This window comes from Onychostoma macrolepis, chromosome 04, assembly GCF_012432095.1.
Source record: "Onychostoma macrolepis isolate SWU-2019 chromosome 04, ASM1243209v1, whole genome shotgun sequence".
NCBI lineage: Eukaryota > Metazoa > Chordata > Actinopteri > Cypriniformes > Cyprinidae > Onychostoma > Onychostoma macrolepis.
Window position 1 is genome coordinate 14,729,603 of NC_081158.1, and position 105,953 is coordinate 14,835,555.

At 39.2% G+C, this 105,953-nt stretch overlaps 2 protein-coding genes and 2 non-coding genes across 10 annotated transcripts; 3 read left to right on the top strand and 1 right to left on the bottom strand.

Annotated features, from left to right (window-relative positions):
- Positions 1-217: 217 nt before the first annotated feature.
- Positions 218-40,132, top strand: rab3ip (RAB3A interacting protein (rabin3)). Of its 5 annotated transcripts, none has more exons than XM_058772658.1 (12): positions 218-482; positions 8,860-8,964; positions 10,317-10,587; positions 17,960-18,131; positions 21,027-21,122; positions 24,890-24,967; positions 27,259-27,444; positions 32,102-32,230; positions 35,465-35,577; positions 36,503-36,602; positions 37,746-37,815; positions 39,461-40,132. In XM_058772658.1, the coding sequence occupies exons 3-12, from the start codon at positions 10,325-10,327 to the stop codon at positions 39,541-39,543; spliced, it is 1,290 nt and encodes a 429-aa protein (XP_058628641.1). In that variant the 5' UTR covers positions 218-482; positions 8,860-8,964; positions 10,317-10,324; the 3' UTR covers positions 39,544-40,132. The 5 variants fall into 5 exon arrangements, with proteins under 5 accessions (XP_058628641.1, XP_058628642.1, XP_058628639.1 ...); XM_058772656.1 differs by having other exon boundaries at positions 219-482; positions 27,259-27,462; XM_058772657.1 differs by having other exon boundaries at positions 219-482; positions 27,259-27,462; positions 39,464-40,132.
- A 4,730-nt stretch (positions 40,133-44,862) lies between these two features.
- LOC131538659 (myelin regulatory factor-like protein) lies at positions 44,863-73,015 on the top strand. Of its 3 annotated transcripts, XM_058772642.1 has the most exons (25): positions 45,460-45,700; positions 47,014-47,101; positions 47,225-47,286; positions 47,372-47,741; positions 47,823-47,926; positions 59,630-59,777; positions 60,160-60,355; positions 60,442-60,518; positions 60,604-60,714; positions 63,115-63,205; positions 63,380-63,580; positions 63,779-63,887; positions 63,977-64,086; positions 64,182-64,342; positions 65,300-65,366; positions 65,443-65,531; positions 66,990-67,052; positions 67,212-67,267; positions 67,372-67,557; positions 67,655-67,702; positions 67,996-68,080; positions 68,363-68,437; positions 70,039-70,147; positions 71,064-71,138; positions 72,454-73,015. In XM_058772642.1, the coding sequence occupies exons 1-25, from the start codon at positions 45,655-45,657 to the stop codon at positions 72,538-72,540; spliced, it is 2,814 nt and encodes a 937-aa protein (XP_058628625.1). In that variant the 5' UTR covers positions 45,460-45,654; the 3' UTR covers positions 72,541-73,015. The 3 variants fall into 3 exon arrangements, with proteins under 3 accessions (XP_058628627.1, XP_058628625.1, XP_058628628.1); XM_058772644.1 differs by lacking the exons at positions 47,014-47,101; positions 47,225-47,286 and adding an exon at positions 44,863-44,915 and having other exon boundaries at positions 45,636-45,700; XM_058772645.1 differs by lacking the exons at positions 47,014-47,101; positions 47,225-47,286.
- Positions 73,016-104,845: 31,830 nt separating this feature from the next.
- Positions 104,846-104,928, bottom strand: trnal-cag (transfer RNA leucine (anticodon CAG)). The gene has a single exon. It is a non-coding gene; the product is annotated as a tRNA-Leu (tRNA).
- A 94-nt stretch (positions 104,929-105,022) lies between these two features.
- Positions 105,023-105,096, top strand: trnam-cau (transfer RNA methionine (anticodon CAU)). The gene has a single exon. It is a non-coding gene; the product is annotated as a tRNA-Met (tRNA).
- The last annotated feature ends 857 nt before the right edge of the window (positions 105,097-105,953 follow it).

The window sequence follows — 105,953 nt, forward strand, 5'->3', positions numbered from 1 at the left end:
GGCTCCTGAAATATTAATTAGGTAATGTCATAGTCGATCATTAGGCTTTTCTGATTGGCTGAAAAGCAGGCGTTGGTAGGCGGGCCCTGTACAGCTGACGAATAAACGAAGATAAGTACTATCTCATAAATATTAATTAGACTACGTGCCTGACCCCCCAATGAACGTACCTGAGGAACGTCAGCGCGATCTAATTAATATTCATGAGCGAAACCGTCGCAATAGTAGGAATCGTATTTTCGACAGGCAGCACAATCATGAAGCGGGATGGTGGCAGCCGGTGGCTCTGTTGTGTCTTTGTCTGGCCCTGGTTTCTGTCGTTAGCCGAAGACTAGTTTATTACGAGAAAAACATGCGTTGTGAGAGGAGACGCGCGAGTCGTGTGATCGTGCAAGCGTTAATGTGTTAATATTAATTATATCCGTGTATTTTCTTGAAGGAGGAGCGGGATACATGACAGACAAACAATCCTTTCAGGACATGTGAGTGTACTTACATTAGACAGCCATCTTGCGCTTTTAACAACGATTGTTGCTTTTATTTACTGCATGAACCCCAAATCAAACGTATTATGTCATTATGTTAATGAGGCTTTGATGCATTATTCATATGACATAGTAGTGTGGCTCACACTTGCAGTGCTCTAATTACAATGTCTTGCTCCTCAGGGTTGTTGAAATCATAAATATAATAATATGACAGTTTGTTTTCAGGCCTTCATCCACTTCTACAAGCAAACACGCACATGTAAAGATAGCAGGTGTATTTTTATAATAATATGTTGTTGGTTATGCATCCAGCACTTCTGGTCCACCTTTCTCTGAAAGCTTAATATAACATTATGACAGTCTGTATGCAGCATACTTGCACTATACCATAGTGTACTAGCTGTATCAGCTATATGGAGCTTGCTGAGGGAAATTGTCCAGCTTCTCACTGTGTCCTGTCTTAAAACAGTGAGCCCTATGTAGTAAACAGCATGTGGGGGACGAATGCCTTTAGGTCAGGCTGATACCTGATCCATGTTCTGGTGACAGTGGAGTCATTGTGCACTGTAGTGTTGTTAGTGTGTCGTCTACCGCATCTCCCATAGAAGACAAAACCAGTATAGCTCAAAGGTTTTAACTGTCCAGGTAGTTTAAGGATACACATGAGAACACAGCAGATCCTTAGTGCTGTTATTGCTTCAGACGAATCTGCAGAACCTCAGGTCTGTTCCTGGGAGATGTTTCCTTACCAAAGCTCAGCTGGTTATGAGGAAGTTCATGTGCCAGCAGAGAATCAAACATATGTCTTGCATTTCATCACAGCTCCTCCAGCCATATTTATTAAAATTTTGTATCAAGCTGTCTGCCATGATGCTTGGGTGTTGTGGGTGGTTCTTGTAGCCCAGCTGGTTAAGCATGGTGCTCGAAATGCTATGGTCATGGGAGAACATGTTTTTCTATGTAAATATGTGCTAGAGAGACAGCTTGACCATTGTGCTTGTTTTGCATCCTTTTTCAGGTTGTCAACACTCAAATTAAAATTTTTTTTTTTTTTTTTGTACTTTTAAAAATATATCTGAAGATCCCACCCTCCCACACACACACTTCCCTTTATCTCATGTTTTAAGTGCAAAAATTCTGTCGGCACCTGTGCGAATGGCCCCTAAAACTGTCTCAGGAAACATTGTATCCACAAATGCAACTCGATTTAATGCAATGCTGCTAGAGACACATTCAGATAAGCTTTTTGGTAATTGTGTTATGTTTCTGGCCATTTTTTAAAAGTTAAAGTAATCTGGCTTTTATTAATGTATCTCAGGATTCGATTTTGTTTATGTTTGTTTCCATTAGTGATTGATTGATTGATTTATGGACTGCATGAAAGTATCTTTTGTAAACATCAAGAATGCACCATAATTTGGGCCACTGAAGAAAAAAAAAAAGAAGAAAATAAGAATAAAACTGCAAATTTAACCAGTTGAATAATAGAAAATTAAACTGAATGTAAAAGATGAGTGAGATGTTTTCAGTTGATTAGATGCTCACCTGAACTGATATGTGATGAGATGCACAATGAGAAATCTGGAAGATCACAAGTCTTATGGAACTCTAGCAATATTAACACAGTGTTGTACAGATATCATATATTAGCTATACAGACATGCTTTTATGAAATCAGCAAGATTTCCATTTAAAAGTTTGTGTAAAGTCAATATTACAAAATATTGTTGGACTGTTTAATTTATTGAGAGGTCACATTATTTGAAGAAAACGATTGCAATTTTTATATTAAGATTATTACAATTGCTTTTTGTTTTTTTAAAAGACTAATTTAAAATAGGATTTTCTTTTCTTTCTTTTTTTCCATTTTTGAATTGATGGTCCAGAGTTTTTTTAGTTTTGCCCAAGGAGTTTTATTTCAGTGCATCACTATTAAACACCTCCTGAACCATGAGTCAGATCCAGGATCAAGCCTAATTATACAGTGCTTTCATGAACCCACTGACTAGTCTGTTTTTAATATACAGGTGCTGGTCATATAATTAGAATATCATCAAAAAGTTGATTTATTTCACTAATTCCATTCAAAAAGTGAAACTTGTATATTATATTCATTCGTTACACACAGACTGATATATTTCAAATGTTTATTTCTTTTAATTTTGATGATTAGAGCTTACAGCTCATGAAAGTTAAAAATCAGTATCTCAAAATATTAGAATATTTACATCTGAGTTTGAATAAATGACCATCCCTACAGTACAAATTCTGGGTATTGCTTGTTCTTTGAAACCACAATAATGGGGAAGACTGCTGACTTGGCAATGATCCAGAAGACGAACATTGACACCCTCCACAAAGAGGGTAAGTCACAGAAGGTCATTACTGAAAGGTGTGGCTGTTTACAGAGTGCTGTATCAAAGCATATTAAATGCAAAGTTGACTGGAAGGAAGAATTTGGGTAGGAAAAGGTGCGCAAGCAACAGGGATGACCGCAAGCTTGAGAATACAGTCAAGCAGAGCTGATTCAAACACTTGTGAGATCTTCACAAGGAGTGGACTGAAGCTGGAGTCAGTGCATCAAGAGTCACCACGCTCAGACGTCTTCAGTAAAAGGGCTACCAAGCCACTTCTGAACCAGAGACAACGTCAGAAGCATCTTAACTGGGCTGTGGAGAAAAAGAACTGGACTGTTGCTCAGTGGTCCAAAGTCCTCTTTTCAGATGAAAGTAAATTTTACATTTCATTTGGAAATCAAGGTCCCAGAGTCTGAAGGAAGAGTGGAGAGGCACAGAATCCATGTTGCTTGAAGTCCAGTGTGAAGTTTCCACAGTCAGTGATGATTTGGGCTGCCATGTCATCTGCTGGTGTTGGTCCACTGTGTTTTCTGAAGTCCACAGTCAACGCAGCCATCTACCAGGAAATTTTAGAGCACTTCATGCTTCCTTCTGTTGACAAGCTTTATGGAAATGCTGATTTCATTTTCCAGCAGGACTTGGCACCTGCCCACACTGCCAAAGGTACCAAAAGCTGGTTCAATGACCATAGTGTTACTGTGCTTGATTGGCCAGCAAACTCGCCTGACCTGAACCCCATAGAGAATCTATGGGGTATTGTCAAGAGGAAGATGAGAGACACCAGACCCAACAATGCAGAAGAGCTGAAGGCCACTATCAGAGCAACCTGGGCTCCCATAACACCTGAGCAGTGCCACAGACTGATCGACTCCATGCCACGCCGCATTGCTGCAGTAATTCAGGCAAAAGGAGCCCCAACTACGTATTGAGTGCTGTACATGCTCATACTTTTCATTTTCATACTTTTCAGTTGGCCAAGATTTCTAAAAATCCTTTCTTTGTATTGGTCTTAAGTAATATTCTAATATTTAGAGATACTGATTTTTGACTTTCATGAGCTGTAAGCTCTAATCATCAAAATTAAAAGAAATAAACATTTGAAATATATCAGTCTGTGTGTAATGAATGAATATAATATACAAGTTTCACTTTTTGAATGGAATTCGTGAAATAAATCAACTTTTTGATGATATTCTAATTATATGACCAGCACCTGTACTGGCACATCCCTGGTTGACCGGACGTTGCTGCATGTTACCATGAGGTTGCTAGAGTGTTGTTGGAGGTTGCCAGAATGCTCTTGTGTGTTTGCTTGAGCATGTGGGTCTGGGCAGTTTCTATGTATTTTTTTCTTCTCTGCTGTGAAAAGAATCCTGCACCCTCAAATCTCTGTGATCTGAGATATTTTCTTCAACAGACACAGCAACCAACATCAAGCTCCACAACATGTGTTGAGCTGCACACACTCAGACACACAGAAGTGTCTACAGACTACAGCATTCAGTCTAAGTATTACAAATACTGTCTGTGTCTGGAGAGAGAAACTCATATTGTGCAGTCAGACGTAGGTGATTGTGTTCATCCGACATTGGTTACTCAAGAAGATGACCTAATGCCACCCCGTGACAATACATAAACAGACACTGTTATTGTGATTTGTGCATGCTTCACGGTTGCTACATGTGACAGCACCAGGAGATATAAGGACAATCAAGAGGAGGGAGGGAGGCTACTAACTAACATTTATCTGATAACTTTGACTGTTAGTTCATCAGGGGCCAGATTCATGATATTCTTAAGAAGTTAAGAGATTTCTTATGCTAAATTCTTAGAAGTTTGTAAGAAGTTCCTAGGTTCAATTTAAGAAAGAAATACCAAGAAGTTTGCAAATATTTTCTTAAGAACATCTTATTTTTTTCTTAAGAAGAAAATTATAGGCTTTGGTGTTATCTGATTGCATGGCGCTCCTGCCGAAAACTTGCTGATCAATGAAAAACTCAGATAACTCCCCTATTTCCAGATGTACCTTTTGGAAAAAGGCTTTTTGAAAACCAAATCTGTTTTTTTTTTTTTTTCTCTCTCAGTAAAACACATTTTGTCGTAAATTATTTTCATATTGCATATTTTTCCTATTTTAACTTTTGTTTTGAAAGTATGGTAAATACTGGTAAAATGTACCAACAATCACATTTAAAAATATACACTTTTTGATATACCATAAAATTAAAAAAACAAAACAGGTAGCCCATCTGAATTAGGACATTTAGGCTATCCAACTCGTAGTGTCCTACCAAAATTTTATTAACAGTAAAGTGAAATCTTATTGTAGTCTTCAAATCTGGGTACTGTCTTGTGTTAAAAATCACTTACAGAGGAAGTTTGGTCCCATCAGGCTAACATGACAGTCACTACTCGTGCCGCTGTAAGCTTTTCTTTTTCTTTTGTTTTCACTCGCGATCTTTACAGCACACATTACATTACATTACATTACGTATTTCATGGCACACTAGTTTTACGTGTATTTAGCGCCACCTATTGTTGTGGGTTTATTATTGACATGTCAAAGTCTAGACCCTGAATATAAGACAACCGCGTTTTTTCAGATGTATTTCCAAGAAAAAAACATTGTCTTATTTGGGTCAATACGGTATTTTCATTGCTTCGCTACTGACTTGATCGGAGTTGACTCATCGTGTTTTTTAATGACGATGAACTTGTTTTTAAAAACTTTGCCTACTTTTAAAGAGCCTGTCTTACGATGGAGCAGACTTTTGGATACATTTGCTGTCTTTCTTTTTACACTCTTTCTAGAGTGAGTATGTCCTCCTGTATCGGTGTGCATGTAATGCACGCTGCAAAACGCGTTCTGTGTATGGAGCTCTCATATGTGCTTATGCTGCCCACAGTTATGTTGCAGTTGTAAAATTAAAAACAGGGTCCAGTGTTTCCCACAGACTTGGACTCTATTTGTGGCGGCATATATGCAAATTAATTCTCTGCTAGCAGGAGGTGCTTTTAGAGTGCGGTGAAATAGCGGTTTCCCCGGTAACGCTGTACACAAAGTAGGAAGGAAGGAATGAAGGAGTGAAGCATTTATATAGTGCTTTTTTTATTGTGTATTGCTATACACCCAAAGCGCTTTACAATCATGTGGGGGGGTCTCTCCTTAACCGCCACCAGTGTGTAGCATCCACTTGGATGATGCGACGGCAGCCACAGGGCGACGGCAGCCACAGGACAACGGCGCCAGTGCGCTCACCACACACCAGCTACAGGTGGAGAGGAGAGAGAGATAGAGCCAATCAAGTGGATGGGGATTATTAGGAGGCCATGATTGACCAGGGCCAGTGGTGGGAATTTGGCCAGGACACCGGGGTTACACCCCTAAAGTAGCGCTCCGCGCACAAACGCTGCTTTATCAGACATTACATGCAAGATGAAATGGAAATGACATCCAAAATTTTCTGAAGACAGTCGGTTTCCTTCAGAAATACAGTGATATAAAAACACTTGCACCATGTTTCAATTTTGAAACGTACAGTGCTCGTTTATTCAACAAAGTCAAAGCTTTTTGAAAAAATCTATTTGTGGCGGTCAGTTTTGATGTTGTGGCGGACCATTGTATGGGAAACACTGGGGTCCCTATTTAGGGTTGCAAAGGGGTGGAAAATTTCCGGAAATTTTCCAAAAATCCCAGAAAGTTTCCGAAATTTACTGGAAATTTTCCAACATTTTGCAACCCTATCCCTATTTGACCTTTTTTTGATACAGAATTATGAATTCAGAAAATCTTTGTTTACAATATTGATCATCTTGTTAAAGACAATTTTTACAATTGTAAATTCTTCTCAAGTTTTGTATTAAGAACAATCTTTGAAAAAAAAAACAAGAAAAAATTAGGAAATTATGATTGATAGTTTTTCTATATTATTGTTATTTATGAGGGTGTGATTTATAGGGGTGATTAGAATGGATGAACATTTAGTTTTAAAATAAAAGTAAAAATGTCAAGTTTATGGTCACTGAATGGCTTTTCTGAGGTAACGCAACGTTATGTGACATTGTTTACAAGCTGTTTGATTGACGTCTTTCAGAGATTGAAAGACTGACCGATTGAGACATGATACGGATCTTATGGAAGTTGTACTGTATCTTTCAACGTACCTTCTGATGTTCACTCATATTTTTGGTGCTGTGTAACTGGTAGTATTGTGATTGATTTAGCTTATTGCGATTTATTGGATGGAATGCACGCTACAATGTTCTGTTCATTCATTAACTAAAAAGTGATGCGCAGACTCTGTTTATCTGTTCTCTTGATAAATAAATGCATAATTTAGCCTATATACTTGTCCTGTAAGTTCATGATTAAACATGAAAAGGAACTAGTAATGTCTTTTTATCATTACCCTATGGAAATTAAATGATGGGTAATAATAGATTGATGGAATTTTTATGACCCAAAATGCAACCTTTGATGCAAGTGTACAAATATATGAGAAAAGCCACAGCAAACTAAACCATTTGGTCTGCAAACTTTATGCTTTATGCTCTGCTTTATGCAGAGCATGTAAGGCTGTTTAGTTTCAAGGACTTTAACCATCCCCTGTTAACCAATCAGAACACAAGGTACCACCAAAAATCGCCACTGTAACCAATCACAACGTTTGAAATGAGGCCTTATGTTGGCACTTTTGCGATTTTTGATTGATGTGAAGTGTTTTAAATTTGTAAAAAGAATCCAGTCACGTAATGATTGTGTTTGTCTATATGATCAAGTACTCAAGTACACATGTCCACCTCTATGTCTTACAAAAGCCTGTGATGAAGGCTGTCATTGTCCACGGAGCAACACATGATCCATTTGAGAGGTCATAAACACTCGTGCTACAGATAACTAGTGATTTTCCACTGGTGAAAGTAAGAGCTTGTGTAGATAAGCTGGACTGCTTCCAGCAGCAGCAGGACTCAATATTTGATGAGTGAACAGATCCAGCCTATCAGATATCTGTTCAGTTTATTAGTGTTCACGACTACAACACACGCCCAGAGTTTGAACGCTAATGCCTAGATGTATGCTTATGCACATAATGTTATCTAAATACTGAGTTTATTCATTCATGGCATTAATGTTTCTCATGATCTTACACCTTTATAACTTTACCGTCCTTACATGGAGAAGCATCAAGAAATATCTAACCCCATGTTACTCAATAGTATTTAAATGCATCATCGGATGCAGGTGACTGATGAATGAGTGAGAAGGCTGGACTCTAGACAAAGAAACTCAAATATAAGAGTGTTTTCATTGGTGTCACTACATTCTCATACTTCCTTTTGTGTCATGGTTGTGTAATGACTGTAATCATTTACACACCCTCATGTCATTCCAAACCAGAAAGACTTTCATCTTTCATCTTTGAAACACAAATGAAGGTATTTTAAATGGAACATGACATGAGATTTCTGTCCCTCCATTGAATGTCCATTCCTCCAAAACTTTGACACTTCGAAAAGTTTATAAAGGCATTGTACAAGTAATCCATTTGAATTGAGATGTTTAATCCAAGTCTTCTGAGACCTAGTCAATTTGTATGATGAATAGTGAATTTAGTTACTCACATACTGTATAAACATTAATCAAATATAGTAAGTGGAATTTCTATTTATAAATTAGTGTGAAACTTTCCTCCAACCCAGGTTAAAAGCGGGGTTAAGAATGACCATAACCTGACATTAAGTGTAGTTTGCAAAGCCCTTTCAAGGACTTTATGAAATTTTGGTGAAATTGACTTTCAATATAGGGACAGAAATTTTGTTTCATTAAAAATATTTATTTGGGTTTTGAAGATGAGCAAAAGATAAGGAATTGATGATATCCCTTTAAATGTCAGTGGTCGTTGTAATTTACCCTCAGATTTCTTTCATTTCGCTCTTAATTCTGCTATTATTTTCTGGGCTTTATTCACTTTTTATTCATCTGTGGGTTTTATTCTTGTTTTGTGTGTCTGTAGGTGAAGACAAATCAGGAACCAGACGTGGTTTATGAGGAGAAAAGTTTGTTCTGCTGTTCCTGCTGACTTGTGTTCTAAAGCTTTACACATCATTTCATCACAATGGTATGTTCACATTTCTCTGCTGTTATAATAATGTTTTTCTACAGATTGTTATCTCTTATTATATAATATTATGTTGGTGTCATTCTCTGTAGTGCTTTGTACAGAGCAGATATTAAACACAATTACATTGGTAACACTTTATCGTAAGGTCACATTTGTTAAACACTAACATGGAGCAATATATTTTACAGCATTTCTAACCTTTGTAAATGTTAGTTAATGAAAATTTTATTAATTTTTTTTTAATGTTAGTTCACGGTGCTTTAACTGATGTTGTCTAAAACAACTTTTGACCTTAACATGTTTTAGCAAAATTTAGATTAGCTTTAACTAAGATTAGTAAATGCTGTAGAAGTGTTATTAATTGTTAGTTCATGTTAACTAATGTTAGTTAAATAAATGTTAACTGATAACTGGTAGAAATTTGTGAACCGGTAGAGATTTTGGACTATCGTTTCTATCGCAGTTACATGCTCATTTGACATGGCTGTGCTGCATGGTCACAAAAACTTCTCGTTTGCATGTGTTTTTAAGCATTGCGGTTTAAAAACAAGTGATTTTAAGCCGTTCAAATGCAATCAGCAGCAAAAGAGAACTAATTTCGCTTTATGTGCGCACTGTCTGGGAGACTGTTTCTGAGCGCTGTCAGAGAGTTATTTTTGCCATTTTTATAGGCCTTGAATGGTTAAATACACACACTTGTATGTGTCAAAATGGCCATCTTTGCAAGTATCCTCATAAACAAAGTAATTTAGGTCTTAAGTGAAAGCAAATAGCGGAAAAGAAAACATGTAACACCATATTGGATCCAGGCAGCTCTTAAAGTGACAGCAGTCTAATATTCCTGCTGTCTGTTAAACAAACAACAGAAGAGAGAAAATCTCTTTTGTAACCGTAAGAAGAAATATAGCTAATTTGCACAGTGATTAATATGATTTATTTATTTTTTGATTGCTTTATACAATGTATAATTTCTTATTCATTTGTTCTACTGTAGTTTTTTTAATCCAATTGCTTGTAATTGGTTTCTTCTTATTTAATCGTTGCCTGATTACTTGTTTTCAGCTAAATTTTTATGGTATCAAAAATTTTTATATCATAAGGACCTTATTTAAAGAAAAATATAACTGTCATTATATATATCGTTACTGTGAAATAAACTAAAAATGATCTTGGTCGCCCACCCCTAATATTAACAAATGAAACCAAACCTTGTTGGTAGTTTTTGACAAGTCTTTTTTTAAAATATGGAATTGTGCACATCCTAATGAGATAGTTTTGGTCATAGTCATTGGATTTTGCTTTTATTTACTCTCGTAATTGAACTACCTATCCTCCCGATGTTTGCACAGATCACTGTATGAAGATATTTGCGGCTATGGCCAGTGAACCACTCGAAGGGTTCCATGAGGTGAACCTGGCGTCACCCACCACCCCAGATCTTCATGGTGTTATAGACCCGAGCCCACCAAAGCACAACGCTCCCCCCAGCACACTGTATCGCACACACTCCTTGACTTCTAGCCAGAACGCACCCAATGCTCTCAGAGCCGACCAGCTGCCCACCCAGCCCGTGTACTCGACCCCCTGTCACCTCGGCACAGAGGACACCCTCAATGGCAGGTAAGACTCCAGGAACAGCAGGTGAACCAAACACAGTGTCTACACTGGGGGTTGCCAGGTCTGAGGAACAAAACCAGCTCAATCACTATTAAAAACAAGCACAGAAACATTTTTTTCCATGGTTTCCCCCTTAGTTAGGGGTCCCCTTCATCAAAATTGTGTTCTGGGGAGATTGCTTTTAACCTGTGGACTAAAAAACAACCTGTGGCAACAGTGTAAAAGTAGCCCAATTCTGCGGTAAAACCGTGGACTTGGCAACACTGTCTATACTGGATGTATTTTGACAAGCTACTCCAGTCAGTTAATTTTAGTAATCGACTATATATATATATATGTTTGTGTGTGTGTGTGTGTGTGTTTATAATACACCTCATGTCGCTCCAAATCTCTATGACTTACTTTCTTCTGTGGAACATAAAAGAAGATATTTTTAGAATTTTTTCTTTTTATTTTTTTCTTTCATAAAATGACAAGTCATTGGTCACAAAAACTGTTTGGTTTCCATTATTGTTCAAAATATCTGCTTTTATGCTGCAGAGTAGAAAGTTATGTCGTACAGGGGTGGAACGACATGAGGAACAATCGAGTAAATGTCATATTGAACAAAAGTGATGCGACACTGTGTTCCAGTCCAAATTTCCGGTTCCTGTCCCACTTTGGCAAAAGCCAAAAAGGAAGTATTTTGTATTATTTTGAGGAGATGCCATCAAAAGCTTATGAGATGTGTTTGATATGATATGTAAGATGATATAAAAGATGTATTTGATATTTGGCAGATGTATTTGGATATGATCTACAGTACTTGTCAATATTTTAAAAACATTAAAATTTTTTAATGTTTTTAATTAAGTCTCTTCTATTCACCAAGGCTGGATTTATGTGCTCAAAATACAGTAAAAACACTAATACTGTGAAATAGTATTACAATAAAAAAAAAAGAAGCTTTTTTGCCAGTGACTATATATTTTTTTATTTTTAGTTTCACTCACCGATAGCTAGGTGAAGTCTGTGCCCAAAGCACAGCAGACTCGTCCAACTGTTGAGCTCCAAGGCCCTCACCATGTTAGTCCCACTGTCGGTAGTCATGCAGGTAATGTTTGCCTCTTTCAGTCCCCAACATTCAAGCACTTCCCTGAGGCCTTGTGCTATGAGCTCAACCCGTGTGATCTTATGGGAAATACGTTGTTTCTAGACATGCACTGCACAGCTTCTAGTCATGAATAAAGTGAATGGTTAGGCTTAAATAAGGTTCTGACGTGCGGCTTGACCACAAATCAGCAGTTGTAGCAAAAAAATTGACGCTTTGAATTTTGTGTTCCATCTTGCTGCGGCATTCGGAATACAGCCGTGGCGGAAAAATATTTGCGGCTGGGTATCTCGTAACGCAGATCCACGACTTTGAGCAGTCTTTTGAAGCCCTCATTTCCACAGTTTTCCACATTTTCCTGCACTCGCGTGGGGTCCCCTCACAATCTGACTGTCAGCATATTCTTTCGGGTGCTTTCTTTTGAGGTGGTTAAAAAGATTTGTTGTGCTGCCATCCGACGTGCGAATCTTATCATTGCAACATTTGCAAATAACCGTTGTTTGCGCCGTATCTGTTGGAGAAAATCCAAACCATTTCCATATTACCGTTGTCTAATTTTTTTTGGGACCAACTCCTCTGTGTTTTCATCCATCATCACTGTGTTGCTAAATCTCACTGAACACACGAGCCGTCATCTGGCGCGCACCTCAATTTGTCGCGTAATGTTACTTGCACAGCATGTTGGGATGTAGGCGAAAGCTGTAGCACTGCAACTGATAGAACGTGCACTATTGGACGATACAATGATATTTCTGAAAAAGTGAATCATGGAGACATTTTAATCGTTCACGATTAAATATCGTCATATTGCACACCCCTAGTATTGCCTATCTGTGAGATATGAGGAGAACCAGGATAATGCAGAACCTGAGATGCCAAACTCTGCCAGGCGAGAGAGTAATATCTTATGACAAACAGTATTGAAAGCTGAGCTGAGGTCAAGTAATAAAAGAATTGATAAACTGCCTGAATCACCAGAAAGTAAGAGATCATTGACGACCTTTACTAGAGAAGTTTCCGTACTGTGCTGTGAGCGAAAACCAGACTGAAAAATATCAAAGAGATTGTTGTGGGCTAGAAATCACTGCAGCTGAGAGGCAACAGTACCGTATTGTCCCGAATATAAGACGACCCTGATTATAAGACGACCCCCCTTTTTCCAGATGTACCTGTTGGAAAAAGGCTTTTTGAAAACCAAATCTTGTTTTTCTTTTTTTCTCTCTCTGTAAAACACATTTATTCTTAAATTATTTTCATATTGCATATTTTTCCAATTCTAATTTTTGTTTTGAAAGTATGGTAAATACTGGTAAAATGTACCAACAATGACATTGGAAAATTTTGATATACCATTGAAATAACAGGTAGCCCATCTGAATTATATAACAATTAGGCTATCCATCTCATAGTAGCCTACCAAAATGTTATTATCAGTAGACATGAAATCTTATTGTAGTCTTCAAATCTGGGTACTGTCTTATGTTTTAAAATCACTTACAGAGGAAGTTTGGTCCCATCAGGCTAACATGACAGTCACGATCATGCTGCTGTAAGCTTTTCTTTTTCATTTGTTTTCATTCGTGATCTTTTCAACACACATTACATTACATATTTCATGGCACACTTGTTTTATGCGTTTTTGGTGCCACCTATTGTTGTGGGTGTATTATTGACATGTCAAAGTCTAGTCCCTGAATATAAGACGAATGCGTTTTTTCAGATGTATTTCCAAGGAAAAAAACATTGTCTTATATTCGGGTCAATACGGTATTTTCCACAATTTTTGATACAAATGGCAGGTTAGATATCGTTTCAGGAGAAAAGTAGTGGCAGGGTCTAGCGGGCTTGAAGAGGAATTCGATTTCTGTATTAAATCAGCAATTAGAGATGGATTTGTCAAGGTAAAAGGTAGTTAGTGTTTGGGTAGACTGAATTTGCTCACAATTAGAAATAGTCGGTTCCTCTCCAAAGGTTCCACATAAAACATCCAACTTTCCCTGAAAGTGTTGTAAGAAAGTACAACACAAATCATCAGATTCATGTTACTATGATACTATGATTTGGTGCCTGGATTAGTTTGTTTACCATGCTAAATAGTGCTTTAGGCCTATTTTCTTAGCTTTGTTAATGATGCTGGAGATATAAGAAGAGCGTGCTGCATTCGAGGCAGTTTTATGGTTCTTAATATAGTCAGCATAAACAAGAAAATGGACAGTTAAACCCGTTTTCCTGAAAAGACGTTCATGTTGTCTGCATTTTGCTTCCATAGCACGAACCTCCGCATTAAACCAAGGAGAGGCGTGAGACATGGGAACAGACCTGGTCCTAATTGGAGCATACTCATCCAAGATGTTAACAATAAGAGAATGGTACATATCATAAATCATAGATGGACAGGTAAAATTTTAAACTTCAGGAACAGCAGAGGAAGCAACAGAGGCAGAGAATGTACTGATATCAACAGCATTTACACGACGATATGAAATAGTTATGTTATCAGTGCATTTGGCTGGACAGATTAATGTAAAGTAAAAAATATTAAGCTTGTGGTCAGAGATAGGAATAGCCAGACCACTGACGGAGATATTATTCAAACCAGATGTACAGACCAGATCAAGTGCATGACCATGAGTGTGAGTTGGAAAGTTTATGTTCTGAAATGGATCGAAGCAGCCCAGTATAGTCATTAGTTGAGTAGTATTAGAGCAGACAGTATCCACATGGATGTTAAAGTCACCAAACTGGATTTGCATAATACTATGACATTTGAGTTTATGGTTATGAAGGTTGCCTTAAAACGTCCCCTAATAATTGTTTTGATTTACAGACCACCCAAGCAGCAAACTGAATTCTTTTCAGAACTCAGTGAATTACTAACGTTAGCCTGTGCTGTGTCATCCCAGGTTATCTTACTTGCTAAGTTCTATGGAGTCACGATAAATAACTGCAAGATCCCACCCCTTTGCCAGTTGAACGTGGTTTAGACTAGGGGTGTCAACGTTAACGCGTTAACGCATGCGATTTAATCAAAAAAATTTAACGCGTTAATATTTTTTTAACGCAGATTAATCGCTTGATAAGGTTTGACCCCAACTTCTTCCCATCATCGCAGCGCGGAAGGTCATCTATCATTGTGTGATGAGGCTACAGCACAGTGTTGCCAGGGTAACGGCACAAGTGGTTTATTTTGAAAATACAGTCGCGGGAAAAAAATTACAGAGCCGTGGTTTGTGTTTTTTTGGGCTACTTTTTTAATGTACCGCGGCCGCTCAAAGTGTATATAGATAAATAAAAATTAAAATAGATCCTTTTACTAATGTGTATTATACTTGAAATGTATCCCTGGCAACTTAAGAACGGAGAGACAGTAACATCACAAACAACGTGAGTTTCAGCAGAGCATACATGTTAAGGCTTTTACACAGCAGAAATAAACATGACAACAGCCACTATAGATTATATAAGAAGATAAACACACGATTACGATAGATATTTTCTTGAGATTGAATGTGTACATCTGAAATGCTAATTTGTGCAGCAATATAAAAGGCTATAAATAGCATATTTTAACAACAGTAAATGACCAAATTCCACATGTGATCGTAAAAGGAAGTTATTACAAACACTCGATGGTGGTTTGAAGTGAGTTCTGAGTAAAAGTGCACTATTAATCTTATAAATTGTCTTATGAAGCATGATGCTATTAGCTCTAATGCAGCTGCAGAACAGGTCCAATTCTTCTTCATAATGCATTTTGTCATAATACTTCATGTAAGGTCGCAAGAAAATGTTTTGTTGTATTTATTTAGAAATACTTTTGATAATATTTGGGTAAATGTATACTGGGATTGAAGCGATGTGGCTTGGTAAATGTTTTATTGCCAGTATAAAGGCTGATAATGGCTGAATAAAAACAAAAGAATAATGATAAAAGAATAATAAGGATTATGTCTCATACCTGGCGGAAGTGTGAAAGGTTCTGTTTCCTTAAACTAGTTTCATGCATTTCTTTTTCAACACAATTACAGGTAAATCCTAGTAATTTAAATGTGCGATTAATCATGATTAATCACAGCCCATGACTGTGGTTAACGCGATTTAAATTTTTAATCGATTGACAGCACTAGTTTAGACGGATATTGATATCTGGTTGGTGTAAGCAGATTTAGATGCAAATAGTCATTTGGTGACTGCCAAGTCTCGGTAAGAAATAACATATCCAGGTTATTATCAATGTTGACAACAGTTGTGCTACTCGATATTTATGTGTGTGTGTTGTGTTCTAATAGAAATGAATGCTTTTATTCAGCAAATAAGCTTTTAAATTTTATATTCAGCAATGAATCCTGAAAAAAACTAATTCTCAAAATATTAAGCAGCTGAAACTGTTTTTAACATTGGTCGTAATAAAAAACATTATTATTAACTGAGCACCAATATAAGTGAGCAGCAAATCGGTATATATTAGAATGATCATGATCATGTGACACTAAAGATTGTAGTAATGCTGAAAAAATGCTTTGCATTACAAAAAATAAATTACATTTTAAAATATATTCAAATAAAAAAAAAAGTGCAATCAGTCTTACTTTACTTTTGGTCAAATAATGCAGCCTTGGTGAGCATTAGGAACTTCATTAAAAACTCTTAAATCATAATGTTTCCAAACTTTTGACAAGTACTCTATGCACCTGGATGTTTTATCTGTGATGGTCTGATGAAGTTTAAGTCATCATGAAATCAAAACGGACAGTTCTTACTTTTATGGAAAGCTATCCATAAAATATCCCCAGTGTTTCCCTTGCTATTATATTAGGAGGTCTGTCTGTCATCTCACTGGCCGGGTTTCCATCCAAAGTTGCGAATTTAACTTATGTGCAAATTTGGAATATTGCATAAAACATTTGCGAACGAGCACCGTTTCCATCCAATGAGTCAAAGAGAACAAAATCGTCACTTCCTGGTAAACTGGCACTAAATAGCCTATAAAAAACTAGGATAAGCTACTGAATAGAATCATTTCCATATACGAAAAATTTATTGCGCCTCAGAGCGAGCAGACGAAACACAATAATGTCATTGCTTTCGGAGGTGAATGCTGCTGTTTGGGAACACAGTCGTGTAAGACAATTATACAGAAATACTTTGATGACAGACTGCTCAGGCATTTCAGAACGATCATAACAACATTTCAGATGCTGTGGAACGAGATCAGTCCGCTGCTAGTCAAGTTATCCCGTCTCATAACGCAAAGTCACATGACTTTTTTGATGCGCTTGGAGGAATTTATTCGCAAAATGCATTTCCATCTCCCATTATTCGCATTAACCCTTTTTTGCACAAGTTAAAAACCACCTCAAGCGAGCGTAAAAACTTTTTTGCGAATTAAGGGATTTTTATTCGAAATTTGGCGTTTCCATCACTCGTTTCTCATGCAATACTTCAAAATGTGCATTAAAACAGGTTGATGGAAACCCAGCTACTAATGAGAAGATAAATGCGAACAACTATCTCCAGAACTGCTCTGAGAGTCACTTCTTGAGCATTTGACCGTTTCATTTGAGTAAAACTAGCCTCATATTATATACACACAGAAATGTAAAGGTATTCGGCAACCCATCAAAATAAAAGTTCGGTTTAACTTGATATTTGTTGCAGAAATATATTACTGTTGTTCAGTAGAATGTACGTAATAGGCTACTACTACTACTACTACTACTACTACTACTACTAAAATTATTAAAACCTTATTTTTAAGGAATAATCATACAATATTATATCCCCTTTATTTTCCAAAAAAATAAATGTTTAATTTTCATTAATTAAAAGATAAATTAAATGAATGTTTTATACCTTATAAAAATGTAAATACACAACACAGAATTTCTGAGGAAAACAAATTCATAAGGCTATTGTAAGAATAAATGAAATTTGTTTTTACGCTTTCAAATAATTAGACATGCTAAAACACAGAATTTGTTAACAATAAAACATAAGGTTGGAAAAAATAAAACATTTCATAGGGCCCTAAACATGTCATTTTTGTTAAACTTTTAATAAACTGATGTTAAATTGTTTAAGTTTCATAATTCAATTTCAATTAATTAGACATGCTTTTTAATTAATACAATTTAACCATTAAAGAGGAGTCACGAAAAAATGGAATCCCCCCCGCCCCAAACCATAAGACTAGGGGAAACGCTGATCCCTCACCTTAGTTTCAATAAAAGCTCTTTTTAGACTGAAGAGAGAGTTTCTAAATCAAATTGATGTTCGTCTCCACAGTGGAAATGATCCTGCAGTGGATACAGTGGAGGGCAACGTTCCGTCCGCTGATGGAGAGGATGTTCTGGGCCTGAGCACAGACAGTCTGTCCCGTCTCAGAAGTCCATCAGTTATGGAAGTCCGAGAGAAAGGCTACGAGAAGCTAAAGGAGGAGCTCGCCAAAGCACAACGGGTGAGACACTAAACCAATGACATTCACTGATCTAAACTTACATTTATTCATTTAGCAGATGCATTTAACCCAGACGAATGAGAAATTATGAACATCACAAAAAAAATTTCAGACTCTGAAGAGATACCTTTTATCACGTGCCTCTAGTTAGGACACAATGTAATTCACAACAGAAAAGGAATATCTAGGGCTGGGTTGAAAATGGTGATTTCTCGTTTTTGATTAATTCTCATTTTGATTAACAAATCGATCGTTTAGTCTATGCTGTTTTCAGTAGATATGTGTAGTGCATCTGCTATCCAGTAAATCACAATAAGCTTTTCACAATAAACAAAGTCTCAACTTACAAATTCTATCAAATTTATTTTAAAATCCAAACAATAAATACTGTTTTGGCACTCTTTAATGCAGCAGCGTGTATTGCACATTAAAGGAATGGTTCAACCAAAATTGAAAATTCTGTCATGAATTACTCACCCGCATGTTGTTCCAAACCCGTAAGACCTTCGTTCATCTTCGGAACACAAATTAAGATATTTTTGATCAAATCTGAGAGCTCTCCAACCCTGCATAGACAGCAAGGAGACTACCACGATCAAGGCACAGAAACGTAGCAAGGACATCGGTAAAATAGTCCATGTGACATCATGGGTTCAACCGTAATTTTACGAAGCTACGAGAATACTTTTTATGTGCAAAGAAAACAATAATAACATAATTTATTCAGCAATTCTTCTCCCGAGTTACCGTCTTCCGCCATTTTGGAGAGTACCCCAGAACATAAGCAACGTAATGAGCATTGTTTACGTTCAGCATGCGCGCGCTGTCTACTGAACGTAAACAACGTAATAACAAAGTCAATATATCAATATATCCCATATCAGTTTATATTGTGGTGTCATCAATAAGACAGTCCTGCCCCTAAATGCCATGTCAAACAAAGGTTTGTCTGGTTATGTCATATTATTTTCTTATCTAAGTGGATGTTTCTGGGCCAGAATAAGCTGCAGACTAGACCAGGCTTCATGCTGATAGTCAAAAGTGGACATGATATGAAGTGAGGAACCGCCACTGATGTTTTATATTAATCCAGTTTGACATCTGTCATCATCAGTATTTTTGAAATATTGTGACATGATCTGAATATAGCAGCTCAGCACAGCCACAAAAGTGCCGTTTTGTGAAGAGAGAAATGTGTTCAACGTAGTTGCTAAATATAAACACTAACATGTTTTCTCCCAAAAATAGTGAAGTGGTGCATTTGAAAAAGGATTGTTGTTTAGTTTTTCTGTTCCACTCAGTTACAGCTCTAGATTTTCTACTAGGGGTGGATATTCTGATTTAGTGGGGACACAAAAAATGTGAAGTTTGTTACACATGTGTCTGTTTTTTTTTGTTTGTTTGTTTTTTTCACTTGCACAGTTATAAGCACGCTTCAGCAGGTTTTACATAATCAAAGCTCAAATACATGTCACACGTCACCTGTCTTTTTTTTTTTTCAAAGTGTGTGCATTGTCCAATGGATAAAGTTTATTACTTTATTAGCGCAATGGGTGAAGTTTATTAGTTTGAGTTCGTAAAACTGGACTGGAAAGATTTCTGTCAGACTAATTGTTTACATTTTACATTTTAAAGTTGCAACGTAACATAGCAACAGATCTTTTCTTACATGATGCGATGTACATTTAATTGAAACTGATAATCGAACTTGAATCGATTGGTTGTTGATTGGATACTTTAAACTGTTGTCTTGAGTGAAACTGAATTTTATTCCACAAGGTTTTATTCAAAAAAGCTTGTATTAAAAGTCTTATCCTTGGTATTACATGGCTGGCTGTTGAGAAAATGTGCTCAGGAACACACAGATATTAGTCATCTGTACACACTCCATCACATCTCAACAGCTCAGTGTAACCTAATGCTGTTTTTGTAAAAGATTTTCTACATATGTTTTCTGTTTTTCAGTTCAAATTCTATTTTTAAAATGTCATTTATTCCTGTAATGGCAATTTCAGCATAATTGCTCTAGTCTTCAGTGTCACATGATCCTTCAGAAATCATTCCAATATGTTGATTTGATGCTCAATTATTATTGCTTCTTAATTATTAATAATGGTTCGTATTATTATTGTTATCTTATTATTATGAGTGTGTTGAACAAGTTGTTTTTCAGTTTTAAAAAGTAAAAAAAAAAAAACAGCAGTTTATTTGGAAAAATTAATCTTTTATGTTTTGTAACATTTTAAATGTCTTTACTGTTACTTTTGATAAATTTAATGCATTCTTGCAGAATAAATTATTTCTAGCTGAATAAAATCTTTAGATAGGTAGGTAAATAAATAAATATACAAACAAACAAACATGCATACTGACCCCAAACCATATTTTAAACCCAAGCATATATTAATGCGAGACATGGCCTAGCAATAGCAGTGTTTTATAATTATTTCTATACTATTATAGTATATTTTGAATTAGCTGTTATTTTTATATTTTCATTTAAAATTTAGTCACTTTTTTTGTAAGTTTATGTGCTTTTGTCATTAATTAATTGTATTATTATAGCTAACTATTAACTATTTCACTTTAATTTCAGTGTTAAATCAGTGTAGTACTTCCACTTGAAAACTAGAAATGTTGCCTTGGAAGCTAACTAAAAAACATAAGTTTACTGATATTTATATTTTATTTTATTTTATTTTATTTCAGCTGTATTTCAATTAACAAAAACAACTTTTAAACTTTTTCAATTAACAATACTGTAGTGTGTGTTGTATCATCCACCCTTTTACATTGACATCATGGGCTAAATGAGAGAATGAGCCATACATTCCCTGTTTTTCTATTCTGTTTATCATTTGTGTATTCTGTTCATGTCATTGCATGTGTCTGAAGGAGCTTAAGTTAAAAGACGAGGAGTGTGAGAGGCTTTCTAAAGTGAGAGACCAGCTGGGGCAGGAGCTGGAGGAACTCACTGCTAGCCTTTTTGAGGTTTGTTTGGTTTCTTTTGCCAAATGACAGAGCAGATCTGTGTGTGTCTGGAAGCACTTGATCATCTGGAGTTATTCTGAACACTCAGCACTGTGATGGGTCAACTCAAATAGACAAATAATTCAGTACAGAACTAAATCTGTTTTTGATGGCACTCTGTCCACACTTCAACCCTTACCTTAAAAGTGTAACAGAGTGAGAAATTATATTATTTGTATGGTGGGTATATTTTATATATGCAATAAGTAAAACTCGTCACTGTGAACAACACAGAATAATCATATTTAATTATTCTTTTGATTTATAGGCACCATGTTAACAATACATAGTCATAAATAGTATTTTTTTTAACTTCTATATACGACCATTTAAAGGTTTGGGTCTTTGGGAAGATTTTTGAAAGTCTCTTATGCTCGAGGCTGCATTTATTTGATCAAGATTACAGTAGAACAGTAATATTGTGAAATACTATTGCAATTTAAAATAAAATACTTTAATATATTATAGAATGAAATTTATTTATGTGATGCCAGAGCTGAATTTTCAGCAGTCATTACTCCAGTCTTCAGTGTCACATGAGCTTTTAGAAATAATTCTAATGTGCTAATTTTCTGCTCAAGAAGCATTTCATATTATTATCAATGTTGAAAACAGTTGTATTAAAAACAGTATTTATTTGAAATGGAAATCTTTTATAGTATATACTTTTATAAAAGTATTAATTTCTTTCAAACTTGCCACAAATTTTGATTGGTAGTGTGTATATATATTAAAACTCTGTGTGTATTTATTTATTTTTGAAAAACAAACTGGAATTCGCAAAGAACAAACAGGATTCACAAAGAATTGAACATACCAAATTTGTTGTATAAAAAGAGCAAATAGACAAAGGCACATTCATAAACATCATCTACTATATATAGTATAGCAAGTGCCCCATAAATGATAGTCCATAAAATCACACCCATTGAATGTGCCTCTATGACGTGCTTGTGCTATCAGGGTTGTAAATCAATTCACATCAAAACCTCCCATCTGTTTTGACCTTTTAACAAACTTTTGTAACAATCCCAGAAAATGATATTAAGATCGTTATCTAGCTGAAACTATTTCGCAATGATTTACTGCTTAATTTGGTTTTAGGGTGCCATGAAAATTAGAGTACAGAAGATGTTAGTCCACTTCACATTGCTTTAGCTCTTTTGAAAATAAAACTGAAGTTCAACTGAACAAACTGTTGACAAACTCTGTAGTCCCATTTAGCCATGTGTTAACATTTAGCACGTGTTCTGCCTTTTTCAAGACCGATAAAAACTTTTTTTTTTTTTTTTTAAACACAAGGGGCTATTCCTGAGGTATTTTATGTTGTAGAATAAAATATGACCCTGGACCACAAAACCAGTCATAAGGGTCAATTTTTTTGAAATTGAGATTTATACACCATCTGAAAGATGAATAAATAAGCTTTCCATTGATGTATGTTTTTTTTTAGAACAGGACAATATTTGGCCGAGATACAACTATTTGAAAATCTGGAATCTGAGTGTGCAAAAAAAATCTAAATATTGAGAAAATCGCCTTTAAAATTGTCCAAATGAAGTTCTTAGCAATGCATATTACTAATCAAAAATTAAGTTTTGATATATTTACGGTAGGGAATTTACAAAATATCTAGTTAATATCCTATAGAGTTTTGGCATAAAAGAAAAATGGATAATTTTGACCCATACAGTGTATTTTTGGCTATTGCTACAAATATACCCGTGCTACTTATGACTGGTTTTGTGGTCCAGGGTCACAAATGTGAAAATGGATTGGGCTTGTGTTAACCACGGACCTTATTTCAGGCATTTGACAAAAACCTTGACTTCAGGGTGATGGAACTCGGAAGTGTTTTTGGGTTTTTCACCTCCAAAAATATGTCATCCCCGCAGCACTCAATTATACAATCCCATTTCCAGAAAAGTTGGGACATGTTATTAAATGCAATAAAATCTGCAATCTGCTTCAAAGAAATAAAAGAAAAGAAAATACCTCCAATGTTTTCTCTCGCCAACTTAATTGTATTTTGTAAATATAAACACATTTAGATTTTTAATGGCTGCAACAAACTCCAAAAAAAGTTGGGAAAGTGGAATGTTTACAACTGTGTAAACTTTTTAAATCATCCTTTCATTTTAATTAAATTTTTTTATTAGTTTTTGAATTGAGAATACTAATTGCTCCAATTTTGCAAGTGGAATTTTCTCGCTTGATACAAGACTTAACCTCAACAGTCTGTGGTCCTTGTTGCCTTACTCTCTTCATCATGACACAGACCAGTCAAGCACATCCACTCTGTGCCTACGAAACCACACTGTTGTACATGTGAATGAGGCCTGACATTGTCTCGCATTATTGACCAGAGACTTCCTGGGAAAAAATGTTGTTTTGATGGCAGCATATGTCTCTGTACAATCCCAATATATGCCTCAGCCTCAATAGTACCTTCAAACATATGCAAGTCACCCTTGCCTTAGGCACTGATCTACCCTCATACAATGACAGATGCTCGGTTTTGCACCTGTCGCTGATAAAAGTCTGGATGGTCCCTGTGGCTTTGGCGTGGAGAGCTCGATGTCTGTTTTTCCCAATAACAAGCAGAAATGTGGACTTAACTGTCTACAGCACACATTTCCACTGTCTTTCGCATAGGGCTGCTCGATTAATCGAATGTGACTGTCATAAGCATCATGTCAGTAAAGCTGGTTCTGTGATTAGTAGTAAATCTCCATCACCTGCTAATATTTTTGCCTAATCCCGATTTCATTTCTGTTAATCGAGCAGCCCTACTTTTGCACCAGAGAACCTGACAACGTCTCTGTATAGAAATGATGGGTGGCTAAATTATTTGCAATCTTGCATTAAGAAATGTTATTTTTGAAGTTTGGCACAAAGTGGTAATCCACGACCCAACTTTGCTTGCAAAGACTGACATTGGTAGTTTTACCCAATAATGACACCACCAACTATTACCAACTTGGATATTCTATAATCTTTTCATTTTTATTTTGCCTCTGTCCCAACTTGTTGGTAATGTGTTTATATTTACAGAATACAGTAAAGTTGGATCAAATAAAGGTCAAATAAAGTTTAAAGAGAATTAACAAGTCACAGATTCTTCACAGATTTCTATAGCAGTTTACACACCTTTTGTTGGAAATGGGGTTTTATGTTTATTTTGCTTGATGTGCTTAACAAAATTGGCATGTAGGCATTACCTGGAATATTTCCAAATGAATCGAGATCAGAATCAAGTCTGAGAACTTGTGAATCAGAAACAAATTAAATTGTGAAACCTGTGTCAATACCTTATTTCTAAAGTTATTAAAGAATCTTACTGAATTAAACAAGTGACCACCTCCAGATACTTCAACTGAAGCTTCTCTAATCATGTGGATCTTCACATAATCTGAATCCAGATGTGCTGAGTGTTTAGGTAACCTGCTCTGAAGTTTCACTTCCCCTTTTCTGTTATGCATTTCATACTATCCTCATATATATATATATTTTTGTTTTTCCTTTTTCATGTTTTTCTTACTTTCTGTTTTCCCTCATCTTTTCTGTTAGTCAAAGTCCTTGAGTGTCCTCATCCTACCGTAGCGCTGCTCTGCCAGGTGCCTCTGGTCTGGTCTGGTCTGGTGTGGTGTGGTAGAGGTGTCTCGGTGTGGGTTATTCTCAGATGTGTCTGTGTTTAATGTGGATCTGATCTGTGACGTTGTCAACAGGAGGCTCATAAGATGGTGCACGAAGCAAACCTGAAGCAAGCCACTGCTGAAAAACAACTGAAGGAGGCACTGGGAAAGGTGAGTTACTCAGACACGAGACAGGACTTTCTACATGATTACAAATAAACTAGCTAAATGAGAGAATACAGTGAAGCTTGGAGAAGAAAAAGCTAATTAACAGCAAACAAATTAATATTTGTCAGTGTCACCAAGACAAAAGATTGAATTCAAACTGAGGTTATTTATTTATAACATCTTATATGCCAGATTTACGAACAGCGTGCACTAGAACAAACCATCTTTTGACACAAAAAAAAAAAAAAAAAAAAACTAATGTCAGGATTTACTAAAGACACACGGTGGAATAAAATTTGAAAATTCAGCTGTGGACAGTTATTTTTGTCTTACCTTATTACATATGCAATTGTAGGAGATCCCTTTCAGACGGCAAATTATGGGAGGAGAGTATTTAAATGATTAATTTAAATACTGTTTGCAGTAGTATTTACTTGTATTTGCACAGTTATTTAACACCCAAAAAAGCTTGTCTTAACCCAGTGGTTCTCAGACTTTTTTGGTCGCGCCCCCCTTTAAACCTATAAAAAAATCTGTCGTTTTGTTTACAATCACAACCTTAGAAATGGGTTTGCGAAAAGGTCTGAAATTGTTCATGATTGATTCATTCGTTGATTCATTTGGTTCACTCACGCACTGAATCATTTGCAGCTGTTTCTCACACTGAAAGACTCACAGAATATTTTTTAAGACCGAGAACAAAAAGAACGCTGGAAGAGGTCGACCTAAAATCTAATGTCGAAAACAAAACTTGCAAATGCCATCTATCAATTGGCAAAGCTGAACATTTGTGTGTGCAGCTTGTGAAACAACCCTGTGCTGCAGGTGATCATGATTTATATCCATTCCAGTCAAAACGGTATTTAAAATACGTATCCAAATATGGGCACACTTTCTCGCTGGCAGGCCTGTGCCCCTGTACTAATGAAAGGCTAGAAACAACCCTAGCTTGATATGGCTGCGATATTTGCTAATTTGGTAGATTGCACTGCTCTTGATAGATTGCGTTATTCGTTATGGTAATGATCTGACTGCATTTGTGTTCTTTAATTTGTGCATTGCCAGTAGATCGGCCAAAAACTTTCCACTCTCAACAGTGGAGGGGATTGCAGTCTCAAGCTAATTTGACCTGTTTAGTAAATCTGGCCCTATATCTTTAGGATTAAAGGTAGGCCATATGACCAAAATCTAATATGTGACCTTGGACCACAAAACCAGTCTTAAGTCGCTGGGGTATATTTGTAGCAATATATTACATTGTATGGGTCAAAATCATTGATTTTTCTTTAATGCCAAAAATCATTAGTACTTTAAGTAAAGATCATGTTCCATGAAGATATTTTGTACATTTCCTACTGTAAATATATAAAAACTTAATTTTTTATTAGTAATATGCATTGCTAAGAACTTAATTTGGACAACTTTAAAGGAGATTTTCTCAGTATTTAGATTTATTTGTATCTCGACCAAATATTGTCCGATCCTAACAAACCATACATCAATGGAAAGCTTATTTATTCAGCTTTCAGATAATGTATAAATCTCATTTTCTAAAAATGTACCCTTATGTTTTGTGGTTCAGGGTCACATATTACTCTGATTTTAACAGTGGAATATTTAATAGTAGAATACTCTTCACAGTACATTTCCCAATATAGTAGTTGTAAATTTAAATCCTGAATCTTGCATAAACTACATTAGTCATATAGTAATGTCTATATCCAATCAGTGCAAAATCAGCTTAACATTAGGAAGCACGTGAGTTTGAAATAAACAATATTATAAAAATAACTGGATGAACCATGTGTGAAACCCGTACACATCTGCCCACTGAGACTCTTTGTACAGGGTTTAAAATGAACTTTCATCATTTGCCAAATGAGAGTAAAATGATGCTTTGGTGAGCAAACAAAGCTGAGGTAAATTCAGTTTTTTTTTTTTTTTAAGGTATGACATGGTTTATGCATAAAATGCTTTTTTTTTTAAATCAAACAAAATCAAATAAGATACACTAGAAAAAGCTCAATAACTCTCATGTGTCCTGTGAAGAAGGTATGAGATAAGAAGATAGGAACTAAAGAAAATAAACTAATTAAAAACACACACACACACACACACACATTGGAGGTTCACGTCTTTTTTCCATCATTTTGCATCTAAGGTTTTTAATGCAGAAAACACATTCTATAGGAATGGCCTTCTGATATCTTTATTAAACAAATATTTTGTGAATGTTTTGTTTTGTAAATACCTGATAAGTTTGAAATCTCACCAGTCTTTCCCCTTGGTTTCAGATTGATGTTCTGCAGGCCGAAGTGGCTGCTTTGAAGACTCTGGTCCTGTCAACCTCTCCTACATCCCCCTGTAAAGAAATGCCCCCCGGACCCAAAGCCCCCTTTAAGAAAGGCCACGGTCGAAACAAGAGTACGAGTAGCGCCATGTTGGGCAGCCAACAAGAGGTTGCAGTGACGCAGCCCTTTGTACGTGAGTGTAAAGAGGTTTGTATCTAGTGGTGAACGTCCATTTGTCTAGCATCACTCCCACACCTACAGAAGTTTGCCATATACCCCTGGGTTTGTTTCATGTCAGCCATTGATGTCTTGTTAATCACAAGCAAATGTATTTTATCTAAAGAGTTCATATGTAGCTGATTCTCCCTTGCACATGTCCAGTGCTCTTTCTGACTACATTCTTAACTGAATATACTGTCCAAATAGCACATTTACAAATCAAAAGTGACCAAATTACTATGAATGGTATCAACATATGAGCAACAGTTATAAAACAAATAATATCTAAATTTTAAAGTCCCTATATATTATTACAATAACAGTATATCAGCAAAATAAGAAAACAAAGAATAAAACATAAAAATACACCTAAGAACTTTCAAAAGCAAATGCAAGTAGATGGTCCTCGTATGTGATTTTAAAAAGACAGTTTCTGATATGAAAAGGCGCATCATCATGATTTCACTTCTGCACTTCTATGTATGTTCATTGATGAATAAACAAAATTATTCATTAGAAACACTTGAGGGTTATAAAATGATGACTATCGTGTTAAAAACAATACTTTAAACTGAATTCTGTATCTAATTGGGAACAAATAAAGGGAGACCGACAATAGAGAAACACTGACCTCCCAGTCACATGCCTAGTAGAGCCGAAGATGATTCAGTGGTGCATGAAAAGCCCCAAATACAAAGAATTGCAACAATCCACCCTTAAAGAAATAAAAGCATGCATATGTTAATATCATTAAAAGACGTAAACGTTTTCATTTTCGCATTTACCCACAGTTAAAAAAAAAAATACAGCTTTTAGTCAGTTCAATAACACCACAATCACACCAAGATTTGCTTAATTATGTAATTTAGAAATAAGGGCTTAAAGTTATATTTTTGGTTGAACTGATAGGACACACAACTACTTTCATTTTAGCTTCATTAAGTTGAAGAAATTTTACTGCTGGAACCCCACAAACACCCAATAAGCAGAAGAAGAGTCGTCATTTCACAGTTCCAGGGCATTTTGAGAAGTGTTTGCACCATGGTGTACTTAAAACCAGAGCTTGAAAACGGAAAAAAAAAGTGAATCGGTTCACTCCGAGCAGAATCGATATTTTAACGTTTCTGCTCCCTCTGTATTATTACCGGTAAAAAAACATAGACTCACATCGCATTTTATTAGGCTATTACATTCAGAAATGATGTAGGCTAAAATGCCGGTAAATCAAAATGTTTACAAACATTATAAACACCGTTATTAGTTTCTCTCCACAACAAATACTCTAAACTTAAGGCTATATAGGCTATAAAAACGTCAATCCAAAAACAAATGAATTTAAGGTGAAACTGATGCCTACCTCTCTCATTCAGCACAAATCCAAATGTTTCCATATTTGCGACGTATATGGATGCTAAAATATTATTTATTATAGGCTTTGTACTTTCATCGACGTAAAACATCATCCTTCACATTGGCTATATCAGCACATGAGGTGGGACCGGTTGGACAACGGAGCACTGTAACTTTTTATGTGTTTCTTTAACTGTATTTTATTTTGATAATGAACAGGCTGCAATGTGGCAAAAATATGTTGTGTATGTGTGCGCGTGAGGTACAGGCGCGATATGGTCATACCAATGCTGGGTGGTTATACAGATGCAAGAAGACATCATTCAAAACTGTCAAGCTTTTGCAAAACAAATAAAACTGTAAATTAAATAAAACTGTAAAGCTTTTGCAAAGAAAACTACTTTCTGCCGTCTCGTTTTCCTTTCCGAGAACTTTGGAACGTCTCACAATGCAAGCCTAACTCTGCACATTTTTTTTTTCTTTTGTTTTGTTAATCTGTCAATGATTTAAGTGAAATATATTTAGTGAATAGTCATATATATATATATATATATGTATATGTATGTATGGGATAATCAACGGCTAGCGAAAGTGCATTCAAATTGTTTAATGCACAGCTAGCCGTTCATTATCCCGTTTATGCCATGGTCATTTGCCAGAATTCACATATTAAAGATGTTAATAATATTTGCGCTGCAATATTTGACCGGAACGATAAAAATGACGGTTATTTTCATCTGTATTACTATTTAACTGTAACTGTATGTTACTATGGTTACCAATGTTTATAGGAAGCGCATTAATATAGAACGTGATTAAACTGACCTGGAACTACCTATGCAGTTCAACGAATTTAATCAACACCTGCCAGCCAATCAGAATCGAGTATTCAGACAGACCATGGCATGCATATATATACACACACATACATACATGTGTATATATATGTATATATATATATATATATATATGTATATATATATATATGTATATATATATATATATATATATATATATATATATATATATATATATATATATATATATATATATATATTCCTTTTATGTAAGCCTATAGTTTTATTCTGTTTTCTCCATTCACAGAAGTGCTGCAGGTGCGTGTGATCTGTTGAATCCTTCTTACACTATCCTCGGATTAACTCTTAACGCATTGCCATTGCGACTTGCCTATGAAGAGTTCACTGCTGAGCATTTCACTCGTTGGATGCATCAGCGTCATTTGCATAGTCCGTACTACTTTAATTCCTGATTGGTTGACAGCAAATTTCAAATATTAAATGGAACGATAAAATAACGTTATTAACCGGTTAATGGCCATTTAAAATTTTCGATTCTGTTCGGAACTATAAAATTTGATTTTGTTTTTGTTTCTAGTTCTGTTCCAGTCAAAATTTTGTTCGTTTCCGGTTTTCATTCCTTGAACCAGTTCAGAGCCTTGCTTAAAACATAATAGAACTATACCATTCACTAAACTGCTCTTTAAAGCTGACAAAAGACTGGGACCAACAACATCCAAAACCTAAAAAAGAAGAAAACAATATATCCTAAAATGTCCACAAGATGAGAAAGAGAGACAGGTTCAGAATCTGTTAAGTATGCAAAGCCAGAACACCGACGTAGACAGTAATGGTCAGTAGGAGAAATTCTTGTTCTAATCGTCTCAGTCATACCTGTAAAAGAATGGAAAAAGTTTTCTAGCTTATTAGGATTGAATCAGGAAAAGTAGTCAAGTCAGTTAAAGGGGACATAACACACACAGTTTCACCCAATCTCATGTTATTCTTGAGTACCTATAGAGTAGTATTGCATCCTTCATATCTCCAAAAAGTCTTTAGTTTTATCATATTTATAAAAGTAAGATACAGCTTTACGATTATCTCCGTAAAAAAGGCGAGCTCCTGGAGGTGCGCTGTGGGTGGAGTTGAAGAGTGACAAGCACTCGAGCACTGATCGCCAACAAAACGGAGACATTTGATGCAGTTTCACTTATTGTCTGCAGTTCTGAATCATGACCAGGATCTTTTATAGCTGGGACTGCTCCATCTTTCAGTATCAATCAACGTGCAAATCCAGCTTCGAACTTGGCCTCGTTTGTAAAACCTTCGTCAACAAACGCACTTGAGAAACGCCATCAAAACAAACTGCATCCACGGTTTATGTAACGCTGGGTTCTTCAGGAAGCTGAATAAGGTTACCTTTCCCTCACAACCAAAAACACACTTCTTTAGAGGCATTCTTCCCGAACGAGTCCCGTGCAGTGCAGCTGAATGAAGCGCGTTGATGGGCACGCTCTTGCTCTCGCTCTGGTCGATGCGTGCACGGGTGTGCTCTTCCGGGAAAATGCCCATATAAGGAGTTCCACCCTCGTTTACGTCATGAAGAGCCACGATTGAAAAAAACTGTACAGAAATACTCTGTTATACGTCCAGATTTTTTTTTTAAACTTTGTTAAAGAGTTGGATTCTCATGCCAAGCATGGACAGTGTAAACAACTCTGAATGCATGAAACAGCATTGTACCCCCCTTTGAGGTCAAGTCAAATTTGTATAGCTCTTTTCATAATACACATCGTTTCAAAGCAGCTTTACAAAAAATCACAATGGTAATGTTTATATCCTAACATCCTAATAGCCTTACAGTCGTGTTTAGCAGATTGGAGCTGATTAGATTAGAGACATACTTATACAGTATATCTACCTTTACATAAACAGCTGGGTGATAATATAGGTACATTTTGCTATGATATAAACAATCAAGCAGATTTTCTATATAGCATATATGCCTTGACCTGTATGTATGCAGATAAAGTTGAATATATGCATGCATGCAAACTTGCTTATTTTGCTCAAGAGCATGATCTATTTAAGTCCAGGTCATACTAACAAGAAAATTCTAACCACAGCTGTAGTTCAACCACATAACTTGCTATTGTTGGTTTCAGGAAACACCAAATCGTTCATCTCTGTTGCTAATGACAGAACTTGCTATCATTGTTGGCTAACAATGCTTGGGGGAAACGCACCCCTGTTTCACTTTCTTCTGTGTAACACAAAAGAAGATTTTAAAAGATTATACTGGGCATTGTTTTCCATATAATGAAAGTGAACTGTCACTGAAGCCAAACAGTTTATGACCTTTTATGAAAGTTTCCTGACCATCTTCCTTTCATCCAGCATTGTGGACTTTTAAAAGTTGCGTTGTAATTGTGGTTATTAAATAGTATGTGTACGTTTTTGACAATATGTTTGTTTGTTAGGTGGATTCACTGCTCTTCAACGAGTTCAAAGTCTGGAAAGAGGAGCCGACCCTGGAGAGAAGCTGCTCCTTCCTCGAGCGCATTTACAGAGAAGACATCTACCCATGTCTGACCTTTTCTAAGAGTGAGGTATGCTTTAGAGGTCTGCGTGGGACTGTTTTTTTTAGTCCCGCTCCCGCGAGGTTATATTCCGCACCCACCAGATCCCGCTATATATTCACTCTTTGTTCACCCGCCATCTGCTTAGAATAATTTTCTTCCCGACCCGACTGTTCCCACTAAATTTAGATCTCTTTTCCAGAATCTCACATTTAAATTTCCGCTACTAAAAGAAAGAGAGATAGGCTAACAAATAAAAGTGTAGTCTGCACAAAAGTGTATTTGTTATTTTATTCGTCTTGTAAAGAGTCTTGAATTTATTGACAGCAAAATGTTAAACGAATTTTGTTTAACAAATTTTGTTTAAGACACAAAATTCGTTTAACATTTTGCTGTCAACACTGTGGGAAAAAAGTGTCGCAGAGGAAAAAAAGTAAGTTTCACAAAAATAGCCTATTAGCTATTTTATTCGTCTTGTCAAAATACTAAATTCGTTTAACATTTTGCTGTTAACACAGTAGGAAAAGTGTCGCAGAGAAAAATAAATAAATAAACCTGTCATTTAAACATCGACATCTGTCATTTAAAATTTTAGGCTAAGGAAAATATTAACAAAACCGAGTTGAACGTTATTCAAGGACAGTGCATCCACACTTTTCTCCATCCTTATTCTGCTCTGTCAACCTGCCTGCCTGTTCTGTCTGAGGGCCATATATTCACCACCGGTACAGCCTGCTCTGAGGACCGTTATGCACATGCTGCGCGCACAGACCCCGCAAATGAAACGCGTGAAGCAGAAAGCACTGGTTCATGCGTGCAGCGCATGCATAACAGTCCTGAGTACAGGCCGTGCTGGTGGTCAATAAGAATAAAGCGCAGATATGCTGTTCTGAAAGGATGTCGGGAACAGGATATTGTTAGACCGCCCGCTCCCGTTCAAATTACACCAGAGTTACCGACCGCTACCGCGTTTTATTCGGGAATTTAATCCCGCGTCGCAAGAAATCTGGTCGGTTCCCGCGGGAGAACCGCGGGAATGCAGACCTCTAGTATGCTTCTGTTGTCATCCCTCGATAGAATTTAGGAGCACCTCCTTCTACTTTATTTTATAGACATTAGTTTCTGTAAATGATTAGCTCCAATGAGCACGATACGAGTGTGACAGCTCAGCTAATCTTTGAGAATCTTGGCTAATAACTGAGCTCCAGCTGCACTCTGCTGGTTGAATCTACTCATGAATTGCTAAAAACACGAATGTCAACTGTATGAAACTAGGGTACAAAGCTACACGCTGCTCATAATGTGAAATAGTTAACTAAAGTCAAGATTCCTAATTAAAAATTAGTGCCATTTTAAGGCATATAGACTTTACAGTGAAATTTTGGAAAAATGTATTTTACCAAGCGCTTTTAATTATTATTATTATTATTATTATTATTTTTAGAAATACTCTGTTTTCATAGTGTTTGAAAAACAATTACTATATTCAGGGTTCTTAACAAGTCTTAAATTTAGTTTATAATTTTAAGAGTTCTTAAATTTGGGGACAGAGAAGACAGGAATTGCAATATGACTTAATGTGATTATTAAACTTCAAGAGTCTATAATAAATAGACATCAGTGCTGCACATTGAAGGTAAAATATGGCACTGTTGTGGTGTCCTGGCTCATTGATAAAGAGCATTTTGCTGTCAATGAATACCTTGCATTTATGCTAAGCGATTGCTTATGATCTGCTGTTAATGAATTATAACATTTACTTTATGGTTTCGTTATATTGTAATATGCTGTAGATGATCATAAGAGTGCATATTTTATCTCATCTTTTTGAATGAGCAGCTAGATGTAGTAAAGCATAAACATTTCAAAATAAGAGTCTTCTGGTGTATTTTGGGCTTGGTTATAATTGAAAGTAATTTTATGCTTATGGTCTTGAATAATGTAGATTTTACTAGATTTTACAGCACAATTTTTAAAGACATTATTATAGTATGCGAAAAAAAACAAAATATCAAAATTAAGTCTTACATTAGTCTTTTAAAAAAAAACTTAACAGGTAAGCCTGTGCCATATTTTGTTGAATAAAACAACAGAATACAAAAAGCATGTTTATTTCAGTTATAGAATAGTTTATTACAGTCAAAGAAATTATGAAAAAACTGTACACATGTAACAGAACACATTAAAGGGGATAGTTCACCCAAAAATGAAAATTTTTCACCCTCATGTTGTTCTAAACCCGTACGACCTCCGTTCGTCTTCGGAACACAAATTAAGATATTTTTGATGCATTCTGAGAGCTGTCTGACCCTCCCATAGACAGTTATGTAATTAATATGATCAATGTCCAGAAACGTAGCAAGGAGATCGGTAAAATAATCCATGTGACATCAGGGGTTCAACCGTAATTTTACAAAGCTACGAGAATACTTTTTGTATGCAAAGAAAACAAAAAGAACAACTTTATTCAACAATTCGTCTTCTCCGCGTCACCCTAGCGCCATTCACTGAACGTAAACAGCGTATGCTGTTCTGTGTCAGCTGCACCACGCGGATACGTTGTTTTTGTTCAGATCAAAGCGTAAATGACGTAAACAATGTATCCGCGTTGCGCAGCTGAAAATAATCATCATTAAACCAGTTCATTTAAATGACTCATTCAAACAAACTGACTCAGTAAATTGAATCAGGTTTACAGTTGCTATTTGAAAGAGAGAGGGCAGTTTAGGACACTTTAAATGTGTAGTTTGATTTGAGCATGGCTTACGTAGAGGTCGACCGATATGGGTTTTTCTCTAGCCGATGCCGATATTTAGAAATTAGGGCAGCCGATGGCCGATATATGATGGCAGTTTTTTTTACCAATATGTTTGGCCGATTTTTCTTTTTTTTTTTTTCCTTCATCTCATTAAAGAGAGTTTGAGTAAATGTTTATTGCAAGGGACAAGATAGTAGTAGTAGTAGTAGACACCACTGTTTCCCACAGACTTGCAAATGCAAATTCATTCTCTGCCAGCAGGAGGCGCTGTTGGAGCGGGAGATATAGCAGTTTCCCCGGTAACGGCTGAAATCAAATAAGCGCTGCGTTCACAAACACTACTTTATCAGGCGTTACAGGAAAGGCAAAATGAAAATAACATCTGCCATTAAATCGGCCTAATTTGCAGTACAATCGGTCAATGCGATGATTTAAAAAAAATTCCAAAAATCGGCCCGATTAATCGTCCGACCTCTAGGCTTATGTACAGTTTGTGTGATCCACAGCTCGGATCGGCGATCCTGGAGGCGGTGGAACAGAACACACTGAGCGTGGAGCCGGTGGGATTCCAGCCGCTGCCGGTGGTCAAAGCGTCTGCTGTTGAGTGTGGAGGACCCAAGTGAGTATGGCTGAATTTAGAGTCACTTGAAACAAAGCCTGTGTCAAAGCCATAATTTGTTAAGAAAGTAGATTCATGAATCTGAAACTCTCCTAATATGAATTAAATATGAGTTAAGTATCATGCAAATAGACTGACAGTGTAAGCAAATGTAATTAATAATTAGATTAATAGTTGCCTTTTTTGTAAACTAACATATCATTGTGCTTGTAAGACATTTAGCCTTTCTTAAAAAAAAGATAAGAAAAGAAATTAAATGCATAAAGCCATACACACACTGAGGAAGAACACAGACATGCAAAGCATGCTGGGAAACCACAAACCATACATGACCTGTCATGAACAGTTGGCAGCATCGCCAAAGACTTACACAAGGACAAAAACAGACATATTCTACACTTTCTCTTATACATTAATTTATATTTAACCAAAGTGTTTTTTCATTTTTTTTTTTTATTAGATGTGTATCTAAAGTTTGTCAGATTTATAAATACTCTATTTCTCTAATGTCGCTGTTTATTTTTATTTCATCGTTCTTAAAAGTGTTGTGTGGATCATGTGTACTGAACAGCCTGTCAGCATGACTTTCTTTCGTCATTGTTTCTTTCTGTATTTGTGTCCTTTTGTTGATTTTGTTCTTGTTCCGATGGGCTTCCTGTGGCAGCAGGATGGCACAGACTCTCGTGTAAGTGAATCGTGACTAGTCCCTCAAGTCCTCCTGATCTGACCCGTGCTGCCCTGCCTCCCAATCCTTGTCTTGATTTCCCCAGTGTCTGTTTCAGGGAGTTCATTTCTCAGTGCCTCGTATCTATTTTCATTATTCACCCAAGTGTTAGTTTACAGTCCTAAATTGCTCCTCAGATGTCCATCAGGTTTGTAGTATAATGTATTTCTAAAAGCTTTCAATCTCTTTCCCGCTGTGCAGGAAATGTGCCCTATGTGGTCAAACCAAAACCTGCAAGCACAGAATCAAGTTTGGCGACTCCAGCAACTATTATTATGTATCTCCGTTTTGCCGTTATCGGGTGAGTATTGCATTATTGCCTTGTAATATATTTCGCAGCATCTCCTCTGAAATTATTTGAAGATCACACATTTGGTGTTTATTGAAAAATGGATGCTTGGGTAGATCGTCTTCAGAAAATATTCATATGTTTCTCATTCTGGTGTGTTGCATATTAAAAAGAAAGCATATTTATGTGTTTCAGTGGTTGTAGAATTAATGTTTTAAATATCAAAATCGAACGTATTAAAAGTTTAACATTAATATCAGAAAATATTTGACAATGTGCTGATGCTTCTAGCATCAGACCATCCTACCAAATCGAGCAAGTGGATAAAAACAGCAATTGCAAAAAAGGGACCTGGAAATCTGCTGTAACATTTCATCTAGGTTCACTTCAGCAAATTTGGTATCTTTGATAAGGTGAAAAAATGAAAAACTTGACTGAAAAATTGACTGAAGACTGATATAAGGCCAGCGAACAAAACTCAGAAATAAAATACTGTGCTTAATGAGACCGTAAATGTGACTTGGGCCTGAATGTGAGGGAGGTGTATTTCACTCTGGAGAAATTAATCTTCATCGAGGAAAAAAAAAAAAAAAAAAAAAATTGATTTCACCACAAGCCTATATTGGACAAGCGGTTCATAAATGTAATGAAATTTGTGACAAACAATTTTAGTTTGGAAGTTTAACCAATAAATGCATTTTGATGTACAAATAGATATCAAAATCTACATTAATGTGTCTGCCCATAACTTTGTAACTGAGAGAGAAAACTGCCTGCAAGAAATGTCCGAGAAACTAATTTCACCTTGTTTGGAGAGGCTCCTCCCAAACTTACATTTAGATGTTAAATTGACCAATATTAATCAAATCTTTCCAGTGTTGATCATGTTTGTACTGTCAGAGTAAATCTCAAGATGTTTCACCTCAGTATCAAAAGAATTCAATATGTAATTCTATCTTGGAAAAAAGCTGAAAAGCCAGTTATACCATAATAATGGTTTAATTATATTGCTTAATTTTTTCTTTAGATTTTTTAAATATGTCTTTAGATTCACCCCGTCAGCATTTTAGTATTTGGTTATTATGCTTTGAATATTATCATCATTCTCATTTGTAGTACTGAGGTTTGTATAAATGTCTTCTCTACCTACATCAGATCACGTCTGTCTGCAACTTCTTCACCTACATTCGTTACATCCTCCAAGGATTAGTCAAACAACAAGATGGTAAGCTAATAATTCATCTCTTATATAGTCACATCATTCAAAACTATGTATCAGCGTCCAAGCTTGATGCTATTCTCCACATGGATTTAATCTGGTTCGTATAAGTTTGTTTTAGTTTTACTTATAAAAATAATTTGTTGTTAGAGTATGAAATCATTGTGTATTCTACTGAATGTATTATGTAACGCATTTACCGATAAATGCGTTATTCAAAATTCAAATACTTTTTTTTTTCTGCTTCTGCTAAAAAGCTATTTTTTGGCTGCTTTGGCTGCACAGTTGCTGATTCTCCCATTGTCTCCAATGGTAAAGCACAATAATACATGTGTTCCATTGTCACTGCACTATGCAATCTACAGTTTCTGGTATCTACAAAGGCTCCTCGACATTTACGGAAATATGAGAGTCACGTCATTTCAGCCTGGCGGAATACACTGAACACTATAAAGATAGATAATAGAAAACTACAATGAACCAATTTTAATTCAGGTGACTGTTCGCAAAAGCACAGTTTATTTTTGAAATTGGCACCAAACTGCCGAGTATTTAGTACTTCGGGAACATAAAATCAAATCAAAGTACTGTACAGAAGTACAGATACCCTAACAAAATATTACTAGAGTAAAAATGTAAGTAAAAACTTTACTTCAGTAAATTTACAAAAAGTGTTTTGTTTTTAATGTATTTAAGTATTTAAAGTAAATAGTACTAATCGATGAGCTGCATTTATTTATTTTGTATATTTATCCTACAACAAGGAAGATTAGTGGAAAAAGATACATTTATTGATCTAATATAAGAAAAGATTTTATTACCAAAACATACGGTATCAAATCATTAACCTTCAACCTACTATAATATCAGTTTAAAGGGATAGTTCACCCAAAAATGAAAATTCTGTCATTAATTACTCTCCCTCATGTCGTTCTAAACCCGTAAGACCTTCATTCGGAACACAAATTAAGATATTTTTGATGGAATCAGAGAGCTCTCTGACCCTCCCATAGACAGCAACACAACTGAAATGTTCCCAGACCCAGAAACGTAGCAAGGACATCGTAATTTTATGAAGCTACGAGAATACTTTTTGTGCGCAAAGAAAACAATAATAACATAATTTATTCAGCAGTTCTTCTCCCAGAGTTACCGTCTTCCGCCATTTTGGAGAGTTCCCCAGAACGTAATCACCGTAATGAGCATTGTTTGCTGTTGACTGGAGAACAGCTGCAGTCGAATCAGAACAATAAGCGAATGAATCATTCATTGCAATTTGTGAACTGATTCAACAGGTTCATTGAAAAGAATCAGCTCATTTATGAATCAGACTTAGCTATTACCCTGGAAAATAACGAAGAACAATATGTTTTTATGTAATGTAGTTGACTTAAATATACAATATAATATTGGTTACAATTGGAATGTAGTGAAAGTAAAAGTTTCCTAAAATTAAAAATACAATTAAAAAAATGACCTTAAGTAAATTAACAAAGTAATAATATTTTAATACATTACTCTTCACCATTGCATAAAGCACAGGATTTGTTAATGAGACGATTGTTTGCAACAATGGTAAATGTAAAAATGCAGAAGTTTGTTCTTATGAAAGTTTCCCTTCTAATACGTCATGGCGCTGTGTTTTACCAAGCAGAGCAGATGTTCTGGGAGGTCATACAGCTACGCAAGGAGATGTCCAACGCCAAGCTGGGGTACTACAAAGATGAACTGTGAACAGAGCCATTACCGTCATGGGAACGCCATCGTCTTAAACCGGCCGCTCCTTGACATGATGGAGTTTACCAGTCCTGTCAGAGTGGCTTCCCAGGGACCACCACACCTCATTATATTTATTGAAACAGAAGGAGAAGATGACACTAAAGCATGAACTGTAGCTGGAGGTTGTGTTCTCTCTGAAGAATCTGTTCAGTGAAGGATGAATCACACTCAAATAAACGCGTCTCAACCTCTCTTAGATTGATATGTTCAGTGCTGTAGCTAGCTGTGTGCTGTTGTGCTGTTGTGTTTCTATATCTGGAATGTTGTGTGTATCCTCTCGGACCACTATATGTATTTCCTCATGAGACTCATCTAGCCTCCCTCATTTTGATTTTAGTGCCTTTCTGGAAGCCTGAATAAAGTTGTGCACCTCCGGAGGAGAATTAATGCTGGTGTTTGTCCTCATGAAGCGGTGACCTCTCAGAGCCACAGCATGTGAAAATACATGGAAGACTTTCTCTGCTGTAAAGGGCCGTTCACACCAAGGATGATTAATATAATGATAACTGTAACTATAAAAATGTGATAATCATTCCAATTCTGATTGCCTGTTGGTGTTTTTATTGTTCATGAGCTGGAAAAAGGGACAGTTTTTAAAGGGATTAGCTCACCCAAAAATGAAAATAATTTCTCTCCCTCATGACGTTCCAAACCCATATGACTTTGGTAAAACTTCGAAACACAAATGAAGATATTATTAATGAAACCTGAGAGGTTTCTGCTCCAACTTTGAAAGTCTAAGTAACCAAAACGTATATCCAAAAAGGATATAAAAGCTTTGTAAAACAAATCCATATGGATCGGGCAGTTGAATCCAAAATTTATGAATAGAAAAGATGATGAACATGAACTTTTTTTTTTTTTTAAATCTAAAAAATGATTTAGACACACAAGATTTGGTAAACAGAAGCTTGTGCATGCATTGCAAAGTCTATACAGTCATGGCCATAAATATCGGCACCCTTGGTAAATATGATCAAAGGCGGCTGTGAAACTTAATCTGCATTGTTAATCCTTTTGATCTTCTATTTAAAAGAATTCACAAAAATCTAACCTTTCATTGGATAATAAGAATTTAAAATGGGGGGAAATATCATTATGAAATAAATGTTTTTTTCTCAAATACACGTTGTACACAATTATTGGCACCCCTAGAAATTCTTATGAGTAAAATATCTCTGAAGTATATTCCCATTCATATTCGCAATTTTGAGCACTCCAGGGTGATGAAATTATCCAGCCATGGCTTCCTGTTTCACAGAAATATAAATAGGAGGGAAAACAAAGCCCAAATTCCCTTAATCATCCATCACAATGAGAAAAACAAAAGAATATATTTCTGATGTGCAGCAACAGATAATTGAGCTTCACAAATTAGTGAAGTGGCTTTAAGAAAAGAGCTAGAGCAGTGAAAATTCACATTTCCACCATCAGGGCAATAATTAAGAATTTCCAATCAACATAAATGTTACAAAACTGCCTGGAAGAGGACGTGTGTCTTTATCGTCCTAATGCACGGTGAGAAGGAGAGTTTGAGTGGCTAAAGACTCTCCAAGGACCACAGCTGGAAAATTGCAGAAAATAGTTGAGTCTCGGGGTCGGAAAACCTTAAAAAAAAAAAAGTCAAACGGCACCTACATCACCACATGTTGTTTGGGAGGGTTCCAAGAAAAATTCTCAGAGCTCATCCAAAAACAATCTCCAGCATATTCAGTTATCAGACACGACTGGAACTTCAAATGGGACTGGCTTCTATTGTCAGATGAAACTAAAAAATTAGTTTTTTAGCAGCAAACACTCAAGATGGGTTTGGTGAACACAGGGATAAAAAGTACCCCATGTGTACAATGAAATATACTGCTGTATTTTTGATGTTGAGGGCCTACATTTCTGCTGGAGGTCCTGGACATCTTGTTTAGACACATGGCATCATGGATTCTATCAAATACCAACAGATAAAAAATCAATAAGTGACTGACTCTGTTAGAAATCTTATAATGGGCCATGTTTGGATCTTCCAACCGTACAATAATCCAAACACAAACCTCAAAAACAACACAAAAATGGGTCACTGAGTACAAAACCAAGCTTCTGCTATGTCCATTCCAGTCCTCTGACCTGAACCCTATAGAAAATGAGTGGTGAACTGAAGAGTAGAAGCACCAACATGGAGCTGGGAATCTAAAGGGTCTGGAGTGATTCTGGATGAAGGAATGGTCTCTGATCTCATCAGGCATTATAGGAGAACATTTAGAGCTGTTAAACTGGCAAATGGAGGTTTCAAAAAGTATAGAATAAAAGAGTGACGTTAATTGTGGCCAATGTGTATTAGAGAAAAACATTTATTTCATAATGATATTTCCCCCCATTTTAAATGCTTATTATCCAATTATCCAAGATGTATTGTAAGGCAGAGATGGGCACAATTACATCAAAAAGTATTTAGTTACAAATTACAAATACGAGCTCATCAAATGTATTTAATTAAAATACAAGTAATTTGGAAATACAAAAATACAATCAATATTTACAAGCAATCAAGTGCAAGAGACAATGCCCTTACATTTAGATACACATATAAGAAAAAGATAAATGATTTCCCCTCCTTGAACAACTTATAAATAACATACTCTTTAACCCTAACACTACACAATATATACAATATATTGATCCATATTTCTTCTCATTTCTGTTTACTTGAATTCCATCAAGCAATTCTACATTTTATTTTTTCATGTTTCTTTATCGGTTCTTTGTGAGCAATTAAGCAGTAGGCCTACTGTGAAACTGTATTGTCATACCACCTAACTCAAGAGGATGGCTCAAGCTATTTCACTGTCAACAGTAAAGATTAACTCCTGAAAATGTTGAGATTTAGCTGTTAAAGGCTCTGTGTAGAATACAGAAACCCTTGTTATTAGTGACTCTGGTGGCCGTTAAGTGAACTGTGGTCAGTAACTCATTGCTCATGCTCTTGCACACACTCCATAGTAATGTGAGCGAGCAACGACATCGTGTCGACAGATGAGGTTCTTTAGAATTGCACTGCAATGACAGTTTACCTTGGATTTTACAAGCAAAACTGCCCTGAGTCATTCACATAATAATTAGTCTACAGGCTTTCATTTTTTAATTTCCGTTACATGCTGTTCAGACATTAACAATAATATTTATTTTAATTTAATACTTGAAAAAATTTTGATTGTCTATAGAAACAAGTAGCTAACTTTTGCCAAGTAAGCTAACGCCACTTGTCAGCTAGCAAGTAAAGTTCTAGAGCAGCTTTTTCTTCTGTCCTGTAATAACATTCAGTGAGCAATATCATGCTTAGCCAGTTTGCACTGAGCACCAACAGCTTCTTTCATTTTATTCCAGTTGGAACCATGATCAAATTAAAGGTTTATTTCACCCAAAAATGGAAATTCTGTCATTAATTACTCACCCTTATGCCATTTCACACCTGTAAAGACCTTCCTTCTTTCATCTTTCTGATGAAATCCAAGAGCTTTCCCTCCATAGGCAGCAACGCAACTTACACATTCCCAGCCCAGAAAGGTAGGAAAGACATCGTTAAAGTACTCCATGTGACTTCAGTGTTTTAACCTCAATTTTATTAAGCAACGCGAGCATTAAAACGCATTTGTGTTGTGTTCATGCTATAGAAGACTCACGTCAACACAACGCACATGAGTGAGTGTTCAGTAGAGTACCACAATGCATGCGTTTGGATAATATTTCCGGAAATAAAGTGGTAAATTATGTTTTTTTAATGCAAAAAAAGCACTCGTGTCACTTAAAATGGATTACTTAGCCTAATGATATACTTAATGACATGGATTCCTTAATGATGTCTTTCCTACCGTTCTGGACCTTGAATGTGTAAGTGACTGACTGTTGAGGGACAGAAAGCTCTTGGATATCATCAAAAATATCTTCATTTATGTTCCAAAGATAAACAAAGGTCTTACAGGAGTGGAATGACATGAGGGTGAGTATGAACAACAGATATTTTTAGGTAGGATTAGGGATGTCTAATAAGGTCATGTAGAATAAGGCATTAATATGTGCTTAATTACTACTAATAAATGGCTAATATTCTAGTAATATGCTAATAAGCAACTAATTAAGAGACCCTAAAATAAAGTGTTACCAAATAGAATAAGTAAATAGGAAATAATAATATATAATTTTTTGAAAGACCACAATATACAAAATAAAAATTATATGGTATTTGTGTGATACGTTTAATTGAAATACTGCCCATCTCTGTTGTAAGATATATTGAAAGGTGTAAGAAAAAGCTCTTGTGTGATATTTCTTAATAATTAATTACATATTTATGAAAAACAAGGTAACGCTTTATTTGAAGTTGTACTTGTTACATGTACTTACTATTATAATAAAAATGAATTATGCATAATTACATACCAGTAACCCTCAGCCAAACCCTAACCATAAAGAAAGTAAGTGTAGTTAATAAATATTATTCAGTACTTAAATGTATAATTACACTGTAACCAAAAACAAAAATCAAATTTAGTTTACTCAGCAGCCATACTTTTAATGTCCCTAAATGGCTATTACATGTAAGTACAGCTCTGAAATGTATATAAATGTCAAAAATACTTTTAAACAACATAAAAAAAAACATAATTAAAAGTATTAAATTAAATAATCATGGGATGATATTTTTTAATTTTCTTTCTTTCTTTTCTTCATTCATTTACAGATAAGTGAATCCTACTGCTGTTTTATCATTTACCAAAATCTAAATGCATAATAAATTGCAATGAAATGCCTCCTGGTTACAAAACATCATAACAACCACTATGACAAATATAGGGCTAAACTATATGAATATGTGGGTTCTGTCTTAATTTGGGTATGTGCAACCACTACATATAATTTGTGATCTAATTTTATCATTAATGCTGTTGAAGTGAATTTTTGCTCCTTTATTTGTTTCGGTCAAATGCACAGGTGTCCAGGATATCAATGATCTATTTGTACAGAAACACACCCATCAATCCCTTCAGCTCTTGTAGCATGTCTGTGTGTGATTACCTCATAAACAAAGCTTCCTTTATGGCCTCCTACAGGTGTTTGGCAGTGGGTGGATTTTGCCTCTAGGGTCAGTGAACAAAGTACATGTGAGACTGCACGACGACTGCCATTTTCACTGAATAAGAACCTCTTTTTTTCTGTTTCTATATACATTACTAATTATTTTAATGTAAGAATACATCTGTCTACGGTGTATGTGGAGTTACTGATGGATTACACTTGAGCTGTTTACTTTAACCGAAGTCTACATTTTGGGGGGAAAGGTAGAACCTTTTTTTGTTTGTTTGTTTTTGTATAAACAAAATCTAAATGTATTGCTATCGCGATCAATTCAATGGGATGGGCAGTTTAACTATATTGGCATTGTACAACTTCAGTTGTCGTGATGTTTGTTATATTAGCAGGTTGTAGTGGTGATTTTAGATGACTAAATTTTATGTAACCTACATTACATTAAGATGATAATATAATATGGTCATTTCTGTTGATCTGATGTGTATGTGAAGTTTGCGAACAGTCAGATGGCTGCCGCCATTCTAGGCCATGATCAGTTTGAGCTTGTGTTAGAAGGGCATACATTTTCAGTTTTGTTCTACGTTGACTTTAAATGTTCAAGTTTAGAAGTATTACAATTTTGTTAAAAGAAGTGCAACCAAATGATTATAACAATATTATTGAATATATTAATAATATGATATTATTAGGTGGATCAGTATGAATATACTTTGTGTGAGATCATGAAATTTTGTTTGTCAAATTACATTAGGAGCCCAACAAAAAGGAATCCAATGCGGTTGTGTTCTTGACACAAACAAACTGCCAATCTTTCAAAATTTTTTCCTGAAGTTGGGAAAGTTAAAGTGATTAGTATTTGGGTCAATTCATGCTATCTCTCCATGTCAAAGAAACTGCCTGTCCCATTTTGTTCACACAGTGCTTTTATAGTAGAGGGTTTGACAAAACTTGCACTTAACGAAATTCAGAAAATCCGGAGCTGATCCAATGGATGTTCTTGGAGAAAATGAGGCACTGCAGCAGTTTTTTAATGGTAAGACACCTAAAAAACATTCACTTGACTTACCTTACAATGTTAGTTAAATAACTGCTTTTGCTGGTCAGGAGTATTGTCATCATGGGATCAGATGTATTTTTAACCTCCTTTTCATGTTTCATGCATGTCACTATTAGCTATTATTTCTGTGAAAGTTATATTACATTGAAATCCGTTTGCCAACCAGGAATTTATTATGCTATGCAAACATCATAGATTAAGAACTGTAAATGTTAAGACTGTATGGAGGTTGTGTTTTACATGGTTTTCAAAGCATATCTAATATAGGTGGCTGTAATCTATACAGTATGAAGGTACAGTTTACCATCAATAGTTCAAGGCCACGGATCTATAAAACCAGTCAGAAGAGCTAACAGATCAAGGCCATATATTCATACATATGTTAATTGTCTCCTTGATTTGTCTATATAGTATATACATTTTTTTTCATTCTATAATTTTAGTTTTGTATTTTATTATTGCATAGTGTGCTGATTTTACTATGTCCTTTGTGAAACTTTTCAGGTTCTGGTGCCATTTCTTGATATTATGGTGATTGTACATTTAGCCTTTTTTGGCACCTCAAGTTCATTATCCTCATTCTCTAGAGTGGCTTTCGTCTGAGATTTGTTTTGAGGTCCATCTGGGCTGTTTGTTTGGTAGTGTTAGTGGATATTTCAGTTATCTGATGGCCTCTGGAAGCTGGTTTCTGGACCAGATTGTCTGTGTATTGTGAGAGGTTATTCAGGTCCCTTTCCTTTTTTGGCAATATTGTGGTGTCCAGGTATCTGGTGATTGGTGAGACATGCAGTAAGATATGTGTCATTGCTTTGCAATTTCTCAGAAGTGCCTCAGAAGGATTTTGTATTGTGTATAGAGGCATAGATGCTTGCATGTTCCATTTTAACTGTACAAAAACAGTCTTTTAAGGTGCAGTTACAGTCTATTTTTAATAGACTAGTATATGCATAATACACAGCTCACATAGAAGTCTCTTTCAAAACAAACAGCTTTCTGTTTCACAGCAAAGTCACGTGACCAACTTGAAAATGAGCAAAATCTGCATAAGGAACATTTTCACTCAAGCGAAATCTTGCCAAGCACAGTAAATGTGACCACATATTTATGCCACTTGATGTTGCAAATTTGGTTGAATATTGAAAAAAAAAGAAGAAGCTCAAACTACTTGAAGCAAGAGAACCAATAAAGTGACTAAAAGCCTCATTTCATCAAACCTCCTTCCCAAAATTCATCACATGAGAAATTTGAACAAGAGACAGTATTTTAACTTTTTTTTTTTATTCCATCAGGACAGGATGTGAGTGGTGTGTTAGAGAGTGCTGTGGTAGATACCAGTATTCTGGAGCAGTATTTGAGCAATGAGACAGATCCCACTTTGTGAGTTCTTTCAAATATTCCAAGTAAAATAATTTCAAGTAAAGTCCACTTAACCTCCTCTAAATGACAGGTTGCCACAGAAAAAAATGGTTGGTTTTTTAGCATGTTTTTCTAATTTCTTAGCATGTTACCCGAGTCACCACCAGATTCAGGATCAGAGCGTAGTTCTCCACCACAAATACCAGGTGAAGTCTTCTCTGAGCCGAAATCCCAACCTCAAAGTTCTTATATTGCTGCTTGTAGTCATTAAACAATCTGTCTTTTCACCAGATTCAAGATGGTCACCGGAACAAAGCAGCCCGGATGTGTATAGCCTGTCAGAAGACTCGTTCCCTCTATCTTGTCCCTTTAAAGACAGGAAACATGATGTTGGCAGACCCCTTGGGAACCACATTAAAGCCATTTCACCTGCTTCGCTTCCTCAGTACAGTCTCAACACAATTGAGAGTTACACACAGGCAACCACGTCCCATAATGCACCCATCCATGGTGTCCCGCCATATACTCAGTGCCCACCGATGGGACTTCCAGCAAGACATATGCCAGCTAATGCAGCTGCGGCCTCCTCATGTGTGCCCCATGCAATGTGCTCAGAGACAATGTACCCTTATGTGCCCCCAAAACATGATCAACTTGTAGGGTAAGGATGTGTGTTGCATGTGCTGTTCTGCTCCCTTTTGCAGTTCATTCAATATATTTACAGTCTGTATTTCTTTAACAGAAATATCTTACACGAAAATAAGAAAAGAAGAAGGTCAAACTCTTTTGAGGGGCACACAGAGCAGCGCAGGTGTGCTGACCCAGTTTGGACCAAACCATCACACTGTAAGTATTATATCATGTGCAGAATGTTTTCCTCCTATCTGAGGTGACCATTTCCTATTTGCCCATCTAGAAATGTTGCTTTGTGGTGTAATATCTTGCAACATCTTGGTCAGATCAAAATGCTCTAAAATGTACCTGAGGGTACTTTCACATAGTACTTTTGGTGCACACCAGGGTTCGTCACAGTTTTTAAGCTTAGGTGCGTATCCACGGACCATACCCAAATCTGCTTAAAAAAGTTTTCCTGGTTCATGTGAACCAGGTGTGGTTTGCTGCTGATTTGAACATGATTGTACTAAATCGTAGAAGTGGATCGCTATCAATGAAGTGTGATTCGGTTTGTGTGTGTTCTCACTCACAGAATGTATATCTCATTGGACTCCCATGTACTTTACAACGTTTGCAGTACCTTCATAGTAGGTAGACACAAATGCTGTTTTGTGTTGAAACAAAGCCAAAGATTGAAAAACTAAAGTATAAAAGTGAAACAAGCAACGCTATGCATTTTTCGCCTTCGTCTGCATTGTCATTACCTACCAACAGACATAAACATTTGCCACACTGAGGCTGCAAATTTACCATGGTTTGGACCCTAAAATACAGTGTGAATCAAGCAAATGTATCAGTTGTGAAAGCACCATAAAACATTCAATTATTTGGTAGAATTTAGCCATTTTAATCATTACTAATTTTATAGACACAATAAAGGAACATTTGGTTCATTCTGATAAAGACCTGCTCAGTATTAATATATAATTTCTAATAATCATTAAGTGAAAATTAGGAAACAATTGTTAAATTCACTATCTTTACCTAATATTTTTATTTTTATCCATTCATGTTGTAATTAGCGATATGAGCAACACAAACAAACAAAATATAAGTAAAATGTAAGTTATGCGCTGAGCAAAACATGTCTCCAAATGTACTGAACATTACACACATCTGCTAGAACTTCTGACAGGCACATAAAACTATATGCTTACGAGTTTGTTTGAAGCACATAATATAAAGCATTGTCATGTTTTGGATTATGTTTATTATGTTATTTTTATATTATGTAACATTATGTTATTCACTGCTGTAAAGTGACATGACTTGCAGATGTTTTTCACACAGAACACAGAGACATGAATAATCAATACATTCTTTGTCAGTTATTTTCATTAATTATTAGCGTTTTTTTTTTTTTTTTAATTCGTTGTTGGAGCCCTACTCTCTACCCCTACTAGAAACATTCAAAATAAAATACATAAACATAATGTCATGGGTTTCTTGGCAAGAGACAAAATGCAAGATGATGAAGGGAAACAGGCTTTAATATCCCACAGGGTAATTCCAAAAGCAAATCAAACGCAACGTAAACACAGACGAGAACCAACAAACAATGAAGGAGAACTGAGAACTTAAGTATGATGCCAAACAAAGGAACTAATGGGATAATTAATAGAGCACAGGTGGAAACAAATGAAGGGAGGGAGGCTGGGAGGGAACACGGGAACCACAGGAAGCTTAGGAGACAAAGAAGAGCTGGACAGAACCAGCAGAGACTCAGGAGAATTGGATTTTACCTCCCCAAACCAGTCAATTAAATCCTCCTCCTTTAAACAGTCACATTTTTCAGACACCATGACAGCTCACCCTCAGCGGTGAAAGTATGGGCCCAAGTCTCACAGCAATACATGGTGTTGCTGGCTCACGCATCTGGTCAGATGTGTCTTGAGGCTCTGGCTCCTGGACAATGATCCGCTCTGTCACTCTAGTTTGTGCTGGCTCATCGATCTTGGTGGGCTTTGGCTCTCCGTCTGTGGTGGGCTCTGACGAACACTCTGTTCTCCGTGGAAACAAATGAACTAATCAACAATGAAGAAACTAGGTCACAGAGGGCAGAACTAATAACACAATGAAAACACAGGAACGATCAGACATGTGATGCATAAAAGGATGATGATGATGATTATATAATAATATATATTCAGTAACTAGCATACCAAAAGGGACTTAGCTCACCGAAATCTGTTTCAGGGAAAGTCTGTTAATTTGGTGGTTGCAATGTATCCGGGCAACTATTTAATATGTTGTTTCTTATGCTCAAATAACGTTAAAAAGTTAATATGTCAGGTTGGATCAGCCAATGCACATGTGCAGTCCCAAGTTTGTGTATGAGGATAGTGACTGTTTCTTTGGCAACTGGAGCTTTTAACGCTGACTGCACAATGATGCAATGACTTTAATAATTGGCCACTGGCTCTTTTATCTAGAAGGTGGGACATATTCTGGCATATTGCTTGTTGCACTTTCTCCTATTCATAGTAATATGAGTGCACCGTCTTGGTATATATCAATTTTTTGAGCTCAAACAGTAGAACATGGCGTTAGCAACACCAAAGTCATTAGTTAAATTCCTACACTGTAAAAAATGGCCGTGATTTTAACAGTAAAAGACTGTAAAAAAGCTACAGTAAAAACCAATTAATTGGTTAATGCCTTCAGTAGGTTGGCATATTATTATTATATCAGTTAATGAAATTACAGTATTTAAATGTAAATTTAAATTAAATCCGTAAAACCTAAAATGTCTCTATTGTATTTTTACGGTAAAATTTTGGCAACCACAGTGGCCAGTTTTTTACCATAAATTCTACGGATTTTTTTTTATCAGTGTCCATACATTCAATTCTCATTATCAGATCAAAAAATGTACACTATACTGATCAGTGTTATATAAAGCAGGACAATCAGTGTTTGTAATAACAGAAAAAAGATTGTAGTATATTCTGTGCGCAGTTAGGTGGTTGGAACTCAGCTGGCCTAATTCTTCGATTAGAAAGAACTGCAGCTACTCCAGAGTTAACATATCCACACAAACCAATAAACCTTGAGATTGGACATGCACAAAAATGTGGTTTCTGTCAGAGAACAAATAAATCTGATAAATATACATGTGATATTATGAAATGACAAATAAACAAAGATGAACTATATAGTCTGAGTCAATAGTAAACATGACTAAACAAGAGCTTATATTCACATGAGCACTAAATACAGCTTTATTAAACAGATCTGTGCTGCTGCTGCTAGCAAGTGGTGTCATATTACACTGGTGAGTGCGCTGTTATAGCGCTCCCGTGTGCCCTTTCTAATCGTTATTTAAATGCCGATCGGAGATTGAATAATTATTTACATTAACACATATGACAAGCAATGCTCTCATACAAACGCATCAGTATCTTTGATTGCAAACAACCGAATAATTCGCCAAATACGTGAGTATACAGCTACTCTATTTATACTGATGCAATAATTTTCCTGAGGTAAATTAAACTGAATTACGCTATGACACACTCTGAAACACATCTACAATGATAACAAATATTGTTACTTACGGAGTTATTAACGCACAGCAATACCACACAAGGGAAATAGACTTTAAAGGAATAAACAAAGCCAGGGAAACTCCGTATTATTCTGCTAAGCTGGATGCGCTGCCGAACTGAAAACTTTATGCGCATGCACCAGACAAGTCTGGACAAGTTCGACTCGCGCATGCGTGAGGCAGGGAATTTTGTACAGCCGCCCCACAAATTGCACAGGAAATTTGTAAGTCTACAAAATGTCCCAGCTTAGCTACTGGTGCTAGGAACTAATCTTCAGGCATTTCTGGTAGCAGAATCAGTTTAGCTACAGGCCGGATATATGTGTTGCCCTTAATGTCCACCACAGTCATCACTTGGAAGGGCTCTTGTTACCTTACCGACTGGCCATTGGGCTCTGGGAAGCTGGTGATCCGCAATCAATACAACTTGATCGACTGCAAGGTTTGGTGTAATGTTCTGCCACTTCTGTCGAAGCTGGAGACTGGGTAGGTAGTTTCTGAGGAACTGGGTCCAGAAGTGATCGGCAATCACTTGGCTGTGTCTGTAGCGACGTTGTCCAAGCAGATTACTGGGTCCATAGACAGCCTGAGGCAAGGAAGCGTCCCGCCGCCCCATAAGCAGCAAATTGGGGGTAATAGGGTCCGGATCCGCTATGTCAGATGATACATACCCCAGAGGCTTCGAATTCAAGATACCCTCCACCTCGATCAACACTGTGCTGAGGACTTCCTCAGAGGCGGTATGATCTTTCAGAACAACTTGGAGGGAAGCCTTGACAGATTTAATTTCCCTCTCCCATACTCCTCCAAAGTGAGGCGCGTGAGGTGGGTTAAATATAAAGGACATTTTTTGGTTGGCTAGTTGCTCTCGGAGGGATGGTTCCATTTCCGCAAAGGCTTCAGAAAGCTCACGCGCTCCTCCTCTGAAGTTGGTGCCTCTGTCGCAGATGAGTTCAAAGGGCTTTCCTCTCCTTGCTATGAAGCGTCTGAGGGCTAATAAAAAGGAATCTGCATCCATGCTGCATAACAAGTCAAGATGTACACACCTTGTCGTGAGACATTTAAATATTATTCCCCATCTCTGTTCTTGCCGTCTGCCGATTTTGATCGTGTAGGGACCAAAACAGTCCATCCCTGTTGACCAGAATGGAGGCTGATTAATCCTCAGACGAGAAGCAGGCATGTCTGCCATTTTAGGTACAACAGGCTTGCCACGCCATTTCCTACATTCAGCACATTGTCTCTAGTGCTTTTTGACCATCTGGCGGCCTCTGAGAACCCAATAGGTTCGTCTTAACTCAGAAAAGATTCTTTCAGGACCTGCATGCATCAGGCGGTTATCAAAATCTTGGATTAACAGTTTGGTTATTGGGTGATCTGGTGCTAGCACAATCGGGTGAAGTGCATCCTGTGGTAGTGTTGCAGCTTTGCGTAATCTACCACCAACTCTAATCAGGCCCAGATCAGGGTCTAATGCTGGAGCAAGGGACCTTAATCGACTGTTTGGATGCACAGGTTTGTTGGCTTGAAGGGCATGTACTTCATCAGGAAAACTTTCAGCCTGTGCACGTTTAAGGACAGCCATTTCAGTCTCTATGCGTTCTGTGGCAGACATAGTGGGTGCTGCCGCCCCATGCAAAGACTGGTATGTGGTCATGATGAGGTCGTCCCATGATTTGCAGTCATCTACATTAGGTGAAGAGGCATGACTGATCGAGACATTACCGCAGAATGAGGATTTGCCTTTCTCTGAAGCATCGCAGAAAACATGTACATCGATAGTGGAGGTGTTGTTGCATGCTGGTGTGTAACACCTAGGTAGTATTATTCTTTGTAGGTTTGGAAGCTCTTTTTCCCATGCCTGCCATTCTGAGAGGAGGTCAGCTGGTAGAGGTTCATCCCAGCTTCCAGCCCTTTTCCATAATGTTTGCACCAGGTTTTTGGCCCTTGTAGTAAAGGGGATGATGTATCCGAGTGGATCATACTGACTCGCCAGGATGCGATAAACAGTTCTCATTGAGGTTTCACCATTTGTAGAGACGGGTCTGTGTTTGTAACTGAAAGTGTCTTGTGAACAGTTCCACATCAAGCCAAGTGCTGACTCTTGAAGATCAGTTTTATTTGCCGACAACCACAGTTCACAGCTCTCTGATTTCGCTTTGGTGGGTAGATGAGCAATCACATCAGGAACATTGCTAGCCCACTTCCTTATGTCAAAACCACCAGTCGCCAACAATGTTCTCATTTTGTCAACGAGTTTCTTAGCCTGATGCTTACACTGAAGTGACTGTAAGCAGTTGTCAACATAGAAAGACTGCTGTATAGATTCAACTACCTCTTCGTTGCCCTCAATGTTGTCTCTGACATGCCTCTGGAGAGCATATGTGGCACAGCATGGACTACAGGTGGTCCCAAATGGTAATACTCACCATTCATAGATGTCGGGGGTGCGATCTCTTTCCATGTCCCTCCAGAGGAAGCGGAGCAGTGGCTGGTCTTCAGGTACCATTCTGATTTGGTGAAACATGGCTCGTATGTCTCCACTTATGGCAACGGCATACTGTCTGAACCTAAGCAGGACTCCCAGCAGTGGTGGACCAAGAGTGGGACCAGGCAGTAGATTGTCATTCAGGTTTGTCTGATCGTGGCTGAAAGAGCAGTTAAACACTACTCGGGCTTTGCCATTGTGGTGCACAATGTGGTGAGGAACAAACCATGACTCGCTGGAACTGGCTGCTTCTGTACTGGTTATTCGAACTGCATAACCTGCATCCTCTAGTTTGTGTATCTCCTTGTTATACACATTTGCCAGGTTAATGTCCTTAATCAGGCGGCGTTCTGTGGCTCTTAAAAGAGCCATGACACTGTTTGGTGATGCCTGAAATTTGGGTGCATCCCCCTTTCGCAGTAGTGGAGTAGCGTAGCGATTCACACCGTCAACTGTCACATGTACCGTTTTCTGTTCCAACATGGCAAGTGCTGCTTTATCTTGTCTGGAACGGACTACTTCTTTCTCATTTCTCGATGGCAGTATGTCAAGCTGCCACAACCGCTCAACATGTTGACATAACTCTTGCATAGGTGAAAGGAATGTGGTGTGGAGGCATGAGCTTACATTTGAGGGTTGCTGGAGAAAAGTTGTTGGTCCTTGAACTGTCCAGCCAAGAAGTGTGTGTACTGCTATAGGGCTACCAAGTGTACCTATACGGATTGGGCAGTTTGGTGTGATCAGCTGCGGATAATCTGATCCTATGAGCAGCAGAGGCTGTACTTTAGTGAAGCTTTGTAAAGGAATGTCCCTGAGGTGTCCATATTTCCTCTTCAGCGTGTCCACTGGACAAGACTGCTCAGCGAGATTAAGATCTGCAGCTGTGAAAGAGTTCTGAATCTGGTGTTTTCCATTTAGGTGTGACAGAGCTGATACCTCAAAGGAGACGGTGGTTCCTCTCAGTTGAACAAGATCATGTCTTATTGTTCGAAGAGCCAACACTTCTTCAGGTCCTTCCAAATGTAGATGTTTAACTGCTGCAGGTAGTATGATTGTTTTTTCAGACCCGTCGTCCAACACTGCATGAGTGTCCAGAAACCTTTTGCCACTGCAAAGTCTCACTGGGACTACTTTAAGCATGACTCTGCCTGAGTGACTGGCTTGATCCAAGTAAACTTGAGAATTGGTTGTGCTCACCGTCAGTATGCTCTGATTCTCCACAGCAACTGCGACTTCATGCAGAATGGGCAGGTGGAGTCCCTCATATGTAGAACAAGCTTTCTTAAGAGTACAGTTGTCTGCTTTGTGACCTCGTCCACACCTCCAGCACTTATTGTGTTCTTTTATCCAGGTTCCTCTTTGAGTGTGGTTCAACTTGAGAAAAGCTGCACAAGCATTGAGATAATGTTCATGGTTGTTGCAGAAGGGACAAAAGGGCTTAAAGCGATCCCGCTTTTTAGCTGTAGCGGCCATTTTAGAGTCTGTGGAGGAGCTAAAAGGCAAATTGATGGCTTTAGGTTGTTCACTGCCAGTGAGAATTGTAGCTGACTTGGCTTTGGAGTGTTAGGGGATAAACAGTTAAAAACCCAAATGGGACCAGGTGTTGAAATTCAAATGAAGGCAAGGAGTCAAGAGATGCGTTTCAATCGAAGAAAGTTTACTGAAGAAATAGTTTGCAGTTTCAGGCAGGAGTCAGCTTCATTACTCGTGACGGAGTTCGTAGGCCGCTCTGCGTACATGTCAGAAACACCAGCAATTATACCCTGACAGAGGGTGCTAATTGCGTCAATACAAAAATCAGCAAATTCTGATTGGTTCTAACCCATAGATAAACTTAGACAATTTCCACACATGGACGTAAAATGCTCCACACATATCTTCAAATGATTATCACAGACGTCAGCAAATGGTGAAGAAGACACCTCAGCTCCGGCTCAGGATCCAGACAGGAGACAGTCTTCCTCCGACAAAGGGTGCAAATGCCTACACACACACATACACCGAACCCTTATCTGTTTCTTCAAGGTTGTCTTCTTCTAACAAGCACCTTATCGGTTGGTTACACACATACTATTCAGACATCAATCTTAGAGAATAGAAATACAGTTTTGAACCGGAATTTTAATATCTGTTATTCAACATAAGAATATCCCAGTTCTCCTCTCCACTCGTAGCTCACGTAGATGAGGGGGGTCAGCCTGACCCTTATCCTGGCCTTCTGACCCTGAGACAAAAATACACTCAGCAAGTATTCACATTGCTTACTCTGAACCTTTACTCTGAACACTTCTAAAGAGAATACACGCATACTTCAATCTATATATAAATATAGATGGTTCTACTTCTTAGTTTAATCATCACATCACTTGATTAATAATTCATACAGCAAAATAATAATAAGCCAAGGAATATAATATTAAAAAGAGAAGGATATGATTGATAGGCCTCCACTCCATCTTCTCCTTCAGGAGTAAGGAAGGTATTTCTGTTCTCGCCGTAAGGGTTCTGTATGCACTGGCCCTGTTACCCGTCGAGATATCTGAATGGCCTGAGACTTCCTTTCCAGCCACTCAGCAAATTCTGGCAAGGTGTAAGTTCTGGAGCTGCCGTTCACAATAATGTGCTGGTTGAGACAGTATTCTATGAAGGAGTCTATGTAACTGACAGGCAGTTTGGTCAGTAAAGTGTCAACGTGGGAACCACACTGCAGTTCATATCTAGAAGGCCCTTCCATTGTGTTCAACATACCCACCAGTGTGTTAACAGCTGCTGCAAAGTCCTCAAATCCCCGTGCATCACCTGGTCGAATAGCTGGTGCATTGAGGATAGCTCTCAGCTCACTCTGAATTAACTGTCTTGGTTGACTGTATTGAGCCTGCATGGCACTAGTGTAAGGATATTGGCTGTTGACATACCTCTTAGCTACCTGGTAAGCAGCAGGCAGATGTAGATGATCCAAGAGCACTTGATACTTATAGTCCTCTGTTAGATGTCTGTGTGGACCAAGGATGCTGTCCAGCCCTTTCTTGAGCATCAGGGAATCACTTTCTTTCCCTGAGGAGAATACTGCTAGCCTTGGTTTGGGTACAGGCCAAGGAGGAGGAGGTAGTGGTTGATAAGGGTAATGAGGATGCATTGTTGGTTGCACTGGCACAGGCTGAACTGGAGCTGGCACTGTCTGCTGGTACTGTGGCGGCAGTGAGGCTGGAACAGATTGTGCAGCAACTGGCTGACGTTGGGGCTGCACATAAGAAGGCGCAGGCGGTACAACATCTGATTGATAAGGAGTCTGCATGCGGACTGCTGCATGCTGCACTGGGCTTGGCTGATACTGTGACTGTACCTGAGGAAGGGCAGGCTGAGCAGCTGTGGGGGGACATGAGGCCGACCGTCGGAGTTCAGGAAACAGTCTTTGATGCTGTGGCTCTGGCAGAGAAGCTACACGAACTATATTGGATGGCTGCATGCTTGATTGTGGGCACTGCTGCATAGGGGGCTCGTGATAGTGTTTCCTCATAGTGTGGAGACGGTGCTACAGTCACTGAGGGTTCTAATCCAGTGTTACTGAGTTCAATGTGATGAAGGCTCTGATAGTGTCCATAAACAGGAGCTCTAGATGCTTGTCTAGCACTGTCCATTCTGATTTGAAGCTCTCTCATCTCACTGCTTAAATTTCTCAACCGTGCCTCTAAGTGGTTCAGATTTTCACTTTCAAAGTCTCTGTCCCTGTGAGCAGGAGTAATATAGCCCTTATAAAGGGCCTGGCTTACTTGAGGTATTCCTTGAGTGCCATCTGCTGGTGAAGGATGACCATGCCTCAGAGGTGGATAATCAAGCACATAATCCTCCATGTAGGTGGGCACCCGCCGGGTACGACTTGGACGAGGATCTGGAACTTGTTCTCCCTCGTAGTAATCTCTGGATGTAGCCATAGCGCAGCTGATGTCCCGATCCGGCTCGAAGGACCAATTTGTAGTATATTCTGTGCGCAGTTAGGTGGTTGGAACTCAGCTGGCCTAATTCTTCGATTAGAAAGAACTGCAGCTACTCCAGAGTGAACATGTCCAATCTCAAGGTTTATTGGTTTGTGTGGATATGCACAAAAATGTGGTTTCTGTCAGAGAACAAATCCCAGACAGCAACATAGTTCTGGCCCAGATCCAGCCCACATCTGGCCCATGTGAAATCCATGCGGGCCAGTTGTGGGCCGGATATGGGCCGACACTGCTTGCTGTCTGGGATAAATCTGATAAATAGTTCTGGCCCAGAACTAAATACATTGGAGATATGCTCACTGAATATAAACCTAACAGACCACTCAGATCATTAGGATCGAGTCAGTTAGAAATACCAAGGGTTCACACAAAACAAGGGGAGTCCGCTTTTAGCTATTATGCCGCCCGCAGTTGGAACCAGCTTCCAGAAGAGATCAGATGTGCTAAAACATTAGCCACTTTTAAATCCAGACTCAAAACTCATCTGTTTAGCTGTGCATTTGTTGAATGAGCACTGTGCTACGTCCGAACTGATTGCACTATGTATAATCACTTTCTATTCTTAAATGTTTTAAATTCTTTTAAAATCAATTTTTAAATCACTTTGTTTTTATTGTTGTGATTTTTATTATTTTTTATTTCTTATTATTTTTAATGACTATTTCACTTCCTTTTATGTAAAGCACTTTGAATTACCATTGTGTATGAAATGTGCTATATAAATAAACTTGCCTTGCCTTGCCTTGCCTAAATATACATGTGATATTATGAAATGACAAATAAACAAAGATGAACTATATAGTCTGAGTCAATAGTAAACATGACTAAACAAGAGCTTATATTCACATGAGCACTAAATACAGCTTTATTAAACAAATCTGTGCTGCTGCTGCTAGCAAGTGGTGCCATATTACACTGGTGAGTGTGCTGTTATAGCGCTCCCGTGTGCCCTTTCTAATCGTTATTAAAATGCCGATCGGAGATTGAATAATTATTTACATTAACACATATGACAAGCAATGCTCTCATACAAATGCATCAGTATCTTTGATTGCAAACAACCAAATAATTCATCAAATAAGTGAGTATACAGCTACTGTATTTATACTGATGCAATAATTTTCCTGAGGTAAATTAAACTGAATTACGCTATGACACACTCTGAAACACATCTACAATGATAACAAATATTGTTACTTACGGAGTTATTAACGCACAGCAATACCACACAAGGGAAATAGACTTTAAAGGAATAAACAAAGCCAGGGAAACTCCGTATTACTCTGCTATGCTGGATGCGCTGCCGAACTGAAAACTTTATGCGCATGCACCTACAAGTTCGACTCGTGCATGCGTGAGGCAGGGAATTTTGTACAAAGATAAAGACAAACCAGCAATGACATTGTGGAGAAACATTCCAAAGATAATGGTTGGATAATGGAATGTTCCTCATACACTATAAAACTTTTAAAATAGTTGGCATCATGCACTTGCTTTACGACTTTGTTAATGGTTACAGAAAAAAAAAACTACTACACTAAACAACTGAGGATCACAAACTACCAGGCTTACAAGTCATTCCAACCACAAAAACAATCTCACAAAGAAACATTCACCGCTTCGCTAGGAGACACGTGACAATTGAAAAAGTATTCTAAAATTGTCTCAAAATATCAAAGTTGTTTGATCTCCTTGGACTGGATGAACTCATACTTTAAAGCTAAAGAATTTGAGTGTTTTGAGTCTCAATTTTTTTAAAAATCTGTAAACTCAGACTGTATAGTATATTCCAGCCTTTACATATCAATTTGTGTGTCTTTACTTAATGTTTGCGATGTCTTCAGGTCCAGAAAGTGGATCATATGAAGCACAGTGTTATGACAGTGACACAGCTGGTGGAAGTCCAGTGGGCAGTGTGCACCAGCTGCTCACATGGGACCCGTATCAGCCCAGTCAGTGGTGCTCACTCCACAATAGCAGATCTGAAAGCCTGTGAGTAACTACCAAGACTTTCTAACCTGAGATGATGGACTAGAACCATGGTACTATAATGATTTTAGATGGCAAACTCTGGTACTTGTAGACCAAAGAACACCATAGGATTACCATGGTACATGCCCAAACACATGGTAATGCTATCGTACTTTTGTTGTTGTTGTTGTTGTTGTTTTTGGAAATATAATATATTGGAAATGTAATATACTGTAGTATAAAATTTGACTTTTATATATTATTTGTACATTGTATCCCTGTTACTCTAAGTGAAGAAGGAATTTGAGGTCCCATAATTGATGTAGAAGACATCATCTACTTCCATTCACCAAGATGTCATTTAGCAATAAAGAAGCTTATGTGTCTTTTTTCTTTTGAGTAGACCACCTCCAGGTTACCATGTGGACACCGATAAGGGTTTCAGTTACTCCACAGCTGATGAAGCCTTTGTGTGTCAGAAGAAGAACCACTTCCAGGTGACAGTTCACATAGGGATGGTTGGCGATCCTAGATTTGTCAGAACGTCAGGAGGTCTCATGCCCATAGAGAGCTTCCACGTGAATGTGTTTGGGGTCAAGGTAGTGATAACATGGTTAAAAAACCTTACAGAAACATTTATTTTCTGAATGTAGATGTTTGTTTGACACTTGAATCCATTTTATAGCTTGAAGCACAGAACCATTTCATCACTATAGAGCAGTCTCAGTCAGACCGCAGCAAGAAGCCTTTCTTACCAGTCAGGTAAGTGTCAGGATACTTAAGCATGTGGAAAAGCATTTTTATAATGTGCTATTTATACGGATTTTTGGTTTAACATCTCTTTCAGAGTAAATTTGCCAGGAGACAAAATCACAAAGGTGACATTAGGACGGTTACACTTCAGTGAAACCACAGCAAATAACATGAGAAAAAAGGGCAAACCCAATCCTGATCAGAGGTTAGTTACAAACAATCTCTGACATCTCTGAATGCATGCCCAACCTATAGAAATACTATGTACGAATATGCCTAGTTTCATTCTACAGGTGCATCTTTTTATGGTAACATTTCAAAAAGTGAAACTTTCATATATTATAGATTCATTACATGTAAAGTAAAACATTTAAAAAGTTTTTTTTGTTTTAATTTTGATGATTAGAGCTTATAGCTCATGAAAGTCAAAAATCCAGTATCTCAAAATATTAGAATATTTTCATTTCAGTTTTATTAAATGACCATCCCTACAGTATAAATTCCAGGTATCTCTTGTTCTTTGAAACCACAATAATGGGGAAGACTGCTGACTTGGCAATGGTCCAGAAGACAATCATTGACACCCTCCACAAAGAGAGTAAGTCACAGAAGGTCATTACTGAAAGGGGTGGCTGTTCTCAGAGTGCTGTGTCAAAGCATATTACATGCAAAGTTGACTGGAAGGAAGAAATTGGATAGTAAAAGGTGCACAAGCAACAGGGATGACTGCAAGCTTGAGAATACTGTCAAGCAAAGCCGATTCAAACACTTGGGAGAGCTTCACAAGGAGTGGACTGAAGCTGGAGTCAGTCCATCAAGAGTCACCACGCTCAGGCGTCTTCAGGAAAAGGGCTAACAAACCACCTCTGAAACAGAAACAACATCAGAAGCATCTTACCTGGCCTAAGGAGAAAACTGGACTGTTGCTCAGTGGTCCAAAGTAAATTTAGCATTTCATTTGGAAATCAAGGTCTGGAGTCTGGAGGAAGACTGGAGAGGCACAGAATCCAAGCTGCTTGAAGTCCTGTGTGAAGTTTCGGAAGTCAGTGATGATTTGGGGTGCCATGACGTCTGCTGGTGTTGGTCCCATTGTGTTTTATTAAGTCCAAAGTCAATGCATCTGTCTACCAGGAGATTTTGGAGCACTTTATGCTTCCATCTGCTGACAAGCTTTATGGAGATGCTGATTTCCTTTTCCAGCAGGACTTTAGCACCTGCCCACTGTGCCAAAACCACTTCCAAGTGGTTTGCGGAACATGATATTACTGTGCTTGATTGGCCAGCCAACATGCCTGACCACTTAATTTCTAGCGATTATCGCCGATTTGATTGCACAGATACTATTTAAACTAAACTGAGCTAGACAATGACATCTCTGAATTCAATAATGAAATGCCTTTAACTGAAAATTGAGTGTTTAATCTTATCATTATACATTACTGACACTCTATCCTCCAATTTGATACTGTTAAGTGCTTTGACACAATCTGTATTGTTAAAAGTGCTATATAAATAAAGGTGACTTGACTTGACTTGACTTGACCTGAACCTTATATGGAATTTATGGGATATTTTCAAGAAAAGATGAGAAACAGTCGATCCAACAATACAGACGAGCTGAAGGCTCAATAGTGCCTCAGCAGTGCCACAGGCTGATCGCTTCCATGCCACACCTCACTGATGCTGTCATTTGTGCTACAGGAGCCCCGACCAAGTATTGAGTGCATAAATGAACATACTTTAAAGAACTTGAACTTTTCTGCTTTGCAAATTTTTTTTGATTGATCTTAGAAGATATTCTAATATTTTGATATACTGGATTTTTGACTTAAATCATCAAAATTAAAACAAAACAGCTTTTGAAATGTTTTACTTTTTCATGGTATTCTAATTTTTTTTAGATGCACCTGTATATAGTATACAAAAAACACTACACCAAAGAGTAGTATGTCCGAATTCATAGTATTCGAAAACAGTAGACGTAGAAGTAGAAGTACCTGGATGATACTTTACTATCCCATGAAGCCTCGAGAGGATTTGTGAATGGCAGTGAACTAGCTAGATCATGTGACAGTGAAAACATTTCAGATGTTGTACCTCCAAATTTAATTCTTACTACCAATATTCATAATATATGCTGGTAGAATATACTTTTTTCAAACATTTTTTTTCAAACTGTAAGTTTCAAATGTAGTACAGTATGCAATTTTGAATGCAGCTATACTCTCATTTGATAGGACAGTAATACATCTAAACATAGAGTTTCTGTTTTTACAGTTACAAACAACAGTTTACCTAAAATAATCCAGGCAAATCTGGATTTAACAAAGTAGCACTTTAGTGTAAAATCTTATTCAATTTGACACATTTGTTTTTATATGCAGGACATTGGTTCTGCTCCACAGAAACTTAAACACTTTGTGTTCATCCTTGAAACACAAATGATGATATCTTTAATGATATCAGAGAACAACTTTCATGCTTAAAAAGTTCATAAAGATGTCAATAAAATAATCTATATGAATCTAGTGTTATCAATGCATATACAAATATGGTCAACAGCAATAATGGTAACTAGCTGTATGTTGTTGCTTATGTCTCATAGGTACTTTAAGATGGTGGTTGCTCTGTATGTTACAGTGAAAGAGGAACGTTTTCTGCTGGTTGCTAATGTTTCTGAAAGAATCATCGTTAGGGTAAGCTTTTGGATCATAACCGTAACCAACGTATTCTGCTATGAACTCCATATTTGCACATATTATCCTCAAGGACTGCTGCTTCAGTAATGGAAGCTTTCCATTGGACTTAACAATATGTCTTGATAACGTGTGAAAGTCTTTCTCAAACTTTTATCATCTCTCCATCTAAAGGCCTCCAATCCTGGTCAATTTGAGAATGATAGTGACATGCTCTGGCAAAGAGGACAGACCCCTGAGTCCGTGGTGTGTCACGGGAGGATTGGCATTAACACAGACAGCCCTGATGAGGCTTTGGTGGTTTGTGGGAATGCCAAGATAATGGGCAACGTTATGCATCCCTCAGACAGAAGGGTCAAACAAAACATTCAGGAAGTGAGTATCTGTCTGTTTAGTCAATATAAAAACAAACTAAACAAAATGGCATTCAAATAAGGTTGGGACAGCAGTGTCAATGACTTTCTCAAATGGATGGCCTCCCAAAAGTGTTTCTGTTTACATCTGGTATTAACATCGGTCTTGATAGATCCAATCAGCGAAAACCACTAAAATGTTATGTCTATGATGTTGTAGGTGGACTCAACGGAGCAGCTCAAGAGGATCGCTCAGATGAGAATTGTGGAATATGATTATAAACCAGAGTTTGCCTCAAGGATGGGAATTGATCAGCATCACGAAACGGGTACAGGCTAAATTAACATATACACTGCACTTTTTATAATTCAGTGTTCTGAAGACAGATTCTCACATATCAGTTGTCTCTTTGGTTAGGAATCATAGCGCAGGAAGTCAAAGAACTCCTGCCTTCGGCTGTAAGGGAGATGGGCGATATCACTTGCGTAAATGGGGAAAAGATTGATAATTTTCTCATGGTGGACAAAGTAAGTCTGTCAGATATTTGTTATAAATTGCAGTGACATTTTCTAGACATTTGAGGATGGTGTGTGAAAGTAATTGTGGTCGTTATGTCCTAAAGGAGCAGATTTTTATGGAGAATGTAGGTGCTGTGAAGCAGCTGTGTAAACTCACAGATAACCTTGAGACTCGTATTCAGGAGCTTGAGGTCTGGAACACACGCTTGGCCAAGCTGAAGAGGCTGGGTAGCATGCGGTCCAACAGTGGCCCTTCTGCTAAAGGGTCTGGATCGATTTTCTTTACTTTCCACACTGCATTTCTCTCTCTGTCCCTCTTAGATCCTCTTTCTTCAAGTTTGTTACACATTTTCTCAACTAATACAGAGCTCCATGCATCAGTGTTTCCTAGAGTCCAGCGCTGCACATTATCTAAGTTACCTCAAATAGACATTAGTTTATATACAATAGTAGCAAAGGAAACGTTTCTCATTTTAACTTAGTTTAACTTGTTGTACTAAAATTACTAGAACTAAAACTATATAGACATATTTGAAAAAGAAAAAAAAAAATAATAATAAAATTGACAAAAACACAAGAAAATGACTGCAACTGTAACTAAAATATGAAATTAAAAACTAAACTATTAATAAAAACTGCAATAATATCTCAGTGATACTAAAATAACACTACCATGAAATAGATGTTTCAGACAGGACTATTATAGTTTTGAACTTTTCATTGAATTGTTTTTTATTTCTATTTTATTTTCAATTTGTCTTTTCAATTTATTTTAGATTTTGTTCATTTTTATTCAATCATGGTCCAGTTTAGTTTTCAGATTTTTGATTTATTGAGTTAATTCAGTAGCTAGTATTTAAAAATGTCTCCGCACAGTCTAGTGTTGTTGTCTAGTGCCATTTTCATGTTTAATGCAGGCTGGCTTTACATTTTATAATATGCTATGTATCAAAAACCTAAATTAAAATTCAATTTTATTTTATTGTAATTTTTGTGGTATGTATTTTACTGTCTGTTTTTCCTTGTTATGCCAATTTTTAATTCTTATATGATTTTATTAAAATTGTATAATTTAGTATCATTTTTTTCATTAACAATAACACAAATTCCAAAGTTGGGAAACACTTTACTGTAATGCTTATCGTTCCCAAACTATGTAAATATCTTAACTATTTCATCTATTTCTGAAATCATTTGTTTTACTGAAATCTTTGTTTCACAGGAAAATCAACAAAAACAACACACTCCATTCGAAACTTCCACCGCCAACGCCACCACAGTCAAGCACAGTATGTGAAAATCCCTTTATTAATCAATTTGTACAATAAATGTGACAAATATGGCTACTTCATATTTCTCTTTCAGAACTACTTCTGTGGGAGATATCACAACTGTCTTCAACACAGAGTATTCCAAGCTAGTATCATCATGCTAGTAACAACCATGGCTCTTTGGTGAGATGTTCTTCTTAAGTACACTTAAATGTTCTATTTATATACAGTATCAGACTGGAGCAAAAAAGAAAATGTGGAACCTCCCAAATGGGTCAGTAATGAATAGAGAATAAAAAAAAAGAAAAGGAAAAATTACTGTATTTTTATACAATTAAAATTAAAGGAAAATCTCATTTAAATAAGCTGAAAACACTGTAATTTAATAGGTATTTCCTGAATTATTGATCAAACACCTTCACTGTAAAAAAAAAAAGAAAAAGGGTCAAATGACCGGCAGCACAGTGTGCCAAACAAAAACCTTAATAATAATAACAATAATAATAGAAAAACAAACAAACAAACAAACAAACAAAAAAAAACTTCACATGATTGTTAGCAACAGAACATAACACTAACATATCTAACATATCATATTATTATTATTTGTTATTTAATTTTTTTACAGTGTCAGAGAGTGCTCCTGATGTATCCTTAATATGGAGCCCACATATGACATGGGGGCACCTTAGAATTATAAAGTTTTATCTGCATTTTGGGCAATTTTGAGATATTGAGCTTCAAAGTTTTTGCATACCTTTTTTTTTTTTTTTAAATAAAAAAGTCTCAAAATGTACACAACTTAAAAAAATAACAATGTAAATAAGTTGTCACAGAATAAGAATATATGAAAAACTCAATTTTGACAAAAATGTCAGATAGAACCTTATAATTTGAAGGTGACAATTTGCCTCTTTTATGTAATATTTTATTCCTAAAAATATGGTGATATTTTGACAATATTTTCTGGAGTGATAAAAAGAGATTTCCAAAACCCCCTCTAGATAAATATTGAACTCTAATATGTCCACAAAATGAAACAAGAATTTTGACCCTTGGTTTATCCAATTTTCAGATTTCTGCATATTTATATGCAGATAATGCCTCATGTGCATGTTAAATATGAAAACGTGTAATACAAAACATTGTCTTAATGAACTGTTATTAATAATTTGGGGAACAAATGGTGATATTTATTAATTTTAAAAATTGTAATTTTAATTTAAAAACTTTAACATTTTAATGTAGTTATATTGTGGCCACGATTAGCCTAAAATTATATTTTTTTCCTTGAATGGCATGTGTCCATACTTAAGAACCTGCCAGTTAAAAAAATATTCCCAGTTAAATATAATTTATTAATGCTCTGTTGGTCATTATACCACAGAAAATAATCAATTTGTTCCTTAATTTGTAACACTGAACAAAAAAGTGTAAATATAGAAATGCATTCTTATTTAAAACGGTTGATTTACAGACAAAAACTTTCACAGCTCAAATAACAAAGACGGTTGTATTTAACCTGGAATATTACTTAAATTAAATCTATTGAGGGAAGTTTGAGACGACTAGTAATTCGACTGGATCTTGATATTTCAATAAACATGACAGAATTGATCTGTGTGTGACGTTGTTTTGCAGTGTTATTTCTATTACTGCACTTCATATGTTGACATTACAAGAAGACATGGACTTCAATGACAGGTACAATGTCATCTTCAGTGATCAGTATCAGTACAGACCAATGTACTGGGCGCACACAGACTCAGATTCAGCCATGTTAAATCACATCACTTGCCATGCTTGTTACATCACTGTTACTGCTACTTAATGGACTGTTATTTGGTTTCTTGGCATTTACAGTTTCAACAACACCAACGTTATGCCAACTTATTCCACAACAGCAGCATTGACTACAGGTACTGTATGTAGACATTTAGAGAAACTGCATGTGAGTTGGTTTGTCTGTATAATCTATTCATTGTTTATTGTATATAGTGAATTTCATTTTGACTGTTTGCAGTGTTCTCCACCACCTCTTCTCGTCCCTGGCCTCCAGACATTGATGTCTCCAATGTGTTTTATTCAGATGTGGTCTACTGCTGTCCTTCAACTTTAATTTATAATCATAACACCCAACTGACAGACACAACTGTCCCCTCTGATGCTCTGTCACATGTAATCACCAATCTGAGAAAAACACAGAAAGGTCAGAGACATGGTGGCAGTCTTCTGTCTTCAAATATACTTTTTTTTTTTATACATTTGTGGCTGTCTTCATGTCATTTTAATCTATTCCTTTTCAGAGAAGTGGTTAGAAAAACTACCGGACAAAGTGAAAAATTCTACTGACTGTAAGTTGACAGATCTTAATCTTTAATCTTAAATAAACCTGTTAATGCCAAATCCAGATTAGAAAACTAGAAGCTAGTTTTCATTTACTTGCCACTTTCATTTACCTCTATAAATGTTTCCCAAAGAATGGCCTCAGTGTGGGTAGTTTTGGTGCACAAATATTAGTTTGTCCATCTCCTTAGGATGAATCCATTATGTTGAAACATTCCTTATTTCTAATAACAGAATAGATGTAGCTGTGACCAAAATAATGATTCACACCTTTAGGTCTTTGTTCTTGTCTTCTTTACAGGGACAAACACAACTATAAAGTCCATCCTCGTAACGCAGAATCAACAAGTTATAGATAAGCAGTACTGTCAGCGGGAGAATTGCGGGTAGGTAACAGACTTACATCTTCAATGTACACAAACATTCAACAGGAAGCTCATTTTTCCATTTTCACTCTCAGTATGGCGTTCACAGTTGTATGTTCCCTGTTATGAAAGAATTATGTTATGCAGAGTATGAAAGGGGACTATATTGGTCTATGATGCTCTTTACAACAGAGTTTATACTGTAGCTCTTGGGGATTTCTTGATTTACAGCACTAAAGTCATCAAAAATGTTCAATTGTAATAAATTAGCATTTTACTTATTGGTCTATATGTGTTTTGTAGGAAAGGAAACTACACCTACCTCATTCCCCTCAGTAAACACATCCCACCCAACATGCCCATAACCCTCCAAATGACGTGAGTGAAAGATTTTGCACACAGTCTTCATTATACTGCACTCCAGCCTTCATAAGAGTTAAATTGTATTCTCATTGAGTTTAAGTAATGGAACAAAGCCACAGCGCAGAACATTTAACAGCTTTAGACAAACACTTTAATAGGAAGAGTACACCCAAAAGAAAATTCTGTCATCTTTTACTAACTCTTATGTTGTTCCAAACTTGTATGCTGTTGTTTTTCCTGTGGAACACAAATTGAGCTGTTCTGAAGAATGTTCATAGTGCTCTTTTCCATTTTAACAGTTTATAGTGACCACACAGTCTGCATAAACCAGTCATAACAGTATCAAAGCAGCAGTGAATGACTTGTGTGCTATATTTAAAGTCTTCTGAAGTTATATGAACCAAATTCCTTTGTTCCTGGTTCCTTTGGACCAGGTTTGACATTAACCTGACAGCATTGGTTCTCAAATTTGTATGACCAGAGATGAGTCAGTTTGAGAATGACATTTGAGAGCTGCTGAAGAAAGGAAGATTTTTAAGAGTTTGGTATAAGGGTGAGTAAATTATGACAGAATTTGTATTTTTTGTGGTGAACTATTCCTTTAATATCATGTTGAGCCAGGCTAGACCAATAAATGTGAACAATCAATTTAATCAATTTTTTAAACAAATAAAAATAATACATGTATATATAGTCTTATATGTTAATATTGAGGTAATAAGAGTAATTACATAAATCAGTAATACTTTAGAATGCTCTTCTCTAAACTAGTCCAGCAATGTCAAATCCATTTGAGTATCTGCTGGTTGATTGTGTACGTCCTTTACCTACAGTGGTGGCCAAAATGATTAGAACACTTGTATTTTCATGTAGCTCCACACAGAGATCTGATCTCATCATCATCATAATCCAGTCTGTCGGGAATGACATGAAGAACAGAACAAACTGAGACAGACTAAATCCAGAAGAACTGTGGCAACGTCTCTAAGATGAATCAAGAGACCTACCTGCAAAGCTGCAGTACTGTGAAAAGTTTTAGGCACTTTAAAATGTGCTGTAAAATGAGGATGCTGTCAAAAATAATGTCATAAATAGATTTTCTTTCTTAATTAACTTCTATTAACTAAATTAAATCAACATTTGGTGTGACCATCCTTTGCGTTAAAAGCTGCTTTTGCCCTAGGTGCATTTGCGCATAGTTTTTCAGGTAGCTTTGCAGGTAGAATCTTGGAGACGTTGCCACAGTTCTTCTGCATTTAGTCTGTTGATGGCAAAGTGAATGTTTGGCAATTTAAACTGATATTTACTGATGCATTACAGCAAAAGATAGAAATAACAGACTTAAAACCATTTTTAGCTGTTGAAAATACTAGTGTTCTAATAATTTTGGCCACCACTGTATGTTAATATGAAGAACTGTGGCTTTGTGCTGATGGCCGAATTGCTCTGTGTTGATACAGAGCCATATTCCAATCTTGCTTGTGTAATATTGCTCATATATAATAAATAGACAGAAAGTACTGTATATTTTTATAAAAGTTGTGGAAAAACAGTGTCTTCATATGTGGTTCACATCATCATTGATACGAATGAGTGTTTTTCTTACACCTGAGCAGCACAACTGAGTTGTTGGTGATTCACCTGTGCTCACATGATGAGAGCGAGCAGTGCTCTTCAGTACTTGACTACAATGGCCCAGTGTCAAACACTGCTCTCAACACACAGGTACTTTAGCACTTACAAGCTCAAAGCAACATGCATTAGAAACACCTTTCATAATAAATGTAGTAATTATATTAAATTGTATATTCATAATCATTTAAATCCATAATATATTTAGAGTAATTGTTTTATAATAATAATTTGATCAAGTCAAGTGAGCTTTATTGACAGATTTATTGCTGACACATTTTATACACAGTAGATTTTTTCACATTCATTGTTTAACTATATTTATTCGTTGTAGACTATTCAGACTTTAATTTGATAGGATATTCATGTCACATATCACAGGGAGGCACGGAGACGAGGAGTTCACACAACGAAAGTCTTTAATTTCCAAATGGTAGACAGGGATCACAGGCAGGGAAGACATACAACAGCAGACAGGAAACATGGGGCAGAACACACTATAAATAGACAGAACTAACAAGGGGAAAACGAGACACACCTGGAATATAATAAAAACACGGCTGGCACTAAATAAACAGAATGGGGACCAAACGAGAACAGGAAAGGCCAAATAAGGGCAAAACGGAACAAACATGTGACAATTCAATTTAGGGCTGTTCATGAAAATTATGGATAATTCAAAGAATGTGATTAACAGTTAGGCTAAAAAAAGGTAATGCATTAAGACCACATACACACTGTAAAGTTTCAGGAGTGACAACCTGGCAACCAATACGTCATTAATAACTAGCTGTTCAGTTACAGACACACTGTTAAATTGGTTATAGAATACAGTTGTCACTCCTTTAAAATGACTGAACTGTATGTATATAGCACAGGATTGAGCATTAAAAGGTGATCTGACAGCCAAATATATCTGCAGTGTGTACATGGCCTAGGTAAAATTTCATTTTTATACAAATGCTTTTTGATATCATGCATTTGTTTGAAGTCTTTTCCTTTTCAACAGGGCTACATACATAAATGGACACTGGCAGTGGCAAATCACTACCGTGCATCTTACCATTTGCGCTCTTCTGTTGCTGTGAGTGTATCTTTATGTGTTTGTGTGTTAATCTTGTGTATGCTGTCTTTAAGACTTTAGTCAGTAGAAAACATATGACATGAATGAAAATGAGGCTGTGAGGAGACATAAGTACAGTCTGTTCAGTGGGCCTCATTTATGAAATAAATATTGTGGGATCTTTGGACTCTCTTCACTGGTTTATATGCTGTATATTGTATAAATGCAGAAGAGACTTATTGACCATATGAATAAAGATTATTTAATGAAAGTGTAAAGATAGCAGACACTACAGCTGCTCCTAACTGCTGGCTAATAGTCAAGTCACCTTTATTTATATAGCGCTTTTAACAATACAGATTGTGTCAAAGCACTTAACAGTATCAAATTGGAGGATAGAGTGTCAGTAATGTTTAAAGATAAGATTAAACACTCCTTTTTTCTCAATTTTCAGTTAAAGGCATTTCATTATTGAATTCAAAGATGTCATTGTCTAGCTCAGTTTAGTTTAAATAGTATCTGTGCAATCAAATCGACGATAATCGCTAGAAATTAAGTGTCCCCAACTGAACAAGCCAGAGGCGACAGCCGCAAGGAACTAAAACTAGTAAAGAATTCAAAACTAATAGAATGCAAAATCAAAAGGAAAACAGACAACATGGCTGTTCATTTTTATCAATGAAATTTATTTTTCACATTTTACTAATTGTTAACTAATTTAGTTATGATACAAAATTTATTAACACATCAATATCATTCACCTCGCACCGTCATCAGCTGTTTCAGCATCCTTTCATCTCCATTAATTTAAGTATCTTGCTATTCATACTTACTGTCCAAGCACTAGTAGACCCTGGGGGTTTATCAGAGCTCGAGTTGAAGCCGCTTCCCTGAGTCCCTCCACTTTGAACAGCAAGACAAATAAGTTTAACCTCAGTATATTAAAGATTACCAAGCTATATGGGAAAACAAACTTGTGAAATATTATTATATTACATAGAGTGATTTACATCAGAACAGCTTAATGAATGATTTGCACAAAAAGTCATTCTGCTCTTGTTTCTTGAATGAAGCCCAGTGTGTTGTAGTGTTGTGTTCTTGAGTGTAAGTCATTTAGCCAGTGAAACACAAAAGAATATCAGTGGACCAAAACACAGGGCTTCTAAAAATCAAAGATTATCTATGAATTTAACAATATGAAATATTGGACTGGCTGTACTTCTGTCTACGGTACTGCCAAATTTTAATGTGTCTATGGCAATGATGGTTTGACTAGCAGCATGACTTAAATCTTTTGGCCATATGCTGTCAGTATATATGTGTTCTTTTCACACAGGGTTTGGCAGATTGTAACACCGATCTGAACTTTGCAGAAGTTTTATTTACTGACTACCACTTCCAGTTCTTCCGTCGCTGTGACTGATCAACACCCTTCAAGAGCAACATCCAGTGATTTGATCGCATTAGTCAAATGGAGGCTGTAAATTATATCCTATAAAGAGTCTTTTCAAGTTTTTCAGGGCAGATCTTGTGTTGTTGCTGAAAAAAAAAAAAAACATTTGAAATATGTTTGATAGTAGTTTATTATTTTCATGGTGTTTTGAAATCAGAAGGAAACATCTGAACTCCAAATAAAAGAGTAAAGCAGGTCTTCAAATATGATTTGACATGTATATATTTCAACAATAAAGAGATGATTGTTGTTTTGTACTGAACTACACAATCAGGTAATCTTTTACTCTGATACTCACACTCACTTGTGTTCCTGTACTGAACTGAGCACATTATGTAAACCTGTGTGCAATGATTTTGACCAAACATATGATTGTTTCAGAAGTCAAATTGTTTTTACAGCTAAAGACTTTTATTAATTTAAGGTTTTCTCTAAATATCGAACACTACAAATAAAGGAAGATTTATTCTCTGAAAGCGCTACTTTGTTGAGTCCTTAAAATAATGCTTTTCTGGTTTCAGAGACGCTTGTGGACCTCAGGCCACAGCAATTTGGTGACAAGGCTGAGCTAAAGGGGAAGTTGCTCAAAGGGAGTCAGACTTGAAGCATGTTTAAGAATGAGAAAGAAGATGCTGGTGTTCAGCTCAGAATCTGTCCGAAGAAAGCCATGTGATATTTTTCTGTCTGTGGTAGACCTTTTAATTGCTCACAGATTTATTTGTACTGAAAGGACCATCAGAAGCACCATTAGTGGACATTTGGAAACATTTTATGTACCAAAGAAACAATATTTTGAGTGAAACATACTCGTGTGTTGATAGAGTGATTCCACATCTTGCTATGAATGAATGACTGACAGAACTTATAAAAGGACAATATCAGCATACCTGTTTTTTCCTTAATAGTGGAATGGGAGGACAATTTTAAAAAATGGCTGTGCATTATATTACAGTAATATACAGTATCTCACAGAAGTCAGTACACCCCTCACATTTTTGTAAATATTTTATTATATCTTTTCACGTGACAACACTGAAGAAATGACACTTTGCTACAATGTAAAGTAGTGAGTGTACAGCTTGTATAACAGAGTAAATTTGCTGTCCCCTCAAAATAACTCAACACACAGCCATTAATGTCAGCCTGTCAGTGCTCAGACCATACGCCGCACACTGCATCAAATTGGTCTGCATGGCTGTCGTCCCAGAAGGAAGCCTCTTCTAAAGATGATGCACAAGAAAGCCCCAAACAGTTTGCTGAAGACAAGCAGACTAAGGACATGGATTACTGGAACCATGTCCTGTGGTCTGATGAGACCAAGATAAACTTATTTAGTTCAGATGGTGTCAAGCGTGTGTGGCGGCAACCAGGTGAGGAGTACAAAGACAAGTGTGTCTTGCCTACAGTCAAGCATGGTGGTGGGAGTGTCATGGTCTGGGGCTGCATGAGTGCTGCCGGCACTGGGGAGCTACAGTTCATTGAGGGAATCATGAATGCCAACATGTATTGTGACATACTGAAGCAGATCATGATCCCCTCCCTTCGGAGACTGGGCTGCAGGGCAGTATTCCAACATGATAATGACCCCAAACACACCTCCAAAACGACCACTGCCTTGCTAAAGAAGCTGAGGGTAAAGGTGATGGACTGGCCAAGCATGTCTCCAGACCTAAACCCTATTGTGCATCTGTGGGGCATCCTCAAACGGAAGGTGGAGGAGCGCAAGGTCTCTAACATCCACCTGCTCCGTGATATCGTCATGGAGGAGTGGAAGAGGACTCCAGTGGCAACCTGTGAAGCTCTGGTGAACTCCATGCCCAAGAGGGTTAAGGCAGTGCTGGAAAATAATGGTGGCCACACAAAATATTGACACTTTGGGCCCCATTTGGACATTTTCACTTAGGGGTGTTCTCACTTTTGTGGCCAGCGGTTTAGACATTAATGGCTGTGTGTTGAGTTATTTTGAGGGGACAGCAAATTTACACTGTTATAGTCAAGTCACCTTATTTATATAGCGCTTTTACAATGCAGATTGTGTCAAAGCACTTAACAGTATCAAATTGGAGGATAGAGTGTCAGTAATGTATAATGATAAGATTAAACACTCAATTTTCAGTTAAAGGCATTTCATTATTGAATTCAGAGATGTCTTATACAAGCTGTACACTCACTACTTTACATTGTAGCAAAGTGTCATTTCTTCAGTGTTGTCACATGAAAAGATATAATAACATATTTACAAAAATGTGAGGGGTGTACTCACTTCTGTGAAATACTGTATTTAGCTACTTTGTTGATTCAATTGCTTTTGACGGTAAGGAAATGACCAAGAAAAAAAAAAAAAAAACTTGGAAGCTTACAAATACCAATATCACAATAACAAAGTCAGTCATATGCCATTCAAGGATTTGGTAAATAATTTTGTGTACTTAAAAGCTGATGTAGAGCCAAGTTCAAGCCTGAACATGTCACACCATAAAGCTAGGGTTTTAGTGTCAATGTCAGCCCATCCTCCCAATCAGACCCAAGCTCCACACAATATGACTGCAGTAATAATTTCAGTGTTTGAAGAAATCTTTTAAGGGCCCCTTGACTTTGAGTGTGATATGTACTGGAAATGTTTTGACTGATTTTCAGTTGTCACAAAGCTTTAGTGAATTGCCCTAGGTAACGCTGGGAATGCCAAATGTTGACAAAGTCAGTTGAGAATAGATTTTGCACTGATGGACCTGGCAGGATAGGTAGCTGGATATCAAGTAGATAAACACATGACTGTGAATGAATAAAAATTACAAGACTTTGATGTACAGTGGTGGCCAAAATTATTAGGACACTAGTATTTTCACCAGCTAAAAAATGGTTTTAAGTCAGTTATTTCTAGCTTTTGCTGTAGTGTGTAACGATCGGCCCTATCGGCCGAATTACATAGATTTAAATTGGGGTCAGATTAAACTGTGTGAGGTAAAACAAGTGTTTTAAAAGGATGAGACCACAACAAAAGTAGAAGGAATAAATAGTGTATTTACAGAATTCACAAGGAACTTAAAACAACACAATAAATCTAGAAATCCTAGGCTGTTAAAAGCACAGTCTTTCAGTTCCATACCGTTAAAACAGTCCTTAAGAAATCCAGCGTGCTGTAAATTCCAATGTAAAAGTGTCCACCGGTGTATATACAATCCAAAGAAATTGATAATCCAAAACAAGTAAGATGCTAAAATGGTATTCCTGTCATATGACTGATCATATGACAGGCAGACCCAAGAACATTTAAATACGTACACACATAAAATAATTAAGAGGATTAAAATGGCTGAGACAACATTAAAACCATTCAAACTCAAATATATAGGTATAAAACCATCTTAATACATATTGAGCGGTATAAAACATGTGTCTTTGTGTGACAGTGTCACATAGTCCCCCCTCCTTAGCCTATGTCTCCCGGGGGAAGGAACTAGTCCTTAAGGGTCCTGTCAGCCATTGTTCCTGTGGTAGGTGTCCTCTTGTATGTGTGATTTAAAATGTATTTGTAATAAATAAGGTAAAACTAGGACTTCCCACATCGGCACTAGTCTGCCGGAGGAATTTAGGCAAACACTAGAGAGAGGTTAAGTCCCATACCAGCCTGGGTGTCCTAAGGTAGGTGGCGCCGCTCCTCCCAGGATGACGTTGCACCCAGCCACGCTGGTCGGCCAGCCCCCCTGGCATTTCCTCCTTACCCACTGGTGGTTGGTGAATGTGAGGTGGTTTCTTGCTAGGGGCAATGACGCCTTGGTCACCACACCACACGATTTGCAGGCCCCGACAAACCTCCAGATGTCTCCGCGGATCGTGGGCCACCAGGTAACATCCAGGATTCGTAGGAGGGTCTTCAACCGTCCATGGTGTTGATCCTGTGTCCTCCGATGTAAGTGCTTTATGGTTTTCTGTACCAAGGACTTTGGGACGATAAGCTGGATCTAGTAGTTGTCCTTGTCCTTCTGGATCCGCTGATACAGCAATCTTGTGTTGGTCCTGTACGTACATCCCGTTGGTCGGTTGTGTGAAAGGAGAGATGGTAAGTCCTTGCAGAGTGTTGTCATCACACTGTGCACTGGTGAGTTCCTCTCTGGAGAAGGGAAGGTGGGAGAATATGGTGGTAAAGTCTGGCCCGGCTGAAGTGGTAGCACAGGATTCTCCATCGGTTGCCCTGTTGATGGTTTGTGAAGTGGTTGAGGCAGTGGGAATGTTGGCCGGAGGAAAACAAGGGGTCGACGTAGGTGGCACTGGGCTGGTCATTGTAGTGGGAGGGGAGATGGCAAATTCTGGCTTCCTCATCCGTTCCAGTTGTTTTGCCAATTTTTTGTCTCTCCTCATGAAACACTCTCTCCAGTGTTGCCACAGTGTCCTTTATATAACGTTATCCAAATAAACAAGTGTTAATGATAAATTCCCTGTGATGTTTGTACTGGCTACTGTATACAGGCCACCAGGGCACCATACAGACTTTATTAAAGAATTTTCTGATCTTCCATCGGAGTTAGTGCTGACTGCAGATAAAGTCCTAATCGTTGGTGATTTTAATATCCATGTTGATAATGAAAGAGATTCGTTGGGATCAGCATTTATAGACATTCTAAACTCTATTGGTGTTAAACAACACGTGTCAGGACCTACTCATTGTCGAAATAATACTCTAGATTTAATACTGTCACATGGAATTGATGTCAGTGGCATTGAAATTTGGCAGCAGAGCGATGATATCTCAGATCATTATCTAGTCTCCTGTATATTCCATATAGCTAAAGCTGTAAAGCCAACTCCTTGTTACAAATATGGTAGAACCATTACCTCTACCACAAAAGACTGCTTTATAAATAATCTTCCTGACTTATCTCAGTTCCTCAGCATATCCAGTAGCTCAGAACAACTTGATGATGTAACTGAAACTATGGACTCTTTAAGGATAAGAGTCCAACACCGTGGTATAATGAGCACACTCGCGCTCTAAAGAGAGCAGCCCGGAAAATGGAGCGCAGCTGGAGGAAAACTAAATTAGAGGTATTTCGTTTAGCTTGGCAGGAAAGTACCCTATCCTACAGTAAAGCATTAAAAACTGCTAGATCTGATTACTTTTCGTCTCTTCTAGAAGAAAACAAACATAACCCTCAGTATTTATTCAATACAGTAACTAAATTAACGAAAAATCAAGCATCAACAGGTGTTGGCATTTCCCAAGAGCATAGCAGTAATGACTTCATGAACTACTTCACTTCCAAGATCGATACTATCAGAGATAAAATTGTATCCTTGCAGCCGTCAGCTACAGTATCGCATCAGATAGTACTGAGACTGCTCTCATTAGAGTTACAAATGACCTGCTTCTATCATCTGATCGTGGTTGTATCTCTTTATTAGTTCTACTGGATCTTAGCGCTGCGTTCAACACTATCGACCACAACATTCTTTTGAATAGACTAGAAAACTTTGTTGGCATTAGTGGAAGCGCCTTAGCATGGTTCAAATCGTACTTATCTGACCGCCATCAGTTCGTAGCAGTGAATAAAGAGGTATCATATCGATCACAAGTGCAGTATGGAGTACCTCAAGGCTCAGTACTAGGGCCGTTACTTTTCACACTTTACATGTTACCCTTGGGATATTATCAGGAGATTATCAGGAGACATGGTGTTAGCTTTCACTGTTATGCTGATGATACTCAGCTCTATATTTTACCAATATATTTGGTAAATATATTTACCAAATTGAGAAACTAACGGAATGCATAGTCGATATAAAAAACTGGATGACAAGTAATTTTTTACTGCTAAATTCTGAAAAAAACAGAGGTGTTAATTATCTGACCTAAAAACACCACATGTAATAACTTAGAACATTATCTAACACTTGACGGCTGCTCTGTCAATTCTTCTTCATCAGTCAGGAACCTAGTGTCATGACAAATGCTCGGAAACAATCTGCAAGTAACTCAGTTTATTAGTGTGGTGAAAATGATGATAATTACAGTCCAAAAACAGATACAGGGTAGTGGCGCAGGGACTTTGATGGTCAGATGAGTCCGTGAAGAGAAGTGCAGAGGTGACGTGACGAATCCAGATAGACATCCAAGAACACGAACAGGAACAGGAACGGAAACGGCAAAGACTGGAAACGAAGACGGGATCAAACACAACTGGGACTCACAAACAACGATCTGACAAAGGAGATGAGAACATGGTGAGTATTTATAGGTGGTGTGATGAGCTGCAGCTGGTGATGGTGATTGAATCAGCTGGAGTGTAATCAGCGCCGGCGAGTCGGCACGCCCACACACTCTAACACACACACACATAACAACGAGCACGAGACAAGGAGGAAGCATAGGATCTAAGAACCGTGACAGTACCCCTCCCCCTAGGAACGCCTCCTGGTGTTCCCAGGCTCCCTTACCTGTCGATTGTAATCCTCGATCAGGGTGTGGTCCAGGATGTCTCTAGCCGGTACCCAACTTCTCTCCTCCGGACCGTAACCTTCCCAATCCACCAAGTACTGAAATCCGCGTCCCCTCCGTCTCGAGTCCAGAATACGATTGACCGAATAAGTGGGTTCCCCGTCTACGAGTCACGGCGGGGGGGGGGAACCGGGGCCGGCGGATTAATACGTGAACGAAAAACGGGCTTAATTTTAGAGACATGAAAGACGGGATGAATTCTCCTGTACACCGGAGGAAGGTTGAGGCGGACTGCCACCGGACTAATGATCTTGGTGACAGTGAACGGGCCAATGAATTTGGGTGCAAGTTTATTAGACACGGAGCGGAGAGGAATGTTCTTGGTAGAAAGCCACACTTTTTGACCAGCGACGTATACGGGAGGCCTAGACCGGTGGCGGTCGGCTCTGGCCTTGGTGCGTAACCCCACTTGGAGTAGAGTCTCACGGGCTCTAGTCCAAGTGCGGTGACACCTCTGGACGAAGGCGTGGGCGGAGGGGACCGCGACCTCGGATTCCAGACTAGGAAAAATTGGTGGCTGTAACCTACGCTACACTCAAACGGAGATAGGCCCGTGGATGACACTGGCAACGTATTGTGGGCGTACTCCACCATAGACAGTTGTTGGTCTGGGGGTGGAACCCAGAGGACAGACTGACAGTCGCCCCCAGTAATTTACAAAACTCTGGACACAAATTGGGGTCCTCTGTCGGAAACCACGTCCATCGGGAGGCCATGTAACCGAAAGACGTGGTTAACGACAATCAACGCTGTCTCCTTGGCTGAGGGTAATTTGGGCAAGGTAATGAAATGGGCTGCCTTCGAGAACCGGTCCACCACGGTCAAAACTACCGTGTGACCCTGGGAGGGTGGGAGGGCGGTGACAAAATCTAGCGCAATGTGGGACCAGGGTCTCGAAGGAACCGGCAGCGGTTGGAGTAACCCATCTGGGGGTCGATTGGAAGACTTGCCAGTGGCACAAACCGAGCAAGCCAAGACAAAGCTGTGAACGTCACGGGCCATGAGAGGCCACCAGAATCGTTGCTTGACTAAAAATTTAGTACGACTGACTCCTGGATGACAAGCCACATTGGAACAATGTCCCCACTGAATAACGCTGGACCGTAACCCCTCAGGCACAAATAAACGGTTCGGTAGGCAACGGGCCGGAGGCGTTACCCCTTCTAAGGCCGCTTTGACCTTCGATTCGACCTCCCATGTGAGCGTAGAGACAAATAGGGTCTCAGGTAAAATGCGCTCGGGAGTAGACGGGCGTTCGGAACGGTCAAAAATACGCGATAAAGAATCTGGTTTGATGTTCTTGGAACCCGGGCGGTACGAGAGAGTAAAATCAAAACGACCGAAAAAAAGAGCCCACCGAGCCTGCCTGGAGTTTAATCTTTTAGCCGTTCTAATATATTCCGAGTTCTTATGATCGGTCCAGACGATAAAAGGTACCCCCGACCCTTCTAACCAGTGGCGCCATTCCTCCAATGCTAACTTAACTGCCAACAACTCTCTGTTACCAATGTCATAATTGCGTTCTGCTGGGGATGAGCGATGAGACAAAACGCGCAAGGGTGCATCTTGTCGTCTGAGAGAGAACGCTGGGATAGCACTGCACCTACCCCCACCTCTGACGCATCGACCTCCACCATGAACTGACGTGAAGGATCAGGGTAATAAGGATGGGGGCTGAAACGAAGCAACCTTTCAGTTTGGTAAACGCAGCCTCGGCTGCGCCTGACCACCTGAACGCCGTTCTGGGAGAGGTCAAGGCGGTCAGAGGCGCGGCTAGTTGGCTGAAGTTGCGAATGAAACGCCGGTAGAAATTGGCGAATCCCAGAAACCTCTGTAGGGCCTTACGGGAATCTGGGCTTGGCCATCTTACCACAGCCTTAATCTTCTCAGGATCCATACGCACTCCCTCAACCGACACGATGTAACCTAAAAAAGGAACAGACTGTGCATGAAAATCGCATTTCTCCGCCTTGACAAAAAGCCCATTCTCTAGCAACCTCTGGAGCACTTGTCGGACATGCTACACGTGTTCCTGGAGAGACGCAGAAAAAATCAATATGTCATCCAGGTAGACATATATGAACTGATCGACCATGTCTCGCAGCACGTCATTGACAAGTGCTTGGAAGACCGCTGGAGAGTTGGAAAGCCCGAAGGGCATAACCAAGTATTCAAAGTGCCCCCTGGGAGTGTTAAATGCGGTCTTCCATTCATCCCCCTCCCTGATGCGAACCAAATGATAAGCATTCCGTAAATCCAACTTTGTGAAGACAGAGGCTCCCTGCAACCTCTCGAAGGCTGAAGACATCAACGGCAAAGGATAAGTATTCTTTACCGTGATGTTGTTCAACCCCCGGTAGTCAATACAAGGTCGCAGAGACCCGTCCTTCTTCCCCACAAAAAAAGAACCCCGCCCCCGCTGGAGAAGAGGAAGGACGGATGAAGCCGGTTGCTAGAGAATCAGAAATATATTTCTCCATAGCCTCCCTCTCTGGAACCGAGAGTGAATATAACTTGCCTTTAGGCGGAGATGTACCTGGCAGTAACTCTATCGCACAGTCATAGGGACGATGCGGAGGAAGAGAAGCAGCCCGAGACTTACTGAACACCTCCTTCAGGTCCAGGTACTCCGCGGGCACGTTAGATAAATCCACTGCCTCCTCCTGAAACACAGGGACAGAAACAGACGGACAGGCAGACACTAGACAAGACTTATGACAATAATTGCTCCATGCCGACACTTAGATTTCCAGTCCACTTTAGGGTTGTGACGAGTGAGCCAGGGGTGCCCAAGGACAATGGGTGCAAGGGGGGTGTCCAGTATGTAAAAGGAAATGGTTTCGGTGTGATTGCCTGATGTGATGAGAGTGACGTCCTCTGTGACGAATGAGATGGTGGGAAGTTCTTGGCCGTTGAGGGCGTGTACAGAGATCTTGTGTGTGAGGGGTCTGAGGGGAACTTGGAGTTTGAGTGCGAACGTGCGATCCATGAAATTACCCTCTGCCCCAGAATCCAGAAGTGCTCGACAGTCGTGAAAGTGAGTTGACCATCTCAGTCTTACTGGAAGGAGAGTAGATGTAGATGAGGACTTCTCGGCTGAGATCCCACCCGATAGTAGCCTCATACTTACTATCGGGCTGGGCCCTTTTAACGGACAGTTATAGGCGAAATGACCCGCTCCTCCACAGTACATGCAGAGGCCCTGGGACCTCCGCCTCTCCTTCTCCTCCCAGGAAAGCCGAGCTCGCCCCACCTGCATAGGCTCGTGATCGTAGACAGGGCTGATCGTGTCCCCGCCTCCAAACCGCTGGCCCTCCGTCCCTCCGGTGGCACGACTGGGCTATGTGCGGCGATCCATGCGCGACAAACGCGCATCCACCCTGAGTGCCAGGGCGATCAGGTCGTTGAGCGAGGTGGGAAGGTCCATGGCGTAGATCTCTTTCTGGACACGGTCAGCCAGCCCATGCAGGAACATGTCCCACTGCGCCTCCTCGTTCCATTGGCTCTCCGCCGCTAGGGTCCGAAACTCTATCGAAAAATCAGATACGGATCTCTCTCCTTGTCGTAAATCGGTCAACATCCTAGCTGCCTCTCTACCAGCCACGGCCCGATCAAAAACCCGTCTCATTTCGGCGGAGAGATCCTGGAACGAAGCACAGCAAGGATCTTGATTCTCCCACACCGCTGTTCCCCAGAGTGCCGCTCTCCCAGTCAGCAACGTCAACACGAAAGCGACCTTGGCTCGCTCAGTATTGAATGTTCTGGGTTGGAGAGAAAAATGCATGGAACATCGTGTAAGAAATGCTCGACAGTAGTTGGGTTCACCTGCGTATGACTCAGGGACTGGTAGGCGGGGTTCCGACTGGGAGGGGTTCTCCGGTGGTGGTGGGGGAACCGGCGGTGTGGGGGGCGCAGTGGAAACTCGTAGATGTTGAAGCTGTTGGGTGAGCTCGGACACCTGCGCCACTAGATCCTGAACAGCGCGTGCTGTGTCGCTGAGGTTCCTCTCCTGGGAATCCATGCGAAGTCTGTTACTGTTCACAAAGTCCTCCAGCGACCCGGCAGAGCTACTCGCTGCTTCCATCAGGTGGTCAGATCGTTCTGTCATGACAAATGCTCGGAAACAATCTGCAAGTAACTCAGTTTATTAGTGTGGTGAAAATGATGATAATTACAGTCCAAAAACAGATACAGGGTAGTGGCGCAGGGACTTTGATGGTCAGATGAGTCCGTGAAGAGAAGTGCAGAGGTGACGTGATGAATCCAGATAGACATCCAAGAACAGGAACAGGAACGGAGACGGCAAAGACTGGAAACGAAGACGGGATCAAACACAACTGGGACTCACAAACAACGATCTGACAAAGGAGATGAGAACATGGTGAGTATTTATAGGTGGTGTGATGAGCTGCAGCTGGTGATGGTGATTGAATCAGCTGGAGTGTAATCAGCGCCGGCGAGTCGGCACGCCCACACACTCTAACACACACACATAACAACGAGCACGAGACAAGGAGGAAGCATAGGATCTAAGAACCGTGACACCTAGGTGTGCTGTTTGATAGCAATCTTTCATTTGAAAGCCATGTTTCTAGCATCTGTAAAACTGCATTTTTTCATCTCAAAAGCATATCTAAATTGCGACCAATGCTCTCAACGTCAAATGCAGAAATGTTAATTCATGCGTTTATGACCTCAAGGTTAGACTATTGTAATGCTTTATTGGGTGGTTGTTCTGCACGCTTGATCAACAAACTACAGTTAGTCCAAAATGCAGCAGCTAGAGTCCTTACTAGAACCAGGAAATATGACCATATTAGCCCAGTTCTGTCAACACTGCACTGGCTCCCTATCAAACATCGGATAGATTTTAAAATCTTGTTAATTCCTGCATGTTAGTTAATGTATTAATTAACACTTTGGGGTAAACTAAATCAAACATGCTCTAGAAGAAAGATTCATGAAAATGGCACACTGCAAAATTGTTTATAAATTTTCCACCTGCAGCTATGTCACAAACATCAGTGAATGACAGTGGATTTCTTGCAATATTTACGTTTAACCTAACTCATCCAACGCACAATGACGCATTCATAATTAAAAACAACTTCATCTCATCCTGTTTTGAGTGATTCCACTGCTGCCCTCCGACAATAATGTATTCATTAAGTAGATACAATTTTCCAAATTAAAATCAGTGTTAGCACAGTTGATGGTTATGTTATGGATTGGTTTACTGTCTTTATATCATAATAATGCACTGAAACCAGACATTTGTCTTGTGTTCTTGCTCTTCTTTTGGGCCACTATTGCCCCTTCAAAATGTCAACTTTCCTCCTACCGTTCAGTTCCTTCTCCATCCAAATGCAGCCACATGACCTCTGCTCTTCCACTTTTTTACAAACCACCAAAAAACATCAAATATCTGATTTAGATGAGCTGAATATGTATAAAACGTGTAATTCATAACTTTTTAAAGATGTGCCCCTCCAAGACAAGTCATGACATGATACATTGACAACTCATGAATTCATGTTAAGTTATAAGTAATTAATGATGAGTTAATAATGAGTTAACATTATGACACATTACGCAGTACGGACAGTTTTAATCGTCTATTGACTCTAAGGAAAATTATTTCTCTGGCCACAAAAAAATTATTTCCTTACTCATACATTGCTCACAGAGCATGTAACAAAATCGGAATGTTAAAGTGACCTCGTTTTGTGAGCAGCAGACACAGACAACCAAGCATGAATACATATGAAGAGTTCAGATGCAAAAGCCTCTAAATGCCTCTAAATTTCATTTGAAATTTTCTTCTAAAATTAGCATTTTTATCAAGCTCCTATGTGTAGGTTCAGTATTTTCACTTTGATGGCAATGAACAGATTCTTTTCATTGCCATTAAAGTGAAATAACTGAACCTAAACATAGGCGGCTGATAAAAATGCTCATTTTAGAAGAAAATTTATCTAAATAGTTAACAAGCGGTTACTTGCATGGGTTTTGTTGGTGCTGAGTAAAGTGTCCTGGTGTATGTATAATGCGTAGATTCTTGATGAATTCCTTTATGAGTGAAAGCTTCGACATTCCAGCCATGGGTTGATTGGTCCAAAGTGAATTGACAAAGTTACTGAACTTAAAACTGCCAGAAGCTCGGACTCCCCCCGGAAGGGGAGCCGCGAGATTTCCAAGGTGATAAGTGTGTCTCCAGGGCACCGAAAGTAGAGAGAAGACTTCACCTTTTGGGTGTGGGAGAAGTTTTATCTGGTTCAAAGAATAGATTTAAGGCTTTAAAGTCCCAGTCTTTGGTAATGGCAGGAAGAAATTGCGATGATCCCGATAACACCCATTTTGGTTAGTTTGACCAATAACAAGGCACATAGTTTCAGCGGGAAAGTGTTTCTTTGTCCCACTTGACACCTCATTTGCATGTTTTATGACTGGTCTGGAGAATCTGTGTAGTTTTTCCCACAGTACAGTATAAAATTGTATGATGCATTTCACAATCACATAGTGTACATCATTGTTTGAGGAATAAAGAGCAGATAATTTTGATACCAAGAAAGATACATCTAAAAGATATTAAACCAGAGATACATTCATTCACATTCACCTGAATATCAGTGTTTAGAGCTTACTAATACGAATAACGAGTGGTAACTAGGCTAATATAATAAGGAAACATACAAACAACACATGCATATACTAGATACATTTGTAACTGATTATTATGGTCTAAATAAAGAAAATGTCTCTATGTGTGTGTGTTATATGTATTGTAATCCTGGAGGCAGTCCACTGGTCAGCCAGGCCGTTGGTGCCTGGTACCGAGGTTCATTTAGTTCTCTTTGGAATGTGTTTGAAGTCAGATGGAGAGAACAGAGAATCGATCTGTTTAGCATCTTTTTGACAGTGGGGGGGACAACCATTGGCAATTTAGCACCCATATAAAGTTAGAATGTGGGGCCAGGTCTGTGAATTATATGCAAATGTCAAAAGGCTAAAAGGGTCTCTTAATGCTGGGTACACACCACAAGATAATCGGGCTGATTTCTCCCCTTTCGACAATCCTAGGTAATGTCCCGATTATCTTGGTGGATCTAAAGATTATTTTATCAGATTTTCCTGTGGTGTGAGGTGTGTTAAGAGTGTCATGACTCGAAGGAAAAAGTCACGGATTCAATAGCAAGTGAAAACAGGTGTTTATTAAACACAATAGAAGAGGTAGTGTAGATGAGAAACGAGGCAACAGTAGAAATGACAGGCTCGGCAACGCAGGACTCCGTGGGCAGAACGCAATGGACGAACCGTAGACGATCCTCGGAACCGGCAGGCGAATCTCAGCACAGGAACTGGAGCGAGGGAGAGAAACTGTGAGCCGAACCTGAACCTCCACAACCATCTGACAAAGACAAGACAAGGTCACAAACAATATATAGGACATTCTCATTCAACACAGCTGGCGCTGATCAGCTCATCAGCGATAACGAGCCGTGCTGATGAGCCGCGCCCATTCACACAACACGCACACACATAGCAAAGGCGAGTCAGTGAATCTATGAACCGTGACAGTACCCCCCCTCCTAGGAACGCCGCCTGGCGTTCCCAGACACCCTTACCTGTCGATTGTAATCATAGATAAGGGAGTGGTCCAGGATGTCCCTAGCAGGATCCCAACTTCTCTCCTCCGGACCGTAACCTTCCCAGTCCACCAAATACTGGAATCCGCGTCCCCTCCGCCTAGAGTCCAGTATACGATTGACCGAATAGGTAGGTTCCCCATCTACGAGTCGGGGGAGGAACGGATTAAGGTGAGAACGAAATACGGGCTTTATTTTGGACACATGAAAGACGGGATGAATCCTTCTGTACGCTGGAGGGAGGTTGAGGCGGACTGCCACCGGACTAATGATCTTGGTGACAGTAAACGGGCAAATGAATTTGGGAGCAAGTTTATTAGAAACGGAGCGGAGAGGAATGTTCCTGGTTGAAAGCCACACTCTTTGACCAACGACGTATACGGGAGGCTTAGACCGGTGGCGATCGGCTTTAGCCTTGGTGCGCGCCCCCACCTGGAGTAGAGTCTCACGGGCTCTAGTCCATGTGCGGTGACACCTCTGAACAAAGGCGTGAGCGGAGGGGACCGCGACTTCGGATTCCAGACTGGGGAAGATTGGTGGCTGGTAACCTACACTACATTCAAACGGAGATAGGCCCGTGGACGACACTGGCAACGTATTGTGTGCGTACTCCACCATTGAAAGTTGTTGACTCCAGGAGGAAGGATTCTTGGAGACCAAACATCGTAACACCCTTTCCAAATCTTGGTTGGCTCTCTCGGTTTGACCATTGCTCTGGGGGTGAAACCCTGAGGACAGACTGACAGTCGCTCCCAGTAACTTACAAAACTCTCGCCAAAATTTGGACACAAACTGGGGTCCTCTGTCAGAAACCACGTCTATCGGGAGGCCATGTAAGCGAAAGACGTGATCAACAACGGTCAACGCTGTCTCCTTGGCTGAGGGTAATTTGGGCAAGGGAATAAAATGAGCCGCCTTTGAGAATCGGTCCACCACAGTCAAAACGACCGTATTGCCCTGAGAGGGTGGGAGGGCGGTGATAAAATCTAGCGCTATGTGGGACCAGGGTCTCGAAGGGACAGGCAGCGGTTGAAGTAACCCATCTGGGGGTCGATTGGAAGTCTTACCAGTGGCACAAACAGAGCAAGCCAAAACAAAACTGTGAATGTCACGAGCCATCAATGGCCACCAAAACCGTTGCTTGATTAAAAAACTAGTGCGAGTAACTCCTGGATGGCAAGCTATGTTGGAACAATGACCCCACTGAATAACGTCGGACCGTAATCCCTCCGGCACAAACAAACGATTCGGTGGGCAATCGGGCGGAGGCGTTACCCTTCTAAGGCCGATCTGACCTCGACTCGACCTCCCATGTGAGTGTGGAGACAAATAGGGTCTCGGGTAAAATGCACTCGGGAGTAGACGGGCGATCGGAATGGTCAAAAATACGCGATAAAGAGTCGGGTTTGATGTTTTTGGAACCCGGGCGGTACGAGAGAGAAAAATCAAAACGACCGAAAAAAAGTGCCCACCGAGCCTGCCTGGAGTTCAATCTTTTGGCGGTTCTGATATATTCCAGGTTCTTATGATCAGTCCAGACGATAAAAGGTACCCCTGACCCCTCTAACCAATGACGCCATTCTTCCAATGCTAACTTTACTGCCAACAACTCTCTGTTACCAATGTCGTAGTTACGTTCGGCAGGCGATAAACGACGGGACAAAAACGCGCAGGGATGCATCTTGTCGTCTGTGGGAGAGCGCTGGGATAGCACTGCTCCTACCCCCACCTCTGACGCGTCGACCTCCACCACAAACTGACGTGACGGATCAGGGGCTATAAGGATGGGGGCTGAAACGAAGCGGCCTTTCAGTTTAGCAAACACAGCCTCAGCTGTGTCTGACCACCTGAACGTCATCCTGGGGGAGGTCAAGGCAGTCAGAGGTGCGGCTAGTTGGCTGAAGTTGCGAATAAAACGCCGGTAGAAGTTGGCGAACCCCAGAAACCTCTGTAGGGCCTTACGGGAATCTGGGCTTGGCCACTCCACCACAGCCTTAACTTTTTCAAGATCCATTCGCACTCCCTCAGACGAAATGATGTACCCTAGGAAAGGAACAGACTGTGCATGAAAAGCGCATTTCTCTGCCTTGACAAAAAGCCCATTCTCTAGCAACCTCTGAAGCACTCGTCTGACGTGTTGAACGTGCTCCTGGAGAGACGAGGAAAAAATCAATATGTCATCCAGGTAAACATATATGAACTGGTCTACCATGTCTCGCAACACGTCATTGACGAGTGCCTGGAAGACTGCTGGGGAGTTGGAAAGCCCAAACGGCATAACCAAATATTCAAAGTGCCCCCTGGGGGTGTTGAACGCAGTCTTCCATTCATCCCCCTTCCTGATGCGAACCAAATGATATGCATTACGTAAATCCAATTTTGTGAAGATTGATGCTCCCTGCAACCTCTCGAAGGCTGAAGACATCAACGGCAAAGGATAAGTATTCTTTACCGTGATGCTCTTCAACCCCCGGTAATCAATACAAGGTCGCAGAGAGCCATCCTTCTTCCCCACAAAAAAGAATCCCGCCCCCGCTGGAGAAGAGGAAGGGCGGATGAATCCAGTTGTTAGAGAATTAGAAATATATTTCTCCATAGCCTCCCTTTCTGGAACAGAAAGCGAATATAATTTGCCCTTAGGCGGAGACGTACCTGGCAGTAGATCTATAGCACAGTCATAGGGACGATGCGGAGGAAGAGAAGCAGCCCGAGACTTACTGAACACTTCCTTCAGATCGAGATACTCTGGTGGCACGTTAGACAGATTCACTGGCTCCTCCTGCAACACAGAACAAGAAACAGACGGAACAGCAGACGAAAGACATGAGGCATAACACTGATTACTCCAACTGGACACGGAGTTCTGACCCCACTCTATCCTGGGTCCGTGTCTCACTAACCACGGATGACCCAGGACAACAGGGGCGTGCGGTGACTGAGTGAGGTAGAGTGAGATTCTCTCAGTGTGGTTACCCGAAGTGATAAGCGTGATGGGTCCAGTGGTGTGAGTGATGCCCGGAAGTTCCTGTCCACTTAGTGAGTGGATGGTGATACTGTGCTTCAGAGGTGTGATGGGGACGTGAAGTTTCTGTGCCAAGGAAAAGTCCATAAGATTCCCCTCCGCTCCCGAATCCACGAGCGCCTGGCCGTTGAAGGTGTGGCCTGCCCACTGGAGTCTCACTGGGAGGAGGGTGGCGTTCGAGGATCTGGTCAAAGATATCCCGCCCGACAGTAGCCTCCGTCCTACCGCCGGGCTTGGCCTTTTAAAGGACAGGTGGAGATGAAATGGCCGGCCTCTCCACAATAGAGACATAGACCTCTCGAACGGCGATGTTCTCTCTCCTCCCGGGAGAGCCGAGCTCGACCTACCTGCATGGGTTCAGGATCGTTCGAGGGGCTGACCGTGTTCGCTCCCCTGAGACTGGGAAACTCAGCGAAATTCCCCATTGGAGTCTGGAACGATCGATTTTCTCTCTGTTCTAATCGTGCATCAACTCGTAGTGCCAGTTCAATCAGTTCATCCAGAGTCTTGGGTAAATCCAGCGTGTAAATCTCTTTTTGAACACGATCAGCCAACCCATGCAGGAACAAGTCCCACTGCGCCTCTTCGTTCCATTTGCACTCGCGCCAACGTCCGGAACTGGATGGAATAATCGGAAACGGAGTTGTTGTTCTGACGGAGATCGGCCAGTTGGCGCCGCCTCACGTCCGGTGACTGCGCGATCGAACACACGGCTCATCTCTTGCTCGAGTGCCTGGAACGAGGAGCAGCATGCGTGTTGATTCTTCCACACCGCTGTTCCCCACAGAGCCGCGGCGTCCAGATAACAGCGTCATCACTAGTGCCACTTTACTCTCCTCAGAGGAGAACGTCACGGGCTGGAGAGAAGTAAATCGAACACTTGGTTAGAAAAGTTCGGCACATATTTGGTTCTCCGAATACCTCTCGGGTGGGGATGCGCGCTCTGGCCGATTGATGTTGAAATTCTCCGGGGAACAGGCGGGGCGGTGCTGGCGCAGTGGGACCTCTCAGGCGTTGTAGTTGGGAGGTGAGCTCGGACACCTGCGTTACCAGAGCCTGTATCGCCCGACCCGAGGCACCGATCTGTTCATCCTGACGGTCCATGCGGGCGTGATTACCGGCATACATCTGCTCGAAGGTGGCTGCACTCGCTGAATCCATAGCTTGGTCAGATGGTTCTGTCATGACTCGAAGGAAAAGTCACGGATTCAATAGCAAGTGAAAACAGGTGTTTATTAAACACAATAGAAGAGGTAGTGTAGATGAGAAACGAGGCAACAGTAGAAATGACAGGCTCGGCAACGCAGGACTCCGTGGGCAGAACGCAATGGACGAACCGTAGACGATCCTCGGAACCAGCAGGCGAATCTCAGCACAGGAACACAGGAACTGGAGCGAGGGAGAGAAACTGTGAGCCGAACCTGAACCTCCACAACCATCTGACAAAGACAAGACGAGGTGACAAACAATATATAGGACATTCTCATTCAACACAGCTGGCGCTGATCAGCTCATCAGCGATAACGAGCCGTGCTGATGAGCCGCGCCCATTCACACAACACGCACACACATAGCAAAGGCGAGTCAGTGAATCCATGAACCGTGACAAAGAGTGACTGAATTTGCTCGGAAGAACGTCGGAGGCGCCCCGATCGCGAATCGTAAATATTCAACATGTTAAATATTTACGATCAGATATCCTGATGTGTGGGGGGAACCCCGAGGACAAACGCGCGTATGATCTGCAGATTATCACGTGAAACAAAACAATATCCAATCAGAAAGTGAGCTGACAGAAGATGAAAGCATAACAAACATTTTCATTTTTTATTTTATTTAATTTAATTTATTTATTTATTATTGTTTTTTGTTTATTATTGTATTTGATGTAATTTATGTTATTGCCCTTGTATGTTCTAAAATTGCAATTAAAAAAATAAAATAAAATGGTTAAGTCTCCAGAGATTTTGAGAGATTTCCCATGTTCACAGTCAGGACTCTGGTTGAAAATCTGTTGGTGTGTGGTGTGCTGTCTTTGTCACACCACACACTATAGGAGCAAAACGGTTAAATCTAGGATTTTTTTGTCCTCATGTTTATGGTCTCTCACATTTTGAAGATCTTATAAGATTTGTAAAATATTTTACTGTGTACCCAGCATAAGACATAAAGTCCCAACGACCATCAAGGATCATAAGCAGATGCTACAGAATGCAGTGATAGCATCCCTCTCATATTCATGCAACATGTGACTGTGTCCTTGTAAGGTTAATATCATGCTGGCATTTGAAATGAATCTAATTGTATACTTCTACATGTTTTAATTTTTTTTTTTAAATTAGCGTGTCGTTTTTAATTATTCTTTCAAAACTGTTTCATCGAACTCAAGAAAAAATGTCTGGCAAACAAAAAAAATCGCATAATGCAATGTCGGACGCTGAATGGATTTCACGTCTTAAAAAGTTTGCCAGCACTGGAATTTGAAACAGGCCAGTTTCAAGTAGTATGAGAAGTAGTATGAGATTTATCAAAGGGTGAGTGAGTGTTTGTTACCTTTCCATGATTGAGAAATAAAAAAAAGACTTAAGTGTTTGTTGACTTGCATAATCGAACATTATTAGTATCTTTGTGTAATGTATTTGCATAACAGAACAACACATTAGGCTTCGGTACAAACATGTACCTGATCCCATTCATTAGTACAATGTAATGTGATGGTTGTGTTATGTTATGGCTTACACCAATGTAAACCAGGTGTCATAATTGTTTATAGACATTTATGTAGATGATGTTGCAGGTATTTTGAGATTTATCTCATACTGTTAATGAAAAGCTACATTAAAGATTTTTGTGTACTGGGAGATTCAGAGATTTGAGAAGGTGGGGGAAGGGATGGTGAATGAATTTAAATTAATAGAAATTAATCTATTAATTAATTAATATATGAATTTAATGCTCTGTTAAGGGACTCACTTGTATTGTGCATTACATTTGTTATAATGCTTACAGATTGAGAAATGTCCGATGCAGTCTCGTGGCCAGACAACCTTGCTTGGAGGTGTGCTGAAATGCATCTGTGGTTTTCACACTCCAAAGGTAACATTAATGCAGCAAGTATTTTTTGTTAGTATTATTTACTGAAATGGTTTTCTTTCTGAATTGTTATATGTATTTTTTTGGTTGTCTTAAGCAGCTCACTGCCTCTACTGGACCAGCACAAAGGGTGGTGGAACAACCTGCTGCTGCTGGAACAGCAAAGGAGGTCATGGAGCAGAGTCAGCCTGAGCCCCAGCACCATCCCCCTCCCCAGCCCCAGCCCCAGCCCCAGCCTACTGCACCTGTGGCAACAAGAGTTGCATCACAGTTGTCAATGGTAAGAATTACAATTTTTTTTAATTTTTTTTTTTTTAAGTATTGAAGTATGAGTTCAGTTAAAATTCGAGGAAGTACAGAAAGTAAGAAAAAAAAAAAAAAAAAGCAAGAAAACTATGAGAGGCTGGCTGAGACCTGCTAATTGTCACACCTCTTGTACAGTGGGGGCAGCTGCTGTCTGCTGATTGGTCGGTTTGAATATCTCAGATTTGGTTTAAGTCACATGGTCAAGGATAAAAGAAGAATGTAACCTGTGTGCTTTCTCTCTTTCATCTCTGGGCTCTACTCTTGGATTGTCCTCTTCCTCTCTAACTGAGCTCTGCCTGGGTTGAAGGTCACTGAGCTAGACTCATGTCCCTCATGGCATCTCTCTCTATACTTCTCATGTGTTAAAGCTACATTTTCTCTTTATCATTCTCTATTTCAGGTAACATTCCACATACACACTGGCTATTATTAATTGTACACATGTTAATAATTATTCCATCATGCAAATACTTTGTAGCTATTTCAAGAGTAACCTAAGTCAGTACTGCTAATAAATCATTCCGCTTATGGACTACTTTTCCGTTCTGAAATAAGTGAAGGCTGCTTTTACTTAAAATAGTAATATTAATATAAATAGTAATAAATGCTATTATAACACATTCTGTCTTCTCACTGAAATGCCCCTTTTTAGTTTACCAAATCAAGATTTACTGGCTCTCACATTGCTGCAGCAAAGCCAAATCTTAGTGTGGCCAGGAGACCTTCTCGGGTTGAAGACCAGCCCAGCGCAGCAGTGTCTAGTGCCTCAGTACCAAGCACCACTGTCTCTGTAAGTACTAGCATAATCTACATTGTATTTTATGAAGTCACGTTCCATGTTCCATTCTATCTAAATGATTAAACTTTTAAAAATATTTTTTTAATTCCAGAATACCATCTTTTAATAAAGGAAAAAGCAATATTATATAGAATAAATAGATTTCATACAAACTACCATTCAAAAGTTTTTTTGTTTTTTTTAAGAAATAGATAGTTTTATTGGACAAGGAGGCATTAAATTGGTCAAAAATCTCAGTAAAGACATTTAATGTTACAAAAGATTTCTATTCAATACATAATGTTACAAAGGATTTCTATTTCGAATAAATGCTGTTAATTCTGAAAACACCTCTGTAATGCAGTTTTATTAAGCATCAGCCATTTTCACATTTTCAGCTAATAGTAATAAATGTTTATGTTCAAGAGAATGATTTCTGAAGGATCGTGTAACACTGAAGACTGGAGTAATGATTCTGAAAATGTGTTCTTGCCACCATAGAAATAAATTACATTTCACAATTTTAAATTGTAGTAATGTTTCACAATGTAACAATATATATATACACACAAGTTTTTGAGCCGTTTCCGCTCTACATCCTAAGCTCCTCCCGTCGATGCAATCCACTTCCGTTCTGGCGGGCTGGGCTTAGTTTCCCTAGCTAGCTCCGTTGTGCCGACAAAGCACTGATATCGCAGTGACAAAGAGGATGTAAACAATTAACGTTACAAAATGAAGAAAAGTGGTTCGGGAACGACGTGTGCGGTAGTTGGTTGCAAATACTCGAGAAAGCACCTGAACGAGTGGTTAGATAGAGAGTGCTACGACCACAAACCAGCTACGAAGAGGCAATGTCCATGCGCTCCATTGTTTACGTTTTTTCGCAAGCCTGATACCGACTCGGAATCAAAGACCTGGCTGAAGGCATTGAATCTAAAGAAACCACCCCGCAACGTTTTTGTTTGTTCCTATCACTTTGTTGACCAAAAACCAACCAAGGATAATCCTTTCCCAGAGTTGTGGCTGGGATACAATCGCCCTCCCCAGCCAAAGAGGCGTCAACTCACCCAGCGGACTACTGCCTTCCCCCAGATAAAGAAATGCAGACTTGAATCTGAGGGTAAGTTCAGCAACTTTAGCTATGAAGCTTACACTACTGTTAATTATGAAGTTGTCATACACTAAGGGACTGTTCGTTATTTATTTAAGGTGCCACCGGAGGAGTTTTGAGATCTATAGTCAATATAGTCATGACTCTCACCTCGCCCTGCAATACATTTTTCTATGACCCTCCAAAATGATTGTGAAAAAAGGCATGACCCTCCCCGATAATTTATTGATTACTTCTGTATGGTTTGCGCTTGGCACAGATGCTCAGATATCTCTATGCCTGATAGACCGACACCAAACGTTCATTAAAAGGGTCCTGTACACCCGCCTTTCTCAAACTGGCGCAGCGCTGACTCGCGGTAGAAAATGCATGATTTGATTTGTTAAACATGAAGAGGATTATTCGTCTGGCATGGCCGCTCACTCTAACGTTAACCTAGATAATTGTTCGCTATTATTAGGCGCATAACTAAGTGTGTGTATTCGTGTACTCGAAGTGTGTGTGCGGAGTGTGGAGCGCGCACTGCATGACATGGAGGCGCCGACGCGATTATTCCTATCAACAGTGAAAACAACTTAAAATACTCCATTTCTGGCCATACAGAAAACAATAATGCATCATTCGCAATACTTTTATTTGTGTAAACTCACAATAACAAGAAAACGTTTTGATTTCGTAAAATAAAACAATCAGGGCGCGCTTTCATGATCTCCGTGAACTGGAGCGCGTCAAAAAAAAAAAAAAAGCAGAAACACAGCGTAGGCTATACTAGCCTCACATATATGAGAAAAAATATCTATATAAAGCTTGATATGTCCAAAAAAAAATCAAAACGTGTGTATGTGTGTGCCTGCGTGTGCCTTAGTCTACATCATAAATACAATGCAAGATGATGATTGTGTGTGCGTGTGAGTGCAATGTTGTAGTACAAATTTTGCCATTGTGATGTTTCTAGTGAGAGGACTTTACGCCTGCATTAATTTTGCTCCATCCATGTTTTCTCTTACCCTTTTTAGATGCTCCTGAAACCTGTCAGCCTGCCTGTGAGGCCGAGCCTGCTACACCAAAATTTCGAGATGCCCAGACCCAATGGGAGGATCCATCACATATTGACTACATGTACTGTTCAACAACACAGTCTGTTAAAGTGCATATTGCAGGTTAAATTTTTTTAAATGAATATATAACCTTGTATGAAAATATCATATGAACCGTTATTGCAGGGTTTGAAAATGTTTGAAAAGGCATGAAGGCACAAATTTAGAAGAAAAAGTGACGCAGTCCTTGACCGTTCTGAAAAAGCGCTTTTTTTTCAACATCGCGTCATATTACGTCACGAGAGGGAGTCGTGTGCCACGCGCTGCTGGTGTTCAGTGGAGCGGGCGCGAGTCAGTATATTTTAGGTACTTATTTATTTCGGTTTATCATCGTCATGGTGAATTATTGTGTTTGTGGAGGTTGCACAAACTCCAGCCTGTCAGGACATCGAGTCCACAAGGTTTCCTGACAAGAAATAGGACGGTATCTTCCGAGCCTCGGTGCGTTTGTGCAGCTGAAGAGACTTAATGCATCTGCTTCAAACAACGCGGTGGTGTGTAATTTAGCGATCACTGTATACCGGAAGATTATCATCCCAGCGATATGATGCAGTTCAGCATGGGATATTGAAGCAAGAAGCGAGTGAGACTCCGAGCTGGTGCGGTTTCTTCATCGGGTCCCGGTCCGCCTGTTGTTCGGCCGCCGGCGGAGACATGATGCTCACGGATCCGTCAGAGATGCTGCTCCACGAAAATCAACTGTTCACCGTAAGACTTGATTTTTAACATTTGCTAACTACCAAATCAGTGAACATAATTATTTAAATAATGAGACGCAACGAGATGTATATAAGTTGTTGTAAAGCACCACAGCTAGCTTGTAAGCGTTAGCAATATCGTTATATTTTTAAAAACCGTGTAAAAACGTTACCATATGAGAAGACATAGCTGGTAAGTTAACCTCAGTTTGCTAATATTATAACCATCAAGTCTAGTGACAGCTTAGTAACATTGTTTGCACAGCTAATTGGTAATTTTTTGTCATGTGTGTTCATAAGGCTTTGGAAGACGGGAGTGTGAAGATCTGAAGCAGTGGAGGCCAGCTGTTATGAACACCTCTACTGGACTGCAGCTTCCGCTCCTGATGGAGATGCAGATGTGATGGAGGCCTAGTGGAGAAGCATGGTCAGCAGTGAATGTGATCTAAATGTTTGCTTGCTTCTCCCAGCATATGCATCAGGCCTCATGGAGTCTCTGAGAGTATTATATAACAGGTCACCACAGGCTCCACGACAACGCAGCACTGTCTGTCTTCCACTACACCTGCTCCTCTTTCCAGATCCCTCTAGAGCAGTGGTTTTCAAACTTTTTTCAGAGCGACCCTATTTTTTTTCTTTTTAAATTGACACGACCCATATATATATATATATAAGAAAGAAGGATGGATGGAAGGAAGGAAAGACAACTGCACTACAGAACGATCTCGGAAGGATGCTCTGTTCCAAAATCAAATCATTGTCGGTGCTTCTGAAATTAGTGAGGGTGCTTTGCCTTCATACACATCTATTCTGACATATCATATTTTGTCCAGTCCATAGTTATGATTATCACAATGTCATTGCGATTTTGAGAGAATATGCGGATGTCACTTCCGAAAGTTTGTTGCAACTTAGTAAGCCACATTGGTCCTCTTAGCAGCATGAAAAATTAAACTTTTATTCAAATTCTGAATTGAGGCTATATACAGCAAAGAAAGTGCGCAAAGTGCTGTCACTCATTTCAGTTTATCGCGATCTCTAATGAGTGAATCTGTCAACACGGCACAATTAATCTCTTATTTACATCACCTACACTTTGTTCATTATAATCAGAGGATTCGCGTCGCGAGCTTCCAGATCTCTGGACTGAACAAGAACACTCGCGTTCTGAGCGGTGAGTGGATTCTGACTCACTAAAGCTCCTGATTGGCCATTGCGTTATAGAAATCAACAGATATGTCCCTGATTTGCTACAATGTACAACGCTGCAAAAACAGAGCGCAAACACAAATACAAATTTGATTCTGACCTGAGGCGGCTGCCGGTTACTGCTTTTGTTGTTTATGCTATTTAGTTGCTTCTTTCCTGAGTCTTGAACTTGGCTACATACGTTTTCCTTAAATCATCCTGGCGACCCATTTTTTTTAAGTCTCGCGACCCACCCGAGGGTCACGACCCAGGGTTTGAAAACCACTGCTCTAGAGAATCAACAAGATGAGGCTGTTGGATTGTGTATCTAGCACAGCATTCACGATTTAACACACTTCAACAACACATTAGTGTGATACCCAGACTGAAAGATTGTTAAATGTTTTTAAATGGGTTCGATGGTATATTTTTCTTTCGGTAGTATATGTTTGGTGCACACACATATATATATATGTATATATATGTATATGTATGTATGTATGTATGTTAATTAACAGTTGCAATGTTGTGTTTTTAGTTGGGTATTAACAGTGCTATGAAATAACATTTGTTATGATTTAGTGCTGTATAAATAAAACTGAATTGAATTAACCATAAATGCAGATCTGCTTGATATACAGTGGGTACGGAAAGTATTCAGACCCCTTAAATTTTTCACTCTTTGTTATATTGCAGCCATTTGCTAAAATCATTTAAGTTCATTTTTTTCCCTCATTAATGTACACACAGCACCCCATATTGACAGAAAAACACAGAATTGTTGACATTTTTGCAGATTTATTAAAAAAGAAAAACTGAAATATCACATGGTCCTAAGTATTCAGACCCTTTGCTGTGACACTCATATATTTAACTCAGGTGCTGTCCATTTCTCCTGATCATCCTTGAGATGGTTCTACACCTTCATTTGAGTCCAGCTGTGTTTGATTATACTGATTGGACTTGATTAGGAAAGCCACACACCTGTCTATATAAGACCTTACAGCTCACAGTGCATGTCAGAGCAAATGAGAATCATGAGGTCAAAGGAACTGCCTGAAGAGCTCAGAGACAGAATTGTGGCAAGGCACAGATCTGGCCAAGGTTACAAAAAAATTTCTGCTGCACTTAAGGTTCCTAAGAGCACAGCGGCCTCCATAATCCTTAAAATGGAAGACGTTTGGGACGACCAGAACCCTTCCTAGAGCTGGCCGTCCGGCCAAACTGAGCTATCGGGGGAGAAGAGCCTTGGTGAGAGAGGTAAAGAAGAACCCAAAGATCACTGTGGCTGAGCTCCAGAGATGCAGTCGGGAGATGGGAGAAAGTTGTAGAAAGTCAACCATCACTGCAGCCCTCCACCAGTCGGGCTTTATGGCAGAGTGGCCCGATGGAAGCCTCTCCTCAGTACAAGACACATGAAAGCCCGCATGGAGTTTGCTAAAAAACACCTGAATAAGATTCTCTGGTCTGATGAGACCAAGATAGAACTTTTTGGCCTTAATTCTAAGAGGAATGTGTGGAGAAAACCAGGCACTTCTCATCACCTGTCCAATAGTCCCAACAGTGAAGCATGGTGGTGGCAGCATCATGCTGTGGGGGTGTTTTTTAGCTGCAGGGACAGGACGACTGGTTGCAATCGTGGGAAAGATGAATGCGGCCAAGTACAGGGATATCCTGGACGAAAACCTTCTCCAGAGTGCTCAGGACCTCAGACTGGGCCGAAGGTTTACCTTCCAACAAGACAATGACCCTAAGCACACAGCTAAAATAACGAAGGAGTGGCTTCACAACAACTCCGTGACTGTTCTTGAATGGCCCAGCCAGAGCCCTGACTTAAACCCAATTGAGCATCTCTGGAGAGACCTAAAAATGGCTGTCCACCAACGTTTACCATCCAACCTGACAGAACTGGAGAGGATCTGCAAGGAGGAATGGCAGAGGATCCCCAAATCCAGGTGTGAAAAACTTGTTGCATCTTTCCCAAAAAGACTCATGGCTGTATTAGATCAAAAGGGTGCTTCTACTAAATACTGAGCAAAGGGTCTGAATACTTAGGACCATGTGATATTTCAGTTTTTCTTTTTTAATAAATCTGCAAAAATGTCAACAATTCTGTGTTTTTCTGTCAATATGGGGTGCTGTATGTACATTAATGAGGGAAAAAAAAATGAACAAATGATTTTAGCAAATGGCTGCAATATAACAAAGAGTGAAAAATTTAACGGGGTCTGAATAGTTTCCATACCCACTGTATATCTAATGTAAACTTCATAAACAAGTTTTTATACAATAAGACAATTTGTGATTGTGATTATTTTTTATTGATGGTCAACAAAATGGGGCCATTCAAAACCTTTATAAAGTCCTCCTTCCTCTTTAAACTATATTCTAATGTCTGACTCAACACATGCAGGTAAGGGCTGCTCAGAGCACCACAGGCCCAGTGGACAACTTGTCTGTATGCTGTCAATATTGACTGTCTTATACCAATGGCATCAAAAAGTGTGACTTACAGGTAGTTGTGACCTACTTAAATATAGGCAACTTGTAATTGAAGAAGACACAATTATTCAGATAGTTTTAAAATGGTTTTCAAATCTTTAATATACTATGCATGTATACATACAAGTATTTAGCTCAGAGTAATAAATGATCTCTGCCCTAAACACACTAATGTCTGCTGGCCTGGAGAGGTCCATGCTCCTGTCTGAAGTGCATATAGGTTATCTGTAGCACATATGGGTTCAGACAGCAAGCCTCAAAGCCTGGGTGCAGAGTTAGACACTACACATCAAGTGTGGGGGTCACATTCTCCACTAAAGCCCAGTATGTATCTAACTCCCTGCAGCACTGACTTTCTTCAGCTGAGACCATGGCCTTGCATTTACCACACAAACACTTAATGAAACAAAAATGTGTTTATCTCTCTCCTGCAGTGATGAGACACCGCTATATCACTTAACGTTAGTGTCGGATATTAACGAGCGTGACACGCCTGATCAACGCTTATTAGTTTATGTTGCTGGTAAGTATCAATACTCATAGATGACCAATACTAGTTTTGCTATTGTCTGATTACATATCGTTAGCTAACACTGGTCTCACCAAGACACCTGCTGTTCTAATCACACATCAACTCAATCTGTCTCCTCTGACCGTTGTTCTGTCTAATCCTGACCTGTCCCTGCTCTCTTGGCTGCAAAACAGGCTCATAATTTTATCTGTGGTCCGTCACACAAGTGTAAATAAACATTTAAAATTTCCTCAGCGTCCGAACTGTCATTGCGATCCACTGTTTTCCTGTGGTTAACATGGACCGCTCTCCCTCTCGTTACGTCACTTCCGGTTTTGGCGGTTTTCAGATGCGGAAGTCAAATTCTCTCACAAAACCGACTCTAGAAGCCTTAATAGTGTATTTTAAAGTATATTTGAAAGAAAATCTAGTTCCTACATTATTTTTCTATACATCGACACACAGGAGTCTCTAACCTGGACTATGCCCTTTAAAGTAGACAAGGCCACACAGTGCGAGGCAGAAATGGGTCCTACTGTAACTAGAACCACGGTCATTGATGATGCTAGGTCCCGGCTGTATACAGGAGTGCGTATGGTTCAATTTTTCACCCTGGTGAGGGTGTTGTTGCCTTTCAGTAAGCCATCAATTACCCTTCCTGTTGTTGACCAAATCCTGATGTCCTTGATGAAGATAAAACTAAACCTAATATTAGGAGATATTGCTCACCGCTTCAGTGTGTCTACATCCATGGCAAGCATTGTGATTAGTCACTGGATTGACGTGATGGGTGAACAGTTCAAAGTCCTGATCCCCTGGCTTCCAAGAGAGACCATTCGTGCCACCACGCCCTTGTCGTTTCAGAGGAACTACCCTGTTTATATCTGATGCCTATGCTGGCAGAAGCAGCGATAAGTTTATCACCATGGACAGTGGGTTCCTAGACTATCTGATGGCTGGTGATGAGGTCATGGCGGACCGTGGGTTCACCATTCGAGACTTGCTTGATGAGAGAAGGGTCAGTTTGAACATCCCTGCATTCACCTACAGGCTCAATCAGTTGACCAATGAGGAGACGACACGCACCAGGCGAGTAGCCAATGTCCGCATACACGTGGAAAGAGCAATCCAGAGACTGAAGGTCTTTAAGATTTTATCCCAGACCGTTCCCATCAGCATGGCACCGAAACAACATCTTAACCATCTGTGCTGGCCTAGTTAACCTGAAGAGTCCACTGATCAGAGTGCCTCATGAGGTTTAGAATCTTGCCTTGTGTCCCTGTCTACCAACACCCAGCCATGTTGTTCATTAAATATAGATAAACACAACAAATACTGCATGCAGTGTATTTTTTTTATATATGAATATTTTTATGGTGATGTAATTGTGTGGGCTGCTTTTGTATTTTACTTTTTAATACCTGTTAGGATTAAACACGCAATCTTTCTTGTTGAAGCCATTTGTTTAGTTTCCTCAAAACAATTAATTCATCCAGTGTTATTTATGTACAGTATGAGCTTACTATGAATGATGAACTGAGTTAAAAGAAATTGTAGCACTCTAAGGAGCATAAGGCCTATCATTCATGATCGTAGTTCAGTGCAATAATGAAATGAAATGAAATAACATCAAACTTTATTTTCACTCAAACATCTCATCGGACTGTCAAGATGGCGCCGCAGATGGCAGCCATGGTTTGTCGCTGCTTGGTACTTGTTCTTTTTTTGTTTGTTTGTCCTGTCTTAAGCAACTTTTTCCCGATCAGCTTTACCAGAAACGAACTCCTGGACATCAGAAACGGCACACCAAATAACTTTCTGCCTACATTTGAGCATTCAGACCTTTTACTGGACATTTTAATCGGAGGAGCTGCGTTCCTATACAAGCGCTCCAGGCGACCCAGGCGAGGGAAGCGCGCCGGCGCGCTCGTGAAACTCCGACAGCGGGGGTTTAGGACTCCGCTGCCGAGCATTCATCTGGCGAATCTCCGCTCCCTGCCAAATAAATCAGACGAACTACAACTCCTCACCCGCACAAACAAGGACTTTTTAAACTCCGCTGCGCTTTGCTTCACGGAAACCTGGCTGAACGGAGCCATCCCAGACAGCGCGCTTCATCTAACGGGCTTCCAGCTGTTCAGAGCAGACCGCGTCACCGAGTCCTCGGGGAAAACGAGAGGTGGTGGATTATGTTTTTATATCAACGAAGGCTGGTGTACAGACGTGACAGTTTTAAAGAAGATGTGCTGGCCAAATTTGGAAGATCTCTTTATTAACTGCAAGCCTTTTTATTCACCGCGGGAGTTTTCCTCGTTTATTCTGGTGAGTGTGTACATTCCTCCTGACGCGCACGTGAGCGCGGCGCTAGAACTGCTGGCCGATCAAATCACACACACAGAGCAGCGTTATCCGGACTCTTTCATCATCATTCTCGGTGATTTTAATAAAGCTAATCTCACCCGTGAACTGCCTAAATATAGACAGCACATCACATGCCCCACCAGAGACAGAAATATACTGGACCACTGCTACACTGTCTTAAAGGATGCATATCACTCTGTTCCCCGTGCAGCGCTGGGACTCTCTGATCACTGTTTGGTTCATCTCCTACCAGCCTACAGGCAGAAACTCAAATCTGCTAAGCCTGTAGTAAAACTGTAAAGAGATGGACTTCTGAAGCAGAGCAGGTTTTACAGGCCTGCTTCGAACTTACTGATTGGAGTGTTTTTGAGGCTGCAGCTACTGATCTGGACAAGCTCACTGACACCGTGACGTCCTACATCAGTTTCTGTGAGGACATGTGTGTACCCACCAGGACTTATTTAACATTTAACAATGACAAACCTTGGTTCAGTGCAAAACTCAAACAGCTTCGCCAGGCCAAAGAGGACGCCTACAGGAGTGGGGACAAAGCCTTGTACAAACAGGCCAAATACACACTGAATAGGGAAATAAGAGTAGCAAAATTAAACTACTCTGGAAAGCTAAAAACAGCTTTCAAGCAATGACTCTACATCAGTGTGGAAAGGCCTGAAAGCCATCACCAGCTACAAGAGCCCATCCCCCAGCACTGAGGCCAATCAACAACTGGCTGAAGACCTGAACGAGTTTTACTGCAGGTTTGAAAAGACTGGTCTGACACCCCACACCCGCTCCGACCGTCTCACAGCACAGCCATTCACACCTCACCCTCCCTCCCCTACTGTTTCTCAGCCTGTACTCAAGATCTGTGAAGATGATGTATGCAAAGTCTTCAGAAAGCAGAAGATAAGGAAAGCCAAAGGCCCAGACGGTGTCTCTCCAGCCTGCCTCAAAGCCTGTGCTGTCCAGCTATCATCCATCTTCACATTGATCTTCAACAGATCACTGGAGCTGTGTGAAGTCCCCTCCTGCTTCAAAGGTTCCACCATCATCCCTGTACCCAAGAAACCAAAAATCACAGGACTTAATGACTACAGACCTGTTGCCTTAACGTCTGTGGTCATGAAGTCATTTGAGAGACTGGTGTTGGCCCACCTGAAGGACATTACTGGACCCTTGCTGGACCCCCTACAGTTTGCTTACCCGCACCATCAGCACTGGAGCTCCTCAGGGCTGCGTTCTCTCCCCACTACACCTCTAAAGACCCCTCTGTCAAACTCCTGAAGTTTGCAGACGACACCACAGTCATCGGCCTCATCCACAACAGTGACGAGTCTGCTTACAGACAAGAGGTTGAGCAGCTGGCTGTCTGGTCTGGTGAGCAGCTGGCTGTCTGGTGCAGTCACAACAACTGCTGGGGCAACGTGCGAGAGGGCTGAAGACTGTAGCCCGCAGCCAAAGGACAGGTCTGTCAGAAGTGGGATTCGAACCCACACCTCCAGGGGAGACTGCGACCTGAACGCAGCACCTTAGACCACTCGGCCATCCTGACATCTGCTCTAAGCTGGAGCTGACCCGTTGGAACTACACCTAAAGGCAAAGACCTGAAAGCTAGTGATTCGCTGTTCTGCCCTGTCAACCCACCGGCCTCGTTGGCGCAGTTAGGCAGCGCGTCAGTCTCATAATCTGAAGGTCGTGAGTTCGAGCCTCACACGGGGCAGAGTGGTTCTTTTTGATACCTGAGAGCGCTTAGACGTAAGAACGGTTTTCTCTGTACCCTTCCATGTGCAAAGCTTCTCTGGAGGGCTGAAGACATGACATTTTGTGAGAAACTGTGAGGTTCCAGGTGAATTCCCTGAACCCCGTCCAGCGACATTGCATTCAGTCCTATGCCACCCTTTGATATACAATGTAATCGAAATTCAGTGTTCATGCTGGGCTAACGCTGAACGAATGCAGTGATAGCATCCCTCTCACATTCATGCAACATGTGGCGGTGTCCTTGTAAGTTTAATATCATGCTTAATGTGAACAACCTTAATGTTCACGAAAAGACTTGCCAAACTTACTGCCCTGCTGGGGCAACGTGCGAGAGGGCTGAAGACTGTAGCCCGCAGCCAAAGGACAGGTCTGTCAGAAGTGGGATTCATCCCTCTCACATTCATGCAACATGTGGCGGTGTCCTTGTAAGTTTAATATCATGCTTAATGTGAACAACCTTAATGTTCACGAAAAGACTTGCCAAACTTACTGCCCTGCTGGGGCAACGTGCGAGAGGGCTGAAGACTGTAGCCCGCAGCCAAAGGACAGGTCTGTCAGAAGTGGGATTCGAACCCACGCCTCCAGGGGAGACTGCAGCTGCCGCAGGATAGTCCGACAATATTTCAGAAATGTCGAGCAATGTCGAACTGCACAGCCAATCGCGTCGAAGCGCTATGACATTTGGGCCAATCGCGTCGAAGCGCTATAACATTTCCAGCCAATCAAAAAGCGCGATTCTTAACATTTTCTTAACATTCGTGACATTTGACCAATCAGAGTACAGAGGGATGTCGACGGCACGTTTCGCGTATCACC

Bases quoted from the DNA above. Each gene is read 5' to 3' on its own strand.
- rab3ip (XM_058772656.1), top strand. From the start codon at position 10,325: ATGAAGATATTTGCGGCTATGGCCAGTGAACCACTCGAAGGGTTCCAT. The intron at 10,588-17,959 runs GTAAGACTCCAG...TCGTCTCCACAG, and splicing joins GAGGACACCCTCAATGGCAG to TGGAAATGATCCTGCAGTGG. The intron at 36,603-37,745 runs GTGAGTATTGCA...TACCTACATCAG, and splicing joins CTCCGTTTTGCCGTTATCGG to ATCACGTCTGTCTGCAACTT.
- LOC131538659 (XM_058772642.1), top strand. From the start codon at position 45,655: ATGGATGTTCTTGGAGAAAATGAGGCACTGCAGCAGTTTTTTAATG. The intron at 67,268-67,371 runs GTACTGTATGTA...GACTGTTTGCAG, and splicing joins AACAGCAGCATTGACTACAG to TGTTCTCCACCACCTCTTCT. The intron at 68,438-70,038 runs GTGAGTGAAAGA...ACACCTGAGCAG, and splicing joins CCCATAACCCTCCAAATGAC to CACAACTGAGTTGTTGGTGA.